Source organism: Protopterus annectens, chromosome 1.part2 (assembly GCF_019279795.1).
Source record: "Protopterus annectens isolate FY-2018-M chromosome 1.part2, PAN1.0, whole genome shotgun sequence".
Lineage (NCBI taxonomy): Eukaryota > Metazoa > Chordata > Ceratodontiformes > Protopteridae > Protopterus > Protopterus annectens.
This window is the reverse complement of record NC_056727.1, coordinates 1,171,848,381-1,171,992,559: the sequence shown is the minus strand read 5'-3', so window position 1 is coordinate 1,171,992,559 and position 144,179 is coordinate 1,171,848,381.

Here is a 144,179-nt window from a genome sequence, read left to right as displayed (position 1 = left end):
AGGAAGGCTGTAGATCAGAGTGTGTATGTTCCTTTAAGAGCCATTCCAGTCATTAGGCACATGCATATAAGTACTGAGAACGTGCAAGCAAAAGTGCCTTTTTGTAGTGAGCTGCCGAGGTGTAAGCATACATGAGTGTAGTTGTCAGTTAGTTAGTTTGTTTGTTACCGTTCTTCTCCATCCTGATGCATTTGTGTGTAAAAAACTACTTAAATGAAAACCCAGCCTCATCATCGTATTAAATATATACAAGATGAATGACAAATATTTCTGCTAATGCTTGATAAAACTCTCTACAGTTTCTCCGAATGATTTTCAGATTATTTAATTGGTGCTACCAAATTACATAAAAATATATAGATTCTGGTACCCATTTAACAATGCTGACACTTCTTATGCTCTGTAATTACCACTTACTAAATAAAATATAGCCCTAGTATACTCAAGTTTCCCAGTCTTTTCTAGAAGCACACAAAACATCAGTACAATCCACTATTCAAAAATAATTATTTCTGCACCTTGTCACATACTAATGGGGTCTGTTATTGATATGAAACACTCACTGATAATTTGAAACACATTAATATGCGACCATTTTCGCTTGCTTTTGCACAAATGGTAAGTTTATTATTACTTCAAAGCACTAATTACCTTTTTTGTAGGCTTAAGTAACCACAGTTCACTTGATAAAGATCATCAGGAATGATATACAGCAACTGCATTGTTTCATTATTAAAAAATGTACTAGTTCCCAAACATTTGCGCTGTTCGCTTATTTTAATATTCAGCCATTAAATTGGCACCTATTAATGCAGTAGTTTACTATGCATTACCATTAATTTGCACATTTAGACTGTTAAAGACATTGTTCAGTGCTATTTCTGTTACTTATTGCATATGAATTCAATGTATACTGGTTTAGCACAATATCTGACTAATAAAGTCATGTTGCCATGCAATAATCTGCAAGAATCTGTACTCAATGTTTATTTATTTTATTTATTTATTTGCTTTTGTTTATTGGGAAAGTCTGCCTAGGAACTGAAATGTCCATTTTCATGGAGGCCTGGGGAGAACATCGCCAAAACAAGGATAGAAAAATGGTCAACAAACATTGTTTATAAAGTATTTCAATGTCAACAATCAACAAACATTATTTACAAAGCATAGCAGATTAAGGATATACATGTTTTCACAATATTGTGAGTAGAACCAAAAATAATATATTAATTCACTTGTATTGTATCCATAATGGACAGAGTTAGGACTGCATACTTCAAACTGTAGGTGTGGTACAGTTGCATAGTTAATTAGTTGCTAGGTGATATTTTAGGGTGGATTAGAATTGTTGCAGATTATTTAAAACCCTGATGTAGTTTGGAAGCTTTTTCCATGCCTTGCAGGTGGTGACAGAGAACAGTGAGCTATTGTAAAAATTATTAGTTTTATTAGCAAAAGTTAGTTTACGTTCTGAGGATTTTAGGGTTCTGTTTGGTACATGTCACTGGATGAGATTTGACAAGCGAGGGTGTTTTAAGTGATAAAGTATTTTGTGTGCTGTGAGTGGTTGGGAAAGGGTGACATGTTGAGGAAGATAAAGCCATTTGAGGGTATTGAGAGCCATGCAGTAACAGAACTGAGATGGGTGGTCGCAGACAAATGTACTGATTTTGTCGCACTTGTTTTCTAGTTTGTGTTTGGTGGAAACGTTGAGATTTATGAATATTGTTGAGACATAGAGAAATGAAAGGAAAAGTGAGGTGGCACCAGTTTTTTTCTTTTTACTATCATCTCTGAGGAGGTGCTTTGCTCTGTAAAGACAGCCCAGTTTACAGTGTGTCTTTTTGACTGCAGTGCCAATGGATAGATCAAATTTTAACTTGTTATCAATGACAACTCCTAGTACTTTTGTGCTGGTGACATTTTCAATGGTTGTGTCATTTAAGGAGATACTACTAAGGTCAGTGTTGTTTTGATTTATGTTTTTAGGAAGGAATAGGATTAGTTTGATTTTGATGGGGTTTAAGAACAATTGAGATTTATGTAGCCAATTTTCTACAGAGGTGAAAGCATCCTGTATGATGATTTCTAAGGTGGAATTTTTGGGGCTGAGCAAACTAAAGTTGAGTCATCAGCATATTGCATTATGATGGTTAGTTTTGATTCCTTGTGCAGGTCATTAATGAAGATATTGAAAATTATTAGCCTACATATGGAGCCTTGGGGGGCTCCTGTAGTGACTGGATGAATATTGAGTGGGAGTCTTTCCAGTCTACATACTGGGTGTGATTGATTAGGTAGCTGGTGAACCAGCTAGTCGAGGGAGTCGTAAGGCCTGTAAGATTTAGTCTTTGGAGAAGGAGTTGATGTGAGTTCATGTCAAAGGCTTTTAACAAGTACAGGAAAAGGGTGGAGACAAAATCCCCTGATTTTTTTCTTTGATTAATGGCATCTAGGATATATAGCAGGGAAGTTTCTGCGTTGTGGTGAAGTTGAAAGCCATTCTGGGTGGGAGAATGTAATTGGTATTAAAGTAGAAAGGCTAGGAGCTGCTAATCTATGCATGTTTAAGTACTTTGGAGAGGGGAATGAAGGATTGCTATAGGGTGACAGTTTGACAGTTCAGTGGACGTGCCACATTTGTGTAATTAGATTATGAAAGAATTGCTTTCTATAGGGCTGGCATGTAGTTTTCTGTAATAGATCTACTAATTAGGATAGATACAGGGTAGCAAATGGTGTTGGTGGCTATACTGAAATATTTGGATGGTAGGTTGTCATTACGTAATGTTGGGGATTTCAGTTTTTTAAAGTACTTTTTGATGGTATTTAACTGGATGGTTGTGAGACTGAGTTGGGATGTGGAGCTGTGGTCTGGGTGGGTTAGGTGGGGTGAGTAAAGTTTATCATTGCTTGAGTTAAGTAGAGTACTGGATATGAAGATTTTGTTAAATCTGTCTGGAATGCCCTTGCTGGTTTCAGATGTGAAAGGATTTCAAGTGGATTTTCTGCCTGGTTTTAGGGGATTGTTTAAATTTTCCCAAAATCGTTTTGAGTTTTTTTTGTATGGGTAATCTGATAAGTGGACAAATGGCATGAGGGGAGGATTCTTACAACTTCTTATGCCTTTGTGCAGTTTCGGAGGCACAGATATCTATCTAGGTAGAACCGAGTCCTAGTTTTGTTTCAGTTTTTTCCAGGCTTTGTTTCTGTCACTCATGAGCTGTTTTGTTTGATGGGTTATCCATGGGATAGAATTTATTTTCACTCTTTTATGTCTTACTGGGGCTTGTTGGTTTAGTATGGTTAAGGAGTTATTGAAGTGACAGACAGCTTCATCTCGAGGCAAATATTTGAGGGGTTCTCACTGACATTCGTTAAGTATGTCATTAAATACGGATTTATCAAAAATGATTGATTCTCACACAGTTGAAGTACAGGGGGCTTGTAGTATTCAAATTAGGACAAAGGGCACAAATATTATATTACATCCTGTGACATCATCATGGAACAAAATAGGCATATACATGATAAGGTAAGCAATGGATGCAGGTAACACAGACATCTAGAAGTGATTGACAATACTACAGACACGCATATCTAACCAGGTATAGAAGAAATGGTTGTTCCTTTTACTAACAGTCTGTATCTAAATTCTTCTCTGCTGAAATTACTTACAGTTAAATGTAAAATGATATGCTAGGTCTTAAAAATAAAAACCTAATACTTTCACTCCACAGTCTTTGCTGCATGACCATACTCACTGCACATTTATCATAACCACTTGTCCACTTCCTATGTTCTAAACACTTAGAAGTCAGATTGACGAACTTTATAAGAAACAACCGTATATGCAAAATAATAAAAATTAAACAACAATAAAATGGTCACAGAAGCGTACTAACGAATTTCCAGTTTATTAAACCAGACTTAGCACTTTGGCTTCACATACAGCCTTCAAACAGTAACAACCATTAAAATAAGCTCCCTATTTATACAATATTCTATTCAATTAGTTTCCAATTATCTAATTACCAACCTCCAATTACATTCTTCATTCAAGCATAGTGGCTCCATTGTATTATATTTTAAAATGAACAATGTCTCTTTATACAACAACTTATTCTAAAACTGTTGCTTTTAGACAACTTGGATTTGAATTGTGACACAACTTAAAATGAGCCCCCAAAGGGCTTTCCATTTTTACATTAATAATATCCCTAACATGTTCCTGTACACGTTTTTTAAAATATCTAACTGTTTCTCCAACAAAGTATAGTCCACAGCCATATTTAATTAAATATATAACACTTTCTGTGTTACAGTTATACAGCCCATTTGATATAAAGTGTACGCCATTAATATTTTTAAATCTCCTTACTACCTATTTGCAACTGCAACATTCATTGCATGTGTAAGTTCCCTTATTTACCACCATTTTGCTATACAGTATAGCATTTGGTGGAATAAAATCTTTATGTATTAAGATGTCAGCCAGGTTTCTACCCTTTTTGTAAGATATTTGGACATTAGTCGGCATTATTTCTTTCAGATCTTTCTCCCTTGATAACATTGACCAATAGCTTTTAACTTCTCTAATGATTTTCGCAGTTAATATATTATAGGTTGTCACAAAATAAACTTCTTTTCTCATTTGTGACTGCCTCTCCCTATATTTATTATATCTTCCATTAGATGTAATGCTATTATATACATTATTGTAGCATCTATCCAATACTTTACAGCCAGCTTTTATTACTTCATTGATGTATACCCTCTATCCACAAACATTTCAGCTGTCTTACACATTTCTCCATACAAGTTTTCATCCATACTACATAAGTTTTCTAGACGTATAAACTTTACAAAAGTAACAAAAAACATAGTTCACAACATAATACTAGGCAAGACATTTGCCAATGTTCAAAAAGTCCTTACCCATATAAATAGCATGTGAGCACATTACAGAAAAGTGCATACTAACACTGCTATATTTTATACATGAAAGAGCTTCAGTATTAAACAAAGTAACTATAAAACAAAGTATTTCAAATAAAAAATAAAAGATATTGCATGACGTTCATGTAAGTAATTGGGTGAGTTATCTCTGTTATTGCAGAGTTTATCCCCTTTAATGAAAATTTGCCACTCTGATTAAATTGTACATTGTTCCCACATCCCAGAGCAATATACTGCTTAAAGGTGATGAAGAAATCTTATTTGATAAAAGAAGGAAGTGATTTGCCTATTTTTGTTTGTTATTCTATAATGTGATGTGTGAATTTTGTAATAAAATAATTTGATCAATGTTGTTCATTATGAAGAAACTTGAGATTGTTAACAGCCATATGCTCATCAAAAGCATAGCTCTACTGCAGTATTAATGCTGGAATATAACTCCAAGCACCTGCTGGGACAGTGATAGCAAACCTTTTGGGCTCTACGTGTCAAAATTTGTAAAATGCCTATCTTGACTCTGCTGGAGTGTCACCCCCCCCCCCCCCGAACAAAAGAGAAATAATTCTTTTCACATTCATTTATTTAAAAAATACAGTCCAGTCATGTGCGCTGCTATGTATTATAAAAGTAAAAGAAAAAACAGTAACTTACAATAGAGAAAATTATATGCACACTAATAATTGGCCTTAAAATAGTGCACCAAAAATTAACCCTAGTTTTAATACTAATTTTGAATTGAACTGAAAAAAATATGGAACACACTGCATTTAATTAACATCAATTAATTACTTTTTTTTGTTGAGTTTTAATAGATAAGTGCAAGGTCACATATTTTTTTGTATTTTTGTTCATTCAGTTTCTTCGGTAACTCAGGTGTTGGTGAACTCTGGTGTGTCACCCAAAATGTAGTGGTGTGTCACCTCTGTCACGTGTCACAGGTTCGTCATCACTGCACTGGGATAATACATCTGCTCACCAGAAGCTCAGCACTACTGCAGTATTACTGCTGGAATATAACTCCAAGTACCCGCTGGGATAATACATCCACTCACCAGAAGCTCAGCTCTGCTGCGGTATTAGTGCTGGAATATAACTCAAAGCACCCACTGGGATAAAACAGCCACAATTTTCTGAACTTCTCAGCATCAAAGGCAAGGGTGCTACTTTCTGTGCTCCTGACCTTGTCAAGATGGGCTATGTTTCTCAAGCACAAGAACCTAGGTCCTACAAAATCGGTTTAATTGATTCACAGGAAATCATTTAAACTAGAGAGAGAGGAGAGCAAGCAGAGAACATAGGAAAACATTAGTACCCTTCCACAACACCATAAAAAGCCATTACTGACTTGATACTGCAGAACAGGCTTGTGATGACAAACATAGCAGTGTGTAACCTGTATAAACAGATATCACAGTATGACAGGACCTAACATTTCTACAGTTATCACCACAATGAGTGCATTGTCAGCTGATGTTGGCTGTCTGATTAAAAGTTTCCCTGAGGTTGTGCTGTGTAAATAAGAATAAAACCTGGACATGGTCACACCAATATAGACTCAGTGTGCTGTAACGTATAGCTGAGATGATGATATACCATGGTATATGTGCACAGGGGGACTAAAAGTGGAAAACAGGAGGGGACTTAGCTTTGTACATTAGATGCAGAATTAAGCCAAGACAGTTTATGAGGGGGTTAAAGTCAAGGCAATCAGAGAAGGGGAGCAAACCACCTAACTACGGAGGAGAGAGAGAGAGACACTAAAATGATGAAAAGAAGAGATAAAGTAAAATGATAGATGGAATCTATTCCATAGCTGTCCAAGGAGAAATATTATTATTGGGGGCCTTCAATGTGGTAGACCCAAAATGGAATTATGTAATTTCAAAAACTTCTGAGAGTAGAAAATGTATTGATTCTGTATGAGGTGTAGGCAAGAGGCAGTTAGTAAAGTGACATATGAGAGTGTGAAGCAAGTGCTAACAAATGGCATGAAGGAAGTATTCCCACAACTTTATATCTGGAGACAAATGGCACGAGGGGAGGATTCCTACAACGTCATATCTGGAGACAAATGGCATGAGGGGAGGATTCCTACAACTTCATATCTGGAGACAAATGGCATGAGAGGAGGATTCCTACAACTTTATATCTTGAGACAAATGGCATAAGGGGAAGATTCCTACAACTTCATATCTGAAGACAAATGGTATAAGGGCAGGATTCCTACAACTTCATATCTGGAGACAAATGGCATGAGAGGAGGATTCCTACAACTTTATATCTTGAGACAAATGGCATAAGGGGAAGATTCCTACAACTTCATATCTGAAGACAAATGGTATGAGGGCAGGATTCCTACAACGTCATATCTGTAGACAAATGGCATGTGGGGAGGATTCCTACAACTTCATATCTGTAGACAAATGGCATGTGGGGAGGATTCCTACGACTTCATATCTGGAGACAAATGGCATGAGATGAAGATTCCTACAACTTCATATCTGGAGACAAATGGCACGAGATGAAGATTCCTACAACTTCATATCTGGAGACAAATGGCACGAGATGAAGATTCCTACAACTTCATATCTGGAGACAAATGGCATGAGGGGAGGATTCCTACAACTTCATATCTGGAGACAAATGGCACGAGATGAAGATTCCTACAACTTCATATCTGGAGACAAATGGCATGCGGGGAGGATTCCTATAACTTCATATCTGGAGACAAATGGCATGTGGGGAGTATTCCTACAACTTCATATCTGGAGACAAATGGCATGCTGGGAGGATTCCTACAGCTTCATATCCTGAGACAAATGGCATGGGGGAGGATTCCTACAACTTCATATCCTGCGACTGCCAGGAGTCACTGTAGAGCAGCAGTAAGTATGATCACCATAAATGTGTGTCCAGAGGTCCACCTGTTCAGGTGGGACCACTTAACAGCTAGATGATAGGCTTCCTTTTTTGATGGGAAGAAGAGAAGGGAATGGAATTCCTTGATGCAAACATGCCCAAGAGACTGAAGACAGGGGCTAGTATTGTGCCATGTCTAGAGATATATGAAAGAGTGTGTCAGGGTGAATCTCACCATACAGAAGCTTGTGCTGCCTTTAATAACTCCATTAAGTGCATTACACTTTGTGCATCTCTTCAGACCAGAGGAGGTGACGTCAGGGCATAACAAAGCAGTAACTGTGGGACACCTATAGTATGATGGCCATAATTTTATCTGTCTCTCTGTTTGTCTGCCTGTCTCTCTCTGGACTACAAAGAGTAGCTTGATAACAGTAGGGGGGCCTGGAGCCAAATATACTAAAGAAAAAATAAACTTGGATTCCTTAGAATTCAGGCAAGATGTTTCTGAAGGCATGCTTAAATATTTAGCTAGCAGGATTAGTGATTCAGTATCTCAGCCACAGCAGGGGAGAGATATGGACCTTCTTCCAGAGGTGATCCTTCTAGGGAGAGGTAGGTCATAGCAATCAACCAGAACTTGAGGCACTATTGGCAGACAGTACCAGGTCAGCATGCAGAAGTTGAGGTGGGATCAGCCTTCAGACCTTATGATTTAGGACTTAAGGTGGGTAGCCAAGGAGGCTAATGATACCCAGGAGCTGAAGTAGTCTATATACCGCAACAAAGGCTTGTTGCACATGGAATGGATGCCTGAAAGAGGGATAGAAGGAGAAGTAATACAGCAATTGGTACTAACCAGGTCCTACCAATGAGCACTTCTGCTTATAGCCCTTGATATGCCCTTTGTTGGCTATATGGTCGTAAAACATACTAAAGGACAGCTTATGCAGAATTGTTATTAGACAGGGGCTGCAAATGATGTAACATGGTACAGCAGTACCTGTGGAAAGTGACAAAAAGTTGGTAAGGCTGGAGACAAAGCAAATACTGTTTTGATTCCTTTGTGTGTAATTGAGGAGCCATTTCAAATGGCAGTTATGGATATTGTGGAACCTCTGAGTACCCCAAGTCCCACAGGTGGTAAGATATATATCCTTATCATGGTGGCTTATGCTTCTAGATACCTAAAATTGGTTGCTCCATCTTCCATTGAAGAAGAGAAGGTGGCAAGTACTTTGATAGACATTTTCAGGATGGTGGGATTTCCTAGAGAAATACTGACATATAGAGGTGCTAATTTTTTGTCAGATCTGCAAACCTGTTTGTAGACGTATTATGGAGTAAAGCATCTATAGGCTACTCCCTACAATCCACTGACAAATGGTCTGGTGGAGAGACTTAACTCTGTAATAAACACCATGCTGAGAACTTTTGTGATTTACAGACCAGTTCAAGAGAAACAGCAGGATAAATACCTGCCACATCTTCTCTTTGCATGGTGCCCCAGAAATCCACAGCTTATTTGCACTTTGAGCCATTACATGGTCACTTGGTAAAGAGGTTCCTGGTTTTAATTCATGATGAGTAGTTGAGTGAATGTGATTACCACAAGGATTCCATTGTGGAATATCTCCTGAACTTCAGGAACTCATGGTGATGGGTCAGGAGCACATGGCACTGATACAACAGCAGAGAAAAGTATGATATGGTATGATATGATATGGTATGCTGTGGTATGGCATGGTATGGTATGGTATGGTATGGTATAGTATGGCATAAAAGGACAGTCAGAGATGGAGAGGATTCTGTAGGGCAGCAGGTGTTTATTCTGTTAGGCACAAGTTGCAGGCCACCTGGAAGGATATTGTCATCAGTGTGAAAAAGTTGAGTAATATCAGCTGTGTAGCAGTGTTGCCAGACAATTGGCAGAAGTACAAACATGTTAATATAACAATCTCCTATTATGACAGAGAGGCCATGGTGCTTAGTATCAGCGGTGCATTGCAGGAGGAATGAGAGAGAGAGAGAGAGAGAGAGAGAGAGAGATTTGGGGAAGGCTTAATCTGATACATTAGTGGATGTGGTAGCCTTGCCCCAACAGCTAACTCTTCATCAGCTTCAGGAGATCTGAACAATACTACTTGAATTCAGGATATATTTACTGATTAGCCACGGTATAGTCACCTGGTGGAGTACTGTGTTGACACAGGATCACAGCTGTCCATTGAGCACTCTCCTTACAGGGTGCTTGAAAGTGTTAGGCAAACTCTGAGACAGGAACTGCAAGGCATGTAAAATTTATCTATAAAACTTCCCTCAGAACTGAAACCTGTAACTGAGTGTGGCTAAAACAAAGCAGTTGTGCAGAGACAAGCTTAGACCAGCCAGTTTGCAAATTAAACAGCACTGCTATCGGATCTTAGCACAGTCTAATGTAGTGTCGTGCCAAACCACAGAGACCACCCAAGGACAACTCAGTATATCTCTGACCATGATCTACAATAACCCACTCAAATACACGTCCGGACAACATGGATATTCAAATGTTTCCATAGCCATTTTGGTAGATATGGGCACCCTGACACAATGTCACAACAATGACAATGGTTTCATGTTCACAGATGACCACTTAATCCTTAAAAAAACAAACACAGTATGCGGCAAATGCAAATACACAATTTCACTGCAGGCAAAAATCTTGCATACAAACATGATTGTCAAGAATACATACACACCACACCCACCACACGCATAGACCAACCTATATTGAGGCACTAAAACGCAATCTTCTCAAACCTCAAAGACCTCCTACATCTATAAGCAGTAATGCCTGTCCTCAGCAATCTCTAAAGCACTCACAAAAGCAACATCAGATACCACACATACACCTACATCCAGTGGAGCCCCAAGAGCAAAGCCCATAAGCCAAGCCAGCACATAACCATGGACTCTTATCATAGTGGACTCCACTGTATGACACACAGATTCACCAATCAACAGACTGAACAGGGAGAAGATAACAGTTAGTGGCTTATCTGAAGCCAGGATCCACCAAGTTATGAACACACTCAGATCACTATACCACAGGTAACAGATTGATTCAGTCATAGTCCTTGTGAGAGTTAATGACCTGAAATGCACTTCCCTGGACTAAATAAAGAGAGGCATTGTTGATCGCTCTTGATATGTGTCTCAGGCAAGTATGTGCCTTGCATTGAGTAGCATTCTCACCAAGAATAATGCTACAGTACAAACAAAAGATGACTGACTTCAATAATTGGCTTAGTTTCTGCTGTCTTTCCAGGGGGTATTCAATATTTGTCAGCATGAATGGACATGGCTAACAGACCATGTTGCTTTGAAAAGGATGGTCTGCACCTGTATCCCTTAGGCTTCCGAATATTGGATAAGAGTTTATCCATCTCCCTTTTTCATCCACCCTTTTTTATGCAATGCCAAATTGACAAGCCTACTGAATAGCAAATAAAACTCAAACAATCCTAAAGGTGTTACTGCTCAATGCTAAGAGACTAAACAAGGAACTCCACAACCTACAAGCTCTCCTCGCTCTGAAGAATATAAATATCTGTGCGGTTACCAAGACATGGTTTAAATTTGCAGAAAGTAGTCTGGCAGTGCAAGGCTTCAGTGCCCTCCACACATTTAGACAATCAGCTGCACAGACAGGGATAAAAGGTGGAGGAATCTGAATCTATACTAGCAACAAGCATAACTCTAATATTGGATAAACAGAGTGATGTCTTGGAATATATCCATGTGAAAATCACCATAGACAAAGACCCAGACCATATCCTAGCAAGCTATAGGTCATCTTCTATGTCTCTAGGATCCCATAGCTCATACCTAGACCTACTGGAGACACTCACCATTAAACCAAATACCCTATTGATGGGAGACTTTAACTACCCTCTATAGACTGGGAAGCATACACTGCCTCATACTCACAGGCATGATGATTCCAAGACTTTATTAACATAAATACCCTTGACCAGATAGTATGCACACCCACCAGAGCTTTAAACATACCGGACCTGGTACTCACCAATATGGGAGAGTGTAGCCCCCCCCCCCCCCCCACAGTGCCACATTCTCATGGTGAGGTCGGACCACAAAGCTGTCTCCTTCAAAATAAAAATCATCTGAGTAACCCCAGCAAATCCTGTAACAGTTAGGAAATATTCCAAGGCAGACTACACCCTGGTAAACAATAATGTATCAAAATGTATTGCCTCTTCCAACCCAAAGTTCATAACCTATGTGGAATTGTTCACAGAAACCCCATGCAACCATGTAAATGGCTGTATAGAGGTTACTGTACCTACTAGAAGCAAACCAAAAACAACTCTAAAAACAAACTACACTGGTGGAATCCTAACTTTAATAAGGTATATCACAAAAGGAACACAGTCATTGTGAAAATCAAGAAGAGCAACTCCCATAATGATAGGTGCTCTCTAATTAAACTTAGGAAACCAAGAGGACTAATTAAGTCCAACAAGGCCAATTATAAGGGCAAGATAGCCTCACAGGCTAAAGATAACCACAAGGCCTGCTATAGCTATGTCCAAAACCTCAAAGGCAGCACACATCGGTGTGCTGAACTGGTGGTCAATGGTGCCATCTTCACTGAGCAGAGCAACATAGCAAATTTGCTGACTAACAAATTTGGCTCAAATTTCACCTGCCTCTCTTCATGAAATATCTACTAGCATAACCCCTCCAACTATTAACAGGGAGCAGATCATGGTGGTGCTCACTAAGGCCAAAAACATAGCCTCAATGAGCCCCAACAGTATCCTGGGATATCTCCTAAATAGCTGAAAACATAACCTGTCAGGACCACTTGAGTCACTTTTCAACTACAGCCTCAAAACTGTCTTTGTACCATAAGAATGGGGGACTGCAACAGTTATCCTACTTCACAAGGGTGGATCATCAACTGACCCTGGAAACTACAGGCCAATTAGTCTGTGTAGTCTAATATGCAAACCCATGAAACAAATTATCATGGAAATGATCAACAAAGACATAGGCAACCTTCAGACACTGGACCCAATCCAGTTTGGGTTCGTCATGGGAAGATCATGTCTATTAAACCTGGTGGACTTCTTTGAGAAGATCACCAAGGCAGTGTATGAGAGGAAAACGGTGCATTCTACCTACCTGAACCTGGTTAAGGTGTTTGATACAATATCCCACTTAGGTATAGTTGAAAAACTCACTGAACTGGGCATAAATCCCTACATAGCTCACTGGATTGCCAGCTGGCTCACAGGCAGGACCCAAGAAGTCAGGATTGGTGATATCACCTCTACTAAGAGACAGATAATCAGTGGGGTACCTCAGGACTCCATGCTGGGACCACTACTCTTTGGCATCTACTTTTCAGAGATAAAGGCTAATGTCAAGGGCCTTTGGATGATCACGTTCGCAGATGAGCCATCACAGATTCCCCCCATGTTACAAACATCTTACAAGAGGGTCTAACACAGACAAATGACTGGTGCCAAAGTCACGGAGTAAAACTCAATGCCAAGAAATGCATTATAGTAGCTCTTGGGAAAACTGACACCCAGGCTAATTATTCCATCGATAACACAGCCCTAAGAGTTAACCCAGATAGTAAAGGATCTGGAAGGATATGTAGACAGTAGTCTGGCCTTTGGCCAGCATGTGGCCAAGATAGTAAAAAAAGTGTGGGTGTCACATATTGGGGAATAGAAGGATTATAGCTGTTTTCCCATTCATTTGGGATCGATATAATGTCTTGAGTGATAAGGCAATGAAACAACTAATACGTGAATGACGTTTATTACCTATGGAAGAATTACTGAGAGAAAGCTTACACAAATATCCTAAAGTACACTTTCATGGAACATGAAATATGTCTGATTTTTTGGTACACAGCAATCACTGTTGGTAACCATTTGAAATGACAATGTCTAGAGTGAGTCACAAAACAGAGACTGAATGGCTGAAAGACTGGACTTACATTTATAAAGTCTGAGATGCCTTTTCTCGTGAAAGTTGACTAGGTTCTCTGTGGTATGGTGATTTCAGAGTTAGTATATATATATATTAGTTTGGGGAATTTGGTGGCTTGCCCCCCCTGAAAAAAAGAGTTTAAAGGAGAAGACTGACGTTTAGATTTGCTCTTCTGCGTTTTCAATCATTTTTGGGCATGCCAGCACTGGCATTTCAAGTGCCAACATTTTAATAGGGAGCCCAGTTTGACTAAGATTTATAATAAGTAGGATGATGAGACGACATAAGGGTACATAACCCTATGGTCACTGCATTGTGTGTGATTTTTATTACTAGCATATTTGATTTTATTGATAAGCATATGTTCAACAAAACTGGAAAATTTGACTGTAATACAGAATGTGCTTGAAGTACTATCATGTCCCTGCAAGCTGTTTTATATAGATAGAACAATCATGAAATTTAAGAAATGTTTTTAAGAGCATATCTGAGATATAAAGAATAAAATACAACAGACCAGTACTGATATTCACTAAAGAAATCACAGACTAGTTATTATAAATGGTTAACAGCTACAATTTTGGGATTTTTTTTATATTTGAGAGGTGGAATATCTTGGAAAAACTAGTTTTTGAAAAAGTAAAGTATTTTTATGTTAAAATGTATTACATTAAAGCCAACAGGGTGGAAGGGGGGACTTGATAGGGGATATCTTTAAAGCCAGTGGGCTTAATTAGCTTGCTGTTGTATTAGTTCTTTTAAATGTGTTTCATCTTTATATATGTGAAAGTGAGGTTGATTTTATTCTCTGGTGATGGCATATTGCTAAAGAGCTAGAGTGAACTAATAAAGTATATTTTTGCCCAAAAGCATTTTGTCATATATTAGTATTATCACAATTATTTTTGGTTGTTTTATTCATTTAGATGTATAACATACTGTTTTGATATGTATCATTGTATACAAGTTAGCACAACATATGTATATCTTGGCTTAATGTAAAATGTAATATAAGATATAATATGATAACGCACTGAACAGAAGGCAAGTGTACAGTGCTTTTGTCATTTTAACTAATTTAATTTTAATTGTGCATATTTGATATATACCAGTGTTTTATCATTTTAATTTATTTTAATCTATACAATTTTAGAGAAGTAAAAGTTTCATGTTTGCCAGTGCCATTAAAGTGTGATATATTAGCTTTTATTGATTGCTATCACTGGCTACATGAAACTTTGACATTGATCAAATCTACAATTTTAACAAGCATCTGGAAACTCCATGGATAATAAACAGCTGTATGTCCTGATTCCTTAGGAATTATGGCCTGCTGTTATCGCACTTGTCTGAGACTATTCAGGATTGCGTTCTGGATGAAAGGTTTCCATGCTCATTGATGACCTCTGTGCCCCTATGAACTGCTGGCTTCTTTCCTTAGCTAACAGGAAGAAATTGGCCTGATAAAAGAAATGTGACTTACCGGTGCTTGCAGATTTATAGCAAGTAAGCCTTAGGAGGTGGGGAGAATGGAATGCATTTGTTTGCATTTATTTTCCTAAATACACTTCCAGAGTCATAGCAGTGGGGCATTAGGGAATAGATGCTACAGCTATTATTTCACTCTTTCTGTATATAAGCCAGAAGTTTGCCAGTACTGATAAGTGCATAACCCTGGTAAATAAATATAAATAAATTAATATTTAGCTTATAAAAACAACTACTTAGGTGGCCAGCTTCAGTAGCTAGAGCTTGCAGCTTTACAAGGTGCTATTCACAAGTTGCTTTGTATTTTTGCAAGAAATTTGGAAAATCTAGATTTGTATTTATTACTTAGCACAAAAAAATATATAATAAAAGATGGAAGACACATTGTACTGAAACTGAAGTTTACTTTTTTTCAGTCCTAAATGGGATATACATGTGGGCTGTTGGGGAGAGGGTGGGAGCTTTACTATACATATCTTATATGACGTGTAATGAGAAATTGTGGTTAACCATGAATACAAAATATTAAATTTACATTAGTTCCTCTCAAAATAAATAAAAGCAACAAGCTCATGTCAAATTAACTGTGACTTGGACGTACTGATAGCTACCCAATGTGATAGCATTATGATCTGATAATGATACTGTGTAAAGGTGGACAAAACTCTTAACTTGTTCTCCAAGCCAAACACTCACAGTACCTGTTTAATAGTGTAGCTTGTCTTATGCCGATCCCACTACTATAACTGCATCTGTGTGTATAGAGGGGTTGCTACTTGCTGAGAATGCATGCAATTTTTTATGTATTTTGTGTGTTCTTTCTTTTTTTTTAGACTTTACTCTGGGATATCTGCATTGTGGAATAACACTTAATTTGTATTCCAGTTCCAGTCCATAGCCAGATTTCTTTCCAGAGCTGTTGTTCAGAATTTATAAGTGGAGAAACTCAGACACTCACTGGTCAGTTTTCGTATACAACTACAGCATATCAACAAATTAATAAACAGCAAGACAAGACAATTTTATGAGAGTCTGTTGGTAGATATATTGGATAAAGCAAAGATGAAAGATGACAATAGGAATATTTAGGTTAATAGATAAGTACTATGTTAGTTACCCTTGAGGGCCATTTTAAGAGCAGCAGTGTGAATCAATCCCTTTATCTTGTATCTGTGAGGTAGACACCTTAACCATTACACCACCCACCAACTTTTCTCTTACCAAACAGAAAAGCCGCTACAGATACATCCTGCAATACATGGAAGCATATATATAGATATGAAATAAGAAGAATCTTTTCTGAAGCCATGGTTCAGGTTATCTCCTATCTATGGCCACAATGACTTTGGAAGTAGTTGTTTGTTATGGCTTCAGAACATAGGTTCATAGGTAGGTACTAGGCTATTGGCCCTAGGGCCTATATAAGCCTAGTCAAAAAGGTACCCTGCCTTTCGGCCCCGAAGAGTATTATTTTCTGGTGCCTCTGTCAAACAGAGCCACAGAGGTGATCCCTGGGATGAATTTCCTATTTCCCATCCAATCATCAATATTTTTCTGGAAGAGTGCTAATGAGGAGCTTTGTTTGATATAGATAGGTAGTTTGTTCCAGAGTATGGGAAGTCTCTGGGACAGGAATCTATCCCTCCAGCACGTTCTGTTTATTGTGGTGACAAGGTTCAGGTCCCTAGAGCGTGTAGCTCAGAGGGATTGGGATTTCTTTAAGTGGAGCATGTCCAACAGCTCTGGGTTTGACATAGCTTTGTATGTTAGGCAGAGACCACCTCTGAGTAGGCGATATGCAACAAAGTAAAGCTGGAGTTTTTGAGACGGTCAGTGTAGGGCATCTGCTTGAGGCTAGTAATCCTCTTTGTGGGGTACTTCTGTGGCCTTTCCAGCTGCTGCAGATGTCTTGTGAGGTACATACCAAAAGGAGCGTTGTACTCTATAATGGGTCTAATGAGTGATGAGTAGAGGAGAACAATGACCTCTTTTTTCCTGGATGAGAAACCTTTTGTGATGACGTGTGCCACATCGAAGGATTTCCTGACTACTGTGGCAATGTGATTATCAAAGGAGAGACTACTGTCCACCTGTGTCCCAAGGTCTCTTATCACACTTTCAGTGTTAAGTAGACAACCACCTATGTCGTAGCTCATGGGTACAGAGTTTTTACCAAAGGGGATGACAATGCACTTTTTTGGCATTGAGCTTGAGGCCATGACTTTGACACCAGGCATCTGACTCAGTGAGGCCCTTTTGTAGGATGTCTACATTGTTAGGAGTTTTGATTATGGCTCCTAGTTTGCAGTCATCTGCTGACTTCATTAGCCAAAGATCTTCTGTGTTAGCCTGTACTTCAGAAAAGTAGATACCAAACAGGAGAGGACCCAGGACTGAACCCTGTGGTACTCCACTTGTCACAGGTCTGAAGTCAGATTTGGAGTCTGCTACTTTCACAGTGTGGGTTCTGTCAGTGAGTCAGTTGGCAACCCATCTTGTGACATAGGGATTTATACCTAGTTTAGTGAGTTTATCTATAATTCCAGAGTGGGAGATGGTGTCAAAAGCCTTGGCGAGATCTAGATAGGCTGTGTGAACCACCTTACCCTCATCTATGGCTTTGGTGATTGCTTCAAAGAAGTCTATCAGGTTTAGGAGACATGATTTGCCTTTTACAAACCCAAACTGGGTGGGGCCAAGAGTTTGGAGATTACCGATGTCTTTGTTTATAAGTTCCATGATGATATGTTCCATGGCCTTGCAGACCAGGCTCGTTAGGCTAATGGGGCAGTAGTTCCAAGGGTCCGTGGTGGCTCTCCTTTTGTGGAGTGGGATAACCATCGCTGTGCACCATTCAGTGGGGACAAAGCCTGAGGTGAGGCTATGATTGAACATGGTGCTTAGGTGGGGGTGCCAGTTCATTTTGTAGTTCGTGTAGAATGCAGCCTGGGATGTTCTCAAGTCCCATGGATGCTCTGTCTTTGGCTTTGGAGAGTGTGGTTTTTACCTGTGCAGCCGTGATTACAGGAACTTTGCATTCTTCCAGTATAGAGAGGGGTCCTTTAGGGGGTGAGGGGGGGTAAAGTTAGCACTGAACCTATCTGCCAGGATGTTGGTGGAGGAACAAACAAGTCAGTGGAGTACTCTGTATTATAGAAAAGGTATATCCATCTCAGTTTTCTTAGGAGTTTTGGCTTGCCCAGCCTATTTGTTTTAGAGACACAGAGTGATGTCTTCTGCAATTGATTAGGTGAGAGAGACTTAAATAAAACAGACCGTGACAATAACTTGGTCACAAGCAGAGCATTACAGGATTGCAGTCTGGAATCATCAGTAAGGAAGTTACTTATGGTCTGCCTATCTGATCATCACAAAGAGTTCATTACCACAAGAAACACAAAGGTATTTTACTGAGTGCCCCCCCATGAGTAGCATCACCTTTTACTGAGGCTGTATTAAAGATCAAGTTTAGAGACCCATTCTACCTTTTGAAATGTCGTAAGAATCAGGTGTCCCTAAGGAATCCACATTTCACATCTGTATATTCTGAAAACAAAAAAGCATTTATTTAGCCTACTTGCAGGACAGTAAAGGTATGCCATCTGACACTGATGTCATCAAGGCTAACAATGTAATCCCGTAATCCAGGGATCTTATCCAGGCAAACACATTTAATAGTGAAAATAAGACAGCTTCTCACCAAATAATGAGGAGAGCCCTTTTCTCCTTTCAACAGAAAATATTATGCTTGCAATGCTGAAAGGAGACATTGTTGTGTCTAACGGAGGTTATGGGATGGACTGAAGTGTAAAGGAGGGTATGAGCCATGTGGCGGACCATCTGGAAAGGTCCTCCTGCTTAATCAGAGTATTTTGGTTAAATACGAGAAGACTAGAAAGGAGAAGAGGTCGACTAAGCAGTCGACAGTGCAGCATTTAATTTATTTATTTTTATTGTTTTATTTGGGGCTGAAGTGCTTCTACCCCCAGAAGACTGTCATCTGAGCATGGAATCCATGAATGCTCAGTAAGAAGGGTGTGAATGTCAACAGTGAAAGCGTGGAAATTTAAAATTTTATTCTCACATAAAAGTCATTATTTCATACCTCTCAACATCTTAGTGCAAGATATCTGGACAGAGCCTAAAATAATGTGGGGACAAAGGCCCCAAAACAGGGACATATTTTAAATATTGCTCTTATAAACTTAGAAAGTTGCTAATGTTACATGATTTGTCTTAGCATGTATTTCTGCAAGATATGAAGTTTGAAATTCAAATGTATTCCATTATTTAGTGGCTTTGATCATCAGGAATTTGCCAGAAAACCCCAAGTTTTATGAGGAACAGTCCAAAAATAAGAGTAAAAAATCTGGACAATCTGCAGAAATCTGGACAGTTGAGCTGTATGCATTATTTTATGGGAAAATAAGATCAGAATGCCAACATGCCTCAAACGGGCATCTCAAAAAGTTAGAAGTAGAATGCAAATGTTGCATATTCTGTTTTGTGCCACTGAACATAATGTTTAAAACTCTAGTTAAGTCACTATGCTTTTTTTACTGGCATTTAGCAGAATAGATCATACCCTGGTGACCTGAGACAGGCCATCATGTTGTCCTTCAGAACGTGGAACAGAAAAATGTCATAACCTATTAGCATAAAGGAATTATTGTGATGTATTGATCATGTTTCTGGCATCTGACAGCATGGATATAGCTTTATATTACTGCCTAGTGCCCCTGCCTCAGCTAACACATCTCCCCAAAAGCTGTTCACACACTGAAAACATTGTGCATCAGGCAGAAAAGAGGTAACTTTTCAATCAAGTAAACCACTCTGCAAGTGTAGGATGTATAGATCGGAACTACAGACATTAATTTAAATTATTGTTGACATATGTTAGTTTCTGAAATATAATGTTTCAGATGTAGTAAAACATTTTCATTTGTAAGAATTCCTGGTTACATCCTTGAGTATGTTTTTAATTCATAATTTTCCTGGCAATGATAAAGTTGATATACTCAGGAACTAGTCAAGACAGACAGTAACTTTCAGGTGGCTCTGGAAACTATGCACTTAGTGAAAAATTTTTAAAAAGCTACTGCGATAGCCTCCCTTGTTTGTATCCTAAACTTCCTCCATCCTCTAGGTAAACATCTTGCAGAGACAAACACACACTGCAAATTAATAATGAGTGAACTGCCATTCAGGATAGCAGGCAGCAGTGCTGATGCTAGGAAAACAGAATCCTAGTTACTAGACCTGCCCTCTGTATAGATAATTTCTGTATTTACTCTTTTGTATGGCCTTTAAAATACTGAATATAAAGTGCAGGTTGGATGTCAAGAACATACTTTTAAACAGTAATCTTGAAATCTAAAGTTGGCCCTAGCTTCAAAATAGGAAATAAGCCTCACTATTTGTCTTTGCAGGCTTGCAAACTGTTAATTAGTGGGGCTGTGCTTTGTATTTCTGTAGCCTTGTTATGCCCGAGTCTTGACATGTGGTGTGCTTTAGAACCAGGCCCCTAAGCTACTTTTCTTTCATTAGCAGCAGAAGCCTTTCAGCCCCCACTTTCAGACCACCTAATTAGTTCACACTTTACAGGCCTTCTTTGTACCTTAAGCACAGACCCATTGGTACTTCCGTTGTTAAATGTTTCTTTTTCTCCCTAAAAAACAAAAAGTTAAACACTAAAATCTTAAAAGGAATTTATTCATCGGTCTGTTTTTGTGATAAATCCATGTCAGTCTGTTCTCCCACCAGCCTTTAATTTTACAGGAATGCATGACAGAATGAGAAGAAAACAAGCTAGCTTGTTAAAAGTGGCATGAACTACAGAAGGGGGGGGGGGGGTTGTATTCTGATGTGGTCTTTGCTGATGTTGAATGGAATTTAGAAACTAACATCTTTATATGCAATAGAATAAAGTATCACATTTTTCTTTATTACTGGCTTTTTTCTTTTTTTTTTCAGATCTTTTCTCCCCTTTTGCACTTCAGCATAACACTCTTAGCATACCATCTTCTCAGTTAAGTTCATCACCCTCTGTTATTTACCAAAGAACAGGATTTGTGAGTACTTTTTTTGAATTACATAAAAAAGCAGCCAAACAATACATCAAAGGTAGATATATAAGAATGAAGGCCTAATCCTACAGATATGCAAAGGACATAAAGAAGACATAGCCTGTTACAGAAAAGAAGGCCAATAATGGGGATTGTGTGACAAGAAACTGGAGGGAGATAGACCAAAGAAAGCATATAGATTTTTTTTCTTGGAAAACAGAAAAATGAAAATTTGATGGTGCCTTTGGCTTATCTATTCTGCCAATCACCCTCTATACTAACAAACTGCAAATACTTCCACAGAAGTTTGCTCATAAGACTTCCCTTCCTTTAGCCTCATGAAAGCACTCTCAAATTCCACTGCTACTTTTGACTAATTATTTACTAAGAAAGTTATTTTATTCATTCAAAGCTCATTCTGTAAAAAAAATCTGCTCATTCACATAAACTACCTTCTCATATATTTTCCCCTTTTCGTGTTTTTTTTTTTTTTTTTTTAATGATTACACTTTCTTGATTTCACTTGAGTCCATACAGGTACTTAAACATTTCTATGCTTCAGTCTTCTCCTTCTAGCTTTTTCAAGAGTATGCGCATAAAATTGTTTTAATGTCTCTTTACACAGCTTCTGCTACAGATCATGCATCTTTTTCCTAGCCTGAACTGTTTTCAGTATTTGTACTGAGTATGCCATTGAAAAGACAAAAATATGTAGAGCTGTCCATAACAAATGTCATGGAGTTTTCTTCCACCCCCCCCCCCCGATAATTTATTTTTCCTAATAGCTATTCCCAACCCTCAGCCACATAGTCCAACCTATTTCAAGTTCCTCTCTACATTCCTAACCCCCAGAAGAATCTCCTGTCTCCAGCTGCATATAAATTCAGATACACAATCACCACCATTCACTCCTTTCACTATTCAACTTCCAACTTCTCAATATTCTTTTTCTCCAGCATTCTTCTACCTAGTGTACTCTCATTCTGTTTTCCTGTCTAACTTGTCCTCTTACTTATCCCCTTTGTCACTCCTAATAAACTACCTATCTTCTCCACACAACTTTTTCATCTGTTTCATTCCTCATTAACAATCCTATCTTTAGTACCTCACCTATTTTAACCATCTACCTATTTTTATCCATCCTATCTTACCATAAGAGCTCTTTCTTGCATCTTTATCAAATGTTATATGACATTGTTTGCCATTACTTTTTATAATATTGCTCACTTTTAAATTGTAAATCAATAATTTTATGTCTTTTTGCTTTAATATTATTGTTACAGTTTGAAGTTGCTTTATTCAATACTTTGTGTTGCAATTTTCTCTCCAGGCTTCTGTTGAAAAGGGTTTTTGCAAGGCTCAGTCAGACTATCATGGTAAATAAGCAAAATAAATAAATAAATTTCTTTCATATGAGAACATTTTCACCTTCACATCTCTGCAGCCTTCACCGTCACTTTCTCACGTGCCTTGCTTATTCTTTGGTCATTCATATGTTGTATGTATGTGGCAAGTGGTGATTATAACCCAGCCACATTCATTTGGAAGGTGGAAGTTTAAATCCCACTATTGATAAACATTTACTACTTAGGTCAGCTATAATGGGACTACAGGGTCCAGTCCACTGTGTTGAAAACCTTGGGTAAGGGCATCCCATGACTGTTGCCATCTAGCTGCAAACCGCAACCTTAATTTTCCAGTATACGAGACTGTTATAAAATCAGCTGCATACTAATCCGGTTAGGAGGTTATAATACAGTGTTGTATGAGTAATGGGAATACTGTTCTTCAGTTACACATGCATTCTCTCAAGAGTTTTCTGGACACTCACTACACATAAACCTTAAACCAAATATTACTCAGTGAGAGCACGTCTTTGTGTCTGCTGTGTGTGTGTGCGTGTGTGTGTGTGTGTGTGTGTGTGTGTGTGTGTGTGTGTGTGTGTGTGTGTGTGTGCGTGTGTGTGTGTGTGTTTGCGTGTGTGTGTGTGTTTGCTTGTGTGTGTGTGTGTGTGTGTGTGTGTGTGTGTGTGTGCGTGTGTGTGTGTGTGTGTGTGTGTGTGTGTGTGTGTGTGTGTGTGTGTGTGCGCGCGCATGTGCGCAAGTGTCTGTTGGGGGGGTGAGGCTGAAGACTGGCACCTAACCTTCCTCAGTAATTCTAACCATACCACTACCACCACTTCCTTTCACATAGTCACCAGCATCTTAACACAACATCCCGTTTATTGCAACCATCTGGATTTTGGGTATCTCAAACAGTGTACAAGTGATTAAGACCATGTACATCTACATGGTAGTAATCATGTTTCTAACCTCACCTAGTGGGTAGATGGGATACCAAAGGTGTTATAAAATATAATGTAACTAATGTACTAAATATGTACCCCTGATTTATAAACTCACTCAGAGTATAGTATAACTAGCATTTTTTTACTAAATAAGTATAAAGAAATACAGTTCACTTAATCACAAAGCATGAATACTTACAGAGAAAAGTGTGCATAAAACTAGTTTATATAAATCATAGTGTTTTGGAACAAAAATACTAATTAGCAAAACTAATAACCTTGAAATCCTGTTTTAAGTATTATTCTTCCTACGTGGAAGCAAAACTAATAAAATAGTCACTGCTAGAATAATTCCCAGCATGGAGTGTCTCCAGAGCCAGCTGTTTTAGGCTACCAGACTGTTTACAGTGCTGGAAGCAATTGTTTAAGAGTGATTTAAACTATATGATTTTGGAATGCAGAAAAAGAAGGGAAATAAAGCTGCTTAAATAAGCAAAATTAGAAATGATAAACAGACAGACAAAGTACCAGAAATAAAAAGAAATCACTGGATCTTCCTCGCTCTCTCTCTCTCTCTCTCTCTCTCTCTCTCTCTCTCTCTCTCTCTCACACACACACACACACACACACACACACACACACACACACACACATTCTTACTCTCTCCCTTTCCTTTTATCAGAACATTTTCTCCTTCTATGTCCACACAAGATCTTAAAATGTTTTCATACTCTCAGTTAAGTTATACTGAAGCCTAGAACTCAAGCATAAAAGTTTGCTATTTTATAGGTTCATAGGCTCATAGGTTTATACTAGGCTATCTGCCCTAAGGCATTTATAAGCCTAGCCCAGAGTTTTGTGGCTTACGCCACCCCTTATGTTAAAAAATACTGTGCCCATTAGTTTGTTGTGCCTCTGTCCAGCAGTGACACAGAGATGATTCCCGGGGTAAACCTACGATCTCCCATCCACCGGTCAAGATTTCTCTTGAACAGAGCCAGCGAGGTGCTCTGCCTCACATGGACTGGGATTTTATTCCACAACATAGGGAGTCTCTGGGTGACAAATCTATCCCTCCAGCATGTCCTATTTATATCCGTGCTAAGGTTTAAGTCGCTTGCTCTAGTGGATCTGGTAGATTTGGATTTTTGAGGTGGAGCATGTCCATTAATTCCGGGTTGGACATGGCCTTGTATGTCAGGCACAGGTCACCTCTGAGCAGACGGTATGCGACTGAATAAAGCTGGAGTTTCTTCAGTCTGGCAGCATATGACAGATTTTGGAGTCCCTTTATCCTTTTGGTGAGGAACTTTTGGGGTTTCTCCAATTGCTGCAGGTGTCGGGTGAGATACATCCCGAATGGGGCATTGTACTCGATCATTGGTCTGATAAGTGAATAGTACAGGGGAACAATGACCTCACTTGATCTGGATGTGAATCCCTTCATGATCAGGTGGGCAATGTAGAAGGTTTTTCTAACCACTTTAGCAATGTGAGTGTCAAAAGAAAGGCCACTGTCAACCTGGGTCCCCAGGTCCCTGATAACCTCTTCTGTGCTTAGTGGATTGCCACCTATATGGTAGCTTGGGGTTACCTTGTTTTTCCCAAAGGGTATGACTATACATTTTTTGGCATTTAACTTCAGGCCATAGCTCTGGCACCAGCTATCAGTTTCCGTGAGACCCCTCTGAAGGATATCTGTGTCCGATGTACTTTCCACTATGGCTCCCAGTTTGCAGTCATCTGCAAACTTTGTCAGCCATAGTCCTCCTATGTTTGCCTGTACTTCTGAGAAGTAGATGCCAAACAACAGGGGGCCAAGGACTGAGCCCTGTGGGACACCACTTGTGACCGGCTTGGAGTCTGACATGGTGCCAACTACTCTAACCCTGTGGGTTTTGTCCTTTAGCCAGTTTGCAACCCATCTTGTGACATATGGGTTTACATTTAAGCTGGTAAGTTTCTCTATAATACCCGAGTGGGCTATTGTGTCGAAAGCTTTTGCAAGGTCAAGGTAGGCTGTATGGACTGCCTTTCCCTCATCAATGGCCTTGGTGACTGTTTCGAAGAAGTCAACCAAGTTCAAAAGGCATGATCTGCCCTTGACAAAGCCAAACTGGGTCGGGTCCAATGTCTGCAAGTCCCCTATGTCTTTGTTTATGAGTTCCATTATGATCCTCTCCATAGCTTTGCAGACCAGGCTTGTTAAGCTTATGGGGCGGTAATTACCAGGGTCCGTAGAGGCACCACCTTTGTGGAGTGGGACCACAGTTGCCGTACGCCACTCCTTGGGCACATATCCTGTGGTAAGGCTATGATTAAACAGCTGCCTTATGTGCGGGTTTAGTTCCTCATTGAGTTTGTGTAGCACACAGCCGAGGACACCATCCGGTCCCATTGATGCTGTGTTTTTAGCTTTAGAGAGAGCAGCTTTCACCTGCGCATTGGAGATGTCTGGGAGGCTGCACTCCGCTGGGATAGTTATCTCTCCTTTTGGGGGGGAGAGGGGGTGAAGTTTGCACTGAACCTGTCTGCCAGTATGTTGGCAATGACTGTGGGTTCAGTGATTTTTGTATAATTTTGGACTAATTCTGAGCATATCTGGGAGTTTCCATCCAGGTTTCTAACATAGCTGAAGAAGGCCTTATGATTGTCTTTTGAATCTATGGCAATTTTTCTCTCAAAGTTGGCCTTGGATGATTTTATGAGTGCTCGTATTTTTTTACTAATAATGATCAAAGGTGTCTTCTTTTTTATGGATTTTGCTCTATTATGTAACAGCTTTCTCTTCTTATTGTAAAGTTTGTTTATGGCTGGGGTCCAGTTACTTTTTGTAAGGGGTTCAAACTTATTCTTTGTCACCTGAGTCCATGGTATTTGTACCCTACTCCAATACTCCAAAGCTTCATTTGTCACAGGCATAGAAAAGGCAGCTGTTACTCTGTGACTATTCAGTTTTGTGGAATCCCTACATAACTGGGAGCTGATGCCCTTTCAGGAAGCAGTGCTACTTTGTCATCCAGAAGCTTAGACTTTTTGACTTTGCCAGTTTCTGTATTGCATTTGCCTTACTGGCAATTAAGTTAATGTGTCCACATGGTCTACATGTGTGCATTCTAGCTTGCTAGAGAACATTATCTCAAATACTTTCAGCACCTCTTAAATTCCAAGTGTCTGGGTGAGTGTCATCAGCAGATAAATAAGACACATTGGTGTGATAGATTCATATCCCAACAGGTCCCTCACCTCTGGAGCAAACGTCCACTACATGTCAAGCAGAGTAGCACCTTCACCACCTTCAAGGTAAACCTAGAGAATTGGATGGGCAGCCACAAATTGTCTTTCACTCTATCTTGTCTTTTCCGCCTTGAGGCTAGAGGGAAATTTTGAATCGGTTTTTGGCTAAGCTTGAAATGGTCTGCAGACCGATTACTTAGTCCTTACCTATGAACCTGTGAACCTAAGCTTATCTGACAGCACTTCTTCATCCACCACAATCTCTTTCACATAGAAGCACTTCCAATCATTCATCCACAGTATCAGACATGAACCTGTTACATATAATAAAAACATAAATATACATTTTGTCACAGTAGGCTTTGGACTTCTTGACAAGACATGTTTCTGCCTCCAGACTGACAGTTCTGCTGTTTCATTTTTATTTATTTAGTCCTTAGTGCCATTAGGCTAGGGAGACCCGAAGTGGTATTTAAACTATTAGAGGAAATTTGACCAGGACATTGATGAGCTTCCCCTGCTCTTTGAAGCTGTTAGACAGTGCTGGAGGGCTCCTACAGTAGCAAGGAAGAGGCCTAAGGGAAACAGCAGCTTGCAGGATGAGGAGAGAAAAGCTATGGAGAGTTTGGAACATGTAAAGTGAGAATTTGGAGAAAAAATTGCTCGAATGGAGCTTCAAAATGTAAACAAAGACTTCTGTGTGGTGGATGTTACAAATGGCCAGCATTTAGCTGTCTCCATGGAGAGGGAAGTAAGCAAGTCTGTTGAGACATGGTTTAAAGCCACAGAAAGCCCACTGGCAGTGCAAGGCTATAACGCCTTCTACATATTTAGACAAGCTACTACAATGACAGGGAATAAAGATGAAGGTGTCTTGATTTGCATCAAAAATAAATATATCTCAAGGCTAGTCAAACAGAACAATACACTTGAGCTTCTCCATGTCCAAATAATCATAGGCATAATCCCATACCATTTCCTTGTAAGGTATAGGTACACCATGACCCAGGAAACCCGTAACATGTATTAAGCTTACTGTAAACACTCACCATCCAACCCAATACCATATTCATAGGCAACATTAATTACCCCACTATTAACTGGGAAACATATACGGTATCAAATGTGCAGGCACAGAGATTCCTGGATTTTGTAAACATAAACTCCCTGGACCAGATTGTCAATACTCTGACCAGGAGCATAAACATACTGGATTTATTCCTCACTAATACGGGAGACTGTTGCACACCCCATAGTGTAATGTCTTCTCTGGTAAGGTCAGACCACAAAATGGTTTCCTTTGAAGTAAAAATAAAACCTGGAACCCATCTAACCCTAGAATGTTCAGGAACTATTCTAAAGCTAATTTCCTACTATTAAGTGATAACCTGGCAAAATTTAAAGCCCTCATAAACCCTGAAAACACTGCTGTCAATGTGGAACTGTTCACAGAAACCATATACAAGCATGTTAGTAACATCATAGAGCAGGTGTACCTGTCAGGAAGAAGTACAGAACAAACACAAAAAACAAGCCACCCTGGTGGAATCACAGCATTAGTAGACCATTTAACAGAAGGAAGAGTCATGGCAAAAATTAGGAGGCATTGCACCCAGCAGGATAAAGCACCCTCATCAAACCGAACAAACAACTCACAGGAGAAATAAGTCGACCCAAGCCAAATTTGAGGTAGATTTGGCCTTCCAGGCCAAGAGCAACCACAAGGCATTCTTTAGCTATGTCCATAATGTTTGCAGAGCTCATTGTTAAAGGAGCCACCTATACCGAGCCAAGAGATATAACAAACCTACTGGCCAACAAATTCGGCTCCAACCTTTCCCCACTCTCCCCCCTTTCAACCTTCCCTCAGGAAATACTATCAAATATAACTCCCCCTATTATCACTAGGGAACAGGTCCTTAATGCTCTCTCTAAGGACAACAACCCTGCATCAATGGGTCCAGACAATATGCCAGGATGCCTTCTAAATAGCATGAAACATGACCTATCAGCACCTCTGGAATTGCTATTTAACTGTAGCCTCTGAACAGGCCTCATGCCTCAGGAATGGAAAACAGCAGCAGTCACCCCTCTGCACAGGGTGGGACATCTGCAGACCCTGGAAACTATAGACTCAGAAGTCTCACTAGTCTCATATGCAAAGCCATGGAAACGATCAATAATGACATAGAAAACATCCAGACACTGGACCCAACCCAATTTGTTTTCATCAAAGGCAGGTCATGCCTACTCAACCTTGTGAACTTATTCGAGAAGAAGGTCACTAAAGCAATGGATGAGGACAAATAGTTCACATTGCCTACCTTGACCAGGCCAAAGCATTTGACACAATAACCCACTTGGGATTTGTTGACAAACTCAAGAGGTTAGGTATAAACCCTTATGTCACCCAGTGGCTAGCCAGCTTGCTCACAGACAGGACCCAGGAAGTTAGAACTGGGGAGTCCACCTCTACAAAGAGGCCAGACATAGGTGGAGTCCTACAGGGATCAGTCTTTGGGCTGCTCCTTTTTGGCATCTACTTCTCTGAAGTCAAGGCCAACATCAAGTGCCTGTGACTGACTAAATTTGCAGAATATATCAAATTAGGAACAGTCATAGGATCCCTCACTGATGCAAATGTTCTCCATGAAGGGCAGAGACAGGCAAATAATTTGTGTCAGAGCCATGGAGTAAAACTAAATGACAAGAAATACATAACAGTATCCTTTGGGAAGCCATTCACACCTGGTAACTATCATATGGGCAATATACCCCTAAGAGTCCACCCAGTAGTCAGGGACCTGGGGATACAAGCATAGACAGTAATTTAGCCTTTGACCATCTTGTGTCTACAGTAGTGAGGAAATCATTCTATGTTGTGCAACTTATAAATAAAGGTATGGCATCAAGGTCCAAGGAGGTCATTGTTCTACTGTATTCACCATTCATCAAACATATCATTTGAGTACAATGCCCCTTGGTTTGTACCTAACCAGGCCATCTAACAATTTGAACAGCTACATAGGTTCCTCACTAAAATAATACAGGGCATAAGTAACATGTCCTATGCAGACCACCTCAAAGACCTATCCCTGTATTTTGTCTCCTACAAGCTGTTCAGGGGAGATCTATGCTTGGACCACAAGGTACTGTGAAACCCCAACCTAATGCACCTCCTGCATATCCACAAAACAAACAGCACCTGGATTAACTGTTCTAAAGACTTAAACCTTGCCTGTGATGTAAATAGGACCTGTTGGAGAGACAGGTATGCATCCCAGAGACTACCCATTCTGGGAAATAGGCTTTCCTTCCATGTGAAGCAGAGTTCCTCCCTAACCCAATTCAAGTGTAACTTGGACAATTGGATGGGGAACAGTGAATTCATCCCTGGTTTGTCACCTATGTCTCTAATGGACACTGGCAGCCTGTAAATGGATCATCTCCCAGGCCCCTGCATGTAAGTGTTTAATCTCCCAAGCCCCTGCTTACACTTATCAAGGGTCCCATAACTTGTCAGAGATTTGTGATAGATGGCCAAGCCTAAAAAGGCCTTTGTGGTCACACCTATGAACCTAAGAACTTGTAAATGGTGCAGATAACAGAACTTGCATTAGGAGGGCTTGCTAAAATAATCCTGTTAAAAATAATCCAGCAGGATGATCCAGGTGACAGTTCTGCTGTTTCATGGGGTGAGATGGCAGATGACTTTTTTTCCGAACTGTTGAGGTTGGCAATGTTGAAAAGGAACCAGGTGATATGGCAGAAGAGAATGCAGGAGTTAAACCTTATGCAGCAGTGACAGAAAGTAAGAGAGAAAAGCAGCCAGAAACTGAGAAGTTGCCTGGTTTTGTAGCAGCTGATAATGCAGTAACTAAAACACATGCAGCATTTTCAGCAGGCAAAAAAGGAAATGAATAAAAAACTGTAAGTAAAACTGTTTTCAAGAAGAAGGGAAGACCAATTTAAGAGTAAGAACAGAAATGACACTGTAATACACAAATATTATGTATGAAGCAATTTGGAAACCGTTCTGGGTTTTAAAGCTGAAGAAATTCTGGGGCTAATTCAATAAGCCCTACACAGAGTGATTCTCCATGTAGAAATAGTGGTAAGGCTCGAACATGGAACATGGCTGCCAAGCAATCCAGGAAACAAGGCTCAGGGCGTGCACAAGCTTCCTTACACTGTGTGGACACGAAGGTGTCCACAGAATGCAAATAATCTCATCTGCTGGTAAAAACCATGCAAATTAGGTGATTTTGCGAGTCTGGAAGCATAAAGGCACCCATGTAGGTGCCATGTAAGACTCCAAAATGTACGTGGTTATAAACCGTGTACTGGAGGATAAAAATTAAACAGAGGCTGTAACAGCCCAAGTAAAAGGTGGTATAATGTTCATTAGGCATGGAAATGGCCAAAACTATGGCCAGTGAATTAAAAAAGTAATGCAATATATTAAAAATTTAACTTTTTTTTAATACATATGCCATGTTTAAGTGGCATGCAGTGATGTGCAAACATGTTATGTTGCAAAAAAATAAAATAAAATAAAACATGGAAAGTATGACATTTACATCTATTCAAAGTTATTGCATTATGCTGGCCAGCATGCAGAGTCATACAATGGCAGGTTATAGTGGTTTCTAAGGACATAGGCTATGGTGTAGTGCAGTATTAGGGTATACACAATTAGGTGTATGTAAATGAGCCAAGTTTATTGAATAGAAAAATAGGCCACTGTGTCCGCAGGTACAAACTGTGTAAGGGCTAGAACCATGGTAGTGTAGGCAGAAGAGACAGCTGACATGAAAAAGGGGTGTGTCATGGTATGTATAAGGAGATTGGAGCTTAGCAGAGCCTGTTTGTGCTCAGCTAATCACAGCTAAGCAAGGGTGTGTGTGTGTCTGAGGCTGCTAAGCTGTGCTTAGCCCCACTGTGTGTGTTTTAGCTGGTCAACGAAATGCTAAGTGTGGCCATGCACAGGGGAGGGCTCTTTCTGCTCAGCAATGTTTACACTAGCTCTGTGAGTTTGCACAGAGCACAGCAGGGCTTAGCAGTGGAAAAAATGTGAAGGGAAAAAAAGGGGGTAAATTGCCTTGGAAAGCCAATCAAGCATAAATGACTGATAAGTCCTGTTCCACTCACACTGCCCCATTCAAACCCCTCAATAATATACCTGGCAGGTGGAAGGTATCATAGTCAGCCAATCACACAAGCTGCATCAGCAGCACACCAATATACAGTATGCATACCCTCTTCAATCTGATTTTTCCCACATACTCTGCACCATTGGAGTACACACTTGGGAATTTTAACAGACAAAATGATAGGGGATGCTACTGCTCTGCTACATCTGTATGCACTAGAGGCTGAGGTCAGTGGTGATGATGACTCTGACAACAGGCCCAGACTGAAGAGGAGAAGAGTGTTCAGGCCCAGAGTAACCTTTCAGGGGCTACATGAGTTGAAGATAGTAGAGCATTACAGGGTGGACAGGGACATACTACAGCAACTCACCGAGCTCTGACTGCCTCACCTCAGACACAGAGCCAACAGAGGGGAACCCATCCCAGTGGAAACAAAGGCATGTGTAGCCTTAAGATTACTAGCTACAGGTACTTTCCAAATACCTACTGGGGACATTATGGGGAGATCACAGGCATCTGCATAAAGGGTACTCCACCAGTTCCTGGATGTCATACTAACACATGGCAGTGAGCACATTTATTTCCCCACCACCTCTGTGGAGAGGACCAGCAATATGCATCTCTTCTACAATGTAGCACAAAACCCAGGGGTACTGGGTGCCATAGACTGCACTCATGTGCACATCAAAGCACCACCTGGTGAGGAGGGTAGAGTCTACATCAACTACAAGGGGTCTCAATCCATCAACTGCCAGGTTATGCACATTGCCCAGGGCATTATCATCAATGTGTGTGCTGGCAGCCATGGCAGTTATCACAACTCCCACATCTGGCATGCATCACAGCTGTACCAGGCATTTTCCAGGAGGGACATCCCATATGACCATCTAGTGGGGGATGCTGGTTATGCACTGGAGCTGTGGATGATGGCACTCATCATAAATACACACACACCAACTGAAGAATGCATAATGAGGTACACACACAAACTAGGAGCATCGTAGAGCATGTGTTTGGGCTGCTCAAGTCATAGTTCTGCTGCCTTGACATATTGGGTGGAGCCCTGTGGTACTCTCCAGCCACATGTGCACACATGTTCATAGTATCTTCCATGCTACACAATATGATCCTGCAGAAACAGTTGCAAGTCAATCTGTGTGTGTGGGTTTATGGATATCCCCTTGTGGCTTTCTGTATTTTCTGCCTATGTGTGTGCAATGACAATGCAATTTAAGGCCTGTTCCACCCTGTTAACCCACTGCTGCACTACTGTACTGGGCCTGTACATGTCATCCACTTAAGAAGCAATTATGGACACTTTTCAACTATATAAGCTCCATGGTTCATGCAATAACTATGTAGCACTATAGTCATTTAACTAGATAGGTAGGAGCTCTAATCTCATCACTGGTATTTGTGTGTGTGTTTGTAGGTTACACCATTATGAGGCTTGCTCCACCCAGTAAAACCCACATTGCCCTATTTTACAAGGCCTGCTAATATCATTCACCTTAGAAGCACCGTTGGACACTAATCAGTCATATAAGCTTCGTGGTACATGCGATAAGTACATAGCACTATAATACATGCAACTAGATAGGTAGGAGTTCTAATTTCAGCACTGCCAACTGTGTCTGTGTATGTGTTTGTAGGTTAAACCATTTTGAGGCCTGTTTCACCCATTGCCCTACTTTATAGGGCCTGCAGATGTCATCCGACTTAGATACAGCATTGGACACTTTGTAGGTATATAAGTTCCATGGCACACGTGATAAATATGTACCACTATAATATATACATCTAGATAGATAGGGGTTCTAATCTCAAGACTGCCAAGTGTATGTGTTTATCATACCATTTTGAGGCTTGTTCCACCCCGATAACTCCCCCATTGCATTAATTGACAGGGTCTGTTGATGTCATCAACCTTAGATGCACTGTTTCACACTCTGCAGGCCATACCTCTCAACTGTATACAGTTTTGCAGAATGTCCAGATGATTGCCTCATATATTTTTTCTGTGTGTCATAAAAGTATGGTTTCCTGGCCAATCATTAGCAAAGCATTAAGAGCTGAAGTCAGACAATAATGACAGACATCTGAGTGTCAGATTTCATACCCTTCAAAAAAGTAATGGTAATATGAAACTGGTCCCTCTATCAGTTATCTACATTTGTAAGAGCAATATGTAAAACCTGTCCCTATGTTTGGGCCTGTATCACCCCCATTATTGAAGGCTTTGTCCACATGTATTGTTCTAACAAGTTGAGAGGTATGTCCCAGGCATATCAGCTCCATGGCATATGTAATAAGGACATTTCACTATACTACATACAACTAGATAGGTATGGGGTTATAATCTCAATAGTGGCAACTGTGTGAGTGTATGTCTGTGTATGCATATCCTCTGTAGCAGCATAGCTGTCTTGCTTGCCTATACTACCTTGTTTGCCTGTGCCATCCTGTTAACTCCAGAATAGTAGTGGCAGACACTGCAAAACTGTAAAACCTCTGTGGTTCATCCTCTATATATATTATACTATCTTACGTATAACTAGCCAGGTAGGGGATCTACTATCAACAAGGGCGGTTCATGAGTGGGTGTGTGTGTGCACATATGTATATCCCCTTGCAGCAGTGTGCCTGTGTTATGGCTACAAACATACTTCTCGACCCCTTACAGAATGACATTTGGAGAAAGCCATACAGAAAAGTGGGACAAAACCCACATATTAGGGTCATTCTTTAAGTATTACTCTGATAAACATACACAGGAGATAGCATAACAGGTTGTAAATTTGCATGCATTTTCTAAAAGGTATGAAGTCTGACAGGCAAATATCTGTCAGTATTGTGTAACGTCATTCTTTAATGAACTTTTACAACTTTGCCAGAAAACCACAATGTTATGCCAAATGGGACAAAACTATGTGGCAAACATCAGGACATTCTGAAGACATCTGTAGAGATGGGGGTTATGGCCACTACCTGTCCCACCATGCAGGTTTCAATCCATGTTTAGCCAGGTGTGACCTGTGACAATGAACAAACAATACAGAGGTCCCTAGAGTGTAGGACAACAAACATCTTCTAAGGTTGACTACTACCTGCATAAAACAGTTACTTCACATCAGAGGCACCTTACTGGTATGATAAATAGCATAACCTATGGTGAAGTGACACAAAGAAGCAGTCATGTGGGCTAACAAAGGGAAGTCCTGTCTGGTGCACTTGCCATGGGTTATGGTATGTCCTGCCAAGTGTCACAATACCACAAGACATGTCCCACATTCCCCATTTGATAAGGTGGCAACCCTAACCTGTGTTGTCTATGTGTGTACAATATGTAGACATGTGTACACCCTGTGAGTAGCTTTGCCCACAATGACCCACATGTATGAAGGCATGAATGCAAACTGCCACCTCCCACATATGTGGGTACCGCCTAAAGGTGTGGCAACTGTGAGTAGCGTGCTGTCTGTCATTGACCCATAAACCAATGTTAACACATTGCAATGGGGTCATACCATGAGTATGGAATAGTGGCCAGGTCCTGGCCTCCAGCTGAATGTGAAAACAGCACCATTGTACCATATGGCAAGGACATTGATCCACTATTTCCCACATCAACAACAATCCCATACGCACACAAACTGTGTTGACAGACCTGGCTACTCAGGTTGATAACACTGTTGCATTCACCCATGAAGTAGTGGCAGTGGTCAGAAAAGGCTTGGACATGGTTCATGAACTTAAGAAAACAACACAAAACTGGTAAATCCACATATAGAACAAACAACAACCAGAGGAAACAGTTCACACTACTGTTTATTCATAATATAAAGTGCTTTTCATCTTGTTGATTCACAAAACTTCTTCTTAATCTGAAGAAGTTTTGTGACTCAACAAGACAAAACTGTTTCCTCTGGTTGCTGTTTGTTCTACGCTTGGACGTGGTTCACCACATAGGGAAAGGGACTGCATCCAGACAAAAGGTGGACATTATGACTGTATAGTCCTCAGTCAATACAACAATAGATTAGCAGCATGGCAGATCTGGTATGTACCCTATGCAGACATCTGCACCAAATGGAAAGGCTATGTTAACACCCACAAAGGTTATCCATGGCCTTGAACACCTGTGCCAGGCAGGCAGCCTTGAATAAGTACTACCCCACTCTTTATTGGACAGGTTGTCCACAGGTAGGCTGTAGCATGCCTAGATGGCAATGTTGTGCTCAGCCCTTCAACAGCTGCCCCATATATGTCAGTATAACTCTGTGCACATTATTGGCATGACAGGCTTGAATCACATATGACACAGCAAAAAAAAAAAAAAAAAAAAAAAACAGCTGGAGAGACAGGTTTATCTCCCAGAGGCTGCCCTGTGTCAGGAATGCACTCCCCAAAAATGTCAGAGTAGCAAGCAGACCCTCATCAACTGCATCAAGATTGAGTGGATGTCAAAAAAAAATCTGTCCCAGGGATCCAAAGTGTGTCAAGCAATGGCTGGGGTAACAGATGCTGATAGATGAGCCTGTTGGGGAAAGAGTACTGGATAGGCTTGTAAGGGACCCAGAGCCAGTACTGTAGTAACTTCCTCTGTACCTATGAACCTGTGATCCTACGGAACTCCCAAGTAATATGTAGCAAGAGTAGCATGCTGTGTCAAGGGGTATGCATGCAAGGTACACTGTCTGCCCCCATTGTCCCTCACACACTGTTCCATGCATACACACTTAGGTAAACATGGACACATACAGCTGTACCTTGCTGATGAAAAGGTCTCTGGGTTGCCACTCCACCATTCTCAGTTACCATAATGGCAGCAGCCCACCATGAGTTTGACACACTGACACCTGGAAAGGAAACAGATTAATGTCTGTGAGACAAAAGTCAGTCAGCAGTACTAACAGCAATAAAGCATCATGGCACAAAAGTATGTATACTTTGATGTGGACGCATGACAATTTCCAGCAGACAGCACCTTACAGGCCATAGCACTACTACACTACACACTGCCATTACCTGTACTAGATTCACCTTGTGCATCAGAGGCATATTAGCATGTCCCTGCATCGATGGTATGGAAAACAGGAATGTGGCACAGGTATTATCACATTCACAGGGTGATATGTCGGGTTGCCAAAGCCCTAGGCTGTGCATACAGTTGACATCATGTGTGTGTGTGTGTGTGTGTGTGTGTGTGTGTGTGTGTGTCTGGAGGGGTGCTGATCAGCTGGGCCATGGAGAAGAGGGTATGTTGGATAGCTGTGGACCATACATGGCAGATTGTATAGTTCACCGTCTCTGACCACGAACATGGGAACTGGTGCTGTCAGGTGTGACAGAGGCAACACCATGCCCAAGGCCAGATGCGGTACTACTTCCTGACGATGACCGGTATCTGCCAGGTCTGTGCCCCTTACAGGACAGGACTACATGCCCATGGCCTGCCATTTTGTGGTGTGGACAGCAGCCTCCCATCGGTAGTGCTGTTGGTACTGCCACTACAAGAGTGTGAATGTGCACAGCCATGTGGGCTATCAGCTGATGTTGTTGCTGACCTACGTTCAGGTGTCCAATGCCCTACTCCCACCACATGTTCAAGCAAAGACATTGCACAGTTAAACACTGACAATGTCTTACCCCACTGTCTATCCACTACATCAGTGAAATGATGTAAGGCATCATCAATGCCATGGAGGGTGTCATGCATGCCAGGCAGTGTGCCATCCATGACCCTGAGCATCCGTCTGGTGTACTATTCATAATGTGCCTGTGCCTCCATGATGAAAAGAAAGCTGCATTGGGTGACACGTGCTGTGACACCTCTGACAGATGCTGGATGGGCAACAGTCCTCTTTTGAGCACCCCTGTCAATCTGCCTGGGTGGGACCTCACTAGCTCTCTGGCTATGACTAGTGTCTACAGTCACAAATGCCATTGTTCCCACACTCCCCTGTTCAATGCCACCACCATCTGACTGCTCAATATCTGTGACTGCTGGGGACTGGGTATGTTTGGCCATACTGACCGTGTGCGAGGACATTAGGACTGGAAGTGTGATGTCAACCAATGGGACAGATCCAGCCCTCAACAACCCCACCTGTGCCTCACAATGGCCACCATCATAGGTTCATAGCTTCATAGGTAGGTATTAGGCTATCGGCCCAAGGGCCTTAGTAACCCTAGCCAAAAAGGTTCCTGGGCATGCGTCACCCAAGAAAGTTAATTTCCTGTGCCCCTGATGAGCAGAGCCACAGAAGTGATCCCTGGGGTGTATTTCCTATTTCCCATCCACTCATCAATATTTTTCTTGAAGAGTGCTAACAAGGAACTTTGCTTGACATAGATGGGTAGCTTGTTCCAGAGTATAAGAAGTCTCTGGGACAGGAATCTATCCCTCCAGCATTTCCTGTTTATTGTAGTGACAAGGTTTAGGTCCCTAGAGCATGTAGCTCAGAGGGATTGGGATTTCTTAAGGTGTAGTATGTCCAACAGCTCTGGGTTTAACATAACTTTATATGTTAGGCAGAGATCTCCTCAGAGTAGGCGATATGCTACAGAGTAAAGCTGGAGTTTTTTGAGACGGTCAGTGTAAGGCATCTGTTTGAGGCCAGTAATCCTCTTTTGTGAGGTACTTCTGTGGCCTTTCCAGCTGCTGCAGATGTCTTTTGAGGTACATTCCAAAAGGGGCATTGTACTCTATAATGGGTCTAATGAGTGCCGAGTAGAGGGGAAAAATGACCTCTTTTTTCCTGGATGAGAACCCTTTTGTGATGAGGTGTGCAACATAGAAAGATTTCCTGACTACTGTGGCAATGTGATTATCAAAGGAGAGTCTACTCTCCACCTTGGTCACAAGGTCTATCACACATTCAGCATTAAATAGACTGCCATTTATGTGGTAGTTCATGGGTACAGAGTCTTTACCAAAGGGGATGACAATGCACTTTTTGGCATTGAGCTTGAGGCAATGCCTCTGACACCAGGCATCTGTCTCAGTGAGGCCCTTCTGTAGGATGTCCACATCATTTGGGGACTCCACTATGGCTCCTAGTTTGCAGTCATCTGCAAACTTCATTAGCCAGAGGCCTTCCATGTTAGCCTGTACTTCAGAGAAGTAGATATCAAGCAGGAGAGGTCCCAAGTCTGAACCCTGTGGTACTCCACTTGTCACTGGTTTGAAGTCAAATTTGGAGTCTGCAACTTTTACAGTGTGGGTTCTGTCAGTGAGCCAGTTGGCAACCCATGTTGTAACATAGGGATTTATACCTAGTTTAGTGAGTTTAGTTATAATTCCAGAATAGGGGATAGTGTTGAAAGCCTTGGTGAGATCAAGATAGGCTGTGTGAACCACCTTACCCTCGTCTACGGCTCTGGTGACTGCCTCAAAGAAGTCGATCAGGTTCAGAAGGCATGATTTGCCTTTCACAAACCTGAACTGGGTGGGCTCCAGAGTTTGGAGGTTACCAATGTCTTTGTTTATGAGTTCCATAATGATACATTCCATGGCCTTGCAGACCAGGCTCGTCAGGCTAATAGGGTGATAGTTCCCAGGATCAGTGGTGGCTCCTCCTTTGTGAAGTGGGATAACTGTTGCTGTGTGCCATTCAGTGGGCACAAAGCCTGATGTGAGACTATGATTGAACATGATGCTTAGGTGGGGAGCCAGTTTGTTCTGAAGTTCATGTAAAACATAGCCTGGGATGTTGTCCAGTCCCATGGATGCTGTGTTTTTGGTTTTAGAGAGTGCAGCTTTTACCTGCATAGATGTGATTACAAGGACTCTGCATTCTTCCTGTATAGATATGGGCCCTTTAGGGGGTTGGGGGGGGGGGGGTAAAGTTAGCACTGAACCTATCTGCCAGGATGTTGGCAATATCAGTTGTTTCTGTAATTTTCATGCCATTGTGCTGTAACTCAGAGCAGATCTGGGTGTTGCCATTGAGATTCTTGACATAGCTAGAGAATGCTTTGTGGATGCCCTTAGAATCAGTGGCAATTTTGTTTTCGTAGTTAGCTTTGGAGGATCTTATAAGGGATCTCAGCTTCTTACTGAGGCTGACCAGGAAGCTCCTCCACTTATGGGGTTTTACTTTCTTTTGCAACAGTTTCTTCCTTCTGTTGTAGAGTTTGTTTATGGCAGGGGACCACCAGATTGGCTTCCTTTCTTTGGAGGATAGCGTCTTGGTTCTGTTTGGAATAGCACGATCCATGCACTTGTGTAAGTGCTTATACAGTGCATTTGTGTAGGATTCAGCAGTCATAACTGTATATTCCACCTGCATGGGTGTCATGAAGTTCGCCACTTCTGTCTTAAGAAGCATGAAATTGGCTTTGGAGAAATTTTTTACCATGGTTTACTTAATGGTGGGTGGGGGCGGGATGCAGTTTTCTAGAGTGATTAGCTTATGGTCGGATCTGACCAACGAAGAGTTAATTTCAGGTGTGGAACACCGGTCGCACATGTTGGTAATGACTAGGTGTAGGATATTGTTGCCTCTGGTGGGGGTGTAGATAAGTTGATCCAGGGCATTGCAATTTATGAATTTCAGAAAGTGTTGAGTGAAGGAGTTGGTACATGAGTAGTTTTCTTAGTTAATGGTGGGGTAGTTGAAATTGCCCATTATTAGGGTATATGGTTGAACCCTAATATTTTCCAGTATATCAAGAAAAGAGGAGTGGAAATCCTGGGGCATGGTGGAGGATCTGTAACAAGCTACAATTTGGATTGCAGTTTTACCCAGAGTTTGTTGCACTTGGATAATCTATGATGCATTATGCTGCGCAACTAGCCTGGAGGTTCGGATATCCTTAATGAATAAGGACACACCTCCACCTTTGGTGTTCTGGTCCAGGTTAGATGGCCGAAAAGTGTGGTATGAGTTATAGCCTGGTAATGCAGGGGTGCTCTCTAGAGCCTTAAACCAGGTCTCTGTCACTGCACAGATATCGATGTTCTCCATTTTAAGGAGTGCCTCGAGTGAGTGCATTTTGAGATTTAAACTTCTAGAATTGAGTAGCATTACCCTCAGTTTTTGATTGCCTGTTCCTGTTATGGTGGTGAATTTATTATTTGAACCTTGACTAAAAAAGGCATTATAGGGGCACCAAAAGCCTTAGCCAGTATCAGGAATCCCAGGGGTGACAGGTGCAGGATCATCAGGTTGTGAGGGGGGGGCACTCGAATCCCCATGGTCACCTGTGAGGGGAAGACAAAATGACTACATGAATACCTGCATTATAATGTTTGCTGATACACACATACGCACACACACACACACACACACACACACACACACACACACACACACACACACACACACACACACATGCACACACACACACACACACACATACATATACACAGTTGAGGTTCCACAAAGGCATTATACACACCACACCTTCTGACTAATGGCATGCACAGCACACAATCAGACAACGACAGACACACTCTGGACAGGCCATGAACAACATGCAGTGCAGCTACGTGCAGTTAATGTTGGTAGTACTATACACCTGTGAGATAAGTGACAAGTCAGAGTATGGGCTGGACCTTCACCTAACACACAGTGCACCCGTTTACACAATAGTAATGCACCCCTGTATAGCAGACTGGACACACCTATAGAAAACTATGTGCTAATATGTTACAGCTCCTGCAGATATGCTACTGTGATTACCAATGTGATGCACTGCAGTGAACCCCACCACACGTGAACATGCACATATTGCAACATGGATATGCTTAACAGTTGTGTGCATGGCAAACTGACAGCCCTTAACATGCCTAGAGTATAGATGAGCTATTACATGGCAGTTCCACACTCCCTGGCTACAGGGTGATGTACCCCAGCCACACCAGAGGCACCTATGGATTTGTGGGGAGAGGTATTGTCAGGACACACACATGTGGCATTGGTACAGGATAATATGTGCATTTATGAACATGTACAGTACAAGCTGTGATACTACCCAAATTTGCTGACATTCACAATATGTGTGCACGTGTGCATTACAAATCCCCAAACACAAATGCTGATTGACCTCACATATGCATATAGGTATGCAGAGGCTGCCACTATGAATGCTACAGTATTAATGTGATGTGCACTGGAGGCTTACCTTCACACACCTCAGCTGTGGAATCTGTGCCACCCACCTCCACGACATATGTACAGATGGTTTCCTGTGAGCTGGTGGTTGAAGCCAGGTATGCCAGGAACTCCTCTGTGGCTGACAGTGGTAGTTGTGTAGCAAGCCCTCCCCCTGTGCCAGCACAGTCCCTGGCCACAGCTGAAGCCCTTTGCCATGCATGTTGTATGACATCAGTAGCACATTGTTTGACCTGTACATAGCTTCTGTCCCAGTGGCCCACATCATTCACTGTTGCTACCAGGTCTCCCACAGTGCAGGGCATTGTTGCTGGTTGTGGTGAAACCTTGATAACATCACCTGTTGAGGGAGTCTCAGGGGATCATGAATTGCAGTGGTCTCAGCTTCTGAGAAGGGTGGGTTTTGATTTCTGTACATCCCACCTGACAGACATGCACATCCACTTTTGCCAGCACTATCCATCGCTAACCCCCATATCATAACCCTGCCATCTATCAGCACAGTATGTCTGTTGGTATCATCAACACAGTGGCAATACAGCATGCATTGCCCCCTGATTCCGATGTTTCATGCAACTTGCTGCATGCGCTATGAGGTGTTGCAATGCATGTACCTGTTACCTGTTGCACCTATTACTGCCTGTTCACAGCCTGTCTGCATGGTCTGCTGTGTTGTCAGCCTCCTACTGTATTAGTAATCACATGGTCTGTAGTCCCAACCCTCAGGTCTCTCTGGCCTTCTTCCCTCAGATTCTGGACTATATGGCTGACAATGTCCTACAGTATCCCCAGTCAGTATGATTGATACGAGTGTCCTGGCACTGTGTAGCACCTGCCTCATGTGCACGGATGGACAGCCATCTACAACACCAGCAAGGAACACACTTTGTAAGAAATGCAATGACAGTAGTAACCTGCAGACCATGCTCTGTCCCAGTCAAGGCTGCATATCTATCCCCAAACAGGTTTTCAACACAATCAATACACCTCACACACCAGCCACACCTACACAACACACACAAACATCTGCAGTGGTCCTCAACATACACATCTATAAAGAAAGTGGATCTCTGAGGCAGAGCCACACGTGAACACCACAGCTGTACACAGCACATACCACACATGGATAAACATCTGTGTCCCACAGCCATGCAGGCATCAGCCCATGTCAAACATGTTACACATAGAGGACTCCAGTGGAGTCACAGGCAGGTATATCCCTAGCCTTACACTGCATTATGCTATTACCCAGAATGATGGCACAATACAATCAGGGAATGATTGCCCTTAACATGTGCCCATTTATCCTGTGATATTCCAGGGGTTCCAGTACCTGGGAATCTGGGATGATATGGTAAACAGACCACAATGCTCTGTGAGAAATGGCCTCCATCTGTCTTCACTGCTATGCATGCATCTGCCACTGGTTATTGGCAGCACCATAGTGACTCCATTATTAAAAGTGGTGAAGTTATCACTACCAACATACATGTGTCAGTGCAGCACACATTGACAGCTATGCTGCTAAATGCTAGAGGTGTACACATGACTTTGCCCTCATTGCAAATAGTCCTAACCCTGGGTATTGCAGACATCTGTGCAGTCATACAGACCATGGTTCAAAGCTGCAGAGAACACCCCAGCCCACCTGGTCAACCATCCTATCATAAATTCAGACACCAAGGTGTAGCCAGTAAGGCCATGCAACATGGGGTGTCTGTATATATATGAGACACATACAGACCTCCACACTGTACAGACAGTAAGATGCTCAAGGGACACTGCAGGGACTGTTCACTGTTGCCAGCACACACCTATTCAAGTCATAGCTAGCTACCAGCCAACACATGTGACCAGGAAGCCTATTCAGCCTATATGGACCTCATCAACTGTATTAGGAGTCGGGTCTGTATACTGATCCTGGGTCAGTTGAATGACCCCAACATACATTTTCAGGTGTACCCATGCCAGCACACAAATGGCCAGACAGCCATCAACAGTGGACTTACAAACACCTTAGTGCAGCCAGGGGCTACCCCCACATGAGATGAAGGTGTATTGCAGTTGACATTACACAACATTGGGGTACCACTGCAACATACCTACAGTGTTATCCACTGTGGCAACGCAACCATCATGTGGTCACATTTGGAGTCACCATCTCCCTCAATATGCATCTAGCTAGTATCAGCCATACATACACCTCCAACATGGAATACATCCACCGGGGGGTTATACACAGCCTCACAGCCCCAACCAATCATTAAGGACCGGCATCAATAGCCACACATACACACAAGCACTATATGTGCATTTGTATAGATACATGTAGTCAGGTATACCCAACAGGCCTACATCATCCTCTGCTAGGATATGTACACCTGTCTTGTGGACATCTGCAATGCATACTGTCCATAACAGAGATGACATACTGCTGACCGAGACAAAGTAGGGACAGGTGCACAATTTGGAGCAATGTCTCTGTAGTGTGTACATGAGAATGGGATCAGTCCTCAAACCTGCACAACAAACACAGAGCTTATATTGTCTACATCCACTACAGACAGTCATCTCTCCTACTGCACATATGTCTGCAACAGCACAGGATGCACCTGGAGCTGCTCACTTGAGGTGCTCAAGGACACCAGCTACACCAGTGCTGTTGCTAAACCATACTGGATGTCTGACAGAGTTGATGTAGGCCTCATCCCCTGTCTTCCCCATCAATACATCAGGATAGCCACAGTAACTCCCCCGTCTCCTATATGTAGGGAACAGGTCACCATTGCCATGTGAACATCATGGTATACATCTGCCATGAGAGCCTATCACATCACAGGATGTATCCTACATGACCACAAGCATCACCTTAAAACACCACAAAGAACCATATTCAAAGGATTACTGAATAATGCCTTTGTCCCAGGTGTTTGTTGGATGACCACTGTTACCCCTTTAGAGTAAGGTGTTGTGTCCCCCACTCAGTCACATGATAGTCCCAGCAGCCTATCTAGGCTGTTCTGCAATGCCATAGCACACTTTCTAAAGAACCCCAGTAACAAGCACAGTGGTGATCTGCCCACAATCCATCATGCACACTTAGGCTTTGTCAAGGAAGGGTTCATGTCTGTTGCACTCGGTTAACCTGTATGACACAATCACCAAAGCCATGGACAGGGGGTGACAATGCAAACTGCCTACCTTGACCTGGACAAACTCTGTAAAAGTATAATCCCCATGGCCATTATAGACATAACACCCCCATGTATGCATCACACCATATGTTATCATATGGGTAGCACACCGGTGCGCTGCCACGACCCACCTATTCCACATAGGGGAATCCACCTCAAGTGGTTGACCTATAACTAAGCCTGTAACCAGTTTTTCCATGTTTGGGACTCTGTTATGTGTGATGTACACTCCTGAGGTGCCTATAACAGCCATTAGCCTATGTCTGACCATGTCTGTGGACAACTGCATGATGTATGCCATCAATGGATGCCCTACTCATGTCGATATCTGCCTAGGAGGGTCTCACACAGATGCATGACTGTTGCCAGACACATGATCTCAGGCCACATAGCAGGACATGCAGTGTCAACCCCTTTGGGAAGAGTGACGTCCCTGCATAGTATCAATCCTAGGCACACAATCAGTCATGATGGAGCTGTGGACACAGGTGTTTGGCAACATGACATTTCAACACAGTGTTGCTCCCATTGTAAGGTACATCTTCTACATGGCCCATGTCATACATAAGGGTATGTCATCAAGGGACATGGGGTATACACATCCCTGTATTCCTCCCAATGAGGCCTGTATGTCATTCACATCACACATCACATGCAGCAGCTGGGTCACAGAGGTTCCCCACCAGGGGATACCAGGGCATCAAACATCTACCATACACCAAGAGGCTATAAGGGTAACCCTCTACCTGGTTTCATACTACTCCTCAGGGGTGACCTCAGTGTGGCATGCCAGGCAATCATGGACTCCACATTGCTGGGACTGCTGCATGAGTGGAAGTCATGCAGCAGTCCCAGCAATGTGGAAGCAATCATGGACTCCACATTGCCGGGACTGCTGCACGACTGGAAGTTATGCTCCACTCTGTTAACACACACACACATACCCTAAACCTGGCGTGTCACATGAACTGGGCATGTTGGCAGCTCAGATGTGTGTCCCACACAATCCCCCTGTGGTGGAATGGGCACCCTGTCCACATCAGGCAGGGTAGCCATTTACACACTTGCAGCCGTAACTTGGATAACTGGATAGTTAACTGCACATATACCCTCGGGATACCACCCGTGTCCCTGCTGGACTGGGGCATTAGGTGCTGCTTTGCATACAGATGAGCTAACATCTTGCCTAGGCATATGGCTGCTTAGGGCCCATAGCCTAGTAACCTCATATGGTATCAGGAATACCACATATGGACTGAGTGCTGTGACAAATTGTGCTGTTATGTGTCCACAACCAACACTGCCATCAACTGTTGGGTGTCCCCTATGGGCAACATTACAGTATCATGTCATCCAGCCTACATCCAACAAATAGGTGAGTGGTAGTATACGTGCATGTGGATATTCCAGCAATGGCTGTGCTACACAATAACTGAGAGCAGTGCATATGTGGTGTAGGGTGTCCTCCTCATAGGTGTCTGACAGCTGCAGTACCCAAATGTGTACACGTGCCTGATAGAAGACCCCCTGCCAGAGAAATGTGGATTTCTGGACACAGTTCAGACAATACATGATGGTTGTCCACAGAGTTTGGGGAAAGTGTCTGTGACATTCCAGAACCTACGGAACACAGTATGGTATATTAATATCTGGTACTGTATTCAGTGTATGTTCAATATGTACACACTGCTGCTGAGACAGAGCCAATGTCCCCCCACTACCAGTGCCTATAACCTGCTGTCATGCTGCAGGGGGTCACCAGGTATGCTAACCATAGGTGTCAGGCAATGAGATACAGGTGTGGAGTACACAGTGACCTAGCCAGAGTACATCAGGAACTGTCAGGGACACCTTGACAATCTTTGAAGTAAGCCTGTATGACATTCACGACTGAGAGGGGCTCACTGACAGTACATGATGTGATATGCCAGCTGTATCCACCAGTACATACTGTCAGTATTGTACAACAGACAATCCAGTAGCAGTCATATGTGAGCTGACCATTGCAGGGGTGAGTCAGGGGCCAGAGCTGTGATCTATGTCACTGCAAACAGAACCATAATGGATGGCCGTAGGTGCTGAACAGCAGACTAACAGCAACATGTCACTCCAAGAAATGTGGTTGAGACCTGCTGTGTACATTGCTATTTCTCATGACTGCTTCCCCCATCTGCATTCTATTACATGCTTAATTCTCTGACATACCTGGTATATTGCTGTACTCCTTTATGAGAGGAAATCCAGTTGTAGTCTCCTACAGAATCGCAGTCTGTCTTCATGAACAAAGTGTCAGACCTGTTTATCATGGGCAGAACTTGCCTTTTATAGGTAATGCGCATGAACAGGTGATTGCATGTGCTCCAATCTGTGACTCCCACTGGCTAATTGCATCCAGAACAGCTGGGTTGCATTGCCATTAGCCAATGGCATGGGAACACAGTCCTATAATTAAGGCCTTCATGTAGGCCTTGGCCCTTTTCCTGGCCTGTGAGGAGGACATTACCAAGGTTACAAAGGGTATGTAGAAATACTGTTCACTGTTTGGATTGATGTGTTATGTCCACAGTTTTGCATGGTATGTTTGGCCATTGTTAACAGAGTTTGTGATTCTGTAGCAGGTTACTGTTTAACAATGTGTGTTGGGCTCAGTAAGGATATAGGCAGATGTGAGTGCCATATGTCCTTTTTATCTGAATGTGCATGCTGCTGCAGTTGATGCTGGTGTAACAGCTGTGCATGTTTGTAAGGGGTGACTGTGATACATGTCCCTGTCACCTGGACACCCCCCAACCTTTTATGTATGGTTGTTGTGTGCATGCCCTGTTCTAGGTGTTTGGGAGTTATGGTAGGTCTGCAGCAGTTAGCAAAACATACAGCTGCATGTGTGGCAAGTGACAGCTGCTGCATTCTGGACAGGAGTCATACTGGGGATTGTGAAGACATTGAGGGACAGCAAGCTGTATATGTCAGTGAGGGAGCAGTGTTGGCTGTTGTATCACAGCATGGCCAGGGTGAGAGTACCCATTACAGTCCAGGTGAGGCATGTGCCACTGGTATATATATGTTAAGTAGTAGTACCATCCAGATAGTAGTAGGGGAGGTTTAGGACACATATTGATATTTGTGACATTTGTCCCACCCTCCAGGCCTTTCACATGCTACTGCAGGTGGCACTGACTGTGGTAGCAGCAAGCAGGTCTGCTGGACATTGCAGGGCTTGGTTATTTGTAGGTTTCATTACTGAGCATGTAGTTTTCATGCAACAGACTGGACCGTGGGCCTGAACTGTGGGTGTTCAGATGTAAGACATGCTGGAAATGTTGTAGATAGAGCTACAGAGTAATTCATGTGGGAGGTGTAGTTGCAAGACATATGTGCGTGCATACAGTGTGTTACATAGGACTGGCATGAACATGTCTATTTGGATGGCTATGACATGTGACACTGACCTGTCTGTCATGCTTTTTGTGAAATCAATCTGCACTGCCTTGCCATTACATCAGCACACAGAATAGCTTTGATGACAACCATGCCGTATGTAGGTGGCACGACTGTGGACATTCTGCAACACTCTGTGTAGTTGTCAGCTGTACCTGAAATGGTGGGCCTCCCGTCAATCCATCAACATGTCTTTGGCTGTGTACTGGTTTGGTGTCTGCATTACAGGTCCAGGTACACTGTCATTTATCACATTATATGCAGAAGTAGTGCTAGTGGTACTCAGGATATCTTAGTGACAACACCAGTAATTCCCCAGAGTTGAGTTGGTCTACTGGTGTATTGCAGTGAATTGGAGTTCAGAGGGTCCTGGAGCCAATACTTGGCAAGGATATATTTTTCCCTAATGTTACATGACTGTACTGCATGATATATTTAGAATAAAAGCCTTAATTCCTCAGAGCTGTGTTGCTCTGACTATAGTTCAGAAGGTCCTGAGTTCAATACTTGGCAGTGGTGTCTTTTTCCCTAATGTTACATGACTGAACTGCATTATATATTTAGAAAAAAATGCCTTAATTCCCCAGAGCTGAGTTGTCTTAGTGGTGCATTGCTCTGATTATAGTTCAAAAGGTCCTAGGTTCAATACTTGACAGCAGTGTCTTTTTTCCCCAGTGTTACATGACTGTACTGCATGATATATTAAAAAATATTAGTTCTCCAGAGCTGAGTTGGCCTAGTGGTGCATTGCTCTGACTATAGTGCAGAGGGTCTTTGGTTCAACACTTGCTAGAGCTGGTTATCTTTTTGCTGGCCAGAACAATGTCTGAATCAGATAGGGTAATTAAAGCAGTTTTAAGTGGGTTTAAGCGGGTTTGTGTGATGCACCGCGATACCAAGCAGTGCTTATCCCTGCTTAAATCCGCGTTATTTCCAAAAAAAGAAAAGAAAAAAGGGGTGATAGGAAAGTGGTGAAATGGGGGCAAGCAGAGGGAAAAACAATATGAAAGGCAGCTAGGGATGTGCAGGACGGGTGTAGGAAAGGACCAGAGCTCTCTATTTCTTGTGCAGCAACAGCTGTGCATGATGTGGACAATTTTGAATTTAGAGCCTCACACCCCACAGGTATGTGGGTGACATAAGTTTGTTGATTCATTGATGGAAAGATTGATTCATGGCAGTGTACATGTGGGTGAAAGGAAGAGCTATGTATGGGACAACGTCTTTTTTGGGACAGATGCCCTTTTTCTTTTTTTAAGGTGAGAGTGGGATGTTGGGGAAGGGTTGTAGGTACATTTGGGGAGGTAAGTTTGGTAGGAGAGGTTGCATTTGCAGGCAGACAAGACAGACAAGTGAGTGAACATGGGTGGTATATGATGCATGAGAGGGGTAGACCACTTGGACAGGGAGGATGGCTGGGAATCAGAGGACCAAGTGCCCCCAGATGGAAACAGTGGGACTGAGGTCCCCACCAATAGGCAGTCACCACTGCCCCTTCACAGCCCTGGCAGTGGCTGTGCTGGTGGCTGGGTGTCAGGGCCAGGCTGCCCCTTGAGGTGCGCCAGTCTGCCCTCTATCTGGCCCAGACAGTCATCCATATCCCACTGGATGACCCTGCACACCATCCCTGAGAGCTGATTACTAGTGACAGGATCCTCCACTCACCTGTGCCCAGGAGGGGTGGGCCCTGTCCCATGAGGCGGTTCCACCCAAGGGTGGTTCAGGACCAACAGAGGAGGCAACTCCAGGTTGGATCCCAGACATGCTGGGACACGGTGCCATGGCCAGATGAGGCAGGACAGGGAGATCCAGTGGGATCGGCCTATCCAAATGTGCTATAGTGTTGAGGTTTGTCAAAGTGTATTGGTTAGCCATGAACAAAACATTTCAATGTTAGTTATAACAGCATACATGGGTGTTCTAATTAACCCAGAACAATAGAATTGCATAGCAAATGGAACACATGCATACATGGAATAATAGTTATTATTGTAACAGCATGCCAGTAACAGTTATGGCAACAGCCCAACAACAGTGAAATTTCAACAAGATATGTTAGTATGCAGCCATTGAAATATATGAACAATAATACAATACAAATCCCAACATTAGGTTTTGAGAACAACATACCCATAGTGTATGAATAATAATTAGTGATGCAGATAAGGGGTGGGGGGGAGAGAAAAACATTCCATTAACAACTATATAGGCTATATTATTCACAACAGTACTGCTCAATACTCTACAGGTCTGCCCATACTTTACATCTACCTGTGGCCTATAGCTTCTGTAGCATGTACATACCTGTTAAGCTGTCATCCTGGAATGGTATGGGCCAAGCTGTGAGAACTATAGGTACATAACTACAGGGGACTCATACATGTCAGGGTTACATATATGACTAACAAGGTGTACCCTGCACTGATGTTGTGTGAGTGTGCTACTGGCATACTTCAACTGGATTTATATCTATGTCTACGGTTATTGGCAATAGTGATAAGTAGCTGTGACAGTGTGACACTTGAGAGACATGTATCGGAAAGAGTGCATGCTGTATATACCTATCCTGCTGTCATTTGTAGGCATGGGGTTGGACTATTGGCACACTTTCACAAATGGACCAGGCATACAGTAGTACATCTGTATACAGTTTATTAGTATACCCTTCATGCAGCTAATACAAACATTTTCTTACCTGTCAGCCCAGTGGAGAAAATATCTGTTAATACTACATAACTGTTTTTAAAAATAGTCAGGACTACTTGACTGTTATTATAAATACATCTTAGTACCAGTCCCTAGATTCAAACCCTGGTGTGTGTATGTAAAATTGAACAACATATCTATTTCTTATCACACTGAGCTACTGGGCCACTGCTGTGAGTTGTTTGACTGATTTGTGCCTAAAACTCACTTGGTTACAAAGTCTGACCTGGTAATATAAGTAGAGTGCCACATAAGACTACAGTGGCAGTTGAACATACATGCGTGAGATCCACGCATGACAGAGATAGTAGGTGAACTGTGTATTAATACTTGGAATGCAGGTGTACACATTTAACCCCTAGTGGATGGGACTATGCGTGATCTGTACAGACCATAACAGGGTGCTGAGTTGCATACCTGACCCATATACATTTGCACATGCTATATTTGCAGTCTCCACCTATTACAGTCTCACACTTGCCTGCATCAGTGTACCTACATTCAAGAATATGTATATCTGAAATGCAAAAGTTAACACAAGATGATCCTGATGGAAACGCACTATAATATACACAGTACTATTCAGGGTTCAGATCTTAGTGCAGAACATATATCAAATTGCATTGTATCTTTTTGTACAGCTCCACATCTACACTTTAGCATAACAGTTCTTTATCAGCCAAACATGACTCACTTCATGGTGTCATAGATATATTTGCTGTGGAGCATCTGTACAATTGTATTTCTTCAACAGCAGACCAGAATAAACACAACAGTTGGTGGAAAGAACTTTATGAGGGTGACATGATGCAGTAGTCTATTATGTTCAAAATTATGACTTTAGTTGTACTGCATATCCTGCAGATGATGAATGAATGCCATTTTTTACCTTCACAGTTGCAATCAGGGTGTACTTTATTACAAGATACTTAGTACAGTATATACTTGTGTCATACATACACACTATTGCTACAGTATTAGCTTTCTTTCATCAATAGTAGCTTGTTTGATGCCTTCATCTGTATTGCACAGTACCTGGCATTAATCAGTTATATCAATGTGGGTATAAGAACACATTTATTGCAGTAGACACAGAACACACTATACCTACTGGCAGTAAACAATGTACTCTTTCTTATTTATTGCACTATATATTGCAAGATAGGTCTGTACTCGCCACACTGTTGGAACATCCTTACTAGGCACCCTCTGTGGGCCTCTAAGTTGTGAGTCCTCTCCTCTGCATCTGTGGGAAGGGAAACACACCATTATGTGTACCTGTCTATCACATATTCATGCTAGAATTTCATAAAGCAATGGATCCTATACTTACAAACTTTTGGAGCATTCCTGTCCTGAGCATCTTGGATCCTTTGGGCCAAGAGCATCCCCTTCCTCTGCCTTAGGTCTTCATAAAGATGATGCACCTGCTCAGCAGTGCAGGGTATTCCCGTGGTGGTGACCTCACATGACAGATGGTCCCAGGCCTCAGACTTGTATTCGGAGCCCTGGTACTGGCCCAGCAGCAATCTGGTTTCATGGTCTTTCACTAGGAGTCCAACCATGACCCTGGACTCTAACATACCCCGGCACTCTGCCTGAAAGAAGGCTCCCTTTCTAACTCCTGCCATAGTTCCTGTATGGGTCAAATTCCAACAGGTTTTGGCTATATTCCTGCCTGTGCAGCTTAAATAAGGGTATTTTCCCACCCTTTGCTGTCATTTGATCATTTTTTAAAATGCTAAGCAAAGCTCAGCAGTGCTCAAACATGCTAAGCTGAGTTGAGCAGTGCTTAAAGTGGCAAATGCTTAGCAGTGCTTAGCAGTGTGCAAATCTGCTTAGCTTAGCTTAGCTGAGGACTGCTTAGAATGGCAATATCAAGGTGCAGGTACTCCACGACTATCGAAGCCAACCATCAACCAAAAAAGCAAAAATCAATAAAAAATACTTGAACAGCAAAAGAACTTTATTCCATGGGTTGTTAGCACTTTCACATCTACTCTGGACGCTTCTTCAGATGAACTAAGTCTGAAGAAGTGTCCAGAGTAGATGTGAAAGTGCTAACAATCCATGGAATAAAGTTCTTTTGCTGTTCAAGTAAAAAAATTTTTATTGATTTTTGCTTTTTTGGTTGATGGTTGGCTTCGATAGTCGTGGAGTACCTGCACCTTGATATTGACATTTTTTTCATTTGGGGACATAGCAGGTACCTTACCCTGAGAGATCTCTGTTTATTTATCAACTGCTTAGAATGGGACTACTTAGTAATCCAGAAACCAGCTAAGCGGAGCTGGGTGTTGCTAACTATTGCTAAGACAGGTCCTGTTTAAGCATTGCTTAGCTTGGCTTAGCAGTGCTTAGCAAAATTTAGCTAAGGGCAAATAAGACTTTCACATAATAACACAAATATATATTGATATTAATTACTCATTATTGATACTTTATTATTATGTGTTTGTATTTTGCTTTATATGACCTCACCCTGTGTACTTTGATTACATTACCTTGGTATGTGACTGTACTGGACACTTGTGTTTAACTGGAGGTTTTCACCTCATATCTCCACTGACACTGGGAGTCTGGACCAGCTGCACTAACCTGGTTGACAAATATCAATAACTACGGCAATCAACAAAATATTGAAATATAAATAGGAATGCTTTCCAATGAAAAAGCTGAAGGTCTGTTATGGTATTCAAACCGTACACCTACTGCACAAAAAGCTGTGATGCTAACCATTCAACTAACTCGGCTGTGAAGATTTCAGGTATACATTTTTATATAGCTCTTCTTTATGTTTAAGCACTGTTGAGCAATGTGCCGCACTCTGCAAACATGCTCAGCTATGCTTAAACTTGATAAAAATAAAATATTTAAACAAAATAAATGAGCATAAATGAGAAACTCACATTTGCACATTTGATTTCAGTGCCATACGGCACTCGGACAGTACAGGGGGTGTGTTACTGACATTGTAACACACCCCTGTGTGACATAAATAAATAAATACATACATAAGTGTCTGAGGATACTTTCTATATTCTTTTAGTGCTGTATGGCACTTTGACAGTGCAGGGAGTGTGTTATGGACACTGTAACACACCCCCTGTGTGACATAATTAATATATAAATACATAAGTGTCTGAGGATAATTTCTAATATTCTTTTAGTGCCATAGAGTAGTTTGACAGTGCAGGGGGATGTTTTACAGACTGTAACACACCCTCTGTGTTAAATAAATGCAAAACTATATAATTAAGTTTCCAAGGACACTTTCTGTAATGTTGTTGTGCCGTACGCACTTTCACAGTGCAGAGGGTGTATTACACATCTGCAAGCACTGTAACATACTCTCTAGCACTGATTCAGTAACCATGTACACAGCTCTCCCTCAGTAGCGTGCCTTCATTAATATGCAAGGCATGCTGCCAAGGGGGAGCTGCAGAAATGGCCACGATGCCCTCTGTGTAGGAATTGCACTATTCCTACACGGAGTTTATTAAATCCAGGGGTCTGTCTTTTATGCACATTGTGACAGAGACTTTTAGTGACCTAACATTTGAAACTGATGGACTGATAATGACATTTCTAGAACTGTGTAATAAAAAGAAAAGTATCCATGGAACAATTATTTATTTTCTGGTAGTAACTTAAATGTTAAAAAAATATGTTACATTTTAGTTTAGAACTGATGAACTAGAAGACAACATTAAAAAAAACATGCAGGGCCTGTGTGAAACTTTTGATAATATTGTGAAAGTTAGAGATGAGAGAAAGTTATTGAATGGAGGGTGGAGGTTGAACCTGTTTTGAAATATGAAAAAGAAGCATGGTGAAACACTTGCCAAGTGTTAATTTTGTGGCTGGTTATACATGGACATTATGATATTCTAGACAGTTTAAATCATGCTTCTGTTGTGGGGGCTTTTCTCATTTAATTAATATTTTTTATAAGGTACAATGTAACCAGCATGGGGAGAAAGTTCATTCAGCAAGAAGATGTTAGTCTGAATGCAAGTAGTATAACAAGGAACACTTTTGGATGGACTGTCAAGAACAAACAGTAAATAATGAAAAAGAAGGGAGAAGGGAAGAAAATACACCTGAGGAAGGACAACAAGAGGCTGGGGAGAGGGTAAAGAAGAAACAGTAAAAGAAAAAAATATGGAAGGGAAAATGAGGAGAGAGAGTGCATGCAAGAAGACAGTCCAGGAGGATGGTTTTATGCTAAGTTTTTGTTTTGAAGTTCTAGCAGTGAAAAATCTGATTCTGAGGATCAAGGATTATTTGTACACACATACAGGAAAAATATTCAGTTGGGGAAAGAGTAAAAATAAGAAAATTAAAATTTAAAATTATTTCCCTAAACTTAAAAAGAAGAAAAATGTACAATTTATAGTACTTTCAGTAAATGTAAACATTATTATTAACAATGTAAGAAGGATAGGGATACTTGAATAGAGTTTTAAATTTGATGTGAATGTTATTCTGTCAGAGGATGTAAGATTCCTGATAAGTGAAGACAGACTGCAAAAAGAAAAACTGTGGGGGTGGAAATATAACATGTAACTTAGGAATTGAACATTGTCCTGGAGTGGCTGTTTTGTGTAAAAAAGAAGTGTAAATACTAGATGTAATGTTGGTAAGGATGAGAGGGTTGACTCTTGTGAATGTGAGGTGGAAAGAATATGTTTACAGACTTATAGCATTATATGCATATATACCTAGCAAGGAAAGCAATAATCTAGTTCATCAGGTATTAGACTATGCATTGGTTAACATGAAAATTACAATTTCAGGGTACTTAAATAGTGATTTAAGGGGGAAATATAAACAGGAAGTGATAAAATGTGGTACACTGGCTGCGTGGAACAAAAGTCAATGGACTTATAGAAGGAGGGCACTTGGATCTCAAATTGATTGTTTTGTGTTATCATAAGGTTTGGGGATGGCATGATTGCAGTGATACACTTGTGATAGGTTTTTCAGACCATTTAGAAATATGAATGGAAGTGATGGAAGAAAGGAGGTATATTAAAATAGGAAACTGAATAAAAAGAATAATTGAGAAATTATAGGATGAAGTTGGACAGTGGTAAGTGTTGCAGTTATGGAAGGATCATATAACTCTGAAGGACTTCTATAAAAACTAGTCCAAATTTTATTTTATTTTTATTTATTTTACATTTGTTGATCGGGCTAGTCCAACTGGATACATGTCCATTTTCAGTGGAGGCCCGGGGAGAAAAGCTCCACATTTCAGAATAAAATCACAATAACATAAGTACAATTCTAAGATTTAACACATTTTACTAGTAAATACATTTTAGCTAAGAGTATACTAGTAAATAGATTTTAGCTTAAGAGTAAGGAAAAAGTCTTCTAAGCTAACATATCATGTATGGATATACATACAACAAAAATATAAGGTAAGTAAAACTGAGCACTATTTGAACTTTAAGAAGGTTTTACAAACAATGGTGTTAGTAGAGAAAGGAATAACTAGTTTGTGTGATTGAGAAGGATAGGGTCAGGAGACAGTGGAGGAAGTTAGTCTGGGTTTGCACAGGGGCATAGCCAGTGTGATTTAAGGTATGGTTTGAGCTTGGATTTAAATAGGGTAGTAGAAGGTAGGGAGGTTAGATCAGTAGGGAGGGAGTTCCAGGTTTTACCCACTGTGTTAGAGAATAGAGAGTCTCCAGCCAGATTGTTGGTTTTACATATCTTTACCATTAATTTGTTTGAAGAGCACAGGGTTTTCAGGTTATTGTAGGGGGTGATTAGATTAGTTAGTATTGGAGTAGATGTAGGATGAAACAGTATCTTATAGGCAATAGCTAGCTGGTTTGATAGAATAAGATTTGGCAATTCTAACCATCCTAGTTGATTAAGATTGTTACAATGATGGGTTATCTGGCAATATTATTGTAGGAGCTAGTCAGCTTGTTTAGATTGCTTTTGCATAGTTTGGTATAGATAGGGGATGCATACAGTAGGGTTGAGATAAGGTGGGTCCGGGCAATAGTGGTCCTGGCTAGTGGGGTAAGAAAGGGTTTGATCCTATAGAGGGAACCTAGTTTTTTGTTTACTGTTTTTATAGTGTTGTTAATATGTGGCTCAAAGGTGAGGTGGTTGTCGATTAGTACTCCAAGTAGTTTTGTAATAGAGTCTAGAAATATGATTGTACTATTACTAGATGTGATTGTGAAATGTGCTCTGCGGGTGGGAGTAAATAGTAGCATTTTTGTTTTTTTTTTTGGGTTCAGGATGAGACATAATTGAAGAAGCCAATTCTCTACTGTATTAAACATGTCTTGGGTTAGGGAATGCAGTTGTGAAATTGAGGAGGCTGAGCATATTAGTGTAGAGTCATCCGCATATTGGATACAGGTGGCTTGAGGTAGTACAGTGTGTAGGTCGTTAGTAAAAATAGAAAAGAGGAGAGGACCCAATATGGAGCCTTGAGGGACTCCAAGGGCAATTGGTAAGTGGGAAGACAAGTTATTCTCCCATAGTAAAGCCTGTTGCCTATTATTTAGGTAGGATTGGAACCATTGTATAGCAAGTGGATCAAGTGAGAAGTTGCTAAGTATGTTTATGAGTAGCTGGTGGTTGACCATGTCAAAGGCTTTTGACAGATCAATGAAGAGGGCTGAGGAAAGAGTGTTGCTATTACGTTTTTGTTAATGACATCGGTGAAGGAAAGAAGAGCAGAAGAGGTGCTGTGAAATGGGCTGAATCCATGTTGGCAGGTAGCTAGTAGGTTGTTTGCTAGGAGGTGGTTTAATAATTATTTATGAATGCACTTCTCCATGATTTTTGCCAGAGAGGATAATATAGCTATAGGCCTATAGTTAGAAAAATCTTTGGAATTACCACCTTTATGCAGGGGGATGACATATGAGATTTTCCAAATAGATGGAATAGTTCTTTCAGAAATAGTTCTGTTAATGAGGATGGGTATGGGGTAGGCTATAGCTTTGACTGCTTTTTGCAGGTATTCTCCAGGTAATAGATCTGCAGAGAAGGTGGTGGGTTTAAGTTTCTTGATTAGGGTGCAGACAAAGGATGTAGGAATGAGTTGGAATTGAAATATTGGGGGGCTATTAGGGATAATATTGGAAGGAGATGCAGTGTCAGGGGATAGCTGATTGGCCAAAGATTGAATGGTGTCTGTGAAGAAAGTGTTAAAAGAATTGGCAATTTGGTTGGAGCTAAGGAGATTGTAGCCTGAGGGGGTGGGTGTGATTGAGTGACCTGGGTGCAGGAGTTTGTTTAAACCTGACCAGAATTTTTGAGGTTTATTTTGATGGATCTGTTGGAGTTGGCAGTGATAGTTTCTTTTATCTGACAATATGTTTTTTTTAGTTTCATTTCTTAGTTGTCTAAATATTAGTTGATCTGCCAGGTTTTTGGTTGTACGCCAGGTAGCCCATAGTTTGTTTCTATGGAGGATTTTTTGTTTAGTAGTTTTGGTGAGCTAAGGGGCTGATTTAGACCTAGTTCTTACTACACAAGTTGGGGCATGGTAGTCTAGAATGGTTAAAAATTTAGAGTTAAAGTATTTAACAGCATTTTCTAATGGTAGGTGTTTCAGGGGTGACCAGTCGCAAGCTGCAAGTTCTTTTTGAAAGCTCTCAGTGTTAAAATTTTTATTACATCTTATTTTCTTATATATGGTTGGGTTTGGGATATCAGTCTTATACCTGATTAAGAAGGTGAGTGAGTGATCACTTATATCATCAGGGAGGGTCCCTACTTTGTAAGATTGGTTTTGACTGTTTGTAAGAATCCAATCTAGGATGCTGTCGTTATTATTATGTTTATTGGTCCTAGTGGGGACTGTAATGTTTTGTATAAAACCATGTAGGTTGATGTGTGAAGAAGGCTGTTCTGATGTGCAAGACACCCAGTTTATATTAAAGTCACCAAGTATTATGGTGGATTGAATTAAAAAAAAGTGTTTTAATCAATGGCAGGATGATGTAAGAAAGGAAGAGAAAGTAAGGGGAATGTACAGAAATGTATTCAAGAATTTGGAGAGCAATACAACAAATCATTCTGATATGGAACAAGAAATATATAAAAAAATAATGTATTACTGTTTAGGCAGAAGTATTATTTACAAGGTAGAAGGGAGGAGGTATCTGCATATTTGGGTAAAACAGTAAATGAGGATATTAGTATATTGAGGGAAATGAAAAATGTAAAAGGGGAGGTAAAAAGAACACAACAGCAAATTTTGAGTATTGCAGTACAGCACATGAAAAATGTATAGATTGTAAAAAATCAGAATGAGATAAGAAGAGTTTGAAAAAGAAATTACTATTATTAAATTAGATGAAGTATTTAGAAAAGTAAATGATTCAGTATTGGGTCCAGATGGTATAGGGTATGAAATGTACAAGAAATGAATGGACTGGCGAAACCACTATTTTGTAAATGTGCTGAATGAATGGTTCAAGGAAGGGTTTCTTTATGCAGAGTTATATAGTGGGATATTAAAATTTATATGGAAGAGAGATGAGAAGAATGAAATAAAAAACTAGAAACTCATCACAATAAGTAACATAGGTTATAATTTTATGAGAATAATACAGAAAAGACTGGAAGAAAGAATGAAGGATATTATGGAGAAAGTATATACAGTATAAAAGGGAAGGGATGCCAAGAATTGGTACTAGTTGTGAAAGAAATTGTCTATGATGTTATAAGTAAAATGGAGGATATGAAACTTATGGTAGGTGATATTCGCAAGACATTTGATACAGTATGACATGATGCTTTGTGGAAGGTTATGGAGAAGTATGGAATAAGTAATAGAATTAGGAGTGAGTATGTCAGCATATCAGTATTATAGGGTGAGAGTGTTAGGTAATGGGTGGCTGAGTAAAGAAATATGCATGAGTGGAACATTGCATTGGTAATAAATGCAATAGTGAGTGAAGTAGCTTATAAAATGAAAGATGCTAGATATGTGATGCAGAAGGAGGTGGTGATTCCAGTAATTTTGACATAATCAGACAATATATTTGTAGATGTTAAGAACAAAATATAGATGAGAGAAGTGTTGATTTGTCTGAATGAATGCTGAAAGGAAATGGGAATGACCTTGAATAAAAATAAAAGTAGGGGTTTAGATGGTGTGGTGAAAACTGTGGATGTGTATTTTTCATTAAATGTAGTGTCTTTGCTAGAGATAACATTTCAGAAAAGCGATGCTGTTATGATGCAATGGGAGAGTTTGATAAAAGAAATGAAAGAAATGTGTCTTCTGTGGAGGACATATAGATTAAGAAAAACAAAAAAATAGGATCAGCACTAAGGTTAACCGCTTTAGGAAATAAACAGTTCAAAACAACAAATCTAAAACTCCATGTTTTGGACACATAGAGCGTATGCAGTAAAATCCAAAGTTTATTCCAAAAACCTCAAAGCTTTCAGGCATAGCCCTTTTTCAGTATGTATACAAAAATGAAATCACTTGATTGGTTAAATAGCTCTAATAAAATCACAGCTCCAATCATAAAATACAATGAATAAATCAAACAATTAAGTTAAAATTGCTATAAGATAAAAAAAAATCAGAAAAATTTTTAAAAGTTATTAATAAATATGATAGCAGGAGCATAAAAACACAATTATATTAATATCTACTTTAAAATCATTTGGTTTCTTTTTAGTATTGTTTTAATACTGATAGCTGTACTCAAACCCAGTACATGATCTGCTTCTAACAGTATAATCCATTGATATTCATAGATCTGAAGGATGTTATTTATGTCACTACCTTTTCTGCTCTTATGTCTAATATCTACCATTCTAAAAAAAATCTATGTTCAATGCCTTCTTCTCCTATATGCTTGGCAAGCAGATTACTAATGACCGTTCTCCGTATCTCTGATTTATGTTCTTTTGTTCTTTCCCTAAGCCTTCTTTTACATTTGCCTTTATAGAAGGCAGAGCATTTTGTACAATTTGCCATATAAACAATGTCAGACATGTTACACATGGCATAACAATTAAATAAATGCTTCTTTCCTGTCACTGGGTGTATAAATTCATTGTCTTTATCAATACCGTTACAACATTTACAGCTATAGCAGAGAAATATACCCTTTTTTCTAGTCTGTTCAGGGGGCCATTGGACATATCCTTATAGCATAGTTATTGTTTTAAACTAGGGCAATTCCTATATGCAATGCATGGCTTTTCCCCTACTATTCTTCTGATTTCAGGCATTGTTCCTAGAATGCCCTAGGTTTTGAATATCATATTCCTGCCCACCCCCCCCAGACCTCCTGTTGTAAGTAGTGACATATCGCATATACTCATGTCTCTTGGAATTTGCAGTCATATTTAAATCCCTGCAATTCACTGTAAAATATGGTCTAACATCAGCATGTCTACTATTAATCACATCCCTCTTTATATCTTGCAATAAAACATCGCTGTAGCCACGTTTTTTAAATTCATCTGCCATCCTATATATTTTATCACAACATTGTGCATCAGCTGTATTTAGTTGGCTGGCCCTTAATAACTGGCTCTTAACTATAGCTTTAAATGCATGTGGTATGTGTATGCTTCCCCTGTGGGTATATCAATTTGCTTGAACTTTCTTTCTAAATATAAAAGTTGTAATATCATTCTCATTCTTTATTAAACTAATGTCCAAATAATTAATGATCTCTTTAGAATATTGTGCTGTAAACTGTAGAAAATTAGTTGTTTGGTTTAAATAATCAACAGTTGAATTCAAATCAACACAACTCCTACCCCACAGGAGGAAGACATCATCAACAAAGCACTTAAAGAAAAGTACCTTATCTCTAAATACTTGTGTACAGTTATATACGAAGCTCTGCTCCCACTGGACTACAGCAATATTAGCATTTGCGTTGGCTATGGAGGTGCCCATAGCCACACCAGTCCTTTGATGGTAGACGTGGTTGTAAAACATGACTATATTGTTGTTCAATAGAAGTTCAAGAAGCTCACATATCATTCCGATCTCTCTGCTGTGCATATCAGTGTTCATACAGAGGAAGTTATATATAGCTTCTACACCAAAGTCAATAGAAATCATAACAACCAGAGATTTAATGTCCAATATAACAAAAATATATTCATATTCCTTGTGTGTATCATGCCAGTCATATAACTGATGTAGAAAATCTTTAGTATCCTGTATATAACTTTTCACCGCTGATAAATATTTAATTAAAACCGACTGTAAATATATTGAAGTAGGCTCAGTGACCCACCCACCAACTGAGACAATAGGTCTCATTGGTGGGTGGTTGAGATTTTTGTGTATTTTGGGTAGTCTGTACAATATTGGTGTCACTGGACAAGGAACAGCAAAGTAATTAAACAATTCAATGCCAATATCATTAACTGTAATTCATATATGCTCATGTTTCCTTTAGTTACATACTTGAAGATGTCCACATTATTAATCTCAGCAAATATACTCATATCACTTAAGAACTCAAACCTATACATATCATACACAATTTTATCTAATAAAACCACAGCTCCCCCCTTGTCAGCTTATTTTATAACAATGTCTTTATTACTTTCCAACTTCTTCAGTGCTTCATTCTCATGAAATATCAAATTATAATGTTTCTTTTTTCCCTTTGAGCATAATACTCTTGTATATCATGTTCACATATTTCATTAAAATGCGTTTACTATTGGACAATTAATCGGTAAAAAAGACTAGATTTTTTTAAATACCATAGAAGTAGTAGACAAGGAGTCTTTAAAAACAAGTTTAAGGCTGAAATTCCATACGAACATCTTTAAATCCATCAAAGCACTAACTATAGTGTGAAGACTGGTAGAGATGGGTGAAGGCTGCCAACCTATTCAAATAGAATTTGGTACATAATTCTATCATTTGTAAATACTGTGAAATGTTGAACTTAAAACAATGTGGCAACATTGCCCTCTGCTGTAAAGAAAGCTAAGTCAAGCATTTCTTGTTGGTCCTTTGAAATTAAAATTATTTCATGACTGTCTTTGATGTTTACAATTTGGCTCCAGCCAGGCTAGATGAAGGCTTCCTGCCTATTGTGAGACTGAAGGTGATCCACAGCTGCTTGTGGGTACTGATGGTCCCTTGAACCAAGGGACTGCAAAGGTAGAGGTGAGTAGTAGTACCCAGGCTGACAGTGAGGCACCACTGTCAGAGGATACCAGACTCCCTGTGGAAGAGGAGCTGGGAAGGGTTACAAGGAGAGAGTTGAGAAAGGCTCAGCTCTCAGACTCTACATTGCAAGGCCTGAGGCAGGTAGTTAGGGAGGCACCTGATTCTCAAGGAAAGGGGGAATATGTATACTGGGACAAAGGGTTACTATACAGAGAGTGGACCTCTGAGGGAGCACTAAAAGGTGAGAGAGTACAGCAGTTGGTAGTGCCTAGAGCCTACCATCTGGTGCTTCTAGCCATAGCCCATGATATTCCCTTTGCAGGTCATATGGGCATAGAACATACAAAGAGGAGTATTATGCAGAACTTCTATTGTCCTGGAATTTCCAGAGATGTAACAGGCTACTGCAGGACCTGTGAGCAGTGCCAAAAGGTAGACAAGGCAGGATACAAGGTGAGAGCTCCTTTGATGCCTTTGCCTGGGATTGAGGAACCATTTCAGAGGGTAGCTATGAATATTGTGGGTCCTCTGAGTACCCTGAGTTCCACAGGGGAAAAAGTATATCCTAGTGTTAGTGGATTATGCTACATGATACCCTGAGGCAGTGGCTTTGTACTTCATTGAGGAAGAGAAGCCATTCAGGCATTGTTAGAGATTTTCAGCAGGGTAGGTTTCCCAAAAGAAATACTGACTGACAGAGGTGCCAATTTCATAACAGACCTGCTGGCTTGTCTATGAAAGTCCTGTGGGGTGAAGCACATGAAGACCACCCCCTACTATCACCAGACTAATGGTCTTGTTGAGAGGTTAAACTCTACAATCAAGTTTATGCTATGGACATTTGCAGATCAGTTTAAGAGGGAGTGGGATAAGTATTTGCCCCATCTATTGTTTGCTTACAGAGAGGTTCCCCAGGAATCCACAGGTTTTTCACCCTTTGAGTTGCTGTATGGGCATAGGGTGAGGGGACCTCTAGATTTAATTTCAGATGAGTGGGAAGGTGAGTGAGAGTCTCACAAGGAGTCTGTTGTGGCATACGTCCTAAACCTCAGGACAAGGCTCAAGGAATGCATGGGCTTGGGCCAGGAGAACCTGGCAGAAGCCCAACAACAGAAAAAGGTGTGGTATGACAGGAATGCTCGAGCTAGAGAGTATGCACTTGGGCAGCAGGAAATGGTTTTCATTCCTGTCAGACACAAGAAGCTGCAAGCAGCTTGGGAGAGTCTATAAGGTGGTAAGAAAGGTAAGTGATGTTAACTACATGCTAGGCAGTCAACAAGGGCACAAACTGTACCATGTTAACATGACAAAACCTTACCATGATAGGGAGGCCCTTGTGCTGAGCATTTGCAGTGGATTGCAGGAGGAGTCTGAGGGAGATCTGGGGACTGATCTCCTCAGTGAGGCTTGGGCTGACACCTCAGTGGAAGGGGTAGCAATGTCACAGCAGCTATCTCCTACCCAGATTCGAGAAATCCAAACAGTGTTGCAGGAGTTTGGGGACATGTTCACTGGGAAACCAGGGTGCACCCACCTGGTGCAGCACCAGGGGGCTACAGGACCCCAAAGGCCTATTAGGCAGGCCCCTTATAGAGTGCCTGAGAGAGTCAAACTGACTCTGAGGGAGGAGATACAGGAGATGTTGGAACTAGGGGTGGTTCAAGAGTCCAACAGTTCCTGGGCCTCCCCAGTGGTGCCAGTGCCAAAGAAGGATGGCAGTACCAGGTTCTGTGTGGACTACAGGAAATTAAATAGTCACACAGAGTCAGATGCTTACCCCATGCCTAGGACAGATGAGGCCCTAGAGCAGCTGGGTGGGGCTAAGTATCTTACAAGCCTGAGCTTACCAGGGGTTACTGGCAGGTGCCCTTGACTCCCAGTGCTAGAGAGAAGTCAGCCTTTGTGACTCCTTTTGGCTTGTATGAGTTCACAAAGATGCCCTTTGGGATGAAGAATGCCCCAGCAACTTTCCAGAGGCTGATAAGATAATAAGCAGCAGCAGGAGGGTTTGCCCTTGCTTACCTAGATGATATTGCCATCTACAGCCATTCCTGGCCAGAGCACCTTCAGCATGTCAGGGAGGTGCTGGGCAGACTACAGAGGGCAGGAGTGACCATTAAGCTGAGCAAATGTCAGATGGGTATGGCAGAGGTCTCCTATCTAGGACACAGAGTGGGGAGTGGTAAGATAAGGTCAGAACCTGCCAAAGTGGAAGCCATTCAGGCATGGCCTGCACCTGTTACTAAAAAGCAGGTGAGGGCATTTTTAGGGACAGCAGGGTACTACAGAAAGTGCATCCCCAGTTATAGTACCTTAGCTGCTCCCCTCACAGACCTGACAAGGAAGAACAGGCCAGATAAGGTAGTGTGGACCCCAGCATGTGACCAGGCATTCCAGAAGCTTAAAGAAGCTTTGGGAGGACCCCCTGTGTTAGCCAGTCCAGATTACAGCAAATATTTTGTTGTGCAGGTGGATGCTTCAAACCATGGGGTGGGGGCTGTACTTAGCCAGATTTCTTTAGAGGGGGAAGAGGCCCAGTGGTTTATCTCAGTCATAGGCTCCGACCCAGGGAGGAATGCTATACAGCAGTAGAAAAGGAATGTCTAGCCATAGTGTGGGCATTGCAGAAACTTCAGCCTTATTTATATGGAAGGAAATTCACTGTTATGACAGATCACAACCCCCTAACATGGTTAAACAAAGCTAGCCAGCAAAATGTCAAGTTGCTAAGATGGAGCCTAGGGTTGCAAGCATATGATATGTCAGTGAAGCACCACAGTGGGGTTAGCAATGCAAATGCAGACAAGCTTTCAAGACAGGGAATGGGGTGAATTACACCCGGATAAACCTAACCCTCTCAGGTGGCGTTTCTCAAGGGTCACTTGAAAAACTAGCTTGAGTTCTCTGGGGGGGGGGGGGAGTGAAGACTGGTAGAGATGGGTGAAGGCTGCCAGCCTAGTCAAATAGAATTTGGTACATAATTCTAGCATTTGTAAATACTGTGAAATGTTGAACTTAAAACAATGTGGCAACATTGCCCTCTGCTGTAAAGAAAGCTAAGTCAGGCATTTCTTGTTGGTCTTTTGAAATTAAAATTATTTCATGACTGCCTTTAATGTTTACAATTCGGCTCCAGCCGGGCTAGATGAAGGCTTCCTGCCTATTGTTTTAAGGCTAAAGTTAATGACCAGAATTTACATCTGGAATGTCCTTCATTGTTCTGGTTTCTGCCTAAGTTTAAAAGAATGTAAATGCAATTTCTGTCAGCCTGGGAACACCAGGAAAGTGTGAAATGATGGAATGCTTTATCAGAACTGCAGTTTCAATTTAAACAGAGAGAATCAGAAGGCATTAAGCATTTCTGTCCTGAACATCCAACTCAGCACTGCCTTATGCTCTATGTGAGTAAGTTATCTTAGAAATTAATTTCTTGTAGAAATAGCTCGAACTATAAAGATTGGACTAAGTTTTTTTTCTGTGATGTCAGAACTGTACTACTGATTTATTTTAAGTATTTCTGTGTGATCTCTGAACTCTTGTCTAGCACTGTCTGTGTAGTAGAAAGTATTGTCTTGTGGTTTTAATTATTCATTATTAAATATTTTAAAACCTTTTAACTGTGGCTGGTTTGTGTAGAGATAAGTTAAGCTCTAGAGTGCATTGCATATTTATAGTGATTACTGTAGTAAGACACTTTAATAAGCCTTGACTGATTAGTCACACTTACCAATTGGATAATAATATTGCACAGTAATAATTAGACATCCTTTTAAGGGCCTTTGAGTAGCTGATAAGTATTAGTGGGTGGTGGCAGCTGGTACTACTGTATAGTCTGGGAGAAAGGGGCACAGCTGGAGAACCTGTGCCAGCCTTCCTCAGGAGTGTCTGTGTGGTTGTATAACCTCTTCTCAAAGTGTGTGTGTGTGTGTGTGTGTGTGTGTGTGTGTGTGTGTGTGTGTGTGTGTGTGTGTGTGTGTGTGTGTGTGTGTGTGTGTGTGTGTCAACTACTTGGGCAGGGACATGAAGCACTGGTTGGACAGAGAGGGTGCTGGAGGTTTTAGCTTGCCCACTAGGCTGAGATCTGGACCCTATAGCTGTGCCAGTGGGGAGTCTTACTGGGGACCTGGAGAGCAAGGGAGTGACCAGCCCTGGACTGACTGCGATCTTTGTGCACTCTTAAGGGAAATTGCACTTTACTGTGTGCATTTGTTATCCTTTCCTCATATATGAGACACCCTCTCTGGTGTTAGTGGTGAGATTGAGGCTCTTTGATTGCTGGGCCAGGGCACGGGCATCACACATAGTATCAGTGTTTGAAGGCATACATTGTAATCTCTTTTGTAATAAGAGTTATATCATGTTCCATTAACTGAAGACTGGACAAACTTACAATTGAACCTTTGTTCAATTCCCTTGACACTTTGATTTTCTCCAGGTCTGTGGCCCTTTGCTGTGCCATCTTCTTCCCCACCTTCTGTTCCCCAGTAATCTGCCTCTTGATGGATCCCTTGTTCTTATCTCTATGGCTTCTGGTAATTTTAATTCAAGGGTGCTGGGCTCCTCCGAAAAAATGTGATAGGTTGGGATCTACCATTTACTGCTGCAGTGTGTGTGGTTCCTGACCATTCTTCTGATATATTCAGCTGAGATATTTGTGTTGAGACAACATTCTCTGATGAAATATTGGTCAAAATGTATGACAAATTGTATAAAATTGCCTTCTATATAGGCAAATGTACAAGAAGGCTTAAGGAAAGAATAACAGAACATAAATCAGAGATACAGAGAAAGGTAGTAATGCACTTGCCAAGCATATATTAGAAGAAGACAGTGAACATAATTTTTTTAGGGTGATAGATATTATTTATTTATTTATATATTAGACAGAAAAGCAGAAGAGGTGGTGACATAAATAACATCCTTGAGATCTGTGACTATCAATAGATTATACAGTTAGAGACAGATCATGCACTGGGTTTGAATACGGCTGTCAGTATTAAACCAATACTAAAAAGAAAAAAGATTTTAAAGTAGATATAATAGAAATTTTTTATACTCCTGCTGTCATATTTATTAATAACTTAAGAAAACTCTTGATTTGTTTGATTTTATAGCAATTTTAACTTAATTGCGTGATTTATTCATTGTATTTTCTGATTAGGGCTGTGTCATGTGATTTTAAGCAACCATGTGATTTTATTTTTGTATACACACTGAAGTAGGGCTATGCCTGAAAGCTTTGTGATTTTTGGAATACATTTTGGATTTTACTTTATATGCTCTGTGTGTCCGATACTTGGAGTTTTAGATTTGAGGACATATAGATTATCATTCAGGAAATATTGATGAGAAAAATGGCATATATCAATTGTTTATATGATCCCAGAAAAATATGAAAAGGAAATTATGCATTTGGTGCTTTCTTTCATATGGGGTTGAAGATTAAACCCAGAGAAAAGAGGTGTGTTGTATATGAGTGATGATGAAGGAGGATTTCTTTCAACTTGTATAGAGTATTAAATGGGTAAAGGAAGAGAATGAGAAATTGATAATGAGAAAGTTTAAATATAAGTAACCAGTTGAAATGTTTGGACCCACTACTAAGTCTGAGATGTAATTTCTTGGAATATTCCCTTTTCTTCAAGGTATGGCAATCTCAGAGTTGGCATATATACGTTCAGGGGATGTGGGGGTGCAGGAAGGGCTTTCCCCTGCTTTCCCACCTGCAAAAAGCAGTTTAAAGAAGAAGAGCGATTTTCAAGATTTGTTCTTCTCCAGGGTATTCTGTCATTTTTTCTGCTTTTCGGCAGTCAGCATTTTGAATGCCACATTTCAATAAGGAGCCTTAAATATAATATAAGTACAAAATTTTCTAGGAAATGATGAGAATAAGAACACAGAAACATAATACGTAAATGAAGAAATTAAAAATTATCAAGAAAAAATACTAACATGGAAAATAAAAATTGATGATACAGAGAAAGATAGAATGGTGTCCCAAGATAGTAGTGTCAGGATTTCTTCTGGAGACTGGTAATAAACAAGTTACCTGTAAAGGGGACTATAGCCCAACCCAATAGCACAGAGGTTAAGACAAAGATTACCAACTGATAGACCTGGATTCAAAACCTGGTTAGAGCCCAACTGGGTAGGAGACGCATCTGTGCAGATGAAAAGCCTGGTAATATACTTCTGTAATATTCCACAAAAATTATATGGGGTCTTCCCATAGAGTTTCCATGAGTCAATTTCAACTCAAGGGCTCTTACTTTATTTACTATTTGCTGACCAGGAAAGTCTGACTAGGGCAGAACCTATTTTCAGTGGAGGCCCAGGGAGAAACGCTCCAGACGCATGTCTTTGGAATGTGGAAGGAAACCACAGTACCTGGAGGAAATCCACGTGAACATAGGGAGGACATGCAGACTCCACACTGAAGGCACCCCAGCCGAGAATTAAACCATAGAACCTCTTGCTGATAGGTGACAACGTTAACCGTTGCATCTCTGCACCGCCCACACTTATTTTAAAGGGGAATATGCCATATAAAAAGAAAGTTAAAAAGTGAATTTATTTTGTTTATAAGAAGAGACACAAGGACATGTTTTTGTGAAATGTAAAAAGAGTCGTGAAACTCTGGAAAAAGTTGCGTGAAGAAATTTTTTGCGAAAATTAATGACATAATATAGATATGAATATGTATGGATATCATAAGAACAAGAAGAAAGAATATATGAGAAGAGTAGATAAGAATTTATTTTACGTAATAGGGATTATTTGTAATTTAAGACTAAATGAAATTTTGTTTAACAGAAAATGGATTTTGCAGATATATTTCAAAAATTGCATTATGGTTGTGGAAGAATGATTATGGAAAAATAATGAGAATGTTATAAGAAAAATGCTAAATAGTAAAAAAAAAATAAAAATGTGTGTTGTATATATAATATATACATATATATATATATATGTAAATAATTTCTTTATGTTGTGTTAAATAAAGGAGCCCCATTCTTTTTGATAGGTGTCATGGGATCTTTTACATCCACATAGGCTACCATCAGCTCAAGCAGATGGAACCTCCGTTTAACATCTCATTCAGAGAATGAAAGAATCGATTGTGCAGCAGCTCCTCCCCCCATTCTGCACTGCAGTGTCAGCAATCCAATCATTTGGAGTGGGAATACATCTCACAGTTTTCTGGTCTTCCAGCACTAAAAGGTGAGTGTGCTACATGTTCCAATATTGGCACTGCTAATTAGCATCCCTCAGTTTCCTTACAATAGTAGTAAGTCCCTCCCATGTGACTTTGCAGCCTAAACCTTCAATCACCTTCTGGGCCAGGCCCCCATCACATCAGACATTGTACTACTGCATGTGTACTCATCAGCCATACTCCCATGACACCAAGCATTGTGTTGCTGCATGTGTACTTATGGGCCAGGTCCCAATCACATCAAACATTATGTTGTTGTATGTGTAATTATAGACCAGACTCCCATCACATCAAACATTATGTTGTTGTATGTGTAATTATAGACCAGACTCCCATCACATCAAACATTGTTTTGCTGCTGCATGTGTACTTCTGGGCCTCGCCCCAATATATCATTGTGTTGCATGTGTACTTATGGGCCATACCCCCATCACATTAGACATTGTGTTGCAACATGTGTACTTTTGGGTCAGGCCACATCACATCAGACATTGTGTTGCAACATGTGTAACTCTGGGCCAGGCTCCATGACATCAAACATTGCGTTGTTGCATGTGTACCTATAGACCAGACTCCTATCACATCAAACATTGTTTTGCTGATGCATTGTGTTGCTGCATGTGTACTTATGGGCCATGCCCCAATCGCATCAAACATTGTGTTGCTGCATGTATACTTATGGGCCATGCCCCCATCACATCAGACATAACTTTGCTGCTGCATGTGTACTTCTGGGCCTGGCCCCCAATATATCAAACATTGTGTTGCTGCATGTGTACTTATCAGCCATGCCCCCATCACATCAGACATTATGTTCTTGCTCTGCTTATGCGGGTTGTTCTTCTTAAGTCCCAAGAGTTTTCCAGATCTTATCCTAAAGTTTAAGCCAGCATTTACAACATTCTTTGCATGGAACTTATATTTATCTTTTCATTCATCACAAATCTGGTTACTGGGTCCTCTCCCCATGCCTTTGGGGTACTTATTTGTATGCTAGAAGAAGAGGAAGCAATAGTTGCTTGTTTACATTTTACACAGACCCATAAATGCTTTCAAACTACTCTAGATGTTGTAAATGATCCCCCTGAGCCTGTCTAACAGATGTCAGGGAGTAGTTTTCAGTGCATTACTCCAAAACTAACTTGCATAAACAGGTATGCAATTCTCCTGTGAAGCTGGTGTATATGTTTGTCAGAATTTCCTGAGTAAACCGCATCCTGCTACAAAAATCTCCAAACTGAAGTTTAATCAGTTCCTTTTCCTCAGTAGAGATCAGAGTCACCATTCTAACGTACCCAGCAGCATAGTCCATCATAAACGGCTTACAGATATTGTTTTGGGCAAAAAACAGCCACACAATGTTTATAGTTCTCTGAAATGGCTGTCCAATAGGCAAGGAAACCAAGGATTTTTCTCTTGTTTCCTGCCATGTTCACTTTCTGCCACTTCTCACAAGTCCTGTTATACCCTGTAATGTCTTTCCCAATGTTAGATTAGTTAAAAAATACTGCATATCTTAAGCTGCTTCTTTTAAAGTTTGTGTTTAAATGACATGAGAAACGGATCATAAAGTAAGACCAAAACTGAACAGGGATATGGACTAAGGTGGCTGTCAGGTGAAGTACTTTTCCATTTAATCATGTCCACTTTAGGAATACATTCCCAGTACAACAACCAATTTCCACACTATACCAGTTCCTTCTGCCATTGCAGGACTGCAGGCTCTTTTGACACCTTCCATCAGATCCTGTAAAATGGTGGGCGATACTGTCTATAGTGAAATCATATGATAGCATTCTGACAAAAAATGCCAGCTAGTCAAAATAATAATCCAGAAATCTTGCCTTACAAGAATTAATTTTTGTATAAGGCTGGTGGGTTAACTGTTTGCAAACCAGGCAACAGCAGAGGTAACACGGGGCTTGAAGTGCTTCAAATAATTTTTGACCAGTTATATGAAGTGAAAGATCTAGGTGAGCCCAACACTGCTACAGCTTAGAACATGTGCAACTGATGATAACAGATTTAGCATATTAGTCAGACTGTTTATCAAGGCATACTAACTGAAGCTAACATTTACGTATCTTTTCACTGTGCCATATTGCACTGCTTACTATTAAACTGGTTACTGATTCTACAGCATATAGTCCAGCATGCATAAGGCAGAACTCCAGCTGATGGAATCCATTTGTATCATCTAATGCAGAAGACCTTTTTATAACTAAATCTTCTGTAATGTTCCAGTTTCCATAAAATGGCTAAGTAAGACCTGAATGTTGGCAGCTATGAGCTATGAAAAAAATAAGTTTGCATATTTTGTCCATCACCGATGAAGTATTTTACCACTTTGTTAACAGTCTAGGAGAATATCAAGCGTTCACAATAGGTGTGGTCTGTGGTATTATTTGACACTGAAACACTATTTGCACAGACTGACGGCTTCAGTACTTGATATTTGTTTTGAAATTAGTACAGCAGAGTGTTTCCTTACTGTGAACTCTGACAGATTGTGGCCTTTGCTGATACCATCAGAAATTCCAATAGTACTACAGAGCAGCACAGGTGATCATGACAGGAAGCAGGTGAGCAAAGAAAAACGTCACCTGATGGCTATTGTTAACCAGCTGGTCTGACTCCTGACATATATGTTGCTATAAGTGTGGATCATCATCACTGAACATTTCAACACTTCAGACACTTAGGAACAGTACTGTAAATATATTTGAAGGAAATGCACAAGGAAAAAGTACCTCACTAATGGGCTTTATGAGACAAAAAATGTTTCTAGAATGGGTGTTTGACACCTGTTCTGTTTAGGTGAAGGAGTTCGAAGAGTGCTTTGTCTTTTATATCACAGAAAGCTAGTAGAGATCACCCCCCTCAGGAATTTGTATGGCACTGAGTCAAGGGACAGAGCTTTTAGTTTATCAGAGTAGCTAAGGATACTAAGACGTGAGATCTTTTTGTTGGGCTACCTTAATGTCTCAAGTTGATTTAGGTGCTTAGTGAAATAGATACAGAAGGGTGCGTTATATTCAATGATAGGCCTGAGAAGGTATGAATAAAGTGGGACTATAACTTGTTAGATTTAAGGTGAGACCATAAAGGATAAGCTATGCATGGCAGAAGGATTTTTGAACCACCTCAGAGACAGGATGGTATGAGCATATGTACCAAAGGCCCTAATAGCTGTGTCAAATTTAAGTGGAATGTTATCTATTATGTAAGCAGTAGTGATGCTTGATTTACCAAAGGAAACTATGCTACAATTTTTGGTGTTGAGGGTATGCCCATGATTAATATACCCATCATGTGTTTGGTCTAGCCCTTGCTGAAGAATTTGAGTATCAGAATGTATTTGATTACCACCCCCAGGTTTGCAATCATCAGCAGTTAGCCATAGTCCATTGATATCTGCTTTTATGAGACCAAAATATATACGAAAGAGGAGGGGACCCAAGGCAGAACCTTGATGGACACCACTAGTGGCATTTTTCTGTCTAGAGTAAACACCCCCAACCTTAATGGTATGGGGTCTGTCAGACAACCAATTATGAATTCAATGAACTATGCATAGGTTAATGTTGACCTGGGAGAGTTTGTCAATAATCCCAGCATAGGGGATAATGTCAAAGGCATTGGCAAGGTCTAGATAAGAAGTGTGGACTGTATAGCCCTTATCCTTGACCTATTTAGTGTGGACTGTATATCCCTTATCCTTGACCTCAGTAACTCTTTCAGAGAACTCAACTAGGTTGAGCATGCATTTGACATAACTGGAACATCCAAACAAGGACTTTGGTTTAGTTTAGTCATCCCCACCCAAGATTTTTATTGAGGTCTCATTTTGATTTTTGCTGGGGTGGATATGGTTATGTATGTTATACATGTTATACATTCAGCACAACTACATTTAAACAAACATGATACCTTTAGTAAAGGGAAGATACTGCCCCCTCCACCTTATCCTGCCTAAAATTATTATTTCATTTCACCTAAGCATATGTTTACTGTTACAAAGGGGAGGGGTAAAGGATCTGGCAGCCTTTCATACAAAATTATTCCTTTTCAAATAACATTACTTTTTTCTGCTTTTGGACTGCTTCACTTTTCCTCACAATGGGACATAATACCAAACAGGGCAGGTTATGGACAGGGCTTACTGATGTATATCCTGACTATATTTACCCTGAACTATCACCAGTAACACATCACAGTCATTTAAGACATTGCTTCAAGCCTACTTGGCTTATGCTGTGTGCTTACCCAAATACTAGATCCCAGATATTTGACTACTTTATCAAAGGACACATGTTTCCTGATGTTCCTCAGTTTCTGATAACAGTTTTAGAAGGGGAAAGTAGTATGGATCTGCTTGGTGTAGAATCATACTACTAATGGTTAAGGAGGTCCTTCTTAGTGGTCAAACTAAGCTGGAAAAGGATGACTTTGAGTTCCCTCTTAAGAAATGCTTTTGTCAGATTCATCATCATTACGTTCTAACTTCAAGGCATGGCCCAGCACCCATAACTCTGACCATCTTTTACACCATGCTAACAAATTTTGACCTTCTCAGCATAAGCACCAAACTGTAAGTTAATAATCGTACCAACAAACTATGCTAACAGTTTTGACCTTCTCAGCGTGTGCACCAAATTGTAAGTTAATCATACCAACAAACTAGTGTTGAAGGGGCTCATTTTATACTTTCATACGCAGGCAGCCATGACACTCAGGCATGTGCTACTGCAGTGCAGACATTTTTATGCTGCTTACCTATATCTTTCTCTGCCTAATTTAATTTTGCACAGCTTACAAACAGCATGATTATTACAGTCACTTGATAACATTACGAAATTAAAAGAACTGTGTGTGGAACAATTATTCTTATTATATTTTTATTCACTTTTTACCCCCTTCCCCATCTTCTGGGCAGCAGCTTTCTGCAATTCTGCAGACCATTTATTCCCTGTAGAATCAGAGCTGATCACAAAGGTTGTCATTCACATAGCCATCAGGGCTTTTTCTATTAGTCCTATTCCCAACCTGTGGTGTGTTGTACCCACATCACTATAAAGGCCTACTATGCCCTTGCACTGCATCACCCACATAATAATGAGTGCTGGCATCATTGGTTTGGTAAGTCGAGGCCATGCCTCCAGTTACAGCAGCTTTGCCTGCAAACCTCCAATTACACATGGCAAAACAAACACCAAACCTCCAATCTCTCCCCTAAGAGTAGGTGGAGCAGCGTTTGCCTCTGACTGCTACCCTTCTCATCCAGTTCTTCCAGTGCCTGAAACAATGTATTTTAGTATACTGTTTTTACTATCCTGTTAGATAGCCTACTCTTTTATTATTCTCTGTTTTGTTATGTGTTGCTGCTTGATATATTTTTGGTTTGTAACCACCTTGCTGGCCTAGAAATAGTGCATTTGAACCAACGCTCTGTAAGCTGAAATAAGTAATTAAGTAAAGTAATCAGGTAAGTCAGTAAGCAAATGAATGAATGAATGAATAAAGTTACTAGGATGTAGAGTCTGTACTGCTGGTTGCTCGTCTGCAGTCTGTCTCTGTTTCTCGTACCTCGCTACTTTTTGGCCTGACCACTTTCCTTTTCAGTCTTTTGATAGCCCTGTTCTCCTTACTTTCCTCATCTGATTGTCCACAACTATGTCCACTATAAGTAGCTAGTATAATCCTTGTGTGGCAAATGCATCATCTGTGTCAGTACGTGCTCACCTTACTCTTAATTTCTCTTGTAATCCTCATGTTCTTGTATTCTTCTAGCAGCTGGGTGCCTCACTATAATGGTCCTTGTACTCATCCGCTGAGTACTATGGTGGGTGACGGCTGTGGTCTTCAGAATTAATCTTGTGGTGATTTTCTGTAATGGCTAGATTTCTTTGAGAGAACCATCACAGTCAGGGATGTCTTTTTTTTGTTTATTATGATGCTAAAGCAAAACCAGCCATTTCAGCAATATTCTGTAAATGTTGTTAGGACAATTATGCACTGTAAGATCCGAGATTCTACCTAATGTATGGTAATCGTGTGGTATCATGACAGGGCACTGTGTTTGACATGAGAGGTCTCAGCTCTGCTTGTCTTATTCTACCAGAACCCAGTTGTTCACCATATTTCCTGCATTTGAACAATTTTCTTTTTTTTTTTTTTTTGTCAGCTTATACATGCAGACTATTCTCCGTGACTAGACAGACTGCAGCAGTTCAGGCTCTAATTAAGGTATAGTAGATACATGATGCGAGTATCACTTTATCTTGGGGTGACTCTAAAGTGGCTTGGTTTTTGCAAGGACCTTGTGACATCTAAAGCTTGAAACCCCTCCAAAATTTTTCTTACACACACACAAACACATACACACACACACACACACACACACACACACACACACACACACACACACACACACACACACACACACACACACACACACACACACACATGCTCACAGAGATGTACACACTTTTTTGTCTATGTTTGTGATTTATGCAGACCACCACTACACATGCACTGCAGTAGGTAAGCTTGCACCTCTGGTATACTAATCATGTTACAGTATTGACAGAGTGTGTGTAATGTACATGTTACTTAATGCATGTGCAGATGTGGATAATGCATGTGCACATTGTGTAGTTAATGCATGTACACATTTTGTAGTTAATACACATGCAGTTTGTGTAGTTAAGAAGTGTACAGCTGAGGGGTTCATGCAAGAGGAGATGTGTCCACATAGACTTAACGGGTGCCCCAGCTGAACAGCAAATACTGTGAGCAAAAGGCACATTAACTCATAGTTCTGGTCGAGGCATATTTATTAATGTTTTATTTTGAAAAGTATATTAAAACAACTGCACAACAAATGTAAGTAAGTCCACAGTATATGTACAAGATCTTTCTACATTTGAGAAGCAAACAAATAACTATGAATGCAGAAAAAACATTGTGGGACAGTAAGCAAGAAGAAACTTTGAATTAATTTCCATGACAGAGTAAGGGGTTACATGGGAAAAAATATTAGTAAAAGGGGTTAAAATTGACTTACAATAAAAATGACATATACAGAGTTTTGGGGCACAAACAACTGACTTTAATATTTATTTAGTATTATTTTAGAATAACATTTTACTGTTATTTTATTGTACCGTTTCTGCTGTATCTTGTAACAGGTTGCCTTGTCTTCAGTTGAGCAGCTGTCCCCTACTACTATTCTCCCTGGTCACCCTCAGGACATATATTGCATTTCAATGTTTTTCACCCTAAAAGTAAACAGCTCTTACAAGCATAGTAAGCAGAAACCCAGTAACCTATCTGATTAAAAAAAAAACAATAGAATAAAAAATATTTAATATTAGATTTTGATTTTACTTCTGATGAATACATATTTTTTGTACATTGCCATAGCTCAGGATCTGACTCTTTTCTCTGAGTACTAGCCCCACACTGCTCAGCCATGATACAAGCTGCTTCTCTACACTCCTCACCCACCCCGATATCATTACATTTATTGATCAAAGCATATCACCTGACCCACTCCACCCCCATATCATAAACTCCATTGGCCAAAACATGTCACCTGATGCTTCCCTTCCCTTCCCATATCAGCCAATATAACCAACCAATTCAAATGTAATAAATAACCAAGTAATAACAAATCAGAAACCAACAATCTTTTCTCCATCCTTTTCTTATCAACCCTCCTACTCAATAGGTGCATTACAATATTTTATGTAGTTTCCTTCCTCCCATTTGCTTTCTATACTTTTGATACAACTATCTCACATTTCCCATCATGCATATATACATCTACTTCCCCTAATAGGAACTTTAACTATCCTAAGCCAATTAACTACTTATGAATCGTGCCCTACCGACACTCAAACCAAGTTCTCTACAAAAACCTACTTACCCCGTGCACAGATACATCTCCCTAATCTGTCCATCCCTCTTCAGCATAGACAAAATCCTACTCAAAAAAAGATACTTTACTAATCTACACCAAATACAAATCCCCACCCACCAGTGCAAAAAAGTACTAAAACTACTTTGTCATAACCTCAAAATTCTGCACCCCACCCCAATAAACTAACAGAGTGCAGCGATGCACAACCCAACCCTGGCCCATCACTAGCCCCCATACCTCTCAACTGTACATATTTTCACAGAATGTTCAGATGCCTCATATTTTTGGTCTATTCCTCATAAATTTGTGGTTTTATAGCAAATCATTGAAGACTGAAGTTACTAAATAACACTAAATAATGACAGACATTTGAGTTTCAGACTTTATATCCTTCAGAAAATATATAATTATGCAAAACCTGTTATTCTAGCAACTTTCTAGGTTTATAGGATCAATATTTAAATTTTGTACCTATTTTTGGGCCTTTGCCCCCCCATTCTTTACGTCTTTGTCCAGATTTCTTGCACTGAGAGGTTGAGAGGTATGCCTAGTAGCCCCAAATAAACAAACCCAACACCCAACCCACCAGAACACCCTACATAAATACTCCCCTTCTCAACAATCATCACAAATGTAACAAAACCCAGTTTCCTCCTCCATCTTAAAATATATATAATCTCAATGCCCGAAGCATCTGCAATAAGATATTTAGACTTTCATGCTTGGACTAAATTCCATTAACCTCATATCCTAGTTATCAAAAAAACCCGGTTAAGACCTGAAATTAAAGATGTAGAAATCATACCTCCTAGTTACACCTTCATTTAGAAAAAATGAATAGGTAAATGAGCTGGGGGTGTAGTCCATAATCATTGTAGCTGCCTACATCCCCCTCACCCCAAAATGCCAAGAATACTGAAAACATACTTAGCTACTTATCTACTTTCAGCTAAGAAACTATCCTGTTCGGTGACCTTAACATAGATTGGACCACTAACAAACCTAACTCTACTGCCCATAATATTAACCTCTATCATTTCACACAGCTGATCCAACAACCAACCCAGTTTGGCAAATTATCCAAAAAACATCCACACTAGACTGCATAGTCTCAATCAGCCCTGAAAAAAACTTAAACTAGCCAGCACCCTCCCAGACTCTAAACAATCATCACCCCACCTCAACAGACATTTCCATCATCATCATCGATACCTTGTTTCCCATTTTCTACATGGGGTTGGGGTTTTGTGTCAACTGTTGCCATCTGTCTCTGTTCAGTGCCACTCTCTTGCCTTCTTTGACAATCAAGCCTGACTGTTGCAAGTCTTCTCTCACACAATCCATCTACCTCTTTGTTGTATGCCCCTGTATCCTCTTGCCTTCTTTCTATCTGTCCCAAATCTTCTTCACCAGATTGTCTTCTGCTTTTCTGCACATGTGCCCAAACCACCATAATTTTTTTCTCTTTGACCTTTTCTGCAATTGGAGCTACATTAGCTTCCACTCTTATGTCCACATTTCTGCATCTGTCCCACAGTGTGCATCCTACCACCCTTCTCAGGCACTTCATTTCCATCACCTCTATCTTCCTCAACTACTCTGCCTTTGCTGCCCAGGTTTCTGTACCTTACAGTAGTACTGGTCGCATCACTGTCTTGTACACCTTACCTTTTAGCCTCTTTGGCATTATTATGTTATATGTTATACCTGACACTCTGTGCCTGTTATCTGCAGCCCCTCTGATTCTAGCTTTGGCCTCCTCATTCAGACTTCCCTTCTCCTCAACCACCCTTCCCAGATACTTGAATTTGCTAACCTGTTCCACTGCTTTCCCTTCTATTTCATTTCTTGGCTTCTTTTAATCTCCACCATTTGTTGTCTGTACTCAGTTTCATCTCATGTGCCTTCAGTTTTGCATTCCATTCCCCTAGCCTTTGCTGAAGTTCTTGCTCATAGTCGGCCTGTAGGGCCACATCTTCTGCATAGCAACTTTGTTGATCTGTCCCTTCCAGCCTGTTTACTAATGTAGCCCATCACCAGTATGAACAGCAGTGGGCTCAGAGCTGAACTCTGGTGCACACCCACTCCCACTGGGAATTCCTCTGTGAGACCGAACACTGTTCATACTTGAGTCATTGGGTCCTTGTACATAGCTTGCACTAATTCTACCAATGTTTCTGGGACTTCAAACCATCGCAAGACTGCTCAAAGAAGCTTTCTTGAGACCTTATCATATGCTTTCTCAAGGTCTAGGAATGCCCACTTTGACTCTTTCCAAATCTCTAGCTTCTTCGCAACTATCAAAAAGGTAAAACTTTCCCCCAAGAACTAACAGTGTTCCTGCAAGAAAAGTCCAACAAGATACTCAAAGTAATCAGGAACCACTGAAACATGGCAGGGTAAAATCACGAAAAGACTTTAATACACTTTCAATAAAAAAACAAATAAATCAAACAGAGGTAAGTGCTTTTGTGATAACCATCGCTTCATCAGACCATGAAAGTATTTTCAAATCAACAAACATTTAAAATAGAAATACAAAAATAAAAAGCCTATCAAAACTACACATCCATAATAAGAGCCAATCATTGCTGCAATATAAAATTGGAAGACCAGCCAGAATGGTATTATCCACACCCCATTCAAAACTAAGCGCTTACGCTAAAGGAGGCTGTATGATCATAGAACTAACCAGTGTGTGATGCACACTATTTAGAAGACCAATTGGCATGTAACACCCCCCACCATTCCAAACCAATCACTGTTAAGATGTAGAGTTGGAAAATCAATCAGAATAGCAGTTCCCACCTCTCATTTAAAACTAAGTGCTTGCACTAAGAAAGCACCCTATGTTCAAAGAACTGAGCAGCATATAATACACACTGTTTCAGACTGTAAAATTTAATAGCCAGTAGATATATAGTACACACCCCTAATTTAAGACTAAAGGCCCAAAAATAGGGAAAATTTTTAAACATTGGTTTTACAAACTTAGAAAGTTGATAGAATAACAGGTTTTGCATTATCATGGATTTTCTGATGGTCATGAATTCTGAAACTCAAAAGTCTGTCATTGTTTTCTAACATCAATATTTAATAATTTAACACTAATTTGCCAGAAAAAAACACAATTTTATGTAAAATGGACCTAAAATATGAGGCAAAAATCAGGACATTCTGTAAAAATTTGTACAGTTGAGAGATATGCATTGGTTCTCATTATGGGTGTGTGGTTTGGACAGGCTAGTTATTTTTGTATTTCTATTTTAAATATGTTTGGTGATTTGAAAATACTTTTATGGTCTGATGAAGTGATGGTTATCGTGAAAGTGCTTACCTCTTTATTTGTTTGTTTTTTTATTGAAAGCGTATTAAAGTCTTTTCATGATTTTACCTTGCCATGTTTTGGTGGTTCCTGATTACTTTGAGTATCTTATCAAACTTTCTTCTCAACTATCAGTCTTACTGCAAACATTGGGTCAGTTGTGATGCATCCTGATTTGAATCCAAACTGTTCATCTCCTATCTTATTTATCAGTCACCATCTCCAGAACTTTCATGCAATGTGACAGGAGTTAGATGCCTCTGTACTGCCCACAGTTGTGAATGTCTGCTTTATTTTTGAACACACTGGCACCAGTATGCTTATTCTCCAGTCATCTGGGATCTGCCTTTCTCTCCACACTCCTGTGAGTACCCTCAGGAGCTATTTCTCCCCTATCTCACCCAGAATTTTTATAATATCTGCTGTAACCTCACCCGAGCCTGCTGCTTTCACTGACTTCATTTTACTTAGTGCTGTTCTTATTTCTTCTATGGTGGGCTCCTCCTTTTCTCTCGTTGTAGGCTGTGTCTGGGGCAGTACAGCTTCTGTGAGGTTTTCTTCATTCAGAAGCTGCTGAAAGTACTCCTTCCATCTGCCTTTGATGTCCTGTGAACTGGTGAGCAGGTTGTTCCTGGCATCCCTTATGAAGGGTGTCTGACTATCTTCTTTATCTTTCCATCTTTGCCTTGCAACCTGGTATTGTTTCTTTGTGTCAGCTACAGACTTACTTTCCAGAAGCTGGTAGAGTGCCTCTGATGTTTGCTCTTTGGTATTACAACTCCTTTCTTAGCTTCTTTGTTAGCCAACAAATATTCCTTCCTAGCCTGGTCCATCTTTTAAGTCTCCCACTTTTCCTGCATGCCTTCTTTCTTTTGATGACTTCCTTGACTTCTGCATTCCCCCACCAGCTTTCCTTATGTACCTTATTTCCACACCTGGCTCAGCTACTAATTTGTTCTGTAGTCCTCACCCATTCTGTTTTGAGGCTGTGCCATGATTCTTCAAATCCACATATTTTCACTTCTTCTTGAGGTGTTAGAACCCAACTTCCAGGTCTTCAGCCTGGGCACTGTTGACCTTATAGCCTTCTCTCACCACTGCTTGCAGCTGATTGTGGTAAGCAGTGGTTTATGCTGTGCATTGTCTGTTTCATTGGTGAGAAAATCTACCCGAGTTTCATGTTGGCCACTCTTGTATGTGAGCTTATGAATGTCTCTCTTTCTGAAACATGTGTTGGCTACTATCAAGCCATTTGCCAGACAGAAGTTTAGAATGGTTTCTCCCTTTTTATTCCTGTTGCACCACCCATGTGGACCTAGGCCCAGGCAGTCCTCATATCCTGATTTGTCTGTTTTGATATGTACAGTCAGGTTACCCATTATCAACTCCAATTTGTGTTGCCCTGCTTTACAGGTCCTGGGTCTGTCACTAATTCTGATGAAATCCCTCACTGTCTTCTGAAGCTTCTCCCTCACCATTTCTAGTCTGTTCTTCTCCTGAGCAGTAGACTCTGGGTGTGGCTTTGCTGCACTCCTCCATCTTGTCTCCTGGATACATAGGATGTCAAGCCTCCTTCTTACCATTATTTCATTCACTTCCAAGCTGTGTCCTGTCAGTGAACCTACACTGAATGTAGCAATTATTTCACACATTTTTATAATCCTATCCCAGGTAAACCAAACTGGCCAGTTAGCATAAGTCAGAGTAGGCCGGGTCCTCAACCCACTTATCAGAAGTATACCCATGCCCATTTAGCACCATTAGTACTGCACTCAGAGAAGTTGGTTTATACAACTCTTTCCCTACAGGGCACCACATAGAGTCTGTGCTGCTGCTCACAGGTCCATTGAGATAGAAACACTCAGCATGTTTTTCAGAGATGGGAGAAACTTCACAGAGACACAGTGAGAACATGCAAACTCCAAACAAGCATTGGCCAGAGGTCAAAATTGAACTTTGTACCTTGTGCTTATAAGGCAAAGACCTTAACTGTTATGGAAACTAATCTATTTTTATTTGCCCTTTAAGTAGCTTATATTATGAAGGTATTACACACACACACACACACACACACACACACACACACACACACACACACACACATACACACAGACACACACACATTTTGTGTGTGTGTGTGTGTGTGTGTGTGTGTGTGTGTGTGTGTGTGTGTGTGTGTGTGTGTGTGTGTGTGTGTGTGTGTGTGTTCTGGATTCAGCAAGCTCTGCACGGTGTGCAGGAATAGTGCAGGAGCTGCTGGAGGCAATATGGCCGTTGTGCAATCCAGGAATATGCTCCAGGGACGTGCACAAGCACTCCTGCACTATTCCTGCACGACACAGTCCCTGTATGCAAATTACTCCATTTCAAGGTGAAAAACATGCAAATGAGGTAAATTTGCAATCCAGGAAGCTGGCAGCCGGCCATGCAGGACTAGTGTAATGTGCAGAAATGTACTCGGTTAGTAACCAAGTACATTTCTGCAAATTACAAAACGGAGCCAAAACAGCTCCAAAGAAAGGTTGCATAGTATGTGTAAAGCATGCCAATGGCCAAATATTTGGCCATTGGCATGAAAAACAGTTGCCAAAATAAAAAAAAATAACTTTTATTTTTTTTAGCTGATTTTGCTGTTTAAGCATAGGGCAGTGGTGTGCAAATGGGATCGGGCAGAAAATAAAGAAAAAAACCTGAAATAAGCATTTTAACCAAAATCACTATTTTGCCATTATACTCAATGGCAGACAGAAGGCAACATGGTCAGTGAATAGTGGTTGCTAAAGGGGAAGGCTCAGTGTGGGGCCTGTAATTATGCATTGGTAGGCAATCCTATGCAAATGAGGGGAATGATACTGAATCCCAGATTTCCCCACAATGCTAGCCAGCACCCAACCATGCTATTCCTGCACTTACATTGTTGGGTGCTAGCCAGCACCCAACCATGTAAGTGCAGGAATAGCATGGTGCAAGCCTAAGAGTTAGCTGACATCATAGGGGTGTGTGTCAGGCATACTGTAAGCTTATTGGAGCCCTGTGGCTCGGGTTTATACTTAGCTTAGCAGAGCTAAGCAAAGGTGTGTGTCTGAGGCTGCCTTGCACTCTTTACATTGCCTAAGCGGGTGTGCGCACCGCACACCGGTTTTAAAGAAAAAAAAATAAAAAAATAAACCAGGAAATAGCAACACTGTGCACATCTGAGCACTCTGTTTGCATGACATGCCCCCAGGCTTAAACAGGAAGGCAATGGCAAGGGAAAACAGCAGTAGGAAGGTAATCAAGGAGAACTAGCATAGCTGGCAGGTGAAATGTATCAGAATCAGCCAATTACACAGGCAGCAGACCAGCCCAGCACACCACTATAAACTATGCAAACACCTTACCCTCTGGTTTTCCCACATACACTACACCACCAGTGTACACAAGTGGGGAAATTTTAACAAACTAAAGCAAAAAAATGATAGGGGCTGCAGCAGCTATCATACATCAACATGTGGAAGAGGCTGAGGGTGGTGAGGATGAGAATGCTGTCAACCAACCCACAGTGAGAAGACGGAGAAGAGTGTACAGACCCAGGATAACCTACCAGGAGCTACATGAGCTGGAGATAGTGGAGCGCTATAGGGTGGACAGGGACCTCCTACAGCAAATTGTTGAGCTGTGCCGGCCACACCTGACACAGAATTAACAGAGGGGAACCCTTCCCAGTGGATACCAAGGTAATTGTAGGCCTAAGAATACTAGCCACAGGTACCTTCCAAAGGCCAACTGGGGATATCATGGAGATCTCACAGGCATCAGCATCCAGAGTACTCCACCAGTTCTTGGATGCCATGTCAGCATATGTCGGTGAGCACGTATATTTCCCCAACACCCGTGAGGCGTTGGCCAGCAATATTTGTCTCTTCCACCAAATAGCAGAATACCCTGAGATAGTGGGTGGTATAGACTGCACACACATATGCATCAAAGCACCACGCAGTGAGCGGGATAGGGTCTACATCAACCACAAGGGTTTTCCCTCCATCAACTTCCAGCGATGCTCAGGGCATTATAATGAATGTGTGTGCTGGCTGCCCTGGAAGCTATCATGACTCCTACATCTGACATCTGACGCAGCTGTACCAGAGATTTGCCAATGGGCACATCCCTTACGGTCACCTAGTGGAGGATGCTGGTTACGCACTGGAGCTTTGGCTGATGACATCCATCAGAAATGCACACACACCTGAACAAGAACTCCATAATGAGGCACACGCACAGACCAGAATCATAATAGAGCGTGTGTCTGGGATGCTCAAGTTACAGTTCTGGTGGCTGGACACATCCGGTGGAGCTTTGCAGTACTCACCAGCTGCATGTACCCAAATAGTCATCATATGTGCCATGCTGCACAGTATGATACTGTGGAAACAGCTGCAGCAGGAACAGCATGGGGCAGGGCTACACATCCCCCATCATTAACAAGGCATGAACAAGCACAGAGTGACTCGTAGAAGAAACAACCTGAGCCTGCCCCAGTAAGCAGAAGGAGGCATGCCAAGTATACCCAGGCCTTGGCAAAGAGGCAACGCATAGCACATACACTGATACTGTAGGGATCCAGGAAATGGCACCTCTCTCTGACTCGCACATACAGTAAAAGGGATGCCAGACATGACACTACCTGTGCTTAACCATGTATAGGGAGTGTACTTTGTGTATCCAACATAGTCAGCCCTCCAGCACCCTCCTCATTACTGGCACAGCCACAAGGTAAGTCACTCTTCCTACCAATTGCCGAATGGAATAGTATGTGTTGTTACTTGTATCTATGGTATGGATGTGGGCATGCAAGAGAATCAGGTAGATGAATGGGATGCAAACAGATAATAGAGACCTATAGTGGCAGCATGAGATCTGTAACAAATACTGGTGTCACCACAGTAGCCAGTACTAGACAAGGTGACAAAACTCACTGCAGGAAATGTGATGGGCCACATGTGTGTCCATAGGACACACACATGCCAGTCAGGGAGGCTCACATACCCAACAACAGTCTCAGCCAGCAGGACAGGTGTAGACAAGCACAAACAAAGGCTGTGCTAAGGCCTCTGATTGATGGCTATGGATAACATCCCCCAGGCCTACACAGACAGACTACAACAGGTCAGGCAGTGGGATGTTATTTCTGAAGGGTAAGAAGTCAGAAACTGAAATGTAGGTCAATCAAACCTAACACCTGTAGTACACTGATATGTCTCTAGTCAGCATGAAAGGTTAGAATACAGAATGAAATGGAGTAACTGACATACCAGTTCAGTCACAGCAAATGTGTACAAGTGTCAGATGTGCCCCCAATCCTATGTTAAAATGTAGTAACAGTCAAGTGTGCCCCTCCATCCTTTTTAGACATGTAGTAACAGTCAGGTGTGCCCCTCCCCCACAATCCTATGTAGAAATGCAGTAACAGTCAGGTGTGCCCCCCTCCAATCCTATGTAGAAATGCAGTAACAGTCAGGTGTGCCCACTCCCATCCTATGTAGACACGTAGTAACAATCAGGTGTGCCCCTCCCCCACAATCCTATGTAAAAATGTAGTAACAGTCAGGTGTGACTCCCCAATCCTATGTAGAAATGTAGTAACAGTCAGGTGTGCCCCCCCCCCCCAATCCAATGTAAAAATGTAGTAACATGTATGTGTAGGTATAACAACAGTGGAGCACAGATTACCTGAGCTGGCCAAGGTAGCAGGATAGATTGTAGCATGTGTACAATATGCAGGTCTGGGTGTGTTAGGTTGATGTGTGTTGTATATTGTGTGAGAGTGGTCAGTATGCATGCATGGTGAGGTTTGTCCTGGTGGCCATAGCCCAATACTGCAGATGACAGGGCAAAGTTCTCACAACTGCAGTGCCAAACACAATGCCTCCCAGTATAACACATTCCAGCAGTAAGCCATAGTACATGTTTGGAAGTAATATGTGTCACTATCTGAATGATGGACATGGCGTGAATGTTGGCCCAGATATACAAGCAGTACACAGGGGCAAGTACCCCAGACAGACAGTGTATAATATGTAACTGTGAAATGGACACACCCTTTGAATTGTACATACAGGTTTGCAGCACATTATCTGGGCTTGTAGTAGGGAATACTGATGTCATCTGGCCAAACACTGGCAGACCACAAAGGCCATAGGAATGATGTATTGAGAAACAGCCAATGTCCCTGCACAAGCCATTTTAAGTGGAATTCCCCATGCATATCTGTGAGTCAGATGCAAGTAGTGTCTATAGCACACATGCACCCAGCTCACTCCACCACCACCCACAGGTACCTCTCTGGTCTTATCCCTGCTGTTGGGAATGAGTACAATATGACCCCCACCTATGTATGGCAATAGCGAAAGAATGCAGCATACAGAGCAGGTGTCCCATGCAGGTGTGTCCCTAGCTGTAAGCAACAGCCTGCCAGCATCCACACCACTGGATCAATACTGACAGAAAGTGTTGGCATGAACACCTTGCACACCTACCCTGTCACCCCAGGGGAATATAGTGTATCGCAGTCTGGGACAGTAAGAGTGAAGAATGCAATGGCCTGCCACAGCTGGCCTGCATCACTACCAAATGGCCTACAGTCTTCAGCCAAAGGCCTGTGTCTCACCTGTACTGCTAATGTATGTTATGTCATGGACTCCCAAATAACAACATAACACAGTCCACAGAACCCAAATGCAAAGCAATGTGGACAAATCACAGTAACATGTCCACCATGTCCTACTGCATGAACTGTGGACCAACACCAAATAACTGCTATGATGAGGTGATAACTATAGGGAATATATCAGATAATGTTCACATAATGTATGGAAGAGGATAGAATAATGGGGGGGGGGAGCATGGGTGGCATGGAGCGTGTGAAGTCCGAAACTCAGTTGTGTGCACATACTATCCCTGGCTGCAAACACAAGAATGGGTGGCTACAAACCTGCTCGTAAACTACAATGTGTAGGGGTAATGTCCAGAATTATGACCCCTACCTCCGGGTAACCTGTGTGAATCTGCACAGCTGTGAGATATGGCCACAGCAGGATATGGCCATACTGTCACATCGATGGATGTACAAGCATGGGATCCTCTGCCATCACTGTACCAAGGTGCTGAACCATTTACACAGACCCAGCAGCAAGTGTCTGCAGCTTCCATTCCAGAATGGCATGATTGTGCAAGAATATGTAGGCTGCTGACCACAATACTGGACACAGCTGCATTTCATGTGTTCCCCAGGACATCCCTGCAAGAAAATATGTCTACCTGACAGTACTTGATGACATAAAACATCACAGTGTATAACAGTACATATGTCTGAATATCTCTGCTAACACCAGGACCATGTAGCAGAAGCAGCACAGACACAATTACCTACAGTACACACTATCCTTTGCCCATTTTGACTCAATATTGTCAACTGATTTACAGATATCCTGCAGAAACAGTTTGCTAGCTGTAAGTGTAGAACACAAAACTCTGCACTGGAGTACAATCTACCTGGAATGGATTTACACATTCAATACAGAAGGTCATACTGGGCATGCTCCCACACTTAGAGAAATGAAGGCCATGTCAGACGACAACAAAATACTGAAAGGTCATACTGGGCATGCTCACACACTTAAAGAAATGAAGCCCATGTCTGGCAACAACAGTGGACCATACATATCTGACAGTTGCAGATGTTAGTGCATACACTCCTCAGTACGCATCAGTCATGCTTTGCACATACATTGAATAGGAATACACACATATATCCAAGGACAACACACTATAATAGGCCAAAAGTACACATACATAGATGTGTGGAAGAGAGTGACAGTGACAAAGAGCCTTCCATCATGAGGCCTGTCCCACCCAGCACACATCCAATTGGCTAAAACCACATGATGTGCAAATGTCAATCACCGCAGACATTTGCCTCTAGAACCCCTCAACACTATAGTGTCTGTGGTGCTAGTGCTAACTGTGCAACATGACTGTACAAGTCAGTAGTCATCTAGCAGTTGTATACACTTACCTGTGGGATATAAACCTGTGTGTGTCTGAGTGTGGTGTGTCTGCCTCTAGATGAATGGGTTATGGTCCATGCACACACACTGCACTCCCCATTGTCCTACTATGGCAAGCCTGCTGATGTCTTCACTTTGAAATACACCTTTGGGGAAGGTGTATCCCAGTAATCTCTGTGGTTTGTCCTGTAACTGCATAATGCTGTAGTGTATTGTACTAGTTAGGTAGGAGTTCTAATCACAGATATGGGAACTGTGTGTGTGTGTGCTTGTCTGTGGAGGGATCAATGCTTTTTAGGCCAGTCACACTCACTACAATTGCAAATACCCTACTTTGGCATGCCTGCTGATGTCATTCACTTTGAAATACACCTTTGGGAAAGAATTAGTCCAATCATCTCTGTGGCACATCCGTTGACTGCATAATGCTGTAGTGTGATAAACTAGTTAGGTAGGAGTTCTATTCCCAGACATAACAAGTGTGTGTGTTTGTTTGTTTGTGTAGGGAGCAATGCTTTTGAGGCCATTCACAGCCACTACAACCTCCAGTGCCCATCTTTGGCAAGCCTGCTAATGTCATTCACTTTAAAATACACCTTTGGGGCAGGAGTAGCCCAGTAATGTCTGTGGCACATCCTATAACTGTGTAATGCTGTAGTGTGATAAACTACCTAGGTAGGAGTTCTGTTCTCAGACATGGCAAGTGTGGATGTGCGTGTTTGTTTGTCTGTGTAGTGAGTAATGTTTTTGAGGTCATTTACAGTCCCTAAAACCTCCAGTGCCCATCTTTGGCAAGCCTGCTGATGTCATTCACTTTGAAATACACCTTTGGTGAAGGAGTAGCCCAGTAATCTCTGTGGTGCTTCCTATAACTGCGTAATGCTGTAGTGTGATAAACTAATTAGGTAGAAGTTCTAGTCCCAGACAGGGAAACTGTGTGTGTGTAGGGATTAATATTTTATGGCCATTCACAGTCACTACGCACACCTAAAAATGGCGAACATTGAAAACAGTGCAATAACAAAGACCTGATCCAAGCCTCCAGAGAGCACCCCTGCAGTACCAGATACAGCTCTCACCATACCTGTTGGCCACCAAACCAGGACCAAAACAATAAAGGTGGAGGAGTGTCCATATTCACCAAGGATATTCACACCACCAGGCTACTTGCCCAACAGAATGTGACTGAAATAACCCTGGTGCAACTAACAGTAGGTTAGACTGTATTCCAAATTATATAGCTTGCTACAGATCCCCCACCATGCCCCACAATACTCCCTACAGCCTTTGAAACATACTCTGAAATATCATGATACAAGCAAACACCCTAATTACTGGGTGACCTTACACTACCCTGCCATTAACTGGGAAAACTTGTGTACCAACATGTGTGCCTAATGGTTCTTGGAAGTCATAATTCCCAATGCCCTGGATGAAGTAACCCATAGTTCCACCAGGGGCTCAAATATCCTAGACCTGGTCATTACCAACATGGGAAATAAATGCTCCACACCTATGGTCACCCCATCGGTAGTCAGGTAAGCCCATGAGCTAATCACCCTTAACATCAACATCCCTCCCCCACACCCCAGTAAGGAAACCTCCATAACACACATCTCCAAAGCCAATGTCATGCTACACATGTCAAATGTGACTGACATCATGACACCCATGCAGATGGGAACTGAAAGGACAACTTCTGAATCAGAGGTTCTATTCCCAGACATGACAAGTGTGGATGTGTGTGAAGGCACTGTATGAGCACAACCATTCGTGCATGAATCATGCCATCCAATATTGAACCAAGACGCTCCCCACCAAGAAAAGGATGCCAATGTGGTAGCCCCCTGCCATAAACATACTGTATAACAAAAGAAGGAAACTGTTGCAGAAATGGGGGACTTTCCAAGATGCAAAATACTCCCTTACCAGCTACAGTAAGAGGCAGAGACCACTCATAACATCCACAAAAGCTAGTTATGAACATAATATAGCCAACGATGCCAAAGACAACAGCAAGCCATTCCACAACTATGTGAGGAATCTAAATGGCAATGCTCAGTACTGCTGTGAGCTACAACAGGATGGTACAAAATCTACTCTTCCCAGGGATAATGCCAATATCCTGGCAGATCGATTCAGTGCCAACTGCCCCCCCGTTCCAACCCCCAAAGGGCCCATCTCAACACAGATAGAATGCCATATTCTGGTAATAACAGTTACATAGGTAAAAAACACACTCTACAGAGCTATGACAACAGCACCTATGGGACCTGTCAACATCCCGGGCTGTGTACTACATGAGCTACAAACTGCATATGCACCTCACCTACGTGCTATGTCTAATCATAGCCACACCTCAGGCTTCATGCCCACTGTGTGGCGCACAGCTACAGTTATCCCAGTCCACAAGGGGGTATTCACCTTGGATTCTGGGAACTACAGCCCCAGCAGTATGACATGCCTGATCTGCAAGGCCATTGAATGTATTATCATGGAAAGTAAAACAAAAGCATTGGCAACCTGCAAACACTGGACCCTAACTACGTTTGGTTTGTGAAAGACCAATCATGTCACCTCAACCTGAATGACAACTGTGAATCCATCTCTAGAGCTGTGGATGAGAGTAAGGTGGTTCACACAGCCATACCTCCCAACCGTACCGATTTACTTGGTTTCTACTGAGTTTTGGGGTCCAAATAATGGGGTGCCATGATTCCCGAGTGGCACACCTTAATTTCTGACTTTTTCCAAGCTTTTTATTTTTTAATTTTATTTCCTCGTTTTTTTGAGCTGATGTCATCATGTGCGCAATGACGTCAGCTCCGTCAGGGCTACCAGCCTGTCGGAATTGAGCTAGGGCTCCAGAGTGCACACAGATAATTTTAAATGCATTTCCATGATCTGCGAGTGTGAGTGGGAAATTTAAACGAGCGTTTTCAAATGGTTTCGGGAACCGTGATCGGCAAGTGCTCAAATGGAGGTTTTTGGCTTTATTATTTCAGTGCAAACAGGGATTAAGCTTTGGAATGGTTTCATTCGGGAATCATGATCTACGAGGTTTTATTATTTCATGTGAGCAGGGATTAAGTTTTTGAATGGTTTAGCTCGTTCAGCAATGCGAGCAGCACAGCGTTCGGGAACTGTCTGGCATCTGGCAGGATTCAAGGAAACATGTTCTTAATGAAGAGAGGGTGTGGGTGTTTAAAGGAAAAGGTGGAGAACATTCTTGAGACCATTCTTTACACTTGTGGGGATTTAAGAAAGGGAAACAGCTTTGGAGCTGTAGATTGTTTATACCATCATTTGACTAGGTGTCACTTTTATCCTGTATAATATTTTGTGACTGGTATGGATGGGTCATGTGTGTAAGCACAGCTTATTTCTCATGAGAGCTCATTATGATTGTCTTACATTTGAAAAGAGAAGTTAATCATTATTTTAATATAAATACATTTTATATTTTTAACAGGCTGATCAACATGGCATTTCTGAAATGCTTGCAGCAGCTAGCATTTATTTGTACGGCACTGAATCTGTTTGGGGAAGCCAATCAGATTCAGCAATATCCATCTGGGAAATGTAGCCTGTGCACTTTTAATAGTATTTATTTATAGTTTTGAATATTAAAAGTATATCCGCTGTGGAACATTTCATCTTTATTTCTAACATTTGACTTGCTTTATTGTTGCAGTGAACTACTATTCAAACACATGCTTTGCAGCCAAAACTGTACTTGTTCCTGGTAACATGCAATGTAAGGGCCAGACAATAGTGCGAATCAGATTGCTTTTCTATATCTTGGCATGGGTTCAGCTTCAACAGCAGCAACTCGGTATATGTGGACATCAGTCTGCAAGCATTTTGAATAGATTATAACCTTGGAGTCTGCTTGTGGATTTTTGTAGTTCAAAGGAACTAGACTCATTTATAGTGTATGCAGTAAGAACATTTCATCATTGACAATTCCAAGACTGCTGAAAGAGGTTTGAAGGTCTGATATTCTGATAAGTAGATAGCTTGTATGTGTGTGTGTGTGTGTGTGTGTGTGTGTGTGTGTGTGTGTGTGTGTGTGTGTGTGTGTGTGTGTGTGTGTGTGTCTATCTACTTACCTGTCTAGCTGGGGTAAAAAGAGCCTAAAGTCCCTAGCCACCACCACTTGTGGATTAAACCCTCATATTTTTCATCTGTTCCTCATAAAATCTGTGGTTTTTCAGGACTGTGGCAAATTACTGAAGGATTGAATTCACTAAATAATGACAGGCATTTGAATTTCAGATTTCATATTCTTCAGAAACTAAATGGTAACACAAAACCTTTTATTCTAACAATTTTCTAAGTTTATAAGATTAGTATTTGAAATTTGTCACTATTTTGAGACTGCATTCCCCCATTATTGGCTTTGGCCAGGTTTATTGTGCTAAGAGGTTGAGACTAGAGCTATGGTGAGAAGTGAAAACTGAATTCCCTAAATGATAGCCATTTAAGTTTCGGTCTTCGTGCCTTTCAGGAAACTGCTGAGTTAGCATAGTGGTATGTTGCACTAACTGTAGCGCACAGGGTCCTGAGTCCAAGCCTTGGCAGTGAAATGCATTATGATAACACAACATTTTATTCTAACAACTTTCCAAAATATTTGTCTTACCCTCACCCCCCAAAAAAAAACAAAACAATGAAATTGAAAACAAGTGCGAGAATGAATTGGGCAGTTTTGTCATTATTGGTTCATGCATTTTGTTTCACTGCCTACTGGAAAAATGTTCGAACAATAAGTTTAAAATGCGCTCTGTCTAACAAGTATGCTGTATTATACAAGGAATATAATTTAATAAAGTCAAGAAGGCATATCAAAGAACACATGTATGTTTCTTGTTTTGTGTGCAAGGGGACAATGATTTGAAAACAGCCCAAAGGTAATCTTTATCCACCACTGGTCAGATGCATTTTCTTTGGATGTGGTGTGTGGGTTTCAATGCTGTTTCAATGAATGTGAGTTTCAATGGCAGAGAAGTTTTAATGCCAAGTCTATTTTCATTGTGAGACAGTATTGCTTTGTTTAGCAGCTTTGTTTAGCAGATGTCTTAGTGTTTGTGCATTGTGCTAAAAAATGTAAAAATTAAATCCAAATAATCATTCTAGAAGTAAAGCAGTATGCCCACATTAGTGTTTATGGTAAATGGGGTGAAACAGACAGGTAATGGGATACTGGAATGGCTGCAGGGGGACTCTGGTGTCATATTTTGGTTGTCTGTTCTTCAATTTGCGTTTGAAAGTTGGTATTCTACAACTCCACTGGAGTGGGCGGGGTTACGTAATTATGTATGCAAATTTGATGTTAATCAGCGTACAGATTTGTACCTATTTTTCATGGGCCTTGTCCAGATTTTTTGATGTTTCCAGGTTGAGAGGTATGCACACAGCCTATCTGGACTTCACCAAGCCCTTCAACACCATCCCCCAGTCTGGAATCATAGTTAAATGTATCAAGCTGGCCATTACTCCCAATGTGACCCGATGGGCTGCCAACTGCAGTACTAACACAACCCACACTGTAAATGTAGGTGCCACTAACGTGAGCCCCAGACAAGTGACAGTTGAAGTATCTTAGGGTTCAGTCCTGGCACCGCCCTTGTTTGGCACCTACTGCTCTGAAGTACAATCCAACAGTAAGGGACACCGGCAAACAAATGTCGCAGATGACTGCACACTGGGAACCAATATTGAATCCCCACATGATGTGGATATTCTACAGAAGGGCCTTACAGAAAGACATGCTTGATGCCTGATCCATGGCCTGAAGATCAATGCCAAGAAATATATAGTTATCCCCAGTGGGAAGGGACATGTACCTGTGAAGTACCACATAGGTAGCAGTATACTAAAAAACTAAAGTGTGATAACAGACTTAGGGATACAGGTGGACAGTGGTCTCACCTTTGATAACCACATTGCCACAACAGTCAGGAAACCCACCTATGTGGCACACCTCCCACTAAGGGTTTTACATGCAGAAAAATGAGGCCATTATCCCACTGTAGGCATCTCTCAGTAAACCCAGTACAGACTATGGCCTGTTACGTATGTACCTCACAAGACATCTGCAACAAGTAGAGAGGCTGCAGACATACCTCACGAAATGACCACAGGCCTAAACTAGATGACCTATGCTGACCATCTGAAAAATCATCCAGCTATACTCTGTCACGTATTGTGTTCTCAGAGGTGACCTCTACTTAATATATCATGCCATGTCAAACCCACAGCTGTTGGACATGCTACACTTAGAGAATTCCAAACCCTCACAGCCACATGCTCCAGGGATCCAAATCCTGTCATCACAATGAATAATACATGCAGGAGGGATGTGTTCCTGACCCAGAGACTCCCCAGACTCTGGAATAGACTGCCCATACATGTCAAGCAGAGTGCCTCTTTGGTCCTCTTCAAAAGGAACATGGATGAATGGATGGCAGATAGGACATTTACCCCGGGGATCATGTCAGCTGCCCTGCAAGACAGGGGTGCAGGGAAGTAAATATTCTGGGAAGTCATAGCCAGAGAATTGTCATGTCTAGGCATGTATAGGCCCAAGGGCTGATAGCCTAGTATCAACGTATGATCCTATGAACCTATGAACTACACTTTTTATTGCACAACATTGGCAAGATTGCTGATGTCATTCACTTTGAAATACACCTTTGCGGAAGAAGTAGCCCAGTAATCTCTGTGGTGCATCCTATAATGGTGTAATGCTGTAGTTTGATATACTAGTTAGATAGGGGTTCTATTCCCAGACATGGCAAGTTTGTTGGTTTGTGTAGGGGAGTAATTCTTTTGACACCATTCACAGTCACTACAACCTCCATTGCCTTTCTTTGGCAAGCCTGCTGATGTCATCCAGTTTGAAATACACCTTTGGGGAAAGAGTTGCTCTGTAATCTTCGTGGTGTGTCCTATAACTGCATAATGCTGTAGTGTGATGTTCTAGTTACTCAGAGGTTTTATTCCCAGACATGACAAGTGTGGATGTGTGTGTGTTTGTTTGTCTGTGCAGGGAGCAATGCTTTTGAGGCCATTCACAGTCACTACAACCTCCATTGCCCCTCTTTGGCAAGCCTGCTGATGTCATTCACATTGAAATACACCTTTGGGGAAGTGGTAGCCCAATTATCTCTGTGGTGCATGCTTTAACTGCATAATGCTGTAGTATAATGAACTAATTAGGTAGGAGTTGCAAGCCCAGACATGGTAACTGTGAGACTTGGTGTGTGTGTTTGGGTATGTCATTCATATCCTGTGTGGAGGTGGCTGTGAGTATGAAACAACTGTGGAGTGGGTTTTGCAAATTTCTTATATAGTGGGCCTATTATATGTCACAATGTCCACCTTACAAGGATAACAGATGTCAAACAGCAGAGAGGCTGGGGTTGACAATCCATACCCCCCTACATGTGACATCAAGGCCTGGTGAACAATTTAGGCAATCCTTGTATTACCCAGAGAACACCCTCAACCCATGTCTCATACACAAACACGCTTGGCTAGGCAACAACCACTTTGTTGGTAGTTCACTGCATATTGCCCACAGATAGTAACCATGGTGTGATTGCAGCAGACTACAGAGGGCATGGCACCCTGTCCCATCACTACAATAGGCACATAATTGCATACAGTGCTCCTTCACTATGTTCCCCACTGGATACCTGCAACAACTGTAGTGCCATCAAATGTGACCCATAAATGACATACCATGCCTTAAACACATGCCCTGTATGGACAGATGCCGCTGACACCTGGGAATACCTGTATCATGCTGTCAATATAGGGGCAGGGTCAACCTGGTGTCCATTGCCAGTGCCCACCACATGAGGCCAGGAATGGCACATCTGATGACAAAAATCTGTGTACACAACATGCCCCAGGCACACTTCCACAGGTCACAGTACATGCATGTGGGATGTGTGCACATCCTAGACACCATCCATGTCATGGACTATAGAACACATACATGGCAAGCATTGCACAGCACTGGCCACCCACAATAGTAACCCAGATGACTGGATGGTGAATACAATACCCACCTGTGTGGGCCAATCCAGACACTGCAGACCATTTTCATGTGGCCTGATGCCAAGGTATACCCTTTACCTAGCCTTGTACAGCCTTCTGGTAAAGTCAGCCACTACATACCTGTGAAGCAATGCACCCATGCATGTCAGTACTGGCAACCTGTGTCTGTGTGTGTGGAGTATAATGATTTCAACACCATTCACACTCACTACATCTCCCATTGGCCTACTGAAGCATGTCTTCTGATGTCAGACACCTTCACACACCCTTTGCTCATATATCATCCTGATAACCCTTGTGGTGCATGTGATACCTATGTATTACTGTATTGTGGCAAACTAGCTAGTTAGGAAGTCTAATCCTGACCCTGATAACTGTGTTAATGTGTGTGAGTCCCTGAGAGAGTGTGGCTGTGTCGACGTTGACACCTGTTCATGTGGACAGGCATGTGTACTACACCTACCTTATCCCTCCTATATCACTGTTGCAGATGTCACTCACCATCAGATATACCTTTGGACAGCTCCCCAACATGTAAGCTCTGCGGCGCATGCAATAACTGCATAGAAATGTGATAGCAATACATAGTCAGGCAGGGGTTTGAAACCCTGTGCTGGTAAGTGTGTGACACAAACATGCATAGGTTTTACTCTTCCACCCCCTCTCTGTCTTACTTTGCCTCTGTCTGTCTCTCTCACTCCCTCCCTCTCTGGTGGATGTGGAGAAGTACACCTGCTTTGCTTAGGTAGCAGCTTGTGTTTTGTAAGTGATGCTCATGATCAGCTGATGGCCTCTGCACAAATTGCAGTCCCCTACTAGCTGATTGCATGTGGAACAGCTGTGGTAACATTCCCATAGCCAATTGCATGGAAACACACTCCTATACCTAGGAGCATCATGTGGGAGTTGGGTCTGTTCATTCACTGTGAGCAGGACCTCATGTCGGTGTTTGGCAAACAACATCACAGATGGTATTGGGATATACCACTAACGACATACACTGTGGAGACAGGCCAACAAACAGGAGGGGAAGATGTACCAGACATGACTACAGAATGTAAATGTTGCTCTTCTGCATTTGGAGTAATGTTGGCTTAACAGAGTTTGTGTGGATATGGCTTGTCTACATGATTTAATACCTGTCATAACAGTGTTATGTGTTTGAGGAAACTCCCACCTGTAGGGTTATCTGCAGACTGGGTAGTGTTTGGAGTCTTATGTTTCTTGTGTTACTCACAGATCACCTATCTTAGAACTGCAGATGCATAGTCTGAGGACTGCAGTCAGTACATGGTGACAGCCATGAGAGTTACTGACTTCATATCCCTCAACGGACATATGTCACAACAAACCCTGTTACAACAGTAAATGTATGATGGTATCACAGCAACATGCCAATATTGGCCCAGTGTTTGTGGCACCAGCCACAAGTCTGTCAACCTTTGTACATATGTCATGCAGTAAGAGGTGCATATGTTCTGTACACCATTATTTAGTGACATCATATCTAATAACAAGCCAGTCAGATATCAGACTGCTAGACATGTTATGTATAGTAGGGGTATTTCTGAGGACATAACATGGGCATTCTGTGGTTGTGTATACAGTAGTGGGGGGTCCATGTACTTATGGGGATTGTCAACAGTATGTGTATTGCGAATACATACCTTGGTCTGTGTACAGACTGTGGTAGATGTCATTGTTCTTGGTCCCATTCTATCTGATGTTACATGCTGCTCCAGTGTATGGTACCCTTTCGGCTCACATGTTTGTAGGGCCAAACACACACGTGTCCCATACCACAGACAGGCATTGGACCACACTGTGTCGTGACCCAGTTTATGTAGGGTTAGTGTGTGAGTGGCGCATATGAGGATGGTGTTGATCAGACAGTCCATATAGTGCCATATTAAGCTTGCGTACCATATGTGGCTGTGGCTGTGTTCACATTGGTTGTGGGTATGCACGTTCTCACAGGTGTCTGTTAGTCTGTGCTGTGACATGCCTGTAGAGCCTGCTATATTTGCAGGTACATGTGTATTCCCCAATACAAAATTCAGGCCAGTGCTGTGGCAGTCTGCCTGTAATTTGCACAGTGCTTTTTTACATGCCTAGCAGCTTAGTGTAATTACCCAGTGTAATGTTATGTCCAGATATTTGCAAGACGTACTGCTGCCAGGCCACCATAACTGTTGTGTATTACTGACAAAGCGATGGGATTCTGTACAGACGTATGTCACTAACTACTGGGTAGTATGTGGCCATGTGACCTCTGCACCGCCAGTTATTATGTGTCAGGGCAGACAAGTGTGTGTGAATGCATAAATTGTGTGGACATATGTAGTCCAGCATTTACGTGATATGCCCATGTACATGGCTGTTAACATCCACATTGTCAGGCTTGGTCCACATGTCTCACACGAAGGGGATCTGTGTATACCTCTGGACTGATCAGGGAGTACCAGATTGTCCACATATACTGGTCATATCTCTGTTGTAGTCCACAGGATCATTACTGTGATATCAGTGGTACTGTACTATGATGTCTTTAGGATGTCTGTCAGTAACCAATGGCATACATATCAATAGCAGATGTGACCTCCCACACACACCGTGTCTGTTAAGACAACCCCTGTTACAGTAGCAACAGTCTACATATATACCTGCAATACATGCATGACATCCTCGTACACTAAAAGGTTGAGACTATTGGTGCTGAGATAGGACTCCACTTCATGTTCTCGACATATGGTAAACAAATATGTACATATATATATATATATATATATATATATATATATACATATCCATATATCTATATAGACATACAGACATGCACATATCTACATACATATATGGATATATATATATATATATATATATATATATATATATATATATATATACATATACAAACACATATATATACATATACACAGCTATATATGTCTACACATATACAGATATATAGATATATATGCACATATAGTTATAGATATCTACATATATATTGACATAAATAGATATATCTGTTTAGATATATATGCACATACAGTTACAGATATCTACATATATATATCGACATAAATAGCTATATCTGTACATATATGATGTACATACATATATAAATATATATATATATATATATATATATATATATATATATAGGTTCTATATTAGATGAGCAACCATTCCGATATTTGAATCATAGATGGTCGACATCATATGATCGAACGTCGGAAAGGCCGAAAGTGAAAGTCAACAGCTTTTCACATGCAGAATGGGAAATTTTCCCTTTCTATACTGAGGTGCATTCTTGGAGTTGGTATATTTAAGTAGGGGGGTGCAGGGGGCTTGACCCCCTTCTCAGAGCGATAAGATAAGTTTTTTTTCTTATTTTATTATATAGTCGATGTTTCGAACTTCGCTCATATGAGTACGCTCATGTGAGGTTTGAAGTTTTGAAATTTCGACTATATAATATAGACCCTAGATATATATATATATATATATATATATATATATATATATATATAGAGAGAGAGAGAGAGATCTATAAATAGCCATATATATGATGCACTATACAGATGTGAATAAATACATATATATGAATATATATGTGCATGTACATGTAGACATATATCTACATATGTATATATCCATATCCTTGTCATGTGTAAACATTAGTGTTGTGTATACCTTCCCAGATGTATCACACCATATGTATCTGATATGATAATATATGTAATGCAACAGTGATATCACTAACATGTACTATACATTTGTCGAAGTCACATCGATTGTTCAATACTATTCAATATGTCTACTGACAGATGTATTAGAAAAAACAACAACTGTTTTTACAGCTGTCGTGGTGTAGTGGTCAACTGTTGTGACTATAATGTACAGGGTCCTGGGTTCAAGGCCTGCAAGGGCTGTTTATTTTGTTGCTGGGCAAAACAAGGGCTGCTGGATACAGAGTGGTTAAGGCAGTTTTGAGCAGCTTTAAGTGGGTTTGCATGGGTTTGCGCAAAGCTAAGCATTGCTAAGGTATGGTTAAAAGTATGGGCACTTACACTGTGTAGGCTTCGCTTACCAGTGCTCAAATGTACTTAGCTGTTATATTGCAGCAATGCTGACACCTACTAAGCATGGTTCAGCCCTGGTAACCAGTGCTCATATCCCAGTCTGATAACATAGCAGGGTAATGACATCTGTAATAAGTGTATGTAATGCCATGTACATAACATGCGTCTATGTGCTGTCATTATAGTAGCAAATGGTATGAGTGTCATGTCTGGGACGCTTGCGTATATAAGACCTGTACATCACTCTTATCTGTGTGAATGTGTTACATACAAGGGTAGTATCCCAGGTTATATGCCGTCACACTGGCATGTAGTGTATTATGCCATTACTACTGTTGACAGTGCTTTCCCAAGCAAGAGTAGATTGCTAATTGTAGTACTGGCAACAAGCACCCCCGCATGCCTAGATGGACTCTGAGGCCTCACTATCATGTTCCTGGTGTGTGAGCTGTGTCACAGTATATATATATCCCTTACTGGATAATGATTTGACATGTGGAAATTAACTGTAGACTACTGTCTGTATAGCATATGTCAGTGAGGGCTGCCAACATGTAGTAATGGCATACATATTGGTGTCAGAGGTCTATCTGTGGGCACATTCCTCCTACTGCATAGCTAGTTGGCAAGCTGATGTCTGTCAGTCCCTGTACAGAGGTGCAAATGGCATATATCCAGCTTGGATACGTACAGGCAACCTATGCTTGACTGACACTGACATGTCTGCCCATCTGTGTATTAACTGGCATAGTCCAGACACAACACCCTGTATGCACCACATACCATAGGTACCTCCACTACACTACCAGAGTCAACAGAACATGCTTGGGTACAGGTCTCCAATAAAGACACTAACCATATTTTGTAATACATGTTGCATACATGTCAACTGGATCACCTCACTGGCCATTTGCAGGAGGCATTGACTGATGCATGTCACTCTCACCCTGAGGGTCACAACAATGGTGTCTGTAGATAGATTGCTTGCTGGCACATTGCAGGTGGCATGATACCACTGTACACACATCCCCTACACTTCCCATCTCTCCATGGACAATAGCCCGGTACACACCTATGAACACCTGCAGTGATGCACCCCATTACTGACAAATGTGTACGTGTGCATTACTGAAGATATCAGTGTCTGTGTGTTAGTACACCTGTAGTTGGGAATGCCATGAGGTCCTTCACACCCATCACAACACCCATTGCCGTAGTTAGATGTGGCTGCTGCTGTACTGGACATTACATGTACCCTGTTACACTCCTCTCCCTAGAGGCTACCTGAGCTTTGCAGTATCAGCACAACACTATTGTACGACTGGATTGATAGGCATTGGATACCCACTGAGTTCTGGCAAGTGTGTGCATGTGTGTATATCTGTAGGGTACAGCATTCCAAGGCCACATACTCCTATTACAATATGCATTGCCACACAGTATTATGGATAGTGATGTTGCTGCCCATAGGAGAGGCATGATAATGCATCACCCTACTATGCCTGTGGCATGTGCATTAGATGTATATCCCTGTAGTACCACTGTTGGGATGGACAATGGGTTGTATCACAGTCCTGGTCAATGTGTGATGGTGGGTATGTCAGAGTGTCATAATGGGTTCCAGTGTGTACAATATCCACAGTGGGATGTGGGTGCTGTGTACACTGTCATTACACAATGGTACCCCCAGCACATGTACATGTACCGCTGTATGGTGACCACTGTCCCCATCAACCATACAGGTAACTAATAATACAATCTAGCCTAGTTATGCATGTGCTGTGTGCAGCCTACCTGTAACACATTGGACACACTGACAAGTTAGTTAGCACTGATAGGCCCAGGTCTCTCGGATGTGTGTCTGCCTGTTATCTGTCTGTTAATGTGTATATGATGGTATTTCACACTATGTATCCATATACAACCATTACATCCCCCATTACCATACTGTACATGCCTGGGGATGTTCATCATGTAACATGTAACCTGGAACACACCTCATCCTAAACTCTGTGTGGTGTGTGCAATGAAAGCCACACACATATCAGTAGCACTACATACCTAGGTAGGTGTCTAGTCCCAGTGTTGCCAAGTAAGAGTGTGCGTGTGTGTGGTGGGATCTACTTCAGGTTGCTGATTATACATGTCCCAGGGGGTCACCTATCCATGTAGCACAGGCAGTAACTGTTATACAGACCTGTGACATGTGTTCAACTGTATCCAGGATATGGCACAGCCATGGTGTCACCACAGTGCCATACCCCTTGTGAGATATGACAGCAGACAATCCTCCTGCTGACACGTGTACACCTACAACACAAATGGATAACATTATGGAGACCACAATCACTCAGTGCTACTAACAGCTATAATGCATCATGGCTGGACAGCTACACTACCTAACACATAAGCATTAAACATTACTGCTGACAACAGCATGTGCATCAGAACCATATTAGCCTGTCCCTGCATCGATGTTATGGATGACAGGGATGTGGCACAGGTATCATCATATGCACAGAGTGTGTTGTTGGTTTGCCAGAGACCGAGAGTGGGCCATACGTTTGACACCAAGTGTGTGGGTGAGGGGTGTAATTTGCTAATATGGGGGTGGTGATGTATTGTGTGTAGGTATGGGGTTGCCCTAGGTGTGTTTGTATAGTGTGTGGGTATGCATGCACACAGTTCTGCCATGTGGCTGCCCTATACAGGTGTTTCTTGGACGGCTGCAGACCATAACTGGCAGGGTGTGCAGTTCACCACCTCCGGCCACGGACATGCGGACTGTGCCTGCCGGAGGTTCCATGGGCAAGCCCAGGTACAGGCCTCAATGTGCTACTCTCCCCTAATGATGACATATGTCCACTGGAACCAGGTCCCTCCTGGGACTGGCCAGGGTCACATGCATGTGGACTGCTGTGGTGTGGTGTGGACAGCACCTCCCCCTGTAGTGCTGGGGCTGGTACTGCCACTACGGGAGTGGCTTGCTGTCCTTGAATGTCCACTTCGACCACCAGATATTGGTGTTGCTGGCCTATGTCCACGCAGCCATCCCCCCACTCCCACCACATGTTCTAGCACTGACAATCCACGGTCAATGAGGCCCACCATCTATCCATGACCTCAGTATAATCACAGAGGGCACCTGCAAGTTCATGGATATTGTCACTTACAGATGAGAAAGCAGCCCTCTGCAGCCTCAGACCCTGTCTGGTGTACAGTTCCATATGTGCCTGTGCCCCCATGACAGTCTGGAACATGCGTCTGGTGGTACCAATTTTGGCACTTCTACCAGGGGCATGATGACCAGCAGCCCTCCTACGAGCACCCCGGTACATCTGCCTATGTGGTGTCCTGCTGGACATCCGGCTATACCTGCTGTGTCCAGACACATTAGGCATAGACACCACACTCTTCTGTGCACTGCCACCAACCGCCAACTGTTCCTCTGCTATGGACACTGGTGATGGGGTATCTATAGGCACTGTGACTGTGTGCAGGGTTGGGGTGAATAACAGGGGGATATCAAATGATGGTGCAGTTTCAGCCTCTAACAACCCCGCCTGTGCCTCAACAGTCCTATCATCATCTTCGGTGTCTGTATGGACACCAACATTAGATTGCTTGCAGGAGGGACCGTGGCCCACCTCGCCACCTGTGAAGGGAAAACAAGAATGCACTTTAAGACCTGTATAGCATTACATAACAGTACACACATACATATATACACACACACACACACACACACACACACACACACACACACACACGCACACACACACCCTGAAATTCCACTATAATACCTGCCTGTCCCTGTGTTTACAGACAGTCCCAAGTTTATACACATAAGTTCACCATCCTGCATCACACTTGGTAACATACACTCATTAATACCACTCATTAATGTATCATTCTTCTAAATGCCTAGACAAGTGATCACAACACAGGACCTATTACTCCATTACCTCTTTGACGTGATTGGAGCAGGTTTTACTGCTGTCAGCCAGTGTTCAGTATGTCCAGACATCGTGAGCATGGCCCTCATATGTTAGGGTCTACTATGTTCACTCAATAATGTCACGCACTGGAGTGTCATGCATAACTATTGCTCAGTAGATGCAAGATCTGCTGCTCAATCAACTTAGTATGTGGACAACAGTAATATATGGATACACTCCCTGGTGTTGTCTAGTAATTGCCCAATGCTTCTGTAGTGCTGCATACATGGGTAGTCACTCACCTTTCAGCTGATTGCAATTTTAATGGTATACCTGGTGTCTAGTTTCCCTCCCCAATGCATGTTCCATACTACAGACCTTATTACTGTAGACTACTCAGCACTCTGACATTCTTTCTTTTCTTTTTATGTGTTTATGCTGCTTTGAGCAAGTGTGTTTTATTTTGTGGTTTGTGCCATTCACTTGGGTTACCACTGCCGAGTATGGAGGGACTACTTAAGAAACTAGAAGAGATTTTTCTGCTGCTCAAACAGCAACAACCTATGTTGAACGCCCATGGTTCAGACCAGATTAATCTGTTGGATTCACAGGCAGAATTATTAACACTACATTCCACACCAGGGACTTCAGGACTTAGTCTCAATAGACCAGAGGTGAACAACTGGTCTAAAAACGATGTTCGGATGAATTCAGCAAGTGGATCATTGTTGAATTTCAGTTCAATAATGAAATTACTGGAATTACAGTCTACGAACTCCCCCGCTCAAGGGGAAGGGTATGGTACGGTCCGCATACAGCTCCGCACATTTGAGAAACTGTTAAAAAAGTTCAAAGGCCTGCAAGCAGACAGTCTTTATTTACAACGTTCATTGGAACTAAACCAAGTGCCGAAAGGCTTAAGAATATGGAAATTTCCCAATGAGACAGAGACAGGATCAATCATGCATGGTGAGTTATTGGAACTTTTTGACCGCACTGGATTACACCTAGTGCAGATTATTATTGGAGAAAATGAACGCAAACCGTGTGTACTAGATAAAGAAATAACGGAACTAAACAACAGTCTTAATAGCGATTTACTGTTTGAAGCCAACAAGCATGTGTACCATTCTGTTTTTGTTGAAACAGATAAATATCTGAAGGAAAATTAAGCTAGAAAACAAAAGAAAATTTTAAGGGACACCAATGACTATATGTGTAAAACTGTTTACCCTTTGCCTAGTAAGCATGCTAAGGAACAAAATGGTTTGGCTAACAGTTCTGAAAATTAATTTAACAGGGACAATGAGCCATTAAGTGAGACTGGTAATAATGATTTTTTAGAACAGCCTCCACCCCCAAGAAGGTCCAAGAGAATACAGAACAGACATCAGAGACAATGGGGGGGGGGGGGGGGAGACAAGGAAGGAATTCATTCTACCAACAACACCAATGGAGGAACTAGGTGGTAGTGACATTATGTTGAATGGACACAGTTCTAATTATGAAGGTCATTACAATGATGTATTACCTGCTGACCAATTTGTATGTGATTGTATTTCTAAGAATGGTTTTAATGTTTACAATTTTTCACAGCACACCATAAGTGAAGTGCATATGACTTTATTCAGTAAAGGTTTTTCATTTGTGCCAAGTTTTAAGCAAGATGTTGCCAAAGTATTGACTAATTTTAAACTTTTTATTAGACAATTAAACTTGAAGTTATATTTTCATGACAAACAGAAGTCAGTTGTACCTTATGATACACAGTTAAAAAGGAAAAGTACATTTGTCCCACTGAATAATTTACATGTAGCTGCATTTGAGACTGTTAGTGAAAATGAAATAAGGTGTATTCTCAAGAATTCAGGGAAACACCAGGAGTATAATTTAACAGCAGATGAAAGGAATGTGTTGAAACAACTTAAAGAGCATAACCAGGTTAGAGTTATGAAGCCTGACAAGGGTGGAGGTGTTGTTTTGATGGACCATCAGGACTATGTATGTAGAATTTATGAGTTGTTAAATGACACTGAAGTGTATGAGAGGGTCTCTATCAATGAGATGAGGAGAGCATACAGTAAAATTGATTGGGTCTTACACAATTTTTTAACCCAGAATGTGCTTGATTATACAGAGTATAAATATATGATTGTGGATTTTCCAATAACACCTAAAATATTTGGAATTCCAAAAATCCACAAAGATTTACACAACCCCCCATTCAGGCCCTTAGTCTCTGCAACTGGCTCAAAAACTGAGCCTATAGCAACATACATTGAATTCTGGTGTAAAAACTGTGTACAGTATTATAAACACATTTTAAAGGATTTGTGCTACTGTTTAGAAATTTAAGGGGCATTAATAATGACTTTTTATTTGTTACGGTTGATGTCACAAATTTATTCACCTCTATACTGCACGACCAAGGTTTGGTGCTTTTTAGAGATGCCTTGTTTGGCAAAGAGGGTATGCACAATGTGAAAAGACAGCTTTTAGTTGATTTGATGGAATTAGTGTTATTGAACACATTTTTATTATTTGAAGGTGAAGTTTTCCATCAAACAACGGGTGCAGCTATGGGGGCTAAATGTGCACCCATATATGCAAACTGGTGTTAGCCAAGTGGAAGGAAAACTGTGTTCTCAAACACAACTTGTATGGTAAAGTGATTATATGGTTAAGATTCCTTGATGACATACTGATCTTATGGTGAGGGTCAGTAGGTGAGCTTGAAGAATTTATTAGTTATTTAAATTCTACTATGTCATTTTTGAATTTTACATATAAGGCTGGTAATGAGAGCATCAACTTTCTTGACATTACATTATTTTAGGACAAAAATGATAACAAATTAATTTCTAGAGTGCATAGAAAGAAAACATACTCTAATTCACTCCTACATTACAATAGTTGTCACCTTAACCATCAAAAAAAGAGTGTAGTAAAGGGTCATATGGTTAGGATTTCAAGACTGACAAGCAGTGAAGGTGATTTTGAACAAGAAATGTTTACTCTTGTAGGTATGTTTCAAGAAAGAGGTTAAACTAACAAGTTATTGCTTAAAATTAAGAATGAAGTACGTAGAAAAAGAAAAGAAAAATCCTTACCTATTCAGAATACCAACACAGGGACTACATTTACAAAATTAAAGGTGATAGATTATGATACATCTTTAGTATTGCCTTTTAAACATGAAGCTGCACAAATACGGACTATGGTCAACAATACATGGAACCAGATTTTAAGTCCTGACATTAAAAATATGTTAGGATTGGCCCCTAAAGTGACCTTTTCTAGAGGTGCCAACCTTAAGAACCTATTTGAAAAAACATGTAACAAGAAAAGGATGGTATCTAGGATGTCTAAGTGTAATATCTGTAAGGCATGTAAGTTTATTAACACAGGGCCATATGTCATGGTAGAGGGGTACCAATGTTCGATACCTAGTCCAGGTAATTGTAATTATAATACTAGGATGGCGGTCTTTATAGCTACATGTTTGACCTGTTCACTGTTCTCTGTGGGTAAAACCACTAGGAAATTGAAGAAAAGAATATTAGAGCATGTAAGGGACATTAAAAAAAGTAAGAAGGAAAGTGCACTTTACAATCATTCAGTGAGATGTGAAGGGTTTAATAAATTTTTGTTTTTTGTTATTGACAGAAATGTTGACCATTTTAGAGAGGATGATAACTTATACCTGGAGAGTTTGGAGTTGGAATGGCAACTGAGGACAAATGCCACAATATCTCCAGGTATTAATGATAATGTATCACTAAGTTCTGTATTGAAGTTAAGAGCATTGCAGGTTTAAGGTGACCATTAGAAATAATGGTGTTTTATATATATATATATTTTTTTGCTTTTTTTGTAATGTCATATATGCAGGCTTTTAAAACACATGTTTCCTTGGTACACTTCTGTTAGTCAAGTTTTTATAAAATGTTTTTATAGTATATATTAATAGCAGGATTTACACATATTTATGTATGGGTAAATACATAGTTATTTAGTTATTTAATATTATAGTACATTTTTAATGTGTTCAAGTGTTTTTTAACATATTTCTTTAAGAATGAATTGACACAGTATTAATTAGTAGTGGGCGTGTTGTATTTTAGAGTTGTATAAATGTAGATTTTTTTTGTGTTTAATTCACTCTGATGATGCCCTATGGACACAGGGTGAAAGTGCTTAGTCTGTGAATAAATGGTGTTTTGTCATCCTTCCTACCAGGTTGTGGACTACTCAACATTCTGACACTCTTTCTTTTCTTTTTAAGTATTCCTGGTGTCTCATGTGTCAGTCCATGTCCATGTACTGCATGATTCCAAAGGGTATACTGACGTATGAACACCCCCACAATCACACATGTGCATCCATGGACACCCACACAAACAAACACACATGCACACACACATCCTACATGCATCAACCCCCCTCCATGCCACCAGATTGCACTTACAGACAAAATAACACCCCCACACACACGCGCACACCTACCAGTGAGGTTGCACAAAGATAGTACACACAGACCTCCCATTACCCATCTGTCAACATGCATAACATATGGTACTCAATAGCATGCAGTGCAGCTATAGTCAATCCATGCTAGCAACAGTATACATGTGTGTGATGCATGGGCTGTGTTAGTAGGTGATGCCCCTTCCCCTGGAAAATACTGCACCCAAGTACACAGTATTGCTGTGCACCTGTTCTGCACCCTGCCATGTACTGTGTACCGTACCTCACAGGTGTACACACCATTGCTGAATGTGTATTACTGTGTCAGTTATGTCTGCTCTAATGCTCACAGCCCCTATGTGCTTGTCCGACACATACCTGAGATGATATGTGGACAGATGTCATTTGTGAATGCCTGATGTCTGATTTACAGATCTCAACATCAGCGGTGCATGTATGACCAATACAATACTATTACACTGACAACCGTCAAACCTTACCATGGCTATGGGGAGTGTACATACCCTTATTGATATGACGCCCTCTTCCTTGATATGCCATAGGACCACATCACTGCAAATGTTAACACTACATGAGCCTGATATGTGACATATGTCCTGTACAATCAAATGCATTGTCTAACAAATGTTTTAGGTGTGCTGATGCTGACCACAATGCATACACTTCGTGGGTGCATATGTGTGTACGCCCTTATTCTGACAGTTTGTTGCACCTACTTTCATGTGTACTACAGCAGTCACTATTCTTGGCAGGAGTATACTAGCATGGGCCATCTGCATTTGCCAGTATATGGTCAGTCTGCCCTACACATGTCCCCCAACTCTACATGATTGCAAGGTCAACTCATGTGCACATCCCTTGGAGTTCGCACACTGCCATCACTATTGCTGTGGAGTCAGGGTTACTTCTGCCACAGTTCCTGAACCTGACTGTGTGCAGAAACATCCATTCGTAGCATCCTTAGGATCCCTTCTTTAGTGCACTGGAGTGTCATGATGACACCCCCTCCCCACCTTCAGCCTTTTTGCAGATGCTTGACAACTATGGTCTACACATGTGTGTCAGTTTGCAGTGTCCCAAACACTGAACACCACGTGTAACAGCCTAGTCCCAGCTAATGAATGGCAAACATACAGGTGTACACTGGCACCGGCACAGTACAGATGGGGGTGGTGGGCCTGAGGTGGGGTGAGACATTGGTTGTGCAGCACATGTATCTTACATGATACTGCCTGTAGGTTTCTAACATGATCATCGTACACCAGTACACATTGCAATGCATGACTTTTGGTGACCTCTTCTGTTATGCATACACTACCTGTAGAGAGGCCTGGCTGATGTTTCCTGTGATGCAACTGTCACATCTGATTACCCTAACCCATCAGCCACATGCTTGCAGAGTCTAGGCAATTGCTGACACAGGTACTGCACAACCAGTACTTGCTAGACATTCCTGCAACCCCCTCAGTGTTGTGGCATGTTACTAGGCAGCCTGCAAGACCAGTTTGCTACATGTGACATCATCTGTCTTGGATAGCCATCTGTTTATTTCCTACATCATTCCTGTCCCATACATCCTTGCCACATAAATGAATGTCTGCACTGTTTGCCATGATATATGCAATGGTGAGGTATGGCTACATGTCCAGCTTATGGGTACTACCTGTTGGGTATGGGGACCATGCCATGTCTTGTAAGATGTGTGCAATCCACGGCTGCCTCTCTTACAAGTAAATGTGTGCATTTGATGGCCAAACGTCTTGGACAGCAGCAAATACGTGGTGTGACATTGGGGATGTGTACTTGCTGAAAGGTGCATTTCCATGACAAATGCATGCAGTCAGTACCTCAACAGCTGCTTCCACTATATTTTATCTGGAGTGTGTGCACACATATGCTTCCAGTGTTTGTGAAGGCATGTATTCCCCATATTTGCTGCCCTAACCTACGATTCCATATTACACACTCATTGCTCGGGACCACATTACAGGTTTTAAGGGTTGTGGACTACAGTATTATGATATGCCGTAGTGGAGATCTGTAACATTTGCCATTGTAATACTGGTATATATAGTGTTGTAGCACTGTATAAGGGTGATGTTTCACACATGTCCCTACTGTAGGCCATTTGTCCCACCATTATGTTCATCCCTGTGGACACATTTTGCAATGTCAGGATGTTAGTTATATTGCAGGTGTCTGATATACCCTTCAGATACACCATCATGGTCACCACTGTGATACAGTGCAGTTAATAATAATAATAATACGTGAACATGTACAGCATGCATTATGGGTAGGTGTGTTAGATGTGTGCATAGAATCTACCATAGCCATTACATGACCAGTGTATTGGCAAACATGAACATAAACCATACTCACCAGCTACAGGCTGCTGCCTTGGTGGTATACCAGCGGGACCTACATAAGTGTCTGAGAGATGTGATGTCAGTAGCCACAGCTGTGGCATTGGTACAGGGTGTGTACAGCATTACATTATATCAACAGTACAAGTCCACAATACTACAGCTTATGCACATCTGTTTATTACTATTATGCAGCAACAGACTATATATATGTCATCTCACATATGCATGATCTACCTGTACAGATGTGGATGGATATGCAACAGTGGTCTGCTGATATGCCCTGTGGCTTTATCTGCATGCTCCTCTGCCAGTGTGTGGGTAGCACCCACCTCCACTAAGGCCTCCACCAGTTATTGCGTGTATGGGCGGGCAGGTGCCACGAGGCTGGCAAGGAGCTTCTCAACATGTGTCAAGGGGGGATGGATGGCATGACCCCCCCCCCATTGCGAGGTGATCCCCCCGGACTGCAGCAGCATGCCAATGGGCATTGCAAAGCAGGTTGCTGCATTGATGCCGGACCTGCTCATAACTGCAGTTATGCAGGCCAGCATCATTGACCCTGTGGACTAGATCGCTCCACAGGGCGGTCTGCTCATGCTACTCATGGGCTGTCCTGCCAAAAAGCACCTGGTAGTGCTGTACCAGGTCATTGATGATGACCTCATTTTCGTCTGCTGAATAGACAGGTAATCTGCCATGTGACATCTTGCCTGAAAGACATAAAGATGGAAACAGGTCTGAGCAACTCATACAGCAAGGATACCATAGTTCTTAATACACATCTCTGTCTTCCCCCCACCATATCTGTGACAACAAACTGTTCACACAACTCAATAGGTATGGCTACAGCTTACCTACCATGGGACATATATCGTATTGTACCACGCTTTGTGCTATGTGTTTGTAGCCATGTTCCCTGTGGGGACACTATTATTGCTGGCCTGTTACAGACAATGTCACCTGCATGCCATTGTAAGGACCACTATGGTTCCATATATGCATGTGGTCTGTTTGCTATATGATTGCTGCACATCTGTTGTTATGTGTTATTGGGGATATCTATGCATGCTGTTGGACATGATCTGGGATTGTGTGGACTATTTCTACCCACATATGTTCTATAACACTGACACAATATCATGTTCAGGGAACAGTTGACAGCGGAACAACCTTTCCCACCTCATCTGGCCATGTTACCAGGCCACATCACATGTGGGACCCACCCTGGGGCCTCCTCATCTACTGGTCCTGCACTACCTTCAGGTGGAACCACCTCAGGGGATGGTGTTCCCCACCGGGTGCACACACAGACATGATCCTGTCACCTGAGGTCAGGTCCAGGGTCTGTTGCATAGGGAGCACCACAGAGAATTGGGGGATGTGCTACAGTACCTTGAGGCACTCAGTACACAATTACGGGGTTCACATGCTCCTCCTGCTCAGCCTCCAGCCCAGGCACCTTTAGGGCCATGAAGCTGCTGTTGTGACTGGCAATGGGTGGGGTCTTGTTTCCATTGTTTCCATATGGGGGCTCATGGGGCTTCCACATCGCAGGCGACACCCACCATCCAGGGTATTTGTGTCATATACAACCCCTGTAGGCTGTCCTCTCTAGCTACCAACCCAACCCACCTCCACAAATATATCTGTTATTCTTCCCCAAATTCCCATTCCCACCTTCACAGACAAGGGCAATGTGGTCCCAACAAGGGGTTCACATCTGACATAACGATCCATGTTGCACACACTTACTGCTGTGTGTATGTATATATATATATATATATATATATATATATATATATATATATATATATATATGTGTGTGTGTGTGTGTGTGTATGTGTGTGTGTGTGTGTGTGTGTGTATGTGTACTGATATGTGTAATGTTCCCTCACACATAGCATGTAGCACTGTGATGGAAATATAGGGAACATGTATTTATAAACATATGTGTGTGTGTTTGTATATATGCAGACATACACACACACACACACACACACACACACACACACACACACACACATATATATATATGTATATAAATATATATATATATATATATACATATAGGTATCTGTATATCTGTAGAAATACATGTATATATATATATATATATATATATATATATATATAGACACACACACACACACACACACACACACACACACACACACACACACACACACACACACACACACACTCACACACACACACACACACACACACACACACACACACATATATATATATATATATATATATATATATATATATATATATATATATATATATATATATATTTATATAGGGTACATTCAGACATCAGGTCCACAATCTCTAACTCTCCTTCCTGTACAGCTGCACTGTTCTGCCTTGCTACAACACAGACAGGTGCCACATATGGACACAGCCTAACGTTAGGGGGGTATATATAGGGACAGATTGCAGGTAAGCCTATTACACACCTATGGCATTTCAACATGCTACATTATACATTACATGTTAACTTGAGTGTCCTATAACTGGTGGGCTATGGAACCCACGTGCCCATCATTATGGCATTACTTCCCCTACCAGCTATTGGCCACAGTAATATACATGTTTTCCATTACACAACACACTATGATGGCTTACATCTTGTCAGTCAGTGCTGCTCTGCACAGTTGACTGGTATGGCCTACTACCCACAGGGACAGACTCTATTGTCCATAGCAGTTGTTCAGCTAAACATCATTACAACACCTGATGACATATATAAATCATTCCACATCATCTATCCCATTATTATGGACCAAGTACTACAGTCAATTACATTCATATATACTTCACATACATGTTGTGGGAATGATGTCTGCTCTGGATAGTTTGCTTGTAAGGTTTTTTATTCCTTTGCCTTTGGCTTGCTTTCTTTTTTAGTTTGTTTCACTCACTCTCTCTATCTCTCTCTCTTCAGTAAATGGATTGAGCTGCTTTGAATTGATTGCAGCATGGATTTTGTAGGTGATGCACATGATCAGGTGATGGCCTCTGCACCAATCAGTGTCCTCCACTTGCTACCTGCATGCAGCATGCTGTGTATTACTTCCAATTACCACTGTCATGGCAACCCACTACTATAAATCCTTACATCATGTGGGCGTGGTCCCTTTACCTTTTCTGTATGGTGGACATCCTTCCTGTGCATGGGCAGCAGTGTTACAGACAGCAGGTAGCAATACCTCTTGCAATAGGACTTGCAGACTCAGGCCAGCTACATATTTGTATAAGGTTCCAGAACTACAGACAGAGTGTGAGTAGTGTTGTTATATGCATTGTATGGCACCAGTTTTACAGGGTTTGTGTGTTCATACTAGTTTAATATGGAATGCAGTCTGTCTGCATACCTCTCAACTGTGGGCATATCCACATGATGGCCAAAGATATGCCTGTTGAGTTTTGTCTGTCCACTACACGGGTCTTGTGTCAGATATATCACTGGCAGTGTGTGTGTTGAGTGCTATCAGTACATGGCTACATCCATTTGTGTTTCTGACTTCACATTCCTGACTAAGAGTATGTTACAGACTATCCTGTAACACCAGCAACTTGCTCAGTGTATGACAACACTATTTCACATATGGGCCTGTGTTCAGGCCTCTGTCCTCCTCCTACATACCAGGGTTTGTCCATATGACATGCAGTAAGGGGTTGTTATGTAGCGGCCTATGATTATGTCATGCTGACATTTCTACCATCATTCCAGTGCTGTTATGGCCCCCACATATATTGTGGGGTAGGGTCCATATATATAAGTAGGCTTCATCTGCACAAAACACATGTGCCCTTCCGCAGTCCAGAGGTCAGTGTATGTAACAGTGTTATATGGCCCTGTAAGTCAGTCTATGGGGGGTATACACCATAAATAACCCTAAGCTGTTACAACATGTGAGGGATATCAGTAGTAAGCTGCCTTAAGGTGTATGGATGTACTATACCATACATTTCAACTTGGGAACATTGCTGGCCTACTGCTTGCTGACATACAGACTGTTCTGTTTGTCAGTGTAAATGTGATGTTTTCAGTTATGCATTGCTATGTAACAGATACATCCCATTGTGTCAACTTAAGTCTTTTCCCCTAGGGATTGAGTACAGAATGTAGTTAGAGGCTGCTGGGCTATACATCTGCATTATGTACTGATGATTGATTGTTATCCTGTGGCCCAGTCTGTCTTTACTGTTGTACTACTTGAAGGCCTTGGCCTGGACAGCAACATATGTTATGCTTTTGGATTACTGCATTAAATGATCTGTATGAGAGTTGCATTAATCAGTTTGTGTGAATTTCAAAGTCTAAACAGCTATATGACACGCTATATACACATGTAATAGTACACAAATAAAACTTTCTTATGTATTCAAACTTGTGTGCGGTGTTATATCCTGTGACTTCTCTGTGGGTATATGTTTCAGGCAACAATTGTCTTTTGTATGGGTGACTCATACACTGCCCATTTGATAAGGTGGCAACTGTAGGAATACTGGCTGTTCAGTATGGTGTGTACCCTCTAAATATTTATCTTCCTATACATATCTCTGTGTGTGTATGTGTAGTTACATATATATCTATATATATGTATATGTGTATATATATATATATATATATATATATATATATATATATATATATGTATCTGTATATATGTGTGTGTATATGTATCTTTGGAATGTTTCTTTCTTCCACATTGTACATTCCCTGTGGTAGCCAGAGTGTACTGCATGATATGTTATTGATACCAGCCTGACATCATACAGGTGAAATGGATTACTGTTAACGTCTTGTGCCAATGTTGCATTGGGTCCCAGGTATGCGACTTGCAACAGTTGGTATTGTATTGCAGGGCAGAGCTGTTTCGCTGTGGGGGAGGGGGTGATCTCAATACTTACAAGACATATTTAGCTTGGGCCCCCTCACCCCCATTAACGGTGCCTTTGGTCATATATGTATTTGTTATGTTCTCTTTGATATCTATAGATATATATCTGTATAGACATACATATATATATATATATATATATATATATATGTAGACATATATATCTATAGATATAAATATATATATATATATATATATATATATATATATATATATATATATATATATAGATATACACACACACACACACATATACATCTACATGTATAAATACATTTCCTGTACTGTTGAATGACTGTGCTGGATGATATGTTTGTGAAAACATCAGCGTTATGTATATTTGATATGGCTTCGTTGTAAATCACTTTGACTATGGTGTACAGGGTCCTGGGTTTGAGCCTTGCAGAGGCTGTTTATTTTGTTGCTGAGCAAAACAAGGTCCATTGGATATAGAGTGATTAAGGCCTTTTTAAGCAGTTGTAAGTGAGTTTCATGGGTTTGCGCTGAGGTAAGCAACAGTTTCAGTTTCTTATACTGATTTAGCTTCTCAATTGCTTAACCTGTGTAGGCATTGCTTACCCCCCATGCAAATAAGGTTAAACCCGCTTACTGCTGCTTAAAAGTGCTTACTCCTGCTTACCCCCGTGCTAATTTCTTTAAAAGAAATGAAAAAGGGTTGATAAGAAAGTGGTAAAAAAGGGGCACAAATAGGGAAAGACAGTAGGGAAAATAGCTAGGGATCTGCAGAACGGGTGTAGGGAAGGTCCATAGCTGACCATTTCTTCTACAGCAACAGCTGTGCATATACACTGTATTTGGAGATAGAGTTGAACACTCAAACCCATGAGAGAGGGGTGAGGACAACAATAATATTTTGTGAAGCCAATTAGACCAGGTTACATGTGTCCAGTGGACATGTGTGGGAAATGGACAGCTATATATGGGGCAAGATTTTTTGGGGGGGAACAGATTGCCTTTTTTGTGTTTTCAGGTGAGAGTGGGATGTTGGGGAGGGATAGTAGGTATATTTGGGGAGGTAGGTTGGGTAGGATAACCAGACAAGACAGAAAATACAGCATACAGGGGTGTTCTATGACACATGTGGGGGGGTAAACACCTTGATGGAGAGGGGTGTTTGGAAATCGGAAGCCCATGAGCCCCTTAGTGGAAACAGTGGGACTGAGGTCCCCAACCATGGGCAGTCACCACTGCACCTTCACAGCCCCGAAAGTGGCTGTGCTGGGGGCTGAGTAGGAGGGCCAGGCTGACCATCTAGTTGCGACACATGGCCCTCAAGCTGATGTAGTAGATCTCCAAACTCCCTGCGGAGCTCGCTACGCACCACACCTCTGACCTGGCGATGGGTGACAGTGTTCTGTCTGTGCCCGCTCCCATGGAGGGTCGAGCCCCATCCCCTGAGGTGGTTCCACCTGAAGGTGGTGCAGGACCAGCAGATGAGGAGGTCTTGGGGTGGGCCCCAGACATACTGGGGCCCGGTGCCACGGTCAGCTGAGGTGGAACAGGTGGGTCCGCTAGGACCGGCCATCCCAAACGTGCTTTGGTGTTTCAATTTTACAACATATGTGGGTTAGTAATTGTCAACACATTCCAGGATTAGTTATAACAGCATGCATAGATACTCCCATTAACCCAAAACACCAGATATGGAACAGTTGCACAGCAAATGGAACACATGCATATATGCAACCACAATGACCATTACAACAGCATGCAGATACATTGATGGCAGCATGCCACCAATGTGGGAGTATGTCAACATGGCACATGCATAGAAGCAAATATAAATATTTATCAAACAATAGGGCATATGTCCCAACAGTAGATTTAATGCAGCACATACTGATTGAGTTGTGTATTTAGTTTATTGTTGCAGATATGGTGGGGGGGAGAAAGATGTCAATTAACAACTAGTATATTCCTGTAGTTCTCATTACTTTCCTAGTCAATGCTGTGATCTGTACCTTACACATATTAGTACACTACCCTATGGTCTTAGTTTGGACAGTGGTATGGATGTAGACATCTATATACATGAACTGAGTTTTACCTGCAGTATACACCTCTTACCTGGTATACCTGTGGAGGTATTGTTTGTTAACACTACCTAACTGTTTCTACACATATTCCCAGATTCCAGATTGATGTTATACACATACCTGTCCATCTCTTATTGCACACACACTCTGGGCATGTCTTGACCACATGCAGGTGAACCGGGACATATTTTGACTATTGCCCTCTTAAACCTTTGGTGAATTGTACAATGACAGGTTTGTTTTCATTGAAATTTTCCAAATATGCACAGGCCTGACAGTCAGTTATATGACGTGAAATTCTGCCTACATGTCAGAGATTAGCACACTGATATGCCAGGGGAACAGGGTAACAGCTGGCAGATATGGGCCGATTAACTGGACATTCTGGACAATTCTGTACACTTGTGGGGTATGATTCTGCATAAAGCTTACTACTACTCCCAGGATTCGAACCATGGCTGTGTCTGCTAAAAATAAAACAGTGTCCATCACAGTTGAGTGTGCTATATAGATATTGCTGTGTATCTCTTGTCCGATTTCTGTCTATAATTCTCCTGTGATTTTACAATCTGACCTTGTAATTACAATACTCTAATACAGGATTTCCTAGACAGTTTTATTATATAGCACAGTGTGGGTGACAGTGATGAGCAATACGTTATTATTCAGAGCAACTGCAACACTAACAATGCCATACAATGCCAGAGTAAATAGTACCAGTACAGGATATCAATCTTTTATTTCTAGGCACAGTTTTTGTATCTGACAGACCTGTGGGGGCAATGTTTGTTAGCACTACCTGATTGTTGCCATACATATTACCAGACTCCACATTAGCATTATGCACATATGTCTCACTCTGTTACTGCACAGACTCTGGTCATAGCTTGACAATATGTGGGTGGAGATGGGACATACTTGGCTTATTACTTTCATAACATTTTGGGGAGTTGCTAGAGTGACAGGTTTGTTCTTATAGATGTCTGACAATCAGTTGTATTTCTTATTTGCTGCCTAAACATCTGGGATTATCCCACTGATTTGCCAGGGAGACAGGGTGACAGGCAGCAGATATGGGCCAATTTACTGGACATTCTGGACATATCTGTACAGTTGTGGGGTATGATTGTGCATACAGCCTACTACCACTCCCAAGATTCGAACCATGGCTGTGTGTGCTAAAAATACAAAAGTTCACATCTCAGTTGAGTGTGCTATTTGGATTATGTTGTCTGTCTTTTCACTGTTTTTCTGTCTAAGTCTCTCTCCGTTGTACTATATGACCTCTTGGGATTACAGCAGTCATATATAGACATTCCTACACATTTTATTTATGTAGCACAGTGTGGGTAACAGTGTTTAATACAACAGTACTATTAAGAGATTGCAGCTCTACATTACCATATGATACCAGAGTAAACACATGCAGTCCAGCAGTTAGACCTTTATTGTCAGGCTGTTATGCTTTTATTTACATACAACCTATATGAGACTCTTCCTGCCATATTCTCTGGTGTATGCAGTACATGCCTTAAACAATACAGGTTTTATGCAGGCAATTAACTTACTACTACTTTTAGATTTATTTCCTATGACAGTGCATGCTAGAGTATTACTAACCTGCCTCACATCGCAACCGCTGCAATCTACAGGCATGGGCTTACTGGTTTGCAGCCTGCTCATCTGCCACTGTAAAAGACATAAGAGGAATATTTAGCCATACCTATCCATAATATACATGAGCTGGCAATTATTAAACAGGTAGTGGACTGATACTTACACATGACTGGGACATCCCCCGTCCTCCTAGCCTCAAGGATCCACTGATCCAAGAGATCCCCCTTTCTCCACTTCAGGTCAGCATAGTGATGCCTGACCTGCTCATCAGTTCGGGGTATGCCAGTGGCACTGGTGAGGTTACGGGTGAGATGGTCCCAGGCTTTCACTTTGTATTGGGTACCCTGGTACTGGCCCTGCAGCAGTCCCTGGTCATGGTCTTTTACAAGGAGTACTGCCATGACTCTGGACTCCTGGATGCCCCAACGTTGCACCTGAAAGTGCGCACCCTCTCCCATACCAGTCATAGTGCCTACAGGAGGAAGCTGCAACCAGTTATGAAATGTATTCCCACCTGTTGGGTTTAAATAGGGATGATTTTCCACACTTTGCCATGACTGGACTGTTTTGAAAATGCTAAGCTATGGGCAAACCTGCTTACCTAAGGTTGGCATTGCTTAAAGGGGTATACCAATGGGCAAACTGAGTTAGTTGGCCTACACATTGCTTACACCTAGTAAGCTGGGCTGTGCAATGCTTAGCTTTGCTTAATTTTTAATTTGCATACTGTTTGCTTTTTGGCATTGATTTATTATTCATTATATGTTATGTATGTGTTTGGTATCCATGATTCATGTGTACGTACACTGTATGGGGTCCTTGCATTTATTAGGACATTTCAACACTTTATTACAATGACACCTCACATTTGGGCTTAATGCAGTACTCCAGTTCACATATTTATGTTATGTAGTAGTTTATAGAGCATAAAACTGTATATAGATTCCTTTCACATGTTCAGTTTGATTTCCTATAGTGAGGATCTGTTTGGTGATACCTCAATCTTATGTACTGCTGTTATGGCTTACTGGTTAACTACTGTGAGTATAGTATACAGGGTCCTGGGTTCAAGACCTGCAAAGGCTGTTTATTTTGTTTCTGGCCAGAACAGCGGCTGTTGCATACAAAGTGATTAAGGCACTTTTAAGCAATTGTAAGTGGGTTTGAGCAATGGTAAGCAATGCTAACTTCCAGTTAAATATGGTTACAGGGAGTTAGCTTCAATATTGCTTAACCTATGTGCACATGGCTTACCCCTGTGCTAACGGGCTTAAACCTGCTTACTACTACTTAAATGTGCTTACTCTTGCTTAATAGTGCTTACTCCCGCTTACCCCCACACTAATTTAGACAGTAATGTAAAATGGTTCTTGGGAAGGTGGTGGATTTGGAAACTCTAAGGATTTATCATTCATTACACATTGTACCTTCAATTTGTATCCCTGATTAATGTGTACATATACTGTATGGGGCACTTGTGATTATCTGCAGATTGTACAACATTATGACAATGACACCTCACATCTGTATTTAATGTGGTACTCCAGTTCACAAATATATGTTATTTAGTAGGTTATGCAATAAAAAACTATTCTTCATAAAGTGATTTGACATGGAAAATGGAATGAGACTCAAACCGGGAATGACTGCTCGTAAGGTGAACTCTCTGCCTACTACACTATTGCAATACTGCTTCATTTGCATATATCTTGATTTTTATCCTCTTGTGCCATTTAAGCTGCAACAAACGTATCTAAGCAATGGGCAAACCCGCGCACCTTTGGTTAAACGTTATCTGTTTCATAAAAAAATATATAGCTTGTTTATATTTTATATTTGAACTATTGCTCTTATAAACTTGGGGGGATGTTGCTGGGAGTCTCCCTCATTCTTATTGCTAACCTGCTGTTCTTGCTTGCAGGGGCATGTATATTCTGAGACCTCTGCTCAAAGACATGCCCCCTGCACTCATACATGCTCCACGTCTGTTTAGGAGATCAGGCACCACGCTTTCATTAATATGCCTGGTGCACTGCCATCCTGCTCCTAAACGGCCACTTCTGTACAGGACTAAGCTAGAAGTATAGAAGTATATAAGTATAGAAGCATGGAAGTATAGTGAATCCGGGGGTGTGTGTTTTCAAACATGTTCAGATTATTGCACTCTCACTCACTGGGCTCAAGCTTCTTGTTACTGCAAAACTGAAGATTTAATACTGGTGTTATAAAGCAGTTGCAGTGGTGCTGTGATATGCTGGTATGCAGAACCCCAATGTATAAATACCCATTTCACTATTAAAAAGTTGTTTAACCTTTTATTACTCTTTTCCTATCTACATTTTCTCACAAACATTAATGTTACTTCATTATCCATATCTTTCTCTACACTGAATAATACAACTTTACAATTTACAAATAATTCAAACATATAACACTCGTACAGTCTAAATATATTTTTTTAAATCCATAACTAAGCAAAATGGACAGCTATCTTGAATGAAAAATTCATATATTTCACCAACTTAAATTACTAAACTAGACATAATATTTATTGATAACTGAATCATTTCCATGCCTTTTCTATCCCAGTGCACTGCATTTTCCATGTTGTGGTTTGGATTTCACCATTTAAAATGCACGTGGAGTACTGAGGGGAGACTACTCAGCCACTGTACTCACCATCACATTGTTTACAAACAGACACTGCCAGCTTGTGGACTGTGATTAATAGGTTGTGAGTGCAGTGTATGCTAAAGGATGGCATGAGCAACACACAGCTAGCTGCACCATGCATAATATATTGCAACAGTGCATTAAGCAGTACATGAAACAAGAGCAGAGTTGTAGCAGCACAGCAGGCTACCACTGTATACTGTACAAAGTAATACAGTGCAAGGAGGTTGTGAGACAGCATTATTTAAAGACATCATACCCAGCACAGTAGTAACCTGTGCCCTACATCTGACTAGTGTTATCATTACTCAGTGACAAGCCATGTGGTACAGCAGCACTGTACACCCCTCACATGTAGAAATGCACATTGTACGATGTGAATATTAATGGTTGAAAATAAATAGCAAAGCAGAGCAGCACTGTGTGACATGCTGGTGAATGATCCATAAGCCATTAGAGATGGAGAAATAGTCATACATAAAGGTGGGCTACGTGATACAACAAACCTTTGTTGTAGTATATGGACTACCTCTGCTCCTGGGTATCATTAGTCTCCTTGGCTACCTTCCTCAAGTCCCAAAACATAGGGTCTGAGGGCTGCGTCCACCTCGACTTCTCCATACTGACCTGCCACAGGTTCTCTTCCAAAGGAAGTCTGGTACTATCTGCCAATACTGCCCGAAGTTCTGGCTGATTGCTATAACCTACCTCTCCCTAGAAGTATTACATCTAGAAGAAGGTCAGTACCTCAACGTCTGTCATAATGCTACAGTAAAATCAGCAACATATATAATTTCAATGTGTAAATGTTTGTAAAGCATATGCCAGTGCATTCCTTGGGTCTAGATGGCACACAGTTGAACATATGGATGGATAATACTTGTGCAGTGGAAACCAGCATTGTGTAGCACAGATGGGACAGGAAGGTATGGAGGTGACCATTAGGGCTTCAACAGTAAATGAAATGGAGAGATAAATGCAATGCCTTGCAGTTCTCACTCATTACTACATACAGCTTGGTAACTTGAATCTTATTTCAGCTTCATACTCTGTAATTGCAATCATACAATACGGACTGCTGGCAAATTAAAAGCATATATTGGCCTACACTAATTTCTGTACAGTCCACCCATGCATTTTGATGCATTTATGTAAGTACAGTGCTATAAATGCAGTGGCAGCACTGTACCAATTACTGTAACATTGTAAATATATGTAGGTTGTTATATATACATTTTTAGAACCAAACATACTAAAAGGGTATGCAAAATAAGTTCCACTGTACAGCCTATTCTGTAAAAAAAATGCTGTTTCACAAGTACAATAAGTAACACATGCTAAGTTGTATGCTAAAAGTTTCTAATGGGTAACCATACTTGTAGGACGCAAAGCTATTGGTCTTGGACTTCATACCATCATAGATGCACATACACACACACACAGACACACACACACACACACACACACACACACACACACACACACACACACACACACACACACACATGCGTACACACACACATACACTCACAGACATACACACGAACACATATGCATGCACACACACGCACACACATACACATGTACACACACACACTCACACATAAACTTTTTTCCCCAAAAATTGAGAAGCAAGGGTGTGATAAAGGAATATCTGAACTAGGGTATAAGGCATTTAATCATTAAACTATCAACATCACCAAAATGTTATCATCATTACCAGCTTCATCACTTTTATCACCACTCCATCAGTATGATCAAATTCTAGAACTCTTGTAAATGCTTGCAGGTATTTATCATATTCAAAATTAAATAATTTAAAAACTAAAGCAGGTGCATTTGTACTGCAGATATGTTTGTACTGTAAAGAATACAATATGCATCAGAATAAAATACAGCATTAATGCTTTCCATGATGGCTATTTTTGCATAGGCAATTTGATGAGGAAAAAATAACAGAAAATCAAACTAAATAACATTGGTTCAATTAAGAACCACTGAGTCTCCTCGGTTCATGCTTAGCTAATCACTATTTTTTTTCACAAATCTTTAGTCTCATATTTATATCATTTTACCTGTCCTGAGTCCACCTGACAACAATAGGGTCCTTCCCCCCAAAAAATATTTCTACATTTTAATGTGCACCTAGTGATCAACAGTGTCAAAGGCCCTATTATTATCCAAAAGGGAAACATATATCTAGACCCCTTTGTCCACTGCATTTTTGACCCATTCCTAGAAGCAGAGCCCATTCATATTCATTGAGGTTCTTCTGTTATCAGTTTTCTTTCTCCAGTCTAAACCTTCACTTTCATTAAGACATTTCCATACTCGATTACTTATTGCATTTTCCATTATCTTTCCAACCCCACTTAATAGTCTAATTGGTCTATAGTCCTTCACCTGCCAGTCTCCTCCCTTACCATTATATATCATAGTGATATTACCTTTCTTCTTAGTACTATAGACTAATCATTCCTTTAAACTTCTATTCTACAAAGAAGCAAAATAAGGGTGAGTTTATCTGTAAGTTACTTAAACAAACGATCACAAATGCCATTTAGATCAAGGGAGTTTAAGATCTGTAATACCTTCAGGACATCGTTGATTTCTTCTGCCTGAATTTGCTGGAACACTAGATCTGTTATAATACTAACTGTTGTATAATTACCATTTGTGGAAAAAGTAAATAGACTTTCCGTTTCTTGTAAAAAATCATCTACTATTTCACTGGCTTTTACTATCTGAGTTCAGCATATCCACTATGTCATAATTTGTTCTAATTTTAATTTCGGCTATTTTTTTCAAGTTTGAGTACTAAACCTTCCAATTATCCTTAACATGCATAGTTAAAATCACTCTTCTGTTCTTTTCTCCCACTGCAAAATACTTTTCCTTTGTCTTTGAATAAAATTAAAATCAATTTTCCTCTTTATATTAGTGTCTTCAATCATTAACTAGTGCATCCTTTTTCTTTTTTATATATGTATCTCCAGGTCCTTGTTTTGAGATTCCTGTAACAGATTTCTTTGTGTGTGCATTCTCATCTGACCTCACTTAGCGTACGTTGATCCCTTAACTTTTCCAGTTTACAGATAAAGGCCTCTGATAGCTTACAATGCAATGTAATGCAGCCCTACAATGCTTTACACATTATTCCATCATTTCCGCTCACCTTTTCCCATTTCATTTAACTTCAGTTTATATGCTTCCACAAATTTGTTGTCTTGCTTATCACTTTATTCTTCATTACCCGATTCTTGAACTAAGTAGTTTTAAACTATATTATATGTTTTTCACACTGTGTTTGCTCTGGATAGCTCGGGGAGGGCTGACTTAAAATAGTCCCATCTCTACTTCTCTTGTAAAATAACCACATTGAATAAGGCATCCACTCTAGTAAGTGTATTAGCTATTCATTTAAATTAATAAATTGTCGATATGACATTAAATGTTCTTAAAAGCCCTGCACTCCTTTAACTTCATTTTTTATTCACTGTCAGTCTCTGTTTGCCAAATTTAGGTCACCCTCTATAAACCTGATATATGTAGGTATTAAGAGTAAGTCTTGCAATAGTTCATCAATTGGGATTTGTTATATTGCTTGATAAATAAACCATAGCTACAGTAATCATTATATTTTTTCTTGTTAAGTTAACTGCCGCCATGCATATGATTTCTTAATTAGGAGGTAAATTGATGCCTTTTGTTTTGAAATCATCTCTTATATGCATCAAGACCCCTCTATTTCCTGAACTATTCCTGTTGTTTGCAACTTAAGTATATCTAGGTACCCTATAATCAATTTCTCTTTTCTGTAACTGGGACTTAGTGGTCACAATGGCAATATCCATTTTACTTACATGCAGAGCAAACTGCTACTCCCCCATCTTACCTATAATATAGATATAAGTAGCTCAAAACAGGTGAAAGTGGAGATAACCTATTCCAATTCAGGTAACCTATTTTAATTCAAGTTCTTTCTTAACGGTATTAAGGTATCACTTTTAAATGTAATATCACTAATCCACTTACTGCCTAATAAGATCAAGAACTGTATATCAGCTGAAATCAGATAATTTTGTGTTTCATGTGACCTTCCATCTTAAAAGGAAGGAATGACACGTGGTTTAATTCTAAAAATAACACCTCAGTACACAGAGAAATAAATAATGAATTAAAAGCAAAATATTTATTGTGAAGGCATAAATTATAGTTTTTCTACTATTTTGCCTGTTCTTTGAATTATCTGTGTTTGCTAGTCTTTTTTATGTCTGTTTTGCTTTTTAGCGTTTGCTTCTTTTACTTTAGATACTATTTTTTATGGTCTGTTGTGATTGATCTAATATTAAATGATTGCAGTGGCATAATGTTTTTAAAGCCATTTTATTTTTGAAACTCCTATATGCATTCTTATATGTCATTTATAAAGAGATTTTCCATACCTTCTGAGATGTTCCTGGCAGTGGGTGCAGAGGTTAAGGCTGTAAGCTGCAGATCTTGTGGTATACGGTTTGATTCCCTCAGCCCTTATTTTCCTACTGTGTGATGTTGAGCAAGTCACTTAACCAGACATTGCTTCCAGATCACCTCTGAAAACGCACTGTGCTTCTAGTGCCCTTATTGGTTAACAAATTAATATTATGTTCTATCCAGTTGTGCTTGTTTAAAATGGGTGGAACAGTTCATTTAAATAAGTTCAGCAGTACATACTAATCATGCTCTCATTTACTGAAGTTATTACTTACCATATAGTATTGTCAGATAACATAATAAATAAAGTAGTTACATTTGTACAGTAAATATGTTATTAAGTATGAAAAATCCATAAAGCGACTACCTTTCATATAATGGATTCTTTTTATCTGTCAATTCGACAAGAAAAATAGAAAAAAAATATTTTTTCATATTTAACAAACAAAGGTGAATAACTTTAAAGTAAAACAAGATAATAGGGCATCTTTAGATTTCTTTTTCTAAATGCATATCTCTAGAAAATGAGCAGCATTTATTATATATAAATATTCAGCTTTTTTTTCTGAGGAGCAAAACAACATAGACTGAGATTCAGAAAGGGTTACCATGAATTGTAATCACTACCACATGCAGACATCCTCTCATGGTAACCCTTTCTGATTCAGAGACAGCCCTACTGTAGTGAATCACCATGCTGTACAATAATAAGACATTCCATGGGAGTGACTAATACTGTGGTGTGTGTGTGTGTGTGTGTGTGTGTGTGTGTGTGTGTGTGTGTGTGTGCGTGCGTGCGTGCGTGTGTGTGTGTGTGTGTGTGTGTGTGTGTGTGTGTGTGTGTCTGTGTGTGTGTCTGCATCTGTGTATGCATGAATGTCTGAATGTGAGAGAGTGTATGAAGGGGATGCTTGTGCCAATGCAATGCATTGGTTACCACTAGTAATTACAGCCATAAAGTGTTTTTAGCAGTGGTGCTACTTATAGGCAATTCAGAGAAATGTAAGTTATAGTCAGATTAGTTATTCTTCATTATGGCTAAACATGTCTATGCAGCACATTTTGTGACTGGCACTTTATGTGGCAGTGGGGTAATTTTTCATCAAATTTTAAGAAAGTCTTGATTGCTTAAGATGAAAACACTTAATCTGGTTTAATAAAGAGATCAAATGAGTCATTAATGTTTGTTTTTTAGTAATTGATTTATCTTTACTTTAACAGCTTAAGGAGTCGTGTGGATTCACTTGTTTGGTTACTCCTAATCTGTGTTGATAGCTGAGTACTTAACGAGACTATTTAACAATAACAACTAGGTATGCATTTGATGGTATTTGTTTATGTATTTGACTTGCTTTGTCTTTCCATTGATATTGCATTTTAAGTATTTTTTATTTCACTTTAAGTATTTCATATTTTCATAGAAGCCAGATTATTATTTGTTAAATTTAACAATTTTACTGAAGTCATTGTATTGTTTTAATGTATCTAAATGCAAATACATTTGGACAGCACTGTTTAACCTTATATATTTTGCGTAATGCTATGTATCCCCTGAGCTTTTTTCTCTAGTCCCTCACTAAAATGCTGTCCCTTAAACTTGTAGCCAAAATTCAAGCTACCTCAAACAGAGAACCATACTGGATTTACTGGATTTTAACTGAAATGCCATTTGGAAGAAAAGCAAACATGCATTTGCCCCTCTCATCACTTAAAACCGTTTGAACAATACTGGACAAGATATCTGAACTTGGAGGAAATCACAAACTCATAATTATGAGAGGCATTAATATGGATTGGAAGGGGTAATGCAGATCTCAGCTAACTAGATTGATGACTTCTTATAACCAATCTGAATTAATATCAGAAGATACCAGTCCTAATACAAAAAACAAGCAAAACTCAATCTTAAATGCCATACCAATAAACATGCTAGAAAAAGTACAGACATTGTTTATTCTCCTCAATTCAGTCAGACACCACACCCCAACAATTTTCACCAGGTCTTTAAAACATCATAAATTTCCACACCGAATAGAGCTTACCGGTACAATTACCAAATCAACAGAAAATATCTAATGCCAAAACTTCAGATTCCAAATTGGGGTTCACTATAATCATGCACTGATATTATCTCTCTATTATCCATTTTTTGGCTTGTTAACCCCCTAAGTAATATTAGCTAAATTCACTTACTACAAAGAGGGAATCTAAGTCTGTGACTTACAATGATCTGAGGCAACAAGTAAAGATTAAAGACAGAGGATGGCAGGAATAGACTTCAGGCCTAACAACTGAGAGTAAGTGCAGGGAATTTATAAAGCTGCAGCAACATGTCAGAACAAATGTCAATGCCACTAAGTCAAGATAAGTCTTAGACAGAACATACTGGTTAGCTCAAGCAATTCTGGCAAGCTGTTAAAATGATTGGTACAGGCAAAATGTTTACAAAGGTATCTACAAGTAAATTATTTACTTCAGCTATAGTAAAAGAAATAGTCTCCCCTCCTCTCCCTAAAAACTACTATTTGGTTATACATCCACCTCTACACCAACTATCCCACTATGTAAATATATTCAGTACCCACAGTTCTACTTTCTGAACATAAATATTCAAAAGTAATAAAGCCATCTAAAAAAATGACTATAGTTATAGATATTAATTTCACACCATTCAGCCTGATTTATGTAAACTCGGTTAACATATTCTTTCTAAACTAATAATCTTCATTTACAGTCTTAACATCACAATTAAGACAATACCTCATACTTTGAAAAAGACTTTACTACTTATGTATGATAAATTTCCTTCCCTTTCCACTGCATCTGAATTATGTTCAGTAGCAAACATATGTCTTTTGGAAAAACATATATATATATATATATATATATATATATATATATATATATATATATATATATATATGTATATAGATCCCTATCAGTAGATCGAATTTTCAGAAACTTGAAATTCATATGGTCGGGACCATATGATTGAGTTTTGAAAACCTGAAGTTTTGTAATGGCAATCACCATTAAGTGCAGATTGGGCAATTTACCCTTTTCCTCACTGTAGTGCGATCTCAGAGTTGGTATATATAATTTTCAGGGGGTGTAGGGGGTGCGGGGTGGGGTTTGTCCCCCTGCAAAAATGCAAAAAAAAAGGTAGATTTTTTTTTTTTAATGTTCAAGTTTTCGGAAACTCAGTCATGTGGTCCCTACCATATGAATTTTGAGTTTCAGAATCCTCAACCATGTGATAGGGATCCATATACATATATATATAATTTATGAATAAGTCTTAGAGTATATACTCAAATATGATATTCTAATGGGCAGACACCATAGCCTTAACCATATCACAGGACATTAACAGCAATATATGCACTTACTGAACAAATATGGGCAAATATGGTGACAGATTGCTAACTGAGGCAATATTCCTTGATCTAAAAACAACATTTGATACTACAGATCTTACAAATCCTCGTACATAATATGTCAAAAAGTTTTTTTCTTATGAAGTCATATATGATTTAAAGATTAACTTACACATAGAACATTTAGAAAATGTAGGACTATCATTCAATCAGAAACAAGAGTCTTATTAATAGGGTCATTCAAAAGTCAATACTAGACATTTTTTGTTGTCTGTTTTCATAAAAGACCTACCATGGGACCTTCCACAAATATATTTTCTTTTTTTTTTTGTGCAGATGACATTGCACTTATTAGATTAAAGAAACAAGGTCATATGTTAATGTAGGATGTCTTTAATTTGGAATTGGCTGACCAATAACAATCTCATCATTAATACTATCAAATATCTGTGCTGGTATTTGGAACACCACAAAGGCTAAAAAGAAACCAGACTTTACTATTACTAACTAACCCTCCTAGAGAGACACTGCCATATATAATACAGTAAAGTTATTTAGGCATAATATTATAGCAGAATCATTTGTTTGTAGCTTACACAGAAACTCAAATAAACAAGGGGTTGACCTTACTTAACGTCTCAAAAAATATCAGATTTATTTACAGATAAATAAGTAGGGCCATTGCAATCATTGTACTGATTTACCCAAGTTTAATACAGAGTATTATACCTTTGCTGTCAAACTACAATGCCTCCATTAAACAGACAGCTGAAAACAAAACTGCATGTTATTAACCTAGCTATAGGGAGTACCATTAAATTGCCTCAAAGGAAAGTTAGAGACTTCCAGCCTCACCCATAAATTGTTTAATGACAACCATTGCTGACCACTGATAATCTCATGGCAAGAATGTAGCCCTACTCATTAAGGGATTCTGAAGGAACTCAGCTAGTCAGACCACCATTTAGGCTACAGTGTGATGAGAAGGTTTTCACAAAACTATTTCTAGCTTTTTAAAACAGTTTCCCAGAAAAAAAAAATTGAAAATCTGATGCTCTAAAAACCTTACCAAAAAGCTCAATGCATACCTGCTAGAAGAAATAAATATATATAAAAAAAAGTGGCCTTAAGATTAATGCCAAAAAATGTGTCGTCATCCCCTTTGGTAAAAGCTCATTTCCCACTAATTGCCACATCGATGGGAGCCCACTGAACACTGAAGGAGTTATAAGAGATCTGGGGATGCAGGTTGACAGCAACCTCTCCTTTAACCACAACATTGCCACTGTGGTCAGAAAGTCTTGCTATATGGCACATCTCATTACCAAGGGTTTTGCATCCAGGAAGAAAGAGGTCATCGTCTCTCTCTACTCTTCCCTCATTAGGCCATTCATCTAATATAATGCCCCATTTGGCATGTACCTCACTAGACACCTGCAACAGCTGGAGAGGCCACAGAAGTACCTCATAAAGATGATCCTAGGCATTAAACACATGTCCTACACAGAAAGACTCAAAAGACTCCAGCTATTCTCTGTCTCATATCGCCTACTTAAAGGTGATTTCTGCTTGACTTACAAAGCCATGTCTGACCCAGCTCTGTTAAAAATGCTACATCTAAAGAAATCCCAATCCCTCCGGACCACACGCTCCAGAGACCTCAACCTCATTACCACAATCAACAGAATATGCTGGAGAGACAGGTTCCTCACCCAGAGACTGCTCATGCTCTGGAATAGACTTCCCATACATGTGTAGCAGAGCACTTCGCTGTCCCTCTTCAAGAGAAATTTTGATGAGTGGATGGGTAATAGAAAGTTCACCACAGGGATCACTCCAGTGGCTCTATTTGATAGAGACATTAAGAACTAATTTTGGGCGGCACTATGCCAGGGCACTTCTATGGGCTAGGCTTCTAAAGGCCATTAGCCTAGTACACACCTATGAACCTATGAACTGCTTTAGGGATACAGGCTAATTTAATTACATATGGAGAATATACTTGACTTTACAAAACTCAAGTGCATAGGACCTCTTCATGCTTTACTTAATTAAGCAAGGATATTGATAATATCAATTGTAAATATGTAACGATAGGTACATTTATTAAGTTATCCCTATTTAGATCAAATACACTCCCCTGGGATTCAGAAATATGTTCTGGGTCACAGTAAAAAGCATGAACAGCAGCCAGAACATCATGAAGGCGAGTTAGAGGCACACTGAGTATAAGTGAGAAAACAAGAGGAATTTCGCAGCCTGCAGAGTATGCAGTTGGTGGTATTAGGTAACATTCTTAAAATGAGGGCACTTGAAAATGCAAATGAGAGTAAATAACATGGTGTAGAGATTTATATATGCTGTACTGACAGTTCCAGAGTTAATGTCAGCAGGAAAATCCTGGAGTTACAGGGGTCTAACAATGAAAACACATAGAGGGTAGCTGCAGTGCTAGTAAACTTGTATATGCAACAGTTTGTACTTGCTGCAAGTAGTCACAGTATTGCATGTCATTATCCTCAATGATGCCAGGTGTCATGGCACCATTGAAGACAATGGCACCAGGTGTCATGGCACCATTGTCCTCAATGGTGCCATGACACCTGTCCTCACTTAACATGCCATGCTCACCACAGCACTGAAATTGTAGACTTCGACTGTGTGGATAGAGGGATCATGGAGGGTCTGTTTGAGATGTCTGGTCCACGTATGCAGACTTGTGAATGAGCAGAATATCTATCTCAGTGGATGACAAGGTTTGTGTGGCTTTGAGAATACTAGCTACAGGGAACAATCAATGACCAGTGAGGGACATGGTGGGTGTATCCCAAGCATCTGACTCAAGGATACTCCACCAATTCCTCAGTGCCATGATACAGTATATGAGGAACATGTGTAGTTTTCATGCACCACAAAGTAAACAGCCAACACACTAGGGTTTTTTATGACATAGCCCATTTCTCTGAGGTACTGGGGGCCATAGAATGCACCCCTATTGCAATAAAGGTCCCAGCTGGGGCAACAGGGAAGAAGGTATGTCACCTGTAAGGATTAGTACGCTATCAACTATCAGGTGATCTGTAATGCACAAGTTACAATATACAATATGAGTTAATGTGTGTTACTGTGTGTTTCTGGTTTATTTGGCTTTATTAAAATATCACACTTTCTTTAGTGCTGGCTTGGTCCTTTCCTGGGTACTTCAGTTTGAATATTTTGAGTATGTGCTTTGTTATATAATGTCACTATATGCAAACAGTTAAATCAGGGCAGACAGATTCAGTAGGAGGGAGTCCCGGGATGAGCAATGGAAGAAGTACCTGCTGATCAGCCTGTGGAGGAGCTCACTGCATGAGATGACCATGTCAGATATAGGCTGGTGGAATATACCATGGCACTGACAAAGAGGCAACATCAGGGTCTTAACTATTGGTTATAATAAAGCATTATAATGAACAGAAAAAGTGATGCATGCAAGCATTCTCCCAGTCTGTGCTATTCCAAGCAGAGACTACCCACACTTTTCAGCAGATATAAGCTACCCAAGGAACACAATACATCGGGCAGGGCACAGTTATCATCATATGCACTGGTGGGGACAGCTACAGTGTCAAGTGTCATCGATGAGCAATTATGTGTGTGTACATTTGAACATAAGTTTGTGCTATGGGTATTAGACCTGTGGGTGTGGGTGGGTAGACTAGTTTACACTGGTCAGGGAGGGGGCATTTTCTCAATTGCTGTCTGCAAGTGTGTAGGTGGCCCTTGTGAAAGTCTGTTTGTATGTTAGGACACAGCCTCAGTGGATTTTGCAGCTCTGTTGGGGAGACTGACAGACAGGGCCAGGACAGACACAGGAGAAGGCTGCACAGACTGCAAACATCCCATTCACAGGTCACAATCACTATACATACCATGCTGAGAGGGATGAGTCCTATGTGAACATGAAATGTGTCCCCTGCTGTGGATCGGCTCAGCACAAGCATCCCACCCGCATTGGTGTCCACATTATAAGGTGCTTCCCTCACCACTAGAGTGTGGAATGGCAGTCATGCCACTATGTGTGCATGACTGTGCTCTTTCCCTTCTGTGATGGCACTCACCACTAGAGACAGAGGAAGACTGCCCACGGGAAGCACACCTGTCAAGATGACTGGCTACAAAGGGACACCTGCATTGTATAAAACCCTATGCTGTATGTCCACGATGTTGCACATGTGGTGTTTGCACTCCTGGAGGTCATCGTTTAGACCTCATGCAACACCTACCAGCTCAGTAAGGACTGTGGTGTTGTTGGTGTCAGCCTATTTCAGCATTATGGCCCTAGACATACACAGGGTCACACCAACTGAAACAACTAACACAGGTGGTGGATTGTAGCCATGATGTGCACAGCCACTAGCATAAGGTTCACTCATGTTATCACTTGCCCAATGGAGCTTGCGGCATTCAAGGTGGAGTGGAGTGCAGTGGAAGACATTCCTTCCAGGGTAGATCTGTCTGCAACCTTCTGTCTTTTTGTATCTTCCTGTGTTTCTGGGGTGAGTTACAGAGGCCTAGAAGTTATGCCTGTGGCATAGGATGCGACTGTGAGCATCATATTGCCCATCTCCAGTACTGACTCTGTATGTGCTGGGATTTGGCTATTATCAGCATCAGACGTGGAAACATCTATGCTATCAGACAGTGGTTTATCCACTGTGGAGGAGACTGATAACCGTTTATGTATGAAAACACTAAAACTAACTACCCACATTAAGACCCATCACCAACACCTGAATCTCAGTGAATGGCTGAATACTATGTAATAAACTGATATAGCATATTAATATATCTTGTGCTGTAATCTCTGCATATGAAGCCCTAATGTTCCTGTGGAAAGTTGTGGTTATGCTTTTAATCTGTATTAAATTACACATTTACCTGTTATGTAGATATTTGGCAATGTCAATATATATATGCACCCTGGTGCATCTCAGAATGATATTCTGCATGGCTGGAATAACTGCAGATCTAACTCCAGGACTTCATCATGGAACATAGATGTGTCAGGACACCCAGTCCAAGCTGGGGGTCCTCTGTTAAAAGTTGTTCAGTCAGTGGGCCCCTTCCATTGCCCTATGATCCTGTGCCAGGTAGCACTTACCATGCCAGTGGCCTGATGTCTCACTTGCTCAAAACTCATGCAAATGCCACTAACAGCACTGATGTCATTAATTGCATCCTGCCAGGCACAGTCACAAAAGGTTAGTCTGATTATTATGGCCAATCATCTGCTGACCACTGAGACTAAGGACTTGAAGCAAGATCTCATTCTCTGCATGAAAGAACTTGCATTTCCATTGTTTGCCATGTCTGAACATCTTGCTGTGGAAGGGAAAAGGAAAAAGGGTCTATATCAGAAGATCAAAGTTTCAAAACTTCGAATGTGATATGGTCGACACCACATGATTGAAGTCTTGAAACATCGAAACTTTTAACGGAGATCTCAGTACAGCGCGGAAAGGAAAGATTTCCCTTTTCTGCACTGTAGTGCGATCTCGGAATTGGTATATTTGCATAGTGGGGGGTGTGGGGGGTGCAGCCCCCCATGTTGGGGGTGCATGGGGGCTTGGCCCCCTTACTTAGTGCATTTAAATGGTATGTTTTTGTATGTTGTTTTACTACATTTTCGATGTTTCAAGACTTTGATTATATGGTGCCGACCATATCAGATTCAAAGTTTTGAAACTTCGATAATGTAATATAAACTCAGGGAAAACGTATGTGATAACATTCACATCCCTACTTGAAATGTGCCTACGCTGCTAAAAACTGTAGGGTGTCTGTGTGGCAGAAGGTATGTGACTTTATCTGTCTCTATGAGTAATATCACAATATATTGGATAACTATAATCTGGTGCTGTCTCCTGCCTGTACCCTGACATAACTCACCACCAAAATAAATAAATAACTAAACAAGAAACACAGAAAAGATTTGAAATATAGACTGCACTTTGTGACTACATGTAGTAGCCTCTAACGGCTTATAGACTAACTGAGTGGACCCTGTTAAAGATACCAATACATCCAGGAGACAGTACTTGATAGCCTAACTAACATCCTAGCTTACAGGAACATGTGTGTTCCTGCTGCACATGTGGTATGATGCTATGTACACTGTTTACACTTTCTATACCAAGCCTATTTAAAAAATATGTACTCCACCACGTCAGGCATACAAAATACACACACACATATATATATATATATATATATATATATATATATATATATATATATATATACACACACACACACACACACACACATATATATATATATATATATATATATATATATATATACACACACACACACACACACACACACATATATATATATATCTATATATATATATATATATATATATATATATCTGTTATATATGTGTATATATATATATATATATATATATATATATATATATATACACTCACATCTCATTACCACATAATGTTGTTTTACTATAAGATACTCTCCATCAGGTGTATTAAATGCTGTTATGACCATAATAAAGTGCCGTTACCCCACAACAACAACAATGATGATGAGTACAGTACATGTAGTCTATCATGTGCAATAGGGGTTAACAATCTATACATAGCCTTAGTCAACAGTCATAGCAGTAAATGCAGCAAAGCTCTGTGTTTCTTCTAGAACTATGGGTAGATTCCATATGTACACAGAAGCAGAATCCTACATGCATTGCCTCTGTTGCTGTATTGCACATAAATATGTACCCTGTCATGACACTGTAGTCCACTACAGAATGCAAACACTTTGCACCATTTGTAGGAATGTACCTCAAAGTCACAACATAAACACTCATTTAAGATTTCCATACCCTCACTGGACTTATTAAGTGTACATTTAGTGGAATAGTAGTATGTCACCTTTAAGATATACACATACCTTTCAAACAAGTACCCTTCAGGAAACTCACAGCTCTGCGCTCTTTCTACAAGCTTACAGAATTGCTAGCCTGCAATCTTCAACAGTGTGATGAGGCTAATGGTAGCCATGGAGGTTTATATCACAAAATATGAAACTTCTAACAAGGCACTTATGCTGATAAGGCAGAAAGTAATGAATATTTTGAAATTACTGTTTTTATTCATTGTGGCCATGAGCCAAGCTGTCCTACGAGGCTCTGTCACCCACATGTATTCACATGATTGCCTATAAAACCCATTGAACATGCATGGTGGGTCAATAACCCCTGCAGAGATGTGGAAAGGCCTATAGTGATACTAAAGAGCAAAATTAAACAGTATTGGCACTGTGACTGGTTGCTGTAGCTAGCTGCCCAATGTAGCATATCTTACACTAAAAATATTAATGGGCATGAATATCAGAGGGCTACCAACGTTCTGTGGAATGTGACCTGCTGAATGGCTACGGCTTCCAAGGGCACTAATGTTGGCAGGGCTCCCAGCTAGCACAGCATGCAAAGTTAAATCTTCCTCTGCCCGATGCATATGGATCACCCTGGGTCTCCAGTATAAGTGGATTCCAGACATTGCCTTATCTGGGTGTTGTTTGATGCCATGGCAAAAACTACTCTGGTGAGCATTGCTGGCACCACTATAGTGACCTGAGGAGGTAACATCCTAACCTTTTTAGCTGGTGTGTAGAAGAGGTCGAAGAAAGGATACCCAAGATATATCTGATGTACTTACACAACTTGACTGCTCATTGTATTTTTTAGACTTCATAGATATGTTTTTTGGATATGTAATGTATGATTTCTTTATGGTCCATTTTTTTAGCTAAGGAGTCTATTGTGAAGCTCATCCTTCTGTACTGGAGGAGACTGGAGAAACTTTCCAAGTGAAGAGGTGCATATGATTGTTTCTTATAATATTTTTGATTGCATTCATTATGCAGCTGCCAATATGACTGCACAGCACCAGACTGTGTCCTTGCATAGGTGTCACTACTTTGCTTCCGGTTTGCCTGTTATGTACTCAAACTGCATTTATTTTTGAATACGTTATATAGATATGTATTTCAGGAATGTATAATAAATGACTATTGCAATGATATTTTCCATAAGACTTGCTAAGTAAAACATCATACTGAGGTTACATGTGTTACAAGAGAAGTACAAAACATCATACTGGTAAGAATGGTCTTCACACACCAATAAGTAGGCTACATGAATTATATAGCCTGACATGTTTGCAGTCTGAGGTGGGCCTATTCTGCAATAGTAGTCTGATAGATAGATGAATGACCTGCCAAGTGTATCTGCATGCAGTAGCCCCACACAATGTATAATAAAGGGTTTTATTATATCTTCTGTTTAACTTGTGCTTTGGAGGATGGGGGGGGGGGGGGCGAGCACAGAGTTAACTATGATGGCATTTGCTATTTATTATATGCATTTTTTTTTTTCATTTTATTGGGTACCATGTTTGTGGTATATTTCATTGTTAAGTCACAGACCAATATTTTAAACCTCATTACTGGATAATTATGAGTCATAGGTTGTTCGTAGGAACCATGGATATACTACACCACACAGATGCTATACCTTTGTAGGCAGAACACTGCATATTTGCCCACATCCCACAACATACTGGTGCACACACAGCAGGAATACGAAAGGCCTCACTGCTATCCTGCCTTTACATCCTAGCATATGGCCATAATATTAAGAATGTAGGCAGTAGCTTGCAACATGCCACTGTATAATACTTTGTGACTGTCTATTACAGATCTTTATGATCTTTTAGAAAATATCTGACATATTTACAAGTAAAGGCTTTTTTTTCTCTCCACCTCTCTCACTTTGTCACTATTGTTTGTTTTCTTTTCTTTTTTCTCTGTCTTTTTTCTTTTTTGTTTTATTCTACTCTATTTATGTTGGCATTTTGTACAGCAACTACCACAGCTGTGACCCAGGTCATCAGTCTCACCCATCCAAACCTTCTCATGCAGCTACTCCAACTGGATTCAGGCCTGCCTCACCACTGGGTATTAAAGTAGGCAGGCAGGAGGCTTCCCTTCCAGTCACTTGTGGTTTCTTGCCAAAAGGAAGCATGATTGTTCCCTCCAGTAGCTTTTCTGGGGTTGTGCAATATGTCACTTGCAGGAAGACAGTGGAAGTGATGAAGGAACTGACTGACCAGTGGCTAGAATCAGAGAGTTTCCTTGTGTGCTTACAGAGTTGCACCCCTGCCTATATCTACCTTCACCACCTCAGTCAGGGCCCATTGGGGGGGGTCAGGGTGCTGACTGACTCCTCCCTGAGTACTGCACAGGCAGTGTAGTACAGAAGGGCATGCTACCCTATCCTCATCCTGGTGTTCTCTTTTCCTTGTGTGTCACCTCCTTCCACTTTCTGTCATCCAGTCATTCCCTTCATCACAGTCCTTTTGTTTGTCTGCCCATAATTCTACTGTCTCTGCTTGAAGTGTGTCAGCACCTCTCCTGTCAGTCTTTTTCTCTGTTTTATGTTTATTTGCATGTCCTACTAGTAAATCTCACACTCTTATCATTCCTTGTCTTTCCCTTACAGCCTCCTCAATCTTTCGATCTCATTAAAAAGTGTGCCTGTCCCAAACAAAAAAGACAGTTGACACAGGAGTTTTTGGTGAGAGACTAGTGTGACACCCTTGCCCTGGCCCAGCAAGCAAGGAGTCTCAATCTTCACCACTAACACCAAAGAGGGAGTCTCCTATGTGAAGGAAAGGATACAAATATAAACAGTAAAGTGTAATTTTCCTTAACAACACACAGAGATCACAGTCAGTCCAGAGCTGGTCGCTCCCTTGCTCTCCAGATCCCCAATAAGACTCCCCACCGGCACAGCTATAGGGTCAAGATCTCAGCCTAGCTGGGCAAGTTAAAACCTTCAGCACCCTCTCTGTCCAACCAGCGCTTCATGTCCATGCCCAAGTAGCTGACACACACACACACACTTTCAGATAAGAGTTTATACAACCACACAGACACTCCTGGGAAAGGCTGGCACAGGTTCTTCAGCTGTGTCCCTATTACCCAAACTATATGGTAGTACCGCCTGCCAACACCCAGCTAATATTTATCAGCTACTCAAAGGCCCTTAAAAGGGCATCCAATTATTACTGCGCAATATTATTATCCAATTGGTAGTATAACAAACAGTCAAGGCTTATTAGAGTGACTTGGTACAGTAATCACTATAAATATGCAATGTACTCTAGAGCTTAAATTATCTCTACACAAAACAGCCACAGCTGAAGGGTTTTAAAATATTTAATAATAAACAATAAAAACACAAGACAATACTTCTTACTACACAGTGCTAGTCAAGAATTCAGAGAATTCAGTAGTACTGTTCTGACATCACAGAAAAAACACTTAATCTAGTCTTTCTAGTTTCTAGCTATTTCTAAAAGAAAACACAAGTCTAAGATAACTTACATAAGAAACAGACAGAGTGCTGATGAGTTAGTTGGTCAAGACAAAAATGCTTATTTCTCTGTGGTTCTCTCTGTTTAAATTGAAATTGCAGTTCTGATTCACATTACAACATTCTTCATACTTTCCCGGGGTTCCCAGGTTATCCATTACATCATTCTTCACACTTCCATGGGTTTCCAGGCTAACAGAAACTGCATTTACATTCTTAACATCTCCTTTTGTTGTCTTGCAGCTGGTCGGGAAGCTGCGCAATGAAAATACATTTGCATGTTTAAATCTAGCAATTTAACTCTTGGTTAAAACAATAGCAAGAATTCCTTCATCTAGACTCCTCGGCACCACTGTCTACATCAAAGGGTCACCACATGCTTTACTTTGGTCAGTAGTGCACTGTTTTCAAATATTTTTCCAGTTCCACATGTAATACTATTTCTTTACATTTAAGACAACAAGCCTGTAGTTTACATTCATATTTACAAATGACAGAATTATCTGCAAAATTCTATCTGGCTAGGCTGGCAGCTTTCACATCTCTTCACCCACGCTTCACATATCTCCCTCCTGGTGAACTCAAGCTAGTTTTGAAAGTAACCCTTGAGAAATGCTGCTTGAGAGGGTTGGGGCTATCTGAGTGTATCTTACCTCATTCCCTGTCTTGAGAGCCCATCTGCAGTGACATTGCTAATTCCACTGCGGTGCTGCACTGACATGTCATATGCTTGCAATCCCAGGCTCCATCTTAGCAACTTGCATTTTGCTGGCTGGCACTGTGTAACCATGTTTGGGAGTTGTGATCTGTCATAACAGTGAATTTCCTTCCATACAGATAAGACTGAAGTGTCTGCAGTGCCCACACTATGGCTAGACATTCCTCTTCTACAGCTGCATAGCATTCCTCCCTGGGTTGGAGCCTACAGCTGAGATAAATCACTGGGTGCTCTTCCCCCTCTGAAGAAATCTGGCTAAGTACAGCCCCCGCCCCATGGTTTGAAGCATCCACCTACACAACAAATTATTTTCTTTAATCTGGACTGGCTAACACAGGGAGTCCTCCCAAAGCTTCTTTAAGCTTCTAGAATACCTGCTCACATGCTGGGGTCCACACTACATTATCTGGCCTGTTCTTTCTTGTCAGGTCTTTGAGGGGAGCAGCTAAGGTACTATAACTGGGGACAAACTTTCTGTAGTACCCTGCTGTCCCAAAAAATGCCCTCTCCTGCTTTTTGATAACAGGTGCAGGCCATGCCTGAATGGCTTCCACTTTGGCAGGTTCTGGCCTTATCGTACCACTCCCCACTCTATGCCCTAGGTAGGAGACTTCTGCCATACCCACCTGACATTTGCTTGGCTTAATGGTCAACCCTGCCCTCTGTAGTCTGCCTAGCACCTCCTTGACATGCTGAAGGTGCTCTGGCCAGGATTGGCTGTAGATGGCAATATCATCTAGGTAAGTAAGGACAAACCCTCCTGCT